This window comes from Adiantum capillus-veneris, chromosome 4 (genome assembly GCF_014529385.1).
Source record: "Adiantum capillus-veneris isolate H3 chromosome 4, ASM1452938v2, whole genome shotgun sequence".
Classification (NCBI taxonomy): Eukaryota; Viridiplantae; Streptophyta; class Polypodiopsida; order Polypodiales; family Pteridaceae; genus Adiantum; species Adiantum capillus-veneris.
In genome coordinates, this window is record NC_140934.1 from 73,226,345 (window position 1) to 73,370,523 (window position 144,179).

The following is a 144,179-nucleotide window of genomic DNA, read 5'->3' on the forward strand; positions in this document are numbered from 1 at the left end:
AACAATACCAGAGAATTTGTGAATTTTCCTAGTTCTAATTTCACATTAGCGGCCCAAATCGCACCAAGTTTTTTGGAATTGAGGCATGGAATCATTCGGTGATGCGGCCTTAAGGAGGTTTCCATTTTCATAAAAGGATCGAGATTTTGCCATATGGCTGTATCTTTATATTCTTGTGGATTCCCAAACTATTCGGAATTCCTAAACCTATACTAAGAAGGTGTTAATATAAAAGATCTAAAGTAGTCTAAAAGACAATGAGATTGATAATTCTTGTGAATTTTTGCATGAGACGAGATAATGTAAAGGTTGGAATGTAGCTCCTCACTTGTGGCCTTTACCTATTGAATGGAAGGATTGTTCTTTCGGCCAAATTGAAATTTGGAATGTTCTAAGGGGTCTAAGAGATCAAGATAAGATCCTAACAAAGTGGCTAGAAATCCAAGGTTGCAAATGTTTGTAGACCACGATTTGGACAAAAGCTTTTCCAGCCATCCCTTGAGACCCCATTTCATTTGGGGATGCTCTCCGGGATTCACTTGTTGAAGCTATGGGTGAAGGATCTTGAGGTGACCATCCTACAATAAAGGGAGCTTTGACACTCCTATGGGTGAAGGATCTTGAGGTGACCATCCTATAATAAAGGGAGTTTTTGTGAGAAGTTGCTAAGCTTCAAAATTATGCTCCAACCAAGCATAGCAATAAATTACAAAGCAGCCGTTGACTAATGGCTAGTATCTAGTATAAAGAAGGCCATGCAAACAATCTAGACACAAAAAATATATGATTCTAAGAGTGGGCTTCAATCCTCTCAACCTCGGCATCTCAACAACATCGTTAGGCCCCTTGTGAACTTGGATTGCTCTGTTTCATTGTTTCCACCTGGGTTTCAAGAACAACCAACAAGCACTATAGAGCTTTAGCTTCTAGATCAGTTTCCTCCTATTTAGTATGTGCATAGGATAATGCTAACCTTGTGGAGGCATACCTTGGTGAGATCCATTAGTTAAAGTTCATTCTCTCTCAGAGGGCGGATCCTTTCAACCTTAGCACCCCAAGGGACTTAGTGACTACCTCAAACCGTTATTTCATTGTTTTTACAAGGGTTTTAGTGCTAGCCAACAAGTTTATGAGTGCTCTATTTCCAAAGAAAGTTTCTTGCCATTTCATCTATGTACAAGGACAACCAAGGAGATTCACATAGTTATGGGGGGATGTCACTTGCATGCGACCACATAGGACAAAACACAAGGCACCCTACAATACTAACCCAACTCCCTATATGCAGATGATGAAGCACTAATATATCCCTCTTTCTACGGAGTTCTTGTGTTGACATGAACTAATTGTAATATATATACTTGTTAACACGTCTTTCAAAATTCTTGGATATATTTTTGGACATTTTCCTTCAGATGGAGCTAGTATTGTTAACCAAATATAGATTCCATTTACTTACAAAGGGCTCAATATTTAAGGATGTGCTCATCAAAGGATAGTTCTTTATATGAGACAAACTTTTAACACTGGGTCCATAGGAAGATTGTGTCGGTGATGGAAAAAGTAGGGGTGAGTAGTGAGCCGCGGTGGGCACCTCTCCAAGGGTGTGAAGGAGGGAGAAGATTTCAAGGACAAGAGGAGATAGGAGGAGCAGGTGGGGACTCGGGACCAAGTGGGGCAGATGAGGGTATTGATGTTAAAAAAATCCTCCGAGTAGTCCTAGTAGTAGAGGGTACCATTATGGCTCATAAAAAGGGGTGCTTTGGGAGGAGGTGGCTCCTTCTTGAAGAACTTGTGTGTTAGGATGTTGGAAGTGTTGTGTCTTTTGCAAATCGTTGTTGAAATGTTGGTACTTTGAATTGCTCAAATTTGTTGATGGGGCATGTGAAGAAGGAATTTAGCTCAATTACTATTGCTACATGCAACACTCACATGGGGTTAGTCTGAATAGTAACAGTTCCCATGTTCAGTTGTTTACAAGCTCAATAGTGTGTGCAACTTTAGTAGATGGTTAGTCTTAATGTTAAGAGCTTCGATGCTCTTTGTAAATTGTTGGCAATTTTTCCTAATAATTCTACATCATTATGTCAAAAAAAGAGAGGGAAAGAGATATATATGTATCTATCTATAGGAAGAGGAAGGAGAGAGGGATATATATATATATATATATATATATATATATATATATATATATATATATATATATATATATATATATATATATATATATATATATATATATATATATAGATAGAGAGAGAGAGAGAGAGAGAGAGAGAGAGAAGGGAGAGGGAGAAAAAAAAAGCTCGCTCCAGAAGCTCTAGAACCTTTTGCAGCAAGCAATGAAATGTAAGCAAAAAGAGGAAAAAATCTCGCTCCATATCAATCCCCTTGTCATCCCGATGCAAGCGTTTACATAAATGACTTACATGAAAAAAAAGATGAATACGAGAGTGGGTGGGTAAAGAGAGTTTGTAAGCCATACCTACGACTCACTTGAATATCTTAAAAGTCTCACAACATCCCGGATGTCATTTAGGTGTTGGCCTAGTTTTCAAACGTTCTGAATGTTCTGGGCATATGTAAAAATACCTCTTCCCCTTTCATGAAGGTTACTTGCCGATTTTTCTCATCAGCGTAGTTTTTGTATCTATCATGTGTTTGTCGAACATTTTGACGAGTAAGTTTCAACATATCCTTGGAAAAAATTCTCGATTTGCTGAAGTTTCTTAGTTGCCAACCCCATTGTAATTGGTGATCTAACCATACATAAGCATGAAAGGACTTAAATCAGTCGTCACATGCTTTGCACTATTATAAGCAAACTTTAGAATAGGGAGATACTCTTCTCAATCAGATTGTTTTTTGCTAAGGTATGCGCTTAGCATATCCTCTAGCACCTGATTAACACGCTCAATCTAACCATCCATTTTTGGATGATCTATAGTACTAATATTGAGTTTCATACCTAATCGTTTACACAGAACCCTCCAAAAATGTGTTAAAATTGGGATCACGATCAATCACAACATTGTTGGACAATCTATATAGTCTATACAAATTGTCAACAAATAACCTTGCTAACTTTGGAGTTTTCATCGTAGGTTTGGTTGGAATAAATTTGCAAAGTTTAGTCAACCGATCTAATACCACCTATACCAAGTCATGACCTCGTATAGTGGTTGGTAAGCCCACAATAAAATCCATAGAGATACTTTCCCATTTACCATTGGGAATCTCCAAAGGATGCAAAAGACCTCCTACTTTCAGGCGCTCTGCTTTATTAACTTGACATTTTTGGCAATGCAAGACATAGTTTTGAACTTACCCATATAAACCTCGCCACTAAAATTGTCATCGTACGAGTGCATAAGTTTCCTTTATGCATGGGTGCCCTGCACTAGGGCTATCATGACATTCATAAAGAATTTGGCACCGAGTGTCTGCATCCATCGGTACACAAAATTTTCCCTTGTGAACTAGGTACCCATAATCTATGGAAAAAGTCTTCCATCTCTGCAGCTCATCACTCAAAAGAGGAAAACTGGGTGTGGAGGAAAAAGGCACACTACCATCATTGGAGTGAGAAGGATCCCTCATTTTCACATGTCTCAACACCTATTTCATCATTGTCATACTTGTCCTTTAAAGATTCCAAAAACTCACTTTTGAAGCTCTATAAAGAGAAGAGAGTTGATCTCTGAGAGCATCAAATACCACATTGTATTGTCCTTTACAATATCAGAGCTTAACGTCATACTCCTAAAGAATCTCAACCCACATGTCCCTTCGACTCTTCAAATCGATTTGTTGTGTAAACCATTTTATACTTTCTTGGTTAAACATAATTTTGAATTGAGCCCCGTACAAATAATGTTACCACATTTCCAAAGTAGACACTAAGAGTTCCCTTTCGTAAGCAGGGTAATCTTGTTGTGCAAAATCAAGTTTCTTGCTTTCAAGTATAATTGGATTTCCCTCTTGTAGAAGAACTGCTCCAATAGTACGATTACTAGCATCCGTTTCTAGCATAAACGGTTTTATAGGATCCACAATAGCTAAAATAAGAGTTGTAGCTAATGCAACCTTGAGATCATCGAAACTTTGCTATTGAGCTTCTCTCCACTACAAGGTTTTCCCCTTGGCTTTCAGTTGGTCATAGGAGCAACAATACAAGCGTAGTTTTTAACAAACCATGGATATAAACCTGAAATCCCAAGAAAATTTGATGCTCTCTCAGGTTTTTGGAAGAAGGCATTCGAAGCTTTGCTTTGACTAGTTTTATGGGATTGCGCCACCATAGTGGGTGCGCTTAAAGCCCTCACCTTTACCACTTGGCCAACTTCCTTTCGACAAACTAGTAAGTTAAGGAAATCATCAACGGATACACGTTCTTAATAGTAACGATGTTTAGGCCACAATAATCTACGCACATGTGTATACTACCGTCCTTTTTCTTCACCAAAGAAATGGGAGAGACCCATGGTGAAGAATTGGGTTGAATGAACTCTATTGAGGTAGTCAACAAGATAAAATTCCCCCTCAATAGCCTCAGAATGACTCATATTGTAGGGTGGTGTACGAAGGGGCTTACTAACTAAAACCATATCTATGCCGTGTTACACGGAACGTGTGGGTAGGTGGTAAATTGTTTGGAAACACATTCTTGCATTTCATTAAAAATTGTTTTAACTTAGTAGCACTATTTTCTTTGTTGTGGTGATAGAGAAGTAGCAAGAGATGGAAGAGAAGGGAGAGAAGAATGCAACATTGAGGAATTGTCATTTATTAAAACATTATCAACATTTGACAAAAAATGACACAACAAGTAGCACCAAAAGAGTTTTCTATTTCATCTTGTGAAGAGAGATTCATAAGCTTGGCTATACAAATAAGTGGTGAGGAAGGAACATCCTTTTCCCACAACTCAGTATGTGCACGCCATTTGATTCAAACATCAAACTATTATGCTCATAACTATGCTTTAATGAGGACCCTAACCCATATAACCACTCCTAACTAAGTACCACATATGTCCGATCTATATTCATGGCTTGGAAATTCAAGGATGTATGATACCGTTGAATCTCCAGTGTTACACCCTTTACTTGTGTATCCCACACCTCGACATCATGACCGTTAATCATAGCTACCTTGCAGCGGTGAACACTAGGAGTGTGGGGTAGTTTGAACCATTTCACTAACTTATAGTTGATGAAATTGCACAAAGCAAAATTGTCTACCAAGATTCTCACCTTGTGACCTTGATAAACTCATGCATGCACACCAGATTGTGTGGACCAAAGGTTTGGTTGCCACATTGAGGCCTTAATACTACACTTGTGCATTGCTTTAGTGTGTGTTACTTCCACATTGGAAAAGCGAGAAGAGGACTCAAAAGAGCAAGTGTACCATGTGCACTGCTTTCTCTTTATCTTGGGCAATAGATTTCTCCTTGGGACAATCCTTCTTGTGGTGTCCACTTCCTAAACAGCTAAAACATAGCCTTTTCTTCTTTTCTTTCTCAAACTCTTTACTAGAAAGATGACCCCTAGGCCTTGGGATTCTTGGATGCATCGGATGCAGCTACTATAAATTTTCTCTTATTATGTCCATGAGATGCTCGTGCATTTATGTGTGAAGTGTCATACATGTGTATGTTAAGCAATACTTTTTCATCATGATCGTCATGTATATGCACTTGCACTATAGCTTCCTCAAGCATCTCGGGGTCCTAGGTTTTAACGTGCTTCTTTAGCTCTAGTGTTAACCCATAGATGAACCCACATACATGTTGGAAGGCATCTAGATCCTCCAGCTTGAGAATCACATCACAATAGTGCAAGATATACTCAAACAGTGTCTTATACTGACGCATAGAGAACTTGTCCCATGCATTCTAATTTCTGTCTGCTTCATTGGGCAAAAATTCTTTTCTGAACACATTCTTGAAGGCCATCCATGTCTGTGGTATGATGTCCTTCTTCTTGAGTGACATCCATCATTTATAGGCCTTAACCTTGTGTTAGACTTGTTTACAGTGCCTTAGTTGCATTAAAGTGCGTCTAAGATCGTGAACACCATCCCATTTGCTTAGGCATATGTTCATAGTATCTTTGTTGTGCTCCTTTTCCTCTTCTTAAAAAACCAGCGTGAAAGGGCGGTGGTAATACGTGTGCTAGTCTCCACCCAATCGTGCTATTTTATAGACTCCCCCTAGCGTACACAGTGTCCGGCCGTGCCGGTGGCCTTGCCCGCAGGACCGATGTCCTTACATTACCCCCCCCCCCTGGAGAATTGTTTTCTTCCTCGAAAAAGAACGTAGGAAAATGTTTCTTAAGTGCGGATACATTTTCCCATGTAGAACCTTCTTCAGGTCTATCTAGCCATTTTACCAACACCTGTCGTCTGACATGATGTCTGGTGCGAAGCTCATGAGAATCCAAAATCCTTTTGGACTCATGAGGGATTCTTGGCAGTTCAATAAGGTCAACTAACACACCTGTGTCAATGACATTATCATTTTGTCCTAGCTGTTTTCGTAAACTGTTAACATGAAAAACAGGATGAACTCGTGAGTGCTCTGGAAGAGCTAACTTATAGGCCACTTGACCTATACGTTTGAGAATGGTAAAAGGTCCACAATAGTGTGGTGAAAGTTTAGCAACTTCTTCCATGTTCAGACTTTCTGAATGCTCCGGAACTTTGAGGAAAACCTTGTCTCCTTCTTCGAAAGTAACAAGATGACGATGCTCATCTGCGTACTTCTTATATCGATCTTGAGCTTGTTGCGTTGCATGTCAACTTGGTCTTAGAGAAAATACTTCGCTTGTTGTATCTTCTCCTTAGCCAAAAACCCACCGTAATGGGTGATCTAGGTTGAAATCCATACTAAGCATAAATGGACTAAACCCTGTAGTCACATGCTTTGAACTATTATAAGCAAATTCCAATATAGGTAAGTAGTCTTCCCAATTGGTTTGCTTCTTGCTAACGTACGCTCGTAGCATATCCTCTAGCACTTGATTAATTCTTTCTGTTTGACCATCCATTTCTGGATGATCAGTCGTACTTAGATTAAGTTTAGTTTCCAACTTTTGGAACACAGCTCTCCAGAAGTGATTATCGAACTTTTGATCTCTGTCATTAATGATACTAGCTGGAAGACCGTAGAGTTTATATATATGCTCTATAAATAGCTGTGCTAATTCTGGTGTCTTAACCTTAGTCTTAGTGGGAATGAGTCGACCCATCTTTGTGAGACGGTCTACAATTACCCAAATGGCATCATGGCGACGATTTGTAGTAGGTAGTCCTACTACAAAATCCATAGAGATACTCTCCCACTTACCTTGTGGAATCTCTAAAGGATGTAAAAGGCGACGTACCTTGAGGCGCTCTGCCTTATTAACTTGGCACTATTGGAAGTTTAGTACGTACTCTTGAACATCATGATGTAAGCCCGCCAATAAAATTGCCGTCAAACTAAGACATAGGTCTTACGAATACCTGGATGACCAGCACTTGGACTATCGTGACACTCAAATAAGATTTGGCGCCTAGTGTTTGAGTCATTTGGCACACATACTCTACCTTTATGGAGTAAGTAGCCATCATCAATGGAAAAATTATTCAATTGCTTAAGCTCTTCATGAGTAGGGGTGGAGCTCTGGTGTGATGGAGTTTCTATCTGCACGTGCAAAGACATGTTGATCTAGCTGTTCAGAGACATGTGAGTGTGAGGGATCCCCTTTTAAAACTGCACTCCACACTTTAGTATATGATTGATCTTGTGCACACTTGCCACGTAATGACTCTAAGAATCCAATCTTTATTTCCGTGAAAGCAAGTGAATTAACTCGAGGCATCCAACTTAGTGCATCCGCTGCTACATTATATCGTAGCTTACAATCATAATCTTGAAGGATTTCGGCCCATCTAGCTTTACGGCCCTTCAAGTCCGTTTGAGTAGTAAACCATTTGATACTCTCATGGTCAAAAACTACTTCAAACTAAGCACCATATAAATAGTGTCGCCACTTTCGTAAAGCGTGAATTATGGCATAGAGCTCTCTCTCATAGACATAATAATTCTGTTGAGCTCTATCTAACTTTTTACTTTCAAAGGCTATAGGTCTTCCCTCCTGGACAAGTAGTGCACCAATTGCTTTATCACTAGCATCAGTCACTACCACAAACGGTTTAAGTGGGTCGACGATTGCTAGTATGGGAGCAGTGGCTATAACTACCTTGAGCTGTTCGAAACTGCATTTTTGGGCTTCTTCCCAAGAAAAGGTTTTACCTTTTGCTTTAAGTTGATCCGTCATAGGAACATCAATTTTGGCATAATCATAGATATACTGTCGATAAAATCCAGCCATGCCTAAAAATGTTTGAAGCTCCTCAACCGTGTTGGGATGTGGCCATCGAAGAATGGCAGCGACCTTGTCAGTGTCCATTTTGATGCCAAAATAAGAGATCACGTGACCGAGGTAATGTATCTCTATTTTAAAGAAATCGCACTTGCTTTGCTTAGCATACAGCGCGTGAGCTCGTAGCTGTTCGAACACTAATTGCAAGTGTTCTATGTGTTCATCTTCAGTCTTACTGTAAATGAGAATGTCATTAAGGAAAACCACAACAAATTTCCAAGATAGGGACGTAAGACACTATCCATGAGCATCATAAATGTAGTTGGAGCATTGGTTAGACCAAAAGGCATAACCAAAAATTCAAAATGCCCGAACTGTGTTCTAAAGGCAATTTTGGAGATATCATGTAGTAGGATACACACTTGGTGTTATCCTGAACGAAGATCTATCTTTGTATAGTATCTTGCCCCGTGGAGTTGATCAAACAACTCATCCACTCGAGGCAGAGGATACTTATTCTTGATGGTTATCGCATTTAGTCCGCGATAATCTACGCACATGCGCATAGTACCATCTTTCTTTTTTACCAATAGAATTGGTGATGCCCAAGGCAAAGTTGAAAGAGTACGAGCGGAAGTGCCACGCGAGAGAGAGTGCGAGAAGAAGAGCACGACGATATGGTGAACTCGCTCTGTTGTAATGTGTAGAGCATAGTGAGTTCTTATTAGGTTTTTACAAAAGAATATGTGTACATACCTGGCGGCCCGCCCACTTACCTGGGCGACTGCATTGGGCTTTATACCCCAACAACCTCCCACTTAAAGTCCAATGTGGTACTTTAAGTGTGAGAGAAGCTACTATACAAGCTAATATACAAGAGATGTAGAGAAGTGATGTACTACCCTACACCTAACTGCTTGCAAAAATGCGCAAAGCTCTCTCAGGGAAGTCCTTTTGTAAGTAGATCAGCAGGATTTTAGGTGGTGTGAACTTTGACAAGCTGAATTTGCTTATCCTTGAGCATTTCCCTGATGAAATGATACTTCACATCCACATGCTTTGTCTTTGAGTGATAAACTGGATTGCGAGCCAATTGTATAGCACTCTGACTATCACAATGTAACACATGCATCTCTTCTTTGATTCCCAAATCTGTTACTAGTCGATTAAGCCAAATTGATTCTTTGCATGCCTCTGATGCTGCAACATATTCAGCCTCTGTAGTAGACTGAGTAACACAATCTTGTAATCTAGAACGCCATGATACTGCTCCACCAGCCAATGTAAAGACATACCCTGACGTAGACCTTCGATTGTCTAAGTCACCTGCACAATCCGAGTCTGTAAAACCCTTTACACTGATGCATGGTTTTTAGGACCCCTTCTGAAGATGCAATAAAGGCACATTCAGTTGTTGGGGAGATGAGGATACTCTAGTCCAAGGGATCTTGAAAGAGAAGAAAAATCTACTTCACAAGCACCAAAGAGTAAAAAGTGCCATGGACAGAAGATACGTGAGAACGAGCTCTTATGCATGCCTACAACCTATATCTTACAGAATAGCCCATTCTAGGTGTGAATTTCTAGTGAAATTTACACGAGGATGTTCGTGTGGACTCACAGCACAGCATACTCCGTTTTCACTTTTTTACCGACAGTAAATATTTTTTACCACAGTAAATATTTTTTACCTACAGTAAATATTTTTCACCTACATGGTAAATACAAATCACTTTTTACCTACAGTAACTTTTTTTACCCATGGTAAATGGAGAAAAGGAGGAAATCTTATGGTAAAGGTGAGTCAACAGGGATAGACTTTTGAGTTGAAAAGAGACATGCTGATTTTTTCAAAGAACACATGTCAAAGGAAGCCATGGTTGAGGATTTTTTGAGAATTTGATATTCAGGAGGACCCAGCTGCCACCTCCCCCCCACAGGTCCCCCCTTGACATGTGCAAAACCTCTAGTTTCAACAACCACGTTACCTGATCTTAAATGCTGGTCAAGGCCTTATCCCCATGTGTCACAATCAGAAAAATCAGCATTTACCCTCCCCTCTCACATCACTCTAGAGAATATCTTGATGGTGACATATCAGGTGACCTCAATCTGTTGACCACCCTAAGCAAAAAGTAACCCCAATCAGCGGATTTAAGCATGTTTATCCCTAATCCTAAACCCTCTCAGAAACCTATATAAGGAGGTCTTCTCTCACTCAAAACCAACACTTCACCCACTTCACCAAGCAACGAAGCTATGACGACATTGCTCACAACGAGGAGCTATGGATGAAGCTCTACTCTCTCTCCCTCTCTCTCTCTCCCTCTAGTATGCTACATTACTAGCCCTAAAACCTAAATAAGGCGCCTTCTCTCATGCTCCATGGCCACCATCCTCGCCATCACTCTCTAAGGTATTGATGTGTTGCTAGTAGGATCATACCTACTTGCTGGGTTGATTGTTTTTGACAAGGGATTATGCCATCTTTTGCTTGCTTCTCTATATCGTTGTTATGTATGATCAGATGCCGTTGTATTGTTAAGCTGATGTCTTGTGTATATATATGCTACATAAGGTCCCTAAGCTTCGTTTCTATGTGTTTTGCCATATGTTTTGATGCCATCATAATGCCAGAAGTCTCACTTGCCTATGTGCACTATGTGTGAGGTCCCTAAACCTCTTAATTTAGGGTGGTGCCCCCTTTGTTTTGTTCTTTGCTTGTTTGCATGAGGCGTGGTTTGTGGAGTGTACACGAGTACAGAGGCCACCCGATTGCACTGCTCTTTTTCCCGCTATCATTTTGGTGCCCCCACGGAGGAGGGCTACACAGACCTTCAGTCCACAAGCAATGAAGATGTGCAATCTACAACATGGACGAATGGCGTGAGGAGTTTGCAAATTGGAGAACAGAAGAGGAGGAGGCTTTAGAGGCCTTAAAAGCTTTCATCGAGGTCTTGTTACCAGGTTGCAGTGTCATTGAAATTCAAGAAGTAAGTTCTTCTACATGCCTTGTTCGTGATCGTCGCCAACGAAGGAGAGTAAGAAGAAGAGCTTGATATACCTCTCCTCTCAACCTATGAGTGCTCCAGAAACCTCCAACGCACACGAGCTTGAAATATTCTACATCAACATACACGAAGGTACTGTGACACACATTAAGGGAAGAGAAAGCATCACCAAACCTCTCTTTCCTGAGGAGCCGACTAAGAGGAGGAAGATCACCTCTACACCTAAGTGGCCCAAGGCCGCAACGCGTGCTCAAGTGTAAGGTAACATTTGGCTTAATCTCATTAATAAGGGATTACATGACCACTACAGGCAAGAAAAAGGCTAGTGAGCAACCAACTTCAACCTCCAACTTGCAACCACGACTCTCACCCCTAAATCCTCCTGAAGCAAAGAGGCGAAGGCTTGCCTACAAGATTGCCGCCCGTCTGCGAGTGCTCCCAGTGCACTTTGTGAATCCAGACACCACCAATCCCAAGCCAACCTCCTGTCTGCGTGAAGATCACTTTGGATATTGTCCAAAGTGCTTTGGAGACCGGGTGAAAAGCCTCCCTGCCCTACCTTTGCTGCTAATTTTCAAGAAGTTATCTCAATCTAAGGAAACTATCTTAGTTGATGATGTGCTGCACATTAATGGTGTCACTTTCATTCGTCATGTTGATTATGGTAATAGCATCCAATTGTTGCTTGCTAAAAGGCTCAGCATTGTACAAAGTGTTGCCATCACGCCTTACGTGTTCACAGATGCATCAGGAAGAGTCGAAGTGATCCGAGGTGCTGACCTTCTATGGCTGATCAGGCTCATTGGTCCCAAGGTGGTGCAACTAAGCTAGGCTCTTGTGTGTAAGTATGGATGCCAATAATGAGAATGATGATCCCCGCATGTTTCCTTTCCATTTTGTGCGTCATATCCGTGTGAATATTTGTATTGATAGAAAAATCTTTTATCAGCAAAGAATAGCCCTGTTGTTTGGAGCCGAGAGACTTGGGGAAATCTTGCGCTCTCCTCATCCTGTCATTCTACCCTTACTAGACTATTACCATTCCTTTGATGTGTCGATCTTCATCCTATTTTGAGCTAAGTTGTGCTAAAGCTCCAAATTGTAATTACCATACTCTATTTTAAAATAAATTGGAGCTGTTTGTGTAATTGTTTACTCTCTCACTTATGGCCTTCCCTAATTTTTATGGTAAGCCTGGGGAGGTTGCTCCAGAATTTTTGGATAATTTGGAAATGGCCTTTCTGGTATCGAGAAGGGATGACGAAGCTACTAAGTTAAGGGCCTTTCCTTTGGTCTTGAGGGAAGGTGCAAAATTATGGTATCAAACTTTGGCACCTGAAGAAAGAAGAGACTGGGAGTCCTTAAAGATGGCCTTCATCGAAGAATTTCGCCGCCATGAGCCTCCAGAGGAGATATGGAGACAACTCTTAGAGCTACGCCAAACATCACCCAATGACTATAGAAGCTATGAAGGAAAGTTTTCCAACTTGTGGGAGAAATGGTGTGCATCACTAGGTGAAGGAGAAAGGGCGCCAGAATGCCTAAAGAAGGACTGTTTCCTGGCAGGGCTTTACCCCATCCTTCGAGAAAAGGTAAAAGGTAAATTCCCAGATACCTTTGATAAAGCTATGACTTATGCAAGGGATAAGGATAGGAAGTTAAAATTCCAAGCTCAACTACAAGGGGGAATGGAGCCTCCACCGCTAGCTCAACCTACGGCAAGGGTAGTAGCAGGGACAGGAGCAACAGACCAAGAGTCCTCTCAACAAGAATTACTTCAACAAATCACCAATCAACTAGAGAGCCTGTCCATCAATCTGGTTCAAGGTGTAAGGGCTCCCCAGCCAGGAAATGAACGAAATAGACAAGAAGGACAAAGGCAAGCACGTGAGTACATTTGCTACAAATGTGGAGAGGTAGGTCACGGCATGTATTATTGCCCCCATCCACGACGCTATCAAGGAAATGGTAATCAAAGACGGCCTCCTCGCTAGCAAGTCACTCCTCCTCGAGCTAGGCCACTAAATGGACAAAATGCACACGTGGCTCCACCAATCCAAATATTGAGACCCCCTCCTCCACCACCACAAGCACCAGCAGAGATCCCACCACTACCATCGGGAGGGGAGGACAGGGCTGTCATAAGTCTTGACAATGGTAAGGATAAAGGGAAAGAAAAAATGGAGGAAGCTGTTGCCATGCCAATAAAGAGAGTTAGGAGACAAAGAACTGATGAAATGGAAGCTTCAGAGCCGGATAAAGGGAATGAGGGTTCCTCCCAAGTGATAGGAGACAAGAAAAGGAAGAGTAGGTCAAGGAGGCACATAGGAGTAGAAGACTTTCCACTTGGGGTAGGATCCATACCTTACGACCTGGTAGCAGATGTGAGTAAGCAAGGACCAAAGATTTCATGGCAGCAACTCCTCCACCTTTCCCCAAAGATGCGTAGAACCTGGTCTAAGATGGTCAGCACCAGGAGGGCTAAGGCAAAGTTAGTTGGGTCTATTAGTGCAAGAGGCATGAAGGATATCGTGCCAGTCATTGATGCAAAGATTAAGAGTCAGCGAGTCTCCAATGTGTACGTAGATGGTGGAGCCGAGATTTGTGTTATGACAGAGAAATTAATGCACAGGTTGGGTTTGGAAGTAAACGAGCAAACTTCCTTACAAGCTAAGATGGCAAATAATGTAAGGGTGGCTTGTGTGGGAAAGGTTAATGGAGTGAAGGTTTCAGCTTTTGGTGTGGCAATCTCAATTGATGCTTATGTGATCCCAACTAAGGGGGAGGGCTATCCGCTAATCCTTGGAAGACCTTGGCTTATGGCTATGAAAGCTAGGCAAGATTGGGAGACAGGTTCCCTTGAGTTGCGACCAAATCATAAGGTAGGTGGCAAGCAACAAAAAATTGTGTATGACATGAAGCAGGGTAGACAACAAGACCTAGAGATGGAGACTTCTATGGATGAATGGAGCAAAGCAGCTGCTCTTCATCTGAGGATGAGTCATCTGAGGAGGATGCTAGCTCTTTGGAAGTCATGGATATAATACTGCGAAACCCAGAAGGAGAAGGTGGTCAAGACTCTCTAAACAAGGAAGAAGCCACATGCTTAGAGGAGATGCTAGCTAAGGACCTACTAGAAGAAGAGAGAGAACCCTATTTGCAGGTACTAAAGAAGCATGCTGGCCTCTTTATAACTGATTACGAGCACATTAAAGGAGTGACAGTAACCCAACACCATATCCAATTAAAGGAAGGTGCCAAACCAGTGGTGCAAAGGCTAAGGAGATTAGGGCTAGTGCAACAAGATTCACTCTTAAAAGAAGTAAAAAGATTACTCAAGGCAGGATTTATCTACCCAGTGGAAGATTCTGAGTGGGTGTCTCCAGTTGTGGTAGCACCAAAGAAAAATGGGAAGTGGAGGGTATGTGTGGATTACAAGCCTCTAAACGCAGCCACAAATAGGGACCATTTTCCTTTGCCTTTTCAAGATGAAATACTAAATGAAGTGGCTGGTCATGAAAGGTACACAGTGTGTGATGGGTACTCAGGTTACTTCCAAATCAGAATTGCAGATGAAGACCAAAGAAAGACTACCTTCATAACACCTTGGGGGTGTTTTGCTTATAGAGTTATGACTTTTGGTTTAACTAATGCCCTAGCTACTTTCCAGAGGTTTATGAACTTGGTGTTTCAACCTTACTTTGGTAAGTCCATACGAGTCTTCATTGATGATTTTTGCATTTACAGCTCTAGGGAAACACATCTGTCCAAGGTTGATGAAGGTTTCACCCGTCTGGCCCAATTGGGTGGGCAATTGAATAAAGACAAGTGCCACATAGGTGAGAGCAAGGTCACTCTACTAGGCCATGTTGTGTCTCAAGATGGTATTGAGGCTGACCCTGAAAAGGTAAAGACATTGTTAGCTTTACCTACTCCTTCAAACATGAAGCAACTAGTCTCCTTCATTCAAAAGGTTCGCTACATGGGACGATTCATACATCTCCTTTCTCATGCAATCTATCCTTTGCAGCAGCTCACTAAACACACTACATTGACATGGAGTGAGGAGGGTGAAAGGTGCTTTCAAGAAGTTAAAACCATTTTGAGCTCATTGTCTGTCGTCCTACAACCCACATGGGGTGAATTATTCTATGTAAATCCTAGTGTAGGTCCAGAAGCTCTAGGAGCTGTCTTGATGCAAAAAGACCCAAAGACATCTCTCATGAGACCAATCTACTTCTCTAGTAGAGTGATGACAGCTGCTGAAAAGGGTTTCAGCACAACTGAGCAATTGGTGCTAGCTCTTAAGTTTGCAGTGGAGAAGTTTCGGGCTTACTTACTTCCGAGACAATTTGTGGTGATCACAACTGAGGAGGTTTTTCCATATGCCCTACAACACATGGAATTGTCTCAAAGAGTAGCAAAGTGGGTGGTGCAGCTTCAAGAGTTTGACTACACACTACAAGTAGAGGATTCCACCCGTGCTTGTTTGGCAGATGTCCTCACACAAAGGTGTTATGAGAAGGCCAAGAAAGAGGCACCTAGTAAGGTACGGCCTATCCCGGAGCCTGAAGTTCTACTGGGAGCACACAGTCTGTATTTTGATGGGGCTTACAAGAGGACCAAAGACAAGACATCAGCAGGCATAGTAATATTAGGTCCAAAGAAGGAGAAGATCTTTGCAAAAGGGTTTCATCTAAAAGAGGTTCATTCTAACAATGAGGCTGAGTACCATGCCCTTGTTTTAGGGTTGCAATGTTGTCTTTCTCAGGGCATCACAAAGCTAAATGTTTTTGGTGACTCCATGTTGATTGTTAAGCAGATGGTTGGTGTATGGGCCTGTAAAAATGACAAATTGTCTGTTAAGATGAGGGAAGCAAAGGCCTTGTTGAAGGGTTTTAAAGAAGTTCGAGTGCACTTTGTACCTAGAGATCAAAATCGAGAAGAAGATGCCTTAGCAGGTGATGAACTACAAACTCTCATAGTAGGTGCTATCCTTGTGAAAAGTCCTTTATACCAGGGAAAGGAGGACCTGCATGATTTACTTTACTTTCTTGAGCATTGTGAAGCACCCTCTGGTATGAGTAAAAGTGAACGTAGGTGGTTGGCAAAAAAGGCTACCAGCTATAGCTTAGTGAATGAGGACTTGTATTGTAGAGGGAAAGATGCTGTCTTAAGGAGAGTTCCTGCATTCCAAGAGATAAAGGATATTTTGTTTAGTTGTCATGAAGGTGTGTGTGGTGGCCACTTTGCACAAGAGATTACTAGCAGAAAGATTTTACAAGCAGGGTTCACGTGGCCAAGCCTCCATCGAGATGTACAATATTGGTGCCGCACATGTGAGGTTTGCCAAAAAGCTGGACCAAGGCGTCTTACCCATGAAAATCAGCATCCAATCAAAACCTATGGGCCATTTGAAAAATGGGGGATAGATGCAATAGGGCCACTACCTTGCACTCAATCAGGGAAGTAATACATCATTATGGGGGTGGAGTACATGACCAGATGGGCAGAAGCTCGTCCCACAAAGCGCATCACAGCCAAGGACGTGAGTGATTTCATTTTTGAATGCCTTTGTTGCCGTTTTGGCACACCTTTGGAGATTCTCTCGGATAGGGGACCGGGATTTCGAGTTGATTTAGTCGGGCAATTGATGAGCAAGTTAAAAATCAAGCGCAGGCACTCTACACCATACTACCCTCAGTGCAATGGTCTTGTCGAAAAGGTAAATGGTCTTATATGTAAAATCATCACTAAGCAAGTGCATTTACATCCTAAGGCATGGGACAAACACCTAGATGCAGCACTTTGGGCCTACAGAACATCCTTTAAAACATCCTTGGGGTATACACCTTTTCACTTGGTTTACGGGCAAGAGGCACTATTGCCTATAGAAGTGGAGCTAGCGAGCCTCCGAGTTCTAAAAGCACATCAAGAGGATAGTCAAGAGAAGCAAGTGGAAGGAAGAATCATCGATTTGGAGAGGTTAGGGCTAGATCGAGAGTCAGCAGTGAAGTACTATGCAGCCCAGGCAGAGAAGAAACGAAAGAAGTTCAATCGCAACCTTGTCAAGAAAGGTATCAAGGAAGGTTCTTTAGTGCTCAGATACGACAATCTCTTTGATCGCAGAAAGGATGGTAAGTTCTTGCTTAAGTGGGAAGGCTCTTTTGTAGTGATACAGAGGTTCTCAAATGGTAGTTACCAACTAGGTGACCTAGATGGTAAGGTACCTCAGACCCCGGTAAATGGTTGGCGATTGAAGGCCTACCAATGTCATCTTTCACAGCCATATGCTGGTGAAATCAATGCTAAGGATAGTTCAGAGGAGAGCTCATCATATTCGAGCTCCAACTAAGGTAACAATCATGTACATAGTCATTTCAAAAAAAAAAAAAAAAAAAGAGAAGACAAAAAAAAAGAAAAGAAAAAAAAAAGGAGAAAAAGAGAGAAGAAAAAAAGAAAAAAAGAGAATGCTACCAGTGAAAGTGGATATTGACAATGGATGGGAAATGGCTTTCAAGGGTCTAGGAGACCAGTTGTTAGTCATGGATGGATACAATTATTCATTAGAAAGGACTAAACAGGGTGCATCAGCCAAGAAAGCAGTAACATGGCAAATTCAATTGGTACCAGGTGGGTAAGTATTCAAGAGAACCCTATTCTAGCACAACCTACAGCTAGAGGCATCAAATACCTCTAGCTTAAGGGGGAGGGCTACATGATGCATGGTTTTTAGGACCCCTTCTGAAGATGCAATAAAGGCACAGTCAGTTGTTGGGGAGATGAGGATACTCTAGTCCAAGGGATCTCGAAAGAGAAGAAAAATCTACTTCACAAGCACCAAAGAGTAAAAAGTGCCATGGACAGAAGATACGTGGGAACGAGCTCTTATGCATGCCTACAACCTATATCTTACAGAATAGCCCATTCTAGGTGTGAATTTCTAGTGAAATTTACACGAGGATGTTCGTGTGAACTCACAACACAGCATACTCCGTTTTCACTTTTTTACCGACAGTAAATATTTTTTACCACAGCAAATATTTTTCACCTACATGGTAAATACAAATCACTTTTTACCTACAGTAACTTTTTTACCCATGGTAAATATTTTTTACTACACCATAAGTATTTGGTAGGTAACAGTTCACTGTTACTAGAAGCAGTGATTGGGCATCAACAATGCAGTTACAGGAGGAGAAAAGGAGGAAATCTTATGGTAAAGGTGAGTCAACAGGGATAAAGACTTTTGAGTTGAAAAGAGACATGCTGATTTTTTCAAAGAACACATGTCAAAAGAAGCCATGGTTGAGGATTTTTTGAGAATTTGATATTCAGGAGGACCCAGCTGCCACCTCCCCCCCGCAGGTCCCCCCCTGACATGTGCAGAACCTCCAGTTTCAACAGCCACGTTACCTGCTCTTAAATGCTGGTCAAGGCCTTATCCCCATGTGTCACAATCAGAAAAATCAGCATTTACTCTCCCCTCTCACATCACTCTAGAGAATATCTTGATGGTGACATATCAGGTGACCTCAATCTGTTGACCACCCTAAGAAAAAAGTAACCCCAATCAGCGGATTTAAGCATGTTTATCCCTAATCCTAAACCCTCTCAGAAACCTATATAAGGAGGCCTTCTCTCACTCAAAACCAACACTTCACCCACTTCACCAAGCAACGAAGCTATGACGACATTGCTCACAACGAGGAGCTATGGATGAAGCTCTACTCTCTCTCCCTCTCTCTCTCTCCCTCTAGTATGCTACATTACTAGCCCTAAAACCTAAATAAGGCGCCTTCTCTCATGCTCCATGGCCACCATCCTCGCCATCACTCTCTAAGGTATTGATGTGTTGCTAGTAGGATCATACCTACTTGCTGGGTTGATTGTTTTTGACAAGGGATTATGCCATCCTTGGCTTGCTTCTCTATATCCTTGTTATGTATGATCAGATGTCGTTGTATTGTTAAGCTGATGTCTTGTGTATATATATGCTACATAAGGTCCCTAAGCTTCGTTTCTATGTGTTTTGCCATATGTTTTGATGCCATCATAATGCCAGAAGTCTCACTTGCCTATGTGCACTATGTGTGAGGTCCCTAAACCTCTTAATTTAGGGTGGTGCCCCCTTTGTTTTGTTCTTTGCTTGTTTGCATGAGGCGTGGTTTGTGGAGTGTACACGAGTACAGAGGCCACCCGATTGCACTGCTCTTTTTCCCGCTATTAGCACTTAGCTCCTGACTCCCATAGCATATACGCATACTCTTTGTAGCTTTCAGGTATCTCAATATTCCTTTCACTGCCTCCCAATGTTTCTTGCCTGGGTTTGACATGTATCGACTTACTACTCCCACTGCAGACGCATATGGAATCTTATCCATTTCAGCCTGTTCTTCCTCAGACACAGGACAATCTTGTTTGCTAAGTTTCACATATGGTGGCAATGGAACACTCAATGCCTTTCCCTTCTCCATATTGAAACGTTGCAAAACCTTGTCAATATAATCTGTTTGAGATAACCAAATCAACTTCTTTGATCTGTCTCTTTCAATGCGCATAACAAGTATATGACTTGCCTCACCCATGTCTTTCATGTCAAACGATTTTGCCATCTTTGACTTCAAAGCTGAAATTTCTTCCAAGTGCTTGCCAGCAATCAACATGTCATCCACATACAAAATAAGGATCAGCCAACTGCCATCCTTAGCCTTCTTTGTATATAGACAGTGATCGAACTCACTACGTTTGTAGCCTTGAGAAAGCATAAACTTGTGGAACTTATGGTACCATGCCCTCGGTGATTGTTTTAAGCCATAAAGACTCTTTAACAACTGGCATACTAAATCTTCCTTGCCTTTCTCAACAAACCCTTCTGGCTGTTGCATGTAAATTTCCACATCTAAATCACCATGCAAGAACGCTGTCTTGACATTCATTTGGTGCAACACCAAATCTAATATGGCAACCAATGCAAGAAAGCATGTCAATGTAGTCATCTTGACCACCGGAGAGAAGACTTCATCAAAGTCAATGCCTTGTTCTTGCTTAAAGCCCTTGGCAACAAGCCTTGCTTTGTACTTTGGCTGACTATCATGAGCGGTGATCTTATACCTGTAAACCCATTTACAAGGTAGAGCCTTTTTGCCTTGTGGTAATTTAACTAGCTTCCATGTCTGGTTTTTATGCAGAGCTGTCATCTCTGACTGCATGGCCAATTGCCAATTCCCGGAGTCCTTCATTTGCAATGCTTCCTTGTACCAAAAAGGCTCATTGCAATCAGTCAACATGACATAGTTCATAGATGGAACAAACCGATCAGGAGGTTGCGTGATACGTCCAGATTTACGCAAAATAGATGGCTCAGGCTCAGCCACAACCTGTGGTTCCACTCTATCCTGTCCTTGCTCCTCTTGAGCCCTGACATTTTGTCTTGCACGTGCATGTCCATCTTCTTGGAAGACAACTCTTCTAATCTCCTCAACCCTTTCTGGTTTAGAATGATATTTGGCTTCATTAAAGTGAACATCATTGCTGCGGATAACATTTCTGGATTCGGGATCCCAAAGTCTGTACCCCATCTCACCAGAATTACCATAGCCTAGAAAGATGCACTTTCTACTCTTTGGCTCAAGTTTGTTCCTAAATTCCTTTGGAACGTGAGTATATGCCTCACAGCCAAAGACTCTGAGATGCTTGTATGAGGGCACCTTGCCTGACCATACCATATCTGCCACTGAATCCTTCTGCAAAACCTTGCTAGGAGATCTATTTATAAGATGAACAGCTGTTGATACAGCTTCAGCCCAAAACCCATTTGGCAGCTGTGCATTAGACAACATACATCTGACCTTCTCTAGTATGGTCCTATTCATCCTCTCAGCAACACCATTTTGAGGAGGATTGTAAGGAGCAGTAAGTTCACTTTTTATACCTTTTGAATCACAAAAGTCCTGAAAGGCCTTTGAAACATACTCTCCACCATTGTCAGTGCGTAAGCATTTAAGCTTCTTGCCACTCTGATTCTCCACAAGTGTCACAAACGTTTGAAAACACTAAACGCTTCATCCTTGTGCTTGAGAAAGTAAACCCATACTTTCCTCGAGTAATCATCTATAAATGTCATAAAGTAAGAAGCTCCCCCTAGAGATAGGTTAGGCATAGGTCCACACAAATCACTATGAACAAGTGCCAATTGTGTATCTCTTCTACTGCTTCTATGCTTATGTGGCTGCTGTGTTTGCTTACCATACAGACAATGTTCACAGAATTCAAAATCATTAAATGAAAAGCTAGGCAAATAACCAGAATGAGAGAAGATTTCCATTCCCTTATTGGACATATGTCCTAACCGGCTATGCCACAAAGAAACGTTCGGCTGCTCGGTTACATTGATTACATTCTTAGAGACATTTGATACATAAATCATGTAAAGTCCTCCAGACTTTACTCCATGTGCTACTGTCATAGAACCCTTGGATATCCTCCACATGTTCTGTCCAGAAGTGGTGACGTAGCGAGCATCATCAAGTAAACCTGTGCTGATCAAGCTCTTTGTAATTGCGGGAACATGTCTCACATTCTTCAGCGTGAAAGAAGAGCCATTCTGAAACTTCAATTGAACAGATCCAACACCTAAGATCTCACATGTCTGCCCATTGCCTAGACGAACATGATCTTTAGTGGTCACATAAGAGGTAAACCACTCCTTGTTTGGAGACACATGAAGTGATGCACCTGAGTCTATAATCCAGTCACTCAGTGCATGTCTATCAGATGCTGTAAGAAGAGCTTAGTCCATTGTATTCTTCAAGAAGTAGATGTCTCCTGACACTAGACTGTCATCCTCTGCAATAGTGTTTGTCACATTTATTTCTTGAATCTTCACTGAGGACTTGTTCTTCTCACCATGGTCTTCAGCTTTCTCTTTGCCTTTTTCTGCTTTCCATTCTTTGCAGTCTCTTTTCATGTGACCCTTCTTACCACAATGGTAGCATTCTATGTCACTCTTGCCTTTAGCACTGCGGGACTTGCTACGAGACTGATTCCTCTTTCCACCTTTGTACTTTTCTTTGGTCCTTCCCCTGACAACTAAGGCTGTTCCTTTGCCTTTGTCCATTGTCTTTCTTCAGTAAGCAGACTGCCTTCTACACCTGCTATGGTCAAACCATCTAGAGGTGCATAATTACTCAAAAAGCTATGCGAAAAGTGTCCCAACTTTTCGGCAATGTGATCAACAGGAACATAGCTCTAACAAGTTCATCAAACTTGACACCTTGAGCTTATAACTGACTGTAGATGGTGTTGAATTCATTCAGATGATTAGACATAGGTGTCCCTTCTTTCATCTTCAAGTCAACAAGCTTCTTAAGCAAGTATACCTGTGAAGCTGCACTCTACTTCTCATAAAGATCACTCAACTTTGTCCATGCTTCATAAGCCGACATCTCGTCTGCTACATTGAAGTAAATGCTTTCTGCCAAAGTCAGCATAATGGTAGAAAGTGCCAATTCATCCATTTCGCTCCATTCATCTTCTTCCATATCTTCTGGTTTTATCCCCTTGAGCTTTATAGGTTTTATCTGCTTCTTTTGTACCAACACGTGCCAAATCTGCTTCTTCCACAATGGGAAATTGGTTCCATCCAGCTTCTTGATATTGTAAAGAGCAGTGTCTTGTGATCTAGCCATAGCTATGCTTCACAGTAGTTTACTTTCCTGGGAAAAATTCGGCAGAGTTTCCCTTGTAAACTGACCTTTGAACCAATATCAACCTGATGAACTAGTGGATGTTGCCTACAGTCTGTGTGTAGATGCGCCCGTGTCGTATGTGACACTCCTCCAAGAATTGTGAGCCGTCCTTCGATGTGTAGACAACCACAAATAAGCACTGTGGGAGTGCCGATATCCTCAGCACCTGCAGTAGGTCGAAACCCCAAATTTGTAGAGTCGGATCTGCACCCGCCGAGACCACGTAGTCGAAAATGGCTTGCGCAGAACTTTGTCGAAGCCAAACGGTGGCCGAGATGACCTCAGAATGAAATTCTGAGAACATTGAGTCCTTCGGAGCTGCCCATAGGATTTGGGGCCGTGTCTTCGCCTGTCGAATCTCATTCCAATCTGAGCAGGTGACTCTAGCTTCCTGCAATGCTGCCCCGAGCCTCAATCTAAGCTCTGATACCAATTGAAGGAGTACGAGCGGAAGTGCGACGCGAGAGAGAGTTTGAGAAGAAGAGCACGACGATATGGTGAACTCGCTCTGTTGTAATGTGTAGAGCATAGTGAGTTCTTATTAGGTTTTAATAAAAGAATATGTGTACATACCTGGCGGCCTGCCTACTTACCTGGGCGACCACATTGGGCTTTATACCCCAACAAAAGTGCTAGGTCTAATGAAACCATGAGCGAGGTAGTCAGCCAACTGACTTTGAACCTCCTTGGCGTCTTTAGCACTCATACGAAAGGTGGTTTACTCACCGGTTTAGTGCCTAGCAAGACATCTATGCCATGCTTCACATCACGTGTAGGGGGTAAACCCGGTGGTAAATCGCTTTGAGAACACATGACTATACTCCGTGAGTAAGTGAGTTAGCTTTTGCTGTGCAAAAGGAGAAAGTAAACTAGAGTTATGCTGGGATGGAGAATCTTGTAATTCCTATAATGTTTGTTTTACAACAGTTGCACGTTGCTCTATAGAATTAAAATGGAGAGCACTTTGCTCATTAGATTTGTGAACACTTTGAGTAGAATTCATTGCACTTTGCATACCAATTTTAAAATTCATTGCACTTTGCTCTTGAGAATTCACAAGACTTAGAGACAAGGAGTAACACAAAAAGACCATCTATTAAATCTGCTTTTTGCAAAATAGAAAGCTCGGATGCACATATAAGAGGTGCAGATGGTATATTTTTCTCACCAAGAAAAAGCACATGTTTACCATTGGCCATAAAGGATAAGGAGTTGTGTTCATAACTAGTGTGCAATGTGTTTCCTCAACCATGCAGCCACTCCCGTCCTAAACTTACATTAGCACGATCCATGTTCATAACTTGGAAGTCAAGGGTCATCATATGATCTTGAACAATAAGATCAACCCCTTGAACTACCGTGTCCATACTTCTTTATCATTCCCAAACATCTGCTCCACCACATACTTGTGAGAGCAGGAAGTCTGTGTAAGCTTCAATTTCTTGACTAGCTTATAGTTCAAGAAGTTATGAGTTGCACCATCATCCACTAAAATACGAACACGTTGTCCGTTAATAGTGCCATGCATGCAAAATCAAATCATGGGGGCCAAAGGTGGACTGCCACATTGAAGCAGGCACACAATACTTGTGCTTTTCTTCCATATGAAGAACCTCTACAACACAATATTTAGGAGATGAATCTTATGTGAGGCGTTGCACCGTGTGCATGGCCTTCTCTTTGCCTTGCAAAAGAGGACAATCTTTCTTGTTATGTTGGTCCGAAAGACATCTAAAACACAGATTGTGTTCCTTCTTTGCACGCTCAAAATCAATAGTGCTGAGAGACCCACATGGAGTATCTCGTGATTGCTTAGGCTTCTTATCCTCTTGTGGGCATGGAGAGGTAGATTGTCTCTTATTCCTCTTGGAATGTGTGGGAGATCTATCTCGGCATTGGCTTGTAGCCACATTGCTCTTAGCAAAAGTATTCTTAGAGTAGGGAACATTTCCTTTCCTCTCTTGGTCATCATCATATCTTTGGGCATGACTGATGGATTCTTCCAAAGTTTTTGGATGTTGGGTCTTGGCATGAAGACAGTAGTCTTTGTTAAGACCCCTATTAAAACCCGTATCTTTTGGAATTCATCTAGACCTTCTAGTTTTAATATGATTTCCTGATACTTCGAAATTTAATGTGTGAGAGAGAGGCCAGACATGTGCCATGGTAACCAATTCTTATCTTCTTCATTGGAGTCCAAAAACTCTTTGGAGAAAGAAGCTTGAAATGTAGCCCAAGATGGAGGGCGGGCATCTATTGGAAATGTCATCCACCACTTATAGGCCTTGCCTTTAAGAGAGAGACTTGTTGTAAGAACATATTGACCGCATGCTTGTTGCGATCATGCTCTTCCGCGTGAAACTCAGAAATGGTGATATTCTTAAGTAATGCATAAGTAATGCATTGCTACCTTCTGCATCTTTTGCAACACTTGTCTCTTGGACTCCTTGAGTCGTGCGAGCTTGGTTCCCTTGAACCGTGCCACTTGTGGCTCCTTGCGTCGTGTGTGAATTCATAAATTTCACAAGTAACTCCGTAAGATTCGTAACATTTGCATTAAGTGCAGAGAGGTTGCGTTCAAGTACGCTTTGGCGATTTTCCAAAGTCTTGAAAGTAGCCATATCTACAAGGCCACGATCTCCTAGATCATCGTCATCATGCATATTAGTGTCAGCCGTACCTGTGGTGCCCCGATTTTGATCTATGTGCTCAAAATCAAACGTGTGTGTAGGTGGGATATCCTCACTGGGCATGGTAAACACACACGAATGCAAAGAGAGAAAAAAAAAGTCAACTTGTACCTTGTGAAATTGAACTCTTTGTGTTTTGTATGCTTCGTGATTTGCGTTGCATGTGAACTTCGCCTTGCGAGAATTGGAGCGCTTCACGTGTCCTTCATCGTGAGAACACCTTTGTTGGTTCTTCACAAAAACTCATCGTTTTTGTGCAGGCTTTTCTTCATTTTGAAGCTACCTCCTTGAGGAAAAAAGAATTTTTGGAGGAAAACTTGCCTTTCTCCAAGAAGTGAAAAGGAAGGGTGAAGCTACTTCCTTGAAGTTTGAAGCTTTCCCTTTCCTTCTAGTTTTCCTTTCAACAGAAGTATGCTACCTTTCCTTGTTACATAACAAGGGTCAATAGCTTGATGGTAAAGTGTTGGCCTCTTACCCTCGTGGGGTGGGTTCAACCCTCCTTCATGCAAGGGTTAAGCGGGCCTTCCTACGCACACAACCAATGGCGCCAACGGAAGCCTTCGGAGCCGTCTAGTTGCCGATCGAGTTTGCCTTGGTCGCCCGTTGTGGAGGGCGTAGATGGGGTGCCCATGGTCGGGTGTCGTTGTTTGTTCACACGTGCTATGCACAGAATACTATGCCCGTCTTCTTTTTGCTGCACAGCGGAGACGTCGCTGTCTGTAACGTGGGAGAGAAGCAACGCGTCGCATGCACATGCAACCCGCTTTTCCCCTTCTCCAAAAATAGCTCGGATACCAGTGAAAGGGCGGTGGTAATGCGTGTGCTAATCTCCACCCAACGGTGCTATCTTATAGCCTCCCCCTAGCGTACACACTGTCCGGCCGTGCCTGTGGCTTTGCCTGTAGGACCCATGTCCTTACACAACGGCTTGGTATTCTTTAACAAGCCATCCACCTCTTTTTGAGAGAGAAGGGGCAACCCCTCTAGATTGGAGCCTTGCTACTACAGAACAGGGGTAGGCACGAGGGTTGAAGAAACCCTAATCTGCTCATAAACTGGGCCCTTGGCCGACTATTGCATGAATTGCACAAGCATATCATACATTTTTCTCACTTTCATATTTAACTGTGCAAAATTGGTCTCCAAAATATACATGAGTGTTTGCAATGCCCTAAAATTTTTGCATATCAAACAATTCGATGCTATTATCTGGCCTAGTTGCCATGCAGGCACCCTTTGTGAACGTGATCAACCGTGGGGCAACCTGAGGCGGAATCGGTGTAGGGTTTTTAAAATCGAGATAGAAAAATTGATTAGCTTTGCTAGATCAAAGCCGTAAAGTCAAAGTAAGTTTTCGATGTTGACTTTGAATGCCAAAAATCACTCTCCACCAACAAAGAGCTTGTTGAATATCTTTGAAAAACTATTGGAATTGACCTTGCCAATTTCAAATTAACCTTGCCAGTTTTGATGGATAAAAGCCCTTCAATTCTAATGTAGCAAAAAGATTTTGCTTGCTTATGTTTAGTCGTCCTTGACTAAAAAGATTTTGCTTGCTTATGTTTAGTCGTCCTTGACTTATAAAAACACTATGTCAAAAGCGAGAGATATGTGATCGATTATTTTTGCAATTCTTTACAATTCAAAAAATTTATGTAATATGGTGGGTGTCGAGTGCCAGTTTCCCTTTCCCGTCAAACTCCCACTGAGAATTTCTTCTCAATATGAACAATGGGGGTTGTGCCTGAAGTGGACACACTCTTGAAGTTTGAGGTTAATATTGGCCCCTTGGACGCCCACCATATGAAAACTTCAAGTCCAAGCTATGGCGGCAACGATAGGTCGCGTAGGGGGAGAGAGGAGATGTTGAGGCACCAGAACTAGAGGCCAAAAAGGGAGGCTCAAGAAACAAACTTTTCTCCTTGCGGTGGCACAAATCCGCAGAGCCAACTAATTGCATGCGATTTGGTGATGGTCGCTTTGGCCTCCCTTCCTCCATAAACCCTCATGCCCACGTTGGTTCTCGACCAATATCTCCTTCTTCTTCTTCTCCACGCCTTCTCCACGGTTCATACACATGCAAAACCCCCCAAACTTGGACCACGCCTTTGCTCCCTAAAGATAGCTCTGGAGGCCTTGGGCTCTAAAACCTCTCTCTCCTCCCAGCCTCTTGCCCCTTTAATAGGCAACCTCGAGCTCTGATTTTAGACTAGACCCTTGGCTTGACATCCTCGCAATTGTGAGTGGATGTGTTATAATAACTTGCAAAGTAAAGTACAATGATCCTCAAGCACGTTAGGTGCCTTGAGGGTGCATAAAAAACGTTTCAAATTGGCACAACTTCTTCTCAAAGAGAGTTACTTAGATAGTTACAAAGGATATGTTGTCACCAAAACTGTGATGGCTTTGATTACTTGTTCCCACTCTTCAAAATTCCCCTGTTTTCCAAAAGAGAAGATCACTTCCCGGCTTTCTTGGATAATCTCTTTGAAATTGGCTATGAGTGGTGATTTTCAAAGATGGGCTTCCTAGACTTCCAGAGTTGTCGAAAATAGCAAAAGCGAACAATAAGCGTACAGTTTGTGTACTTGTTAGGATGGCTTGGTTTTTCCATAACTTTCCTCTCAAGATTGCTATTGATGCCCATCTAGATTCAAGCCATTATTTTCACCATTGCTTATTGAGTGCGGAGAACCAATTTGTATTGAGCATAAGTTTGCAGTAGATTGCCTTTGTTTGTGGTTTTATGTTTAAGCCAAAGCCAGGCTTTCCAATCAAGCTCAGTCTTACAAATTGGCATAAGCACCTTACTAAGACCTTCGACTACTTTGCTGACCAATACCCAATGTCTCTCTCCACAATCCTAATGCTCTTTATTTATTATTAATAACTTTTTCCAACCTTAACACTAGAATGGTAACCTAACAGGACATAAAAGTGTCCTTTCAGGGTTTTGGGAAAAAATTCCAAAACCATAGTAGATCCACTCATTTTGAAAAATCATTTCATGAGCTTATAGTTCAATAACTACTACATATGGAAAAACTGAGAAACTTGTAATTTTTCTCATCCCTTGGTCACTAGAAGCCTCCAAAGTTGATGTACCAGTGCATTTTGCCCAAAACAACAATTTCTTACGGTTGATTGCATATAAATAAGAGTGGGGATTTTTGTAGGACATGAGATAAAATGCCCTGTTAACTTCAATGGGTTGGTGACCAAAACATATGGTTGCTTTTACCTCACTAATTTTTTTTTGGGCAAAAAAGATAGGTACAAAAAAGTTGTATTTTTGCCATTCTGCGGACCTATCATCAAAGTTTCTATAGTCACGCTCAATACAGATACTATATACATGTTTTCTTAGTTCCCTTTGGGCCTTTGGATCCAAAAGGAGCCTTGGAGCATGTCAAAAGGATAATGGATCTCTTACAATTGGAACCTTGGGGGCAATGATAAAGTGCTAAATACAGCAAACATGAAAAAACTGGGTTTAGCATTATGACCTCTAGAAACCCATAGAAACTACTCAATATCTAGCCAAGTTTGTAGTCTATGATTAGATATGGTTACTACCTACAAAATACACACAATTGGCCTAAGAAACTAGCAATATTGAGAAAGTTATAGTTGCTACTCTAAAATGTATCGTATTCTTCAGCAATCAAAAAATTCAACCATCATCATATACTGTGCTATATAGCATATTAGGTCCCCCAAAACTCAAGGAAGATTAGCTTTATGTTATACATTAAACTTACACAAACAAAATTGAATTTGGATATCACAAAAGCCACCAAAAAAATCATAAAAGTGCTAATTTTGGCCAAAAAAATAGGATTATGCAATTCTTGTAAATTGGTCATAACTTTCAATTTTAACACTTAGCTCTCCCTACAAGCATCAAAACATGTTGAGAACTACGAAGGCCCAACCTCTAGCCATCTAAACCTCACAAACATGAAGTTTAGAGTGGTATAGTTGCCAAAAATTGAAAAAAAGCCAAAAACAGGACCCGTTTTTTCACACAGTTTAGGTTCAAAAATGTTGTGCACGAGTAAGGTTAATGGTGAGATCGATACTCCAAAAAAAATGCTAAGTTTTTTCAGCTCATAAGGCAACTTTGTGGATATATAGCACCTAGAAATTCATTTTCATACTCTTCAAATAATTCAAACAAAATGGTCACTTAACAGGACACAAAAGTGTCCAAGGACATAAAAGTGTCCTGTTACCATTCTAGTGTTAATTAAGTCGCCCCCTCCCCCCCCCCCCCCCCCCCCCCCCCCCCCCCCAAAAAAAAAAAAAAAAAAAAAAACCCACAAAAAAAAAAACACATCTTCACGGTCCTTTATTGCAAGTGTAGTCAGTTATATGAGCGAACGTCACAAGAGAGTTCATGAGCTTTGCATGTGAATGTGATCGCGTGAGGTGGCTCGTTCCCCTCTCAGGCTCTCACTACATACACCATTTGAAAGCATCGCGCATCAGGCTATCTTCTCTGCAAGCTTACGTCCCAGTTGAATGTCTGCTGGTAAGGTCTCTCTCTCTCTCTCTCTCTCACACACACACACACACACACACACACACACACGGTAAATCAATACTTGTATTCACAGCAAAAGATCAGAGAAGCCTGCTCAAATGCAGTGGCGAGGGATGGTTGGTGGAATCATGAAATGGTGCTAGGCTTGGAAGCTTCTGCTCTACCCAGCATGTTATCAAGGACAAACTTTGTGTCAAAAAAAGCTGCATTTTCACAGCCTGCGTCCTCTCATGTCAGAATCTCCCCAGACCCTCACGTGGTCTTCACAGAGCAGGTAGTCTCCTAACATTATCATCTTGACGCCTCTGCACTTGCTTGTTACAGAATCAAAGATTTAAGAAAGAAAAATTCTCCTTTAATTTTGTAACTTGCACTGAAACCTGTTGTATGTGTCAGAATGCAAATAATACTTTCAGAAGCCCTATGCAAATAATACTTTCAGAAGTCCTCTATTGCTTTAAAGATCGAGCTAATGCATGGCATGGCCATCCTCTTGTGTGGTCAATTTTTGGAACATGCATCGATCTAGTCGATGTCCTTATTGTCATAAATTGTCAGAGAGAGGAGAGAACACACTAGAAGTACATCTGGTGGAGCAGTGAATAGGTTGTGCTTGTAGGTAGGAAGAATGGGTAAGAGATAACACGAATGGCTGAGGAGTCAAAAGAAATGTAAATCCTCAAGTTTTAGCATTCGCTTTCTGGTTGGTTGATTATCATTGGAATTGCTTTTCTTGGTAATAGCAGTTGCATCCATTCGTACCTAACTAATTTATTAGGTTTTAGTACACGTCCCTTCTGCATCGAGTCTACTCAATAAACGTACTTATGGGGACATTGATACATGTCAATCTACTTAATGAACATACCTATGGGGACTAGTAGAGTATACTCCACTCTGCTGCTTCACTATGGTTTAGGGCATGTTTTTACGGCTGGTCTATCTCCCGGACTGGCCACCCTTTGCATTTTGTCCCGCACTTTCACGTGCTTTCCCACTTGTATGTCATGTATGTGGCCATCCACAAGAGCTCCTAGAGTCAACAAATACATCAATAGATACAAAACCCTGAGACAAATTGGCACCAGTGGTAGTGGAAACGATGGCATGAGATTGACATCCTAGCTGGAGATCGACATGAGAGAAGGTATGAATGACGAAGAGACCATGATAGAGAGGATAAATATAGAAAGGATCGTAGCTACACAGATGGTGATCGAACGACTCAAAGAGGGCATGATGATCACATGGATAGATACAATGGATATGCTGATAGTGATGTCGATGATGATGTAGCACACGTTGAAGCCACTCGAGCAAGAGCAGTGTAGGAGAAGTTCAAGGAGCGAGTAGGACCATCTCCTTGAGCGCAGGTCAAGCCATCCTCTGATGTCAAAGGTTGACCTACCTCCATGCTATCTGATATTGATGGGGCCTTCTTGGAAGCAGTGATTGACGTGCAGCAGATCAAGGTACCAGAGACAGCCCTGATCAAAGGAGAAAAGCCTACAACAAAGACTACCTTGAAGAACACCTTTCAACAAGTGTCACTCTACGACATGCTCGGCTGGATGCAAATCTTCAGAGTGTCACCCTTAGAGTCATTCAATCTCTGTACCCCGGTGCAGGGGTCCAATGGCAGGCACCCCCAGTGCAGCCCTTTGAGTCCTACATGATCTCCTATCCCGCTATTCCTCTCACTGATTACAGGAGACCTCGTCTCACTGTGTCTATTCTAGGACGCCAATTCTTAGGGGTAATTGTGGATGGTGGATCTGGCATCAGCCTGATAGTTGAGTTCACTATGCTGGCATTGGATCACTAGCCTACTAGGCCTACCCTATTCAGAGTGACTTTGGCTGACCAAAGGACTATCTATGTCACGTGACCGTTGAACCGTGTGTGTCCGTGGACAAGCTACATCATGATTAGGGTTTAGTCAGTCCAGTCAGTCTAGATTAGAAGTGATCTGACACTTTTTGTGAGTCTATTTGTAGACCGTGCATGTCCAGACACTTAGTGTAGATGCATATCCTTTGGTTGCACATAGTATGATCAAAGCATTCCCATCAGAATCCATCAGAATCCTTCAGGGAAATTTTCCAGTGTATTTAGCCTATTTTCCCTATTTTTGAGATTTTTCACTTATTATTTTTAAGTGACTTTTGTTGGAAAGTAGGTGGGGCAAATTGAGTAAGTTTGTATAAATAGAAACCTAGCGCTAGCACTTTCTGGCAGAAGAGGCAACAGGAGCACTCGCTCAACAAGCAACTTCTCAGCAGAACCCCAAGCCCTAGCGTTTTTGCTCAACAGCAACCACCTAGCGTTTTTGGACCAAATTAGCCAGCGTTTTTGTAACAAAGTGATGACGTGGCGGACAGCAGAAACCCTAATTTCTGCCAGAAACCCTAAAATTCTTGCAAACCCTAATTTTTGCCAAGAACCCCGGAAATCGCGGAGGCTTATTAAATTTTTTTAATTTTTTTTTAAAAAAATATAATAGAAAGATGAGCAACGCAAATTTTGCTTTTTCTCTACCTAATGAGAAAGAGAGAGAGAATGCTTTTGCTTTCAAGTTTTGACTCTGTGAGAGAGAGAGAGCAATTGCTTTTGATTTGAAACTTTTGGGGCTCTGCTTTTGGGCATCCCTTGTAACCTTTAAATTAGTGGTGAGGGCCTCACTTCTCAGGGCATCTGGACGCAGAGTCTGAGAGTGAACCTCGAGCCACTCTCTTGTACTTTGAGGATTGATTAATACAAAAAGAAATACCGAAAGGGGCGCCAGTCTTTGGGCCAATATCTCTAGGCACGGAACTCCGCCGGGCCAGTGCAAATCTATTGTGATCTGGGAATTGTTTTGAAGTGGTTATTGGGTGCTGTCGCGGTTGATTCTTGACTTGGAGTGTCCAAGTCTGTTACAGTGGTATCAGAGCACGGCCGTCTCTTCTACGGGAAATCCAATCCCCAATTTATTTCCGCAGCACCTTGGCTTCATGCAAGGATCAGTCGACTCCCTCTGCATCTGGAGATGCGGGCTGGGATCACAACGAAGATTCAGACAGAGAATATGGCCTGCCTCGGCCTACTCAGGCGGAGCGGCGAGAGATGGAGCGTCGCCAGTTGATCGGCGATGCAATGAAGATGATGCACAATTTTGCCAAGGACCCGAAGATGGCAAAATATATGAATCAGACCTCTTTGGAAGAGGTACAGATGGAGTGGCAAAGAACCACAACACCACTCCCGAAACCCGCTCTCAAGAAACCTTTTGCCTCCAAGAAATATACGGAGAAGGAACTTGAGAACGTGGTTGATGCACGGATTGCTCAACTTTTCGACGTGCAAAAGAAAGGCAAAAAGCACGGCAAAAAGCAGAAGAAAGGCACTGACTTCCCAGGATATTTGGGTCGTCGGTCGACATTTGACAAGGCAAAGAAATTGAAGAAGCGCGTCAAGTTTGAAGACCTACCCAGTTCTTCTTCTTCTTCTTCTGACAGTTCTTCTAGCTCTTCAGACTCGAGCGAAGAAGACAGGAAAAGCAAAAAGCGAAGCAAGAAACAACGCTTCGGAAAGGGCAAGAAAAAGGTAAGGAAGTCTAAGTCTCGCCCAGTGAGTGACACTTCTACAGAGGACTCGTCTACGGACAGTATAGACTTTGACAACTGAAACTTTTATGCGAACAAGAAGAATTTTTACAAAGCCAACCAGTATGACTTTCTCGAAGATAAAAGCAAGAAAGTCCGAGAGTTTAAGGAAGGTGGCCACTCGATCAAGTTTGATACTTTTTCAGGATACTCAGATGCTTCGAAGGCTTTGTCTTTTATACAGTAGTTTGACATCGCTTTCGTGGGAGGACGCTATTCAGAGCACTCCAAGATTCGGAGAGCTGCCTCTTACTTTAAGAGGAATGCTTGTACTTGGTGGTCTACGCTTCTTTTAAACAAGACTGCACGAGTTAAATGGCTGAAATTTAAGCTTTTTATTTCTTCTTGGTTGACGCAAGAATATGAATGAGATATACGAGCTGCTTGGAACCATCTTCGGATGACCAAGAAAGATACAATCAATGCTTATTGTGAAAGATTCTGGAGCTCTTTTCTACCCGCCTCTTCATTCAAGAAGATCTCGTTATTGAGCGGTTTACCTTGGGTCTACCTACAGAGATCCGAGATCATTGCTTGGAATAGAAGTCAGCTTCTATTTAGGAGTTGACGAGTCATGCGAAGCGGGGCTTTGCCATTCACTCTGGCAGTTTGACCTACCCCACAGATAAAAGCCTTGACACAACGAGCCGAACAGACTTCTGGGAATGAAAGTAGAAAGAAAAAGAGCAACCCAGAGAAAAAGGATGCACGACCCAAGCTTACTCTTGAGGAGAGAGCTCGCTTCATCAGAGAGGGGAAGTGCTTTGGATGCGGGGAACATGGACATATCTCCGCGAAGTGCCCTAAAAAGGCACAGAAAGAACATAATGATAAAGACGACGATAGGCCTGAGAGTTCGAGAGCAGCTGAGGAACGTGGCAGAAAAAGCAGATAGAAAAGCAGAACTTGTACCACATGGCGTGGGACTTGCACTGAATCAAATGAATGAAAGTACAAACTTTGCCGCTTTTTGGGGCAAAGTGAAGGATCAGGAAGCTCTTTTGAAGGAGCCAAGGCCAACTTCTTTTCACTTGGAATTGGCGGCTCGATTTGGAATTACGCCCGATAGACTGACGCCACAGGAGGAGGTAGTTCGACTGGCACCCGGATGGGATGCTGCCATTAAACCGAGCATTGGCAAACTTCGTTTGCAATGATAGGGGTGTTCAGGGCACGCGAGTGACGTTCTACTCAGGATCCCTTGGTACCACAAGAACTACGCTGTGGTTGACTACCGGGCCGAGAAAGCGACTTTGATAAATGAAGGGCTTAGAGATTGTACTTGATGAACTTCAGTTTCTTACTCATTCTTTTGGGAGAGAACTGAACGATGGATAAAGGTTGAATATGTTTTGACCTGACCTAAAGAACGCCAAGATTTTTCTCTACACTCATGCCGATTGCTTTTCAGAGGGCTTGAAGATCATACCATTGATTTGATACCTGCAAGCACGTCACCGAACCGACCACCCTACCGTGTGAGCCGAGCACAGAATGAAGAGATTATGAACCAAGTGAAAGACCTCTTGGAAAAGGGTCTTGTCCAACCTAGTACTTCACCGTATTGCTCTCCAGTGTTGTTGGTTTTGAAGAAAGACGGATCTTGGAGAATGTGCATCGATTATAGCACTCTCAACGAAATCACCATCAAGAACAGATTTCCGATTCCTAGGATCGATGATATACTCGACAGGTTATAGGGATCCTCGTGCTTTAGCAGGATTGACTTGAAGAGTGGATATCATCAGATCAGGATAGCACCAGGAGATGTCTACAAGACAGCTTTTTGGACGACTTTTGGGTTATTTGAGTTTTTGGTGATGCCTTTTGGCTTAACCAATGCTTCTGCGACATTTAACCGGATGATGGACATGATTTTTCGAGAGTACAGGCTATTTGTTGGCACTTTCTTTGACGACATCATTGTTTTCTCCAAGAATGAAGCAGAACACAAAGATCATCTGCTTCAAGTCTTTCAGGCATTACGAGATTACACGTTAGTGATTAATGCAAAGAAAAGTGAATTTTTCCTACTAGAGATACACACGTCAGCAGCAGGAGTGCAAATGGACCCGGCCAAGATAGAGGCTATCTGTGATTGGCCCGATTTGAGGAATGTCCATGAAGTTAGAAGCTTCTTGGGACTGTGTTCGTACTACAGGCGGTTCATACGAAAGTTTGCAGAGGTTGCTTCCCCTTTGCATATCTTGACACAGAAAGGAGTACCTTTCTCGTGGGGATCCACAGAGGTGACTGCCTTTCAGACATTGAAAGAGAAATTGACTACAGGACCAAATTTGACTTTGCCGGACTTGCAGAAGTCATTTGAAGTATTTTGTGATGCTTATGGTCGTAGTCTGGGTGCGGTCTTGATGCAAGAAGAACCAGTCATTGCTTACGAGAGCCGATTGTTCTCTAGGCCAGAGATGACAGCACAGATTTATGAGAAAGAGCTATTGGCGGTTATCCATGCTCTTACTCAGTGGCGGCATTATCTACTCGGAGCGGATTTTACTGTCTTTACAGACCATCAGAGTTTGCACTACTACTTGTCACAGAAGCAGCTTTCGGAAAAGCAGATGCGGTGGGCGAACATCTTGTCACAATTCCACTTCCAGATTGTCCATGTGCAGGGATAGAAGAATGTGGTGGCAGATGCTTTGTCTCGGAAACCGTTGGTTCTGGCTATTTCCGCGATACATCATAGGAGCTTCGAGGATATGGTCGATCACTATGCCACAGATATAGATTTTGCAGATATTTTCACACGGATATGGGATGGGGAGACAGTAGCCCGATACTCCCTTCGGGAAGGCTACATGATGGAAAAGACTATGTTGTGTGTTACACAGCCGTTGAGGGAAAAGGTTATGATTGAATGCCACTATCCACCTTTTACGGGTCACCGCGGCATTGCTACCACCATGAAAGGGGTAGAGAGATACTTCTTTTGGCCGTGACTCAAAAAGGACGTGGAACAGTTGTGCGCAGTATGCCAGAAGGTCAAGTTTGACAGGCATAAGGCACAGGGATTGTTACACCCTTTACCCATACCCACCCGCCCCTCAGAAAGTATTGAAATGGATTTCATTTTTGATCTCCCGAGAACACAGAATGATCACGATGATTTTCCGATTACATGGCACGTTTGAGACGACTGTCTCCGACAAAGACCCCAGATTTATGAGTTTGTTTTGGAATGCAATTTGGGAGAACATTGGCACGCGGTTGCAGTTCTCATCATCGTTCCACTTGCAGACTGACGGGCAATCTGAGATTGCCAATTCAGTGGTTTTAGATTTATTGAAGTCTTGTATCTCGGATAAGAAGACTCAATGGGAAAAGAACTTACCTTTGGTGGAATTTTCCTACAATAACACGATACACTCTTCGACGGGGAAGACGCCATGTGAGATTGTTGAAAGTGCTGCGAAGGTTCCATCATTCCTGAGCACGAAAGATTAGATATTTGAAGTGGATGAATATTCGTGAGATTTGGATACGGCTATTGCCAAGGTTCGTGAGACTTTGTAGGAGTCTCAAGAACGACAGAAAAAGGCAGCGGATTGCCATCGTCGCAACTTGAAATTGAAGGAGAATGATTGGGTGCTCTTACGTTTTGAGAAGGCACGCCTACGAAAGAAAAAGGGAAAGGACAGGCTTTTTCCAAAGCTTAGTATGCGATACTACGGACCTTTCCAGATCACTAACAAGATAAATGATGTCTCCTTCCGATTGAAACTGCCAGATACTTGGAGGATTCATAATGCATTGCATGTGAGTCTCTTGAACCCTGTTAAGGGTGATGTGCCTGATGATGGGGAGCTTGATGAGCAACCCGAAGTGGAAGAAAACGAGGAGATCCTTGTTTCTGAACAGATTTTGGCACATAATGATACGAAGAAAGGTAAAGTCCGAAGGCGGTTCTTGGTTAAGTTCAAGAACTTCCTGTATTTGATGCGAAGTGGATGGAGGAGGAGGACCTAGCAGATACTTCTCGGATTGTGAAACTTTACCTCGATGTTTTGGTTTAGCATAGTCTACTCCAAACGGAACCCAGAATTCAGCTTGGCCGGAGATCTGGTGCAGTGTGCACAAGAGGGGAGTCACTCCGCTCCCTTGTCAACAGATGCCTCGATTTGATACTAAAGTCACTGATGTCTCTTTGAGCTTCAGGGATACTGAGAGCTGACAGTATTCTGTTGGACGACTTTATGAAATGGAATGATACTGATTTGTTCTTGACTTCTTGTGAGTGCAGGAAGTGATAGCTGAAATGACTGCAGCATTTTGGTCTGATTGATCTCGAATAGACATGGTTGCAATAGGGGTTAGTCAATCAGACATCGATGAGGTCTTAATTGGACCTAGATGTGATTGCTAGCTACCCTGCCGATAAATCATGCTCTAAGATCCGAATGAATGTTGAATGTCATGTGATGTTTTGTGATGTCTGGTGATGTCTGGTGATGTCGTGTGATGTCGGGTGATGTGACTGTCGATTTTGTACATGTGCTAGATGTGTGTTCCTAGTACGTAGGTACTAACAGTCAGTGTCTACTAAGACAGTTTATAGCTTTTGTCGGTTTTGTAGGCGTAATCGCGATCGATTACAATGCTTTCAAGAGGGGGGTATGTCACAAAGTGATGACGTGGCGGACAACAGAAACCCTAATTTTTGCCAAAAACCCTAATTTCCGGAAATCGCGGAGGCTTATTAAATTTTTATTTTTTTTATTTTTTTATTTTATAGAAAGATGAGCGACGCAAATTTTGCTTTTTCTCTACCTAATGAGAAAGAGAGAGAGAATGCTTTTGCTTTCAAGTTTTGACTCTCTGTGAGAGAGAGAGAGAGCAATTGCTTTTGATTTGAAGCTTTTGGGGCTCTGATTTTGGGCATCCCTTGTAACCTTAAAATTAGTGGTGAGGGCCTCACTTCTCAGGGCATCTGGACGCAGAGTCTGAGAGTGAACCCCGAGCCACTCTCTTGTACTTTGAGGATTGATTAATACAAAAAGAAATACCGAAAGGGGCGCCAGCCTTTGGGGCCAATATCTCTAGGCACCGAACTCCGTTGGGCCAGTGCAAATCTATTGTGATCTGTGAATTGTTTTGAAGTGGTTATTTGGTGTTGTCGTGGTTGATTCTTGACTTGGAGTGTCCAAGTCTGTTACAGTTTTTGCCTCTGCAGATCCCTGGCGACAGAAGAATAACAAGAGACCTAGCGTTTTGCAGTTGCAGGCCATCCGGCGACAGCAGAACCAATTTCAGCCCTAGCATTTTTGAGTTGCCGATCAGCCCCAGTGTTTTGCAGATTCACCGCGACGGAACATCAAGAAACCTCAGCGTTTTCAGTTTTCAGCCTTTAGACACCGCAGATCAAGTCCCAAACCTCGCAGATCTCACCTTCCTGCAGCAGATCCTCGCTGCACGGTCAGTTTCCGCAAGGTTTACAGTTTCAGCCCGGAAAACGCAGATTTCAGCATCTGCGTTTTCAGCACGTCGTCGTTGCATCGTCGTCATCGACATAGAGTCAGAATTCAGGAGATAAAGATTTGCAGATTTCAGCCATTAGCTCTTTCAGATTTCAGCCCGTCTCGTCGTCGTCCTCATCGTCGTCGACATTGTCGGCTAGTCCAAAGCATTGTAGAGATTTGTGCAATCATAAGTAGACCGCTCTCGCCATAGAGAGTGGGGCCTTCGGAGGAGGGTTTTACAACGTCTCTGGTGTTGTATTCTCTTCTCTCTCTATCTCTCAGTCTCATACACTTGCACACACAGTATCCATTCACTTTGTTTGTGATCATAGCACTCTCTCATTAAGAACGGAAGGCTATCCCTTCCATAAGAACAAAAAGGAACCTTGAGCATAGTTCGGAGCACTCATCTTGAGCAAAGTTCAAACATTCATTCCGCTGCACCTAACATTGGCATCAAAGCTTTGGCAGTGTTCTGTATCACTCAAGGAAAGAACCACAAGAACCACAATTTTTTTTTGCTTGTTGAGGTCGCACGAACCCAAGTTTTCTTGGGCGTGTCGATTCCTAATCGTGTTTTTGAAGAGGGACAGGAATCCCAGAAAAGAAGGGCTTGTCCAGCCTCCCCTTGTGCCTCTTTTCACTCATTGAGAGCGGACCGTGCACTTAGCGGCCGGCCAATCGACGTGAGGTGGGAAAAAGCAACCCTTTGGTGTGAGCGCAAGGCCGCCAAGGGGTGCGCCCGCGGAAAAGAGCAGAACTCGGGTGAAGAGAATATCCTTCTCAAACACAGATTGCAAGCGAAAGAAAACCCTCAAGAACCTCAAGAACCCAAGAACCCAAGACCCTCAAGAACCCAAGTTCCTCGTGAACTTAAGAACCAAAGATCATAGTGCATGGTCATCACCCGAAGCGGAATGGATACTTTGCATACATGTGATGAGCATGAGAGAGGCGACGAAGAATTTTTCCCACCAGGAGGTTTTTCCGACCCTCCCCCTTCCCCATCTACGCCAAGGATTGCACTAACTCCTACGGAGGAGTTGAAGCAGTTGTTTATGGAAAGAAAGCTAGAACGCGAAGAAAGAGAAGCAGAAAGAAAAGCCTATGAAGAAGAAATGGCAGCCATAGATCGTGAATATGAAGAAAGCATGGCAACCATAGAGCGTAAGTACGACTTGGAAGACAAAGAAAGACAAGCCAAATTGGATCGCGAGAACAAAGAAAGTCAAGCCAAATTTGATCACGAGAACAAAGCAAGACAAGCAAAATTTGATCGTGAGAACAAAGCCATAAAAGAAAAGAGCGACCAGCACATGAAAGAATTCTTGCGACTCTTTTCTATTGTACATGTGTAGTTTGCACAGAATTAGAAACAGGAGACTCTCCGTCTCTGCTTCAAAGCATGACACAGGATTTGCATGATGATAAGCTTGATGATTTGGATGACACTGACAAGCATGATGATTTGCGTGATCAAGATGTGATTTCTCACAAGCATGATGAGTTGCATGAAGAAGATGTGATTGTTCACAAGAAGGATGATGTGTTAGTTGATACTTTCTCTAGTGAAGCTAACCTCATTGCAGAGACGATCAATCACGAAGAACCGATCTTGGCTCTCGAGTCGAGGTCCAAAGAACCCCCTCAGGAACAACTCCCTCAGAAAGAACCATCTCACGAAGAACCGATCTTGGTTCTTGAGCCTCGGTCCAAAGAACCCTCACAGGAAGTATTATGTGTTCGCATGATTAGTACGCACGAACTGTTCGAGTGTTTCATTCGTGATCATTTCCTGTATTTTAGTCAGCGTCTTTATGTGATCCCTTTTACTAGGCATGACATATTGTACGTTGAGCACGTTTCACTCATGAATAAGCACAAATGTATGCGGATTTTTCATGAAAAGCTGAAAAGTATGCATTCACGGAAGTCACCTTCCATGTCTCTTCCTTGGCATGACACATTTGTAGAAAGAGCACATGAAAGTATGAGCACCAAGCATGGGTATTTTCGTTGTGAATTGGCACAATTGATTGCTTTCGATCAAAAGAGAAAGATTCGATCTCATTGCTTGCGTGTGTTTGATGAACGGTTTGTCACTCCGTCTTTATGTTCATCTACATTGCATGCACAGTCTTTGAGGAAGACAAGATTTTTTCCACGCACTTTACATGGAATAGGTATGTTCATGTTTTTGTATTGGAAGTGGTTTCAGGAATTTTAAGCCATGGAGATTCTTGAGGAAGAAAGAAGCATGACTCTCGACAAAGTTGAAGCATTGAAGGAGCCACAGAAGACTTCGTGTCGCTTTCGGCGCGGCCCAAAGAAGCAAGCGTTGCATACCTTTATGAAGTTCAAGTACCGCACGACCCACACATTAGAGTGGGCCGGCGAAGAGTCCCTTCCAGGATTCCGGATGCTATTGGCGATCTCCCTCGACACCATACAGTTCGGTACCAGTATCTCACTTTGAAAAGGAGGGGATGTCAGGTGACACATCTAACCCTATGTGTCCGTGGACAAGCTACAGCATGATCAGGGTTCAGTCAGTCCAATCAGTCTAGATTAGAAGTGATCTGGCACTTTTTGTGAGTCTATTCGTAGACCGTGCATGTCCAGACACTTAATGTAGATGCATATCCTCTGGTTGCACATAGCATGATCATAAGCATTCCCATCAGAATCCATCAGAATCCTTCAGGGATATTTTCCAGTGCAATTAGCCTATTTTTCCTATTTTTGACATTTTTGACTTATTATTTTTAAGTGACTTTTGTTGGAAAGTAGGTAGGGCAAATTGAGTAAGTTTGTATAAATAGAAACCTAGCGCTAGCACTTTTTGGCAGAAGAGGCAGCAGGAGCACTCGCTCAACATGCAACTTCTCAGCAGAACCCCAAGCCCTAGCTTTTTTGCTCAACAGCAACCACCTAGCGGTTTTGGACCAGATCAGCCAGCGTTTTTGCTTTTGCAGATCCCTAGCAGAAGATTCAACAAGAGACCTAGCGTTTTGTAGTTGCAGGCCATCCGGCGACAGCAGAAATTTCAGCCCTAGCGTTTTTGATTTGCAGATCAGCCCCAGCGTTTTGGAGATTCACCGCGATGGAACATCAAGAAACCTCAGCATTTTCATTTTTCAGCCTTTAGACACCGCAGATAAAGTCCCGAACCTCGTAGATCTCACCTTCGTGCAGCAGATCCTTGCCGCACGGCCAATTTCCGCAAGGTTTACAGTTTCAGCCTGGAAAACGCAGATTTCAGCATTTGCGTTTTCAGCACGTCGTCGTTGCATCGTCGTTATCGACATAGAGTCAGAATTCAGGAGATAAAGGTTTGCAGATTTCAGCCATTAGCGTTTTCAGATTTCAGCCCGTCTCGTTGTCGTCGTCATCGTCGTCGACATCGTCGGCAAGTCCAAAGCATTGTAGACCGCTCTCGCCATAGAGAGTGGGGCCTTCGGAGGAGGGTTTTACAACGTCTCTAGTGTCGTATTCTCTTCTCTCTCTATCTCTCAGCTCATACACTTGCACACATAGTATCCATTCACTTTGTTTGTGATCATAGCACTCTCTCATTAAGAACGGAAGCCTCTCCCTTCCATAAGAACAAAAAGGAACCTTGAGCACAGTTCGGAGCACTCGTCTTGAGCAAAGTTCAAACATTCATTCGGCTGCACCTAACAATCTATCCCTTGGGCATAGTAGACAAAGTGCCTCTGCAGTTGGAGGACTTCACCTTTAGCTTGGATTTTGTTGTGGTTCGTCTTCCCAGGTTGAGGCGGCTTTCCTTTGCTCTTCGGTAGACCATGGCTGCAACACACTAAAGCTCTACATGATTGGGGAAATGATGCAAAGTGGATACATACTCTTGACTCCCCAATGAAACCCATTCGACTTGAAGGAGTCATGGATCCAGTAGTGCATCATACTTCTTTGCTAGTGGAGTCTGTAACAAATTGTTGACGTGTCAAAACCCTAATTCTGCTGAAATCCTAACGCTAAAATCAAAAACCCTAATTCTGTTAAAACCCTAACCCTAAAATCAAAAACCCTAATTCTGCCATAAACCCTGACCCTAAAATCAAAAACCCTAATTCTGCCCAAAACCCTAACCCTAAAATTAGAACCTCTAACTTTAACCCTAACCCTAACCCTGATTTGCTGACGTGGCGGACTGACACATGGCTTGCTGTACGGACACCAACGCGATTTACGAAAAGCTGGTAGCTTTTGGCATTGCTTTTTGGACCAGGAGCTTTTGAGTTTTAAAGGCTTTAAACTGTAATTTCTTTTTAGGCCAAGGGCCTTTAAATATGAGGTTAGGGCTCATTCTCTGGCATGCTTCCTGGAGAAGGTGCAGAGTCTGGAGTACCGGCTTGTATTGTGTTGATGCAATATAAAGAAATACCGAAAGGGGCGTCAAGGTTTGGGGCCAATACTCTCTGGGGTGGAATTCCGCCATTCCGTGTCGCGTGTCGTCTCTCTCTATTTCAATTCAATTGTTATTTGAAGTGCTTAAAGTTGTTCAGTTTGTTCTTTTCTATTGGCACGTGGTGCCTGTCCTGTGACAGAGTCCAACCCTGACTTGGAGCAGCCTATCCCACCTGAAGGGTTAAAGGAGGACCTGCTCAAGTGGTCGGAAGCTACAAAATCTATGCCTTTTTATGTGGTTTCTATCCAATATTTTCCCGAGGATACCCCATCTTGCACTGCCTTTACATCAAGAGGGTTAAATGTGCTTCCTAGCCCAAAAACAAGTGCTAAGGTCATGACAGCTGTTGACTCAAATGCTCCTATTGTCGAGGCCTATGGGCTTGGTGAGCCTATCAAAGACCATAAATGAGGTGAGAAATCTCCTTGGCAAGAGTTCCCTCAACTCTCAACCTCCTTTGTGTCTTAACACCCCGACCACGACAAAGCTCTCTTCTATGTCTGATGAACTTCCCTTTGACGAACTTCCACAAGGATGGTTACAAGAAGAATATGTTGATTTCAATATTGATCAGACGCCAGCTCACGATGTCTCAAAGCTGCAAGAGGCAGAAAACTCTTCATTTTCTGATGCATTCTCCCCAGCAACACCTCCTGAGAGTGTTAGGGAAGTCAACCTCGGGGACCGTGACAACCCTCAGCCCATTCTCTTAGCTGCTTGACTGTGGGAACACTCGGCACTACTTGACCAAATAGTTCCTTTTATGCACTCCTTCAAGGAGATTTGTCTTACAAAGATTTGGAAGGAATCCCACTAGGACTGGGTGTCCACACTATCCCTCTGGTCGAAGGGGCTAAGCCAGTCAAAGGCAGTGCTTACAAGCTCAACCCCAAGTATGCAAAAGCTGTCAAACTAGAACTAGAGAAAATGTAAGAAGCTGGGATCATCGTGCCTGTGGAGCACTCCGAGTGGCTATCACCCATGGTCATTGTGCCCAAGAAGCAATCCAATAAAATGTGCGTGTGCGCACTACCCCGCTCTGAACAAGGTGACAATCCCGGATGGTTTTCCCACACCTTTCATCGAATGTGTGCTCTAAGATGTGGCGGGGCACATACTTTCCAGTTTCATGGATGGGTTCAGTCGCTACAATCAGTTAGGCATTCATCTTGCGGACCAGATCAAGATTGCATTCGTGACTCCATGGGGTATATTCATTTGTACAAGAATGTCTTTTGCGTTGAAAAACGTCCCTCCTTTCAATCGTACAATTTACATCATCATTTATTTGTTGCTCATTGATCATCTTCGAATATGGATGATTTTTGGACATTCTCCGACGCTTAGTGTTCCACCCCAATGGAAAATTTGAAGGAGCATCTAGCTCAGCTCTCTGCAGTCTTCTAAAGTGCCGAGAGGCACGCCTTAAGCTCAATTCCAACAAATGCCACTTTTTGGTCACGCAAGGTACGCTTTTGGATCGTGCGGTGTTTGCTAAAGATCTAGCTCCTGACCTTGAAAAAATCGTGGCAATTCTGAGGTTGCCTTCCCCTATCAACCCCAAGGGTGTTCAGAGCTTTGTAGGCCACACAGGTTATCATCGTAGGTTCATTCGTATGTATGCTAATGTTGCCCAAACCCTGGGGTCTGACCTGCTTGACTTGTGCTGCTGTACCGTTTCAATGGTCCAAGGCTGAGGCCCAAGCTTTCGCATACTTAAAAAAGCGCCTCACTGAGGCATCCATTTTAGTTGCCCCAGATTGGCCTCTCACTTTCATGTACATACAGATGCTAGTCAAACTGCTGTGGGTGCTGTTTTGACTCAGCCTATAGCAAGGAGTTCAACATGGATTGTCGTATTCATCATGCAAGTTGCGTGCGCACTATAGCGAGTGCAACTACAACACAATAGAGAGGGAAGGTTTGGCTATTGCTAATACTTAAAAAAATTCCGGTATTGTTTATTAGGGGTTCAATTCACCATTATTATTGATCATCATCCTCAAGTTGCATGCTGGGTTTGGTGGTGGCTACTTCTATTCTAGGAGTTTTATACCGAAGTGGTCCTTAGTCTAGGAAAGCGTTACGTCATGACCAATCATCTCTCTCGCATACAAACAGGTAAAGAAGCTACAGGTGTTGATGATAACTTCCCAGATAGCAGTCTCTTTAAAGTGGACACAACCCTGGAATGGTATGGCGATGTCCTATATTTGTTGTCCACTAGCTTGTACCCAGAGAATGTATCTCCCTTGCAAAACAGAAGATTACTATTGAAGTCTAAACCATTCACTCTTGATTGGAGGTCAGCTCTACAAATTTGGTTGAGATGGTGTGTCTCCCCTCGTGAAATCGAACATATTTTAGATTCTCAGAGTGGTCCAACTGGAGGTCATTGCCTTGGTCACATCACAACTCAAAAAATCATTTAGAGTGGTTCATGGTGGAAGCATGAGAGAGGGGGATCATACATGAGAGGGAGAGAGTGTGATGGGAAAGCATGAGAGAGTGATGGGAGAGCATGGGATATTGAGAGGGAGAGCATGAGAGAGTGATGGATCATGGGAGAGCATGAAAGTCTCAAGGAGTCGAGAGGATGCCCAAAGGGCATTCCAAAGAATGCCTAGGGCTGCCCAACCGTTAAAAGGGGTAGTCAACAGTCAAAAAGGTCCCAATGGTCACTTCCGCCAGCCAAGTATGGAAGCACGGATCAGGTACGGAAGAATGGAACGTGAATGAGGTACGAGTGGTTCCATACCTGGTACGAGTGCAACTGTAGGGTCGAGCATGCTGGGTGGGACTGATTCACTTCATGAAGCTGACAAGTATCAATGGGCTTAGCCTGGACTACTTGACCCAAATGGACTGAGCCCACTAGTCTAAGCCACTATCCAGAGCAAGTTGACTGTTGAGACCGGTCGACCATCTGAAACCAGTGAATGTGTTGTAGCTGAGTCGACCTAGTCGACCACTAGGACTAGTCAACCTGTTGAAGCTGAGCCGACCATCACCTGCTAGTCAACCTATCGAAACTGAGCTGACAAGTGTCGACCACGGCGACTAGTCAACTTGTTGAAGCTGAGCCGACCAGTCGACCACTGTGTCGGACTAGTCAACCTATTGAAACGGGGCTGACAAGTAGGAACTAGTGCATCAGTTGGAGCTGAGCTACATTCTGGGCACTGTAGCCTACAAGTAGGAACTAGTCCACTAGTTGGAGTTGTGTTGGCCACTGGGCACAGGCGACCTTGATTGAGTTCGTTCTTTTCTGAGTTCCAACCGGGCATGCCAAAAATGACACTACTTGTAGAAGGAGAAATGCGTCATGTGCTCCATGCTATGTGCTCTATGGTGGGTGTCTCTCAATGTAGTATGCAGGAAATGTCACTCAGTCGTAACATGGTACAACTGATATGACAACTGAATCATAATAGCAGTACCGAAATAACAGATGAACTAAATAGGAAAGACGTAGAACTGGAAGGACAATACATGAACAAACCACCGTAGACTAAATGACTGCTGGACCATTATGCTCTCAGTGTATACATATGTTTTGGTAGGCAGCACTCATAAAGGGGGTACAGAGGCTCAGTAGTGCTTGGTGTGCTAGTGCTGATGGTAGTGGGCTAGTGTTGTGTACAGAACTGGACTCGATGACTGGACTTAATTCAATTAATAATCCACTGATGCTCATTGCCACATATATTCAATGGCAGAGATCTGTGAGCAAAATATCTCCTCTGATAGGATAAGTGGACAATAATGGATGACATGGCCACGGTGACTTACAAATCACCATTTCAGATGGTCCACTAGCCACTGGTCTAGACTCAAGAGGTAGACTAGACCAGGTTGGTCCACTGGTCTAGACTCAAAAAATAGGCTAAGCCTAGGCTAGTGGGTTGCATGTAACCGGGAAGGCACCTTGTGCCGATGGAAAATAACAATTGAAACCAATTTTAATACTTTAAACACTAGCATCAAAAAGAACTTCACACTTGCGATGAGACACGGAGGGGCGGAGTTCCACTCTAGCCCCTCATCTAGGCGCCCCTTACTATATTTCTTTATATTACTTAATTTGTGTACAATTGCTGAGAGGAGCGTGCACACGTAAATTTCTAAGTGAATAATACTCACCCCAAGCTCTCTTTGATATGCACCTGGCCTTTGCTTTTACAAGTGCTCAAAAGCACGAACGTCAACTGCTTTTAGAATTTGGCACTCCAAAAACGCAATGCTTTTAATAAATTTAGCCAAAAAAGCATCAACCACAAAGTTTGTCACGTCACCCTGTCCATACAATGCCACAATAGCAGCCTGCAATTTTTGCCGCAAATTGCACTTCAAATCATGCGGCCTTTTCTACATGCCTGACCTCAGATTTGGTGTCGGCTCTTGTGGTTGGGTTTAGGCTTGGCTAGTGCTCTCCCTCTTTACATTGTCATGCATTTTTTGGATGAGCATAAAGTCACTAGGTCGTGCCTGAAAGCTTGCTCACTAGCCTCGTATATATATGTGTACATAGCCTTGTAAGTCTTGGAAGTGACCATGTAAATATTCATGTACAAGGGTGTGATTTTCCAGGCTTGGGTGCTGATGTTTTGGGTTGTTCGAGTCCCCAAAACATGGTTTTTAATATATATTTTCAGCCGTGCTTTATAGCTCGTGAATTGGACATGCACATTATGAGTTATGAGCACCCGAAGTGGGTGGTCTCAACTTAGAAAGTGATTGCAGGTGCATGCGACAAGGGCAACTGGGCCAATTTGATAATTTGAATTAGAAATGTTGAGGTTTAAGAATTCTAGATGTAGCCGAGATGATGGGCTTCGAGCCGTGTGTTACGGTGTGTCATTCGGTGACTGGAGCAACAAGTTATGCTTCGGGGAAGTTGCTTGAGAAGTGCTCCTACTTTGGGGAAAATCTGGAAATTTTTGGGCATGAGGGAGTTGGGAGGCTTGAGGAGGAAGTGCTTTGTGGTGGGAGGATTATCCCACATGGGAAGAGAAAAGTGGAAAGTGGGGGGTATACAGCCTAAAGGGGGCGTCCATTATGGGTGTATCACTTGGTGAGAGGCTCTCAGGCTTGCCATGGAGGGGCTCATGGGGAGAGAGGTAGCGCATTTTTTGAGTACACACTCAGTTGAAGAGGCGCCTGGTTCCACCTTTTGGTCCCCGGCCACTTGTCCCTACCTCTCTTGGAGATAAAAGATAAGGAAGCCCCCATTATAATAGTTGCAACACCTGCACAACTTCCAAAGAGCTCATTCGTACAAGGCTATAGAGGCACTCGTTTTTCTTGCCATTTGCACACTAAGAACGTCCGGTAGAGGTTTTGCCACATCATCAGATTGTGACGTCCTTGTCTAGGCCCTAAAGGAACTCCTTGTAGTAGCCCAGGTACAATCACCCAATAGATGCATAGAGGCATAGTCATTATCGCTCTTAGGCACAACAAAAAAGTAAGCATTAAATTGATGTAGCTAGAATAAACTCTAAGGTATCCCAATTTTGGTCAAGCTTGTGCCCCATTATAAACAAATTATGGCTTGAAGTTTCTCTGGAGCCTTCCAAATAAAAGCATCGTTAATGTTTACTTATTATGCTCACTTTATAGGGCTCTGTCCCTTAGACACAGAATTGGATTACATAAGGAGCAAATAGCCGTATTTCCCCCAATCCCCACCCCTACATATAGATCCTTGGGGTGTGGGAATTGAATAGAATTGATTTGATAACAAAGATGAAGACAATAGACATCATGGTTATTCTTTTCATGTGCTCAACATGGTTTTGTTGTGACCCTCCAAAAACAGGAGGATGATCTTCTTAAAGAGCTTGTGAAGCGGCATGGGACCAAAAAGTAAGAGTCATTCTCTTGATAATTTTTTGTTTTATTAAAAAGAAATTTTAGCTTGTAGCGCTAAGAAGGCTTGAATCAACCTTTTACTCTGTAACTCCTTTTTTTTCTTCCATCACCAAAAAGTGTAGCTTGTATGCAGTAAGAAGGCTGAAAGATTTTGTGTAAACTAGCACTTTATTGTTCCTTAGGTGGCACATCATTGCGGTCAAGATGCAAAATAAAAATCCTCGTGATTGTCGAACGAGGTGAGAGACAAGAGCTTAATTTGGTCTATTGAAAGCATGAACACGACTAATCTGGTTTGTGAATGCACTTCTTTGCATGATTTTTTCTACACACATTAGCAGGATGAGTTGATTCATTTCATAGGGTAGAGCATTGATTTTGTTTCATGGATGAAAGTGTAACCAAGATCGTATTTCCGGCACACACATCAATTGTAGATGGCAGACCTATCTCAATACATGTATGAATAAAAGCACTTGGAATGCTGATGAAGACCGTCTTCTGCTAGAGGTTTGTTTCAATTTTTATTTGGCACACTCTCTCTCTCTCTCTCTCTCTCTCTCTCTCTCTCATCTTTAAGGACTTGCTATGGGCTCCCATATGTGTGAGATAGTTTACCCCTCATCATAGCAGAGGACCACATTGAGCTTTCTGTCCTAAGCTTGGCTTATAGATTTTTCTTGAGCCTCGTAGAGACTTCCTTCTCCAGCGCCACAACCATCCGTGGTCATGCATGTACCCATCACATACACTTTCTATTGTTATTTTTGTACTCTCATGATGTTTAGAGGACATGGGCTAGTTTTTAATGGCCTTTAGTGCGCGTCAACAAGATGTCTTTATAATAGTGCCTTACTATTTAGATATACAGCATAGGCCACTCTATTGGCTTGATTCAATGGAAATATACAAAGTTGATATATGCATATCGGAGAATGATGTAGAGTCCTAAGGCTTGGAACACTATTCTAAGTCTTAGGACAAGGAAGCACATTTCATAAAGTGAGGGTTTCTGCTCTTGTTTTACAAGAATTCATAGGAATTATTGAGTTATTTTAGGATCACAATGGTGAAATGCTAGATTTTGATCTCAAGTCATGTAAGTGTGTTCTTAAATAGTCAACTTATTTTATCTTGTATTATCTCATGTTGATGTAGTCAAATTGACGTATGTTCCATTGTTCCATAATGTATTGAGCACCCTTACTCCCGTTTCCAAAAGGGCTTTAATCCCATTTAACTATTCCTGTTCCATGCAACTTTGTGATGAGGCCCACATCCATAGCAAATGAAAGGAGAAGTGGTGGCAAGAAGTGCCACAGCAAATGACTTGCAATATATCCAAAGACGATCGAGGTCCGCCCTCATATATCTAAGAAATCTTGTCGAGCTACCTTGGAAGGGCCTATACGCAAGGAATGGAGAAGCTTAGAGTAGACTAGGCCATCATTAGTGTGTCCCTAGTGGAAAAAGGCTCATCCCACATTACCACATGCCTGCAATGAACCTTCCAAAATAGACCAAGCATACACCAAGTAGAAGTTCAAGTCATATTCATGACTTCAACCTTGGAGTCATGTCTTAAAATGTAGCTTATCCAATGATATGATGTGACCATCTCTCTCTCTCTCTCTCTCTCTCTCTCTCTCTCTCTCTCCTCTCACATTGTTCTACACATTGTACTGGGCACCTTTTGTATTAGCTGGCACATCCATACAGTCCCAGCTTGTAGTAGTTGTATTTTTTGTTTCAGTCCTTTTTGATTCCGGACATGGTATCAGATTCACTATATTGTAACAACTTGGTCTCATAGGTCATTTTGGCCTTTTGAAGACGTTAATATATCATTTCATTTCTCTCTATAGAGACGGACGAGTGGTTATTATGGAGAGGCGCTCCACATGACGGCACAAGACCTATGGGACCACACTCAAAGTTGCTACGTAGAATTGTAATGGATCTCTATACCTTGATGTGGGAGGGACATAATCTTCTATTCTGAGACACATCAAGCCCCTCTATGCCACATGTCAGCGGATACAAATGGGAGACAGCTTGTAGACAGGGAACTCGATCAGAGCACAGAGGACGAGGCTCAGGGGGAGTGACAGTCTTATTCATGGAGGAGTTGCAGCCATTGATACATATAGCTGTAGGGACGAGCAGGCTAGTTACATATGGGTGAGACTGAGGGCAGAGATAGGCAGACACCTTTACATTTCTATTTGCTACTTTCCTTCGGGTACGTTAGTATATGCACCACCCTAGAGGACAATCCCCCTTTTCTATTTTGGATGATGACTTACGGGAGTTCTCTAGGGACGGTGACATTATCGTTCTGGGGGACTTCAATGCTAGGACTGCCCATCACTAGACAATATTTTATGATACTTCAAAGGAGATTGGCCATTTTGAATGGCCTACATCGATTTCTTGCTGTGGGAGGTTTTACATGCTTTCCACACAGACACGGAGCCAGCACTGTGGATTATGTCATGGCACAGCCGAGCTTTATCTCTAGTATCCAGGACCTCACAGTTGGACCTAGACTTGTTGGTGTGGTAGTAGATCATGCCCTTGTGTTGATGACCATCTCTTTCCAGTTTAGTGTAGCACACATACTACGGATAGCAGCCCCTGCCCGTGGCTTACATACCTACCCACTCTTGGTACCCTCATTTATTTTATCTGTCATGAGGACGTGGCAGTTATTAACCATGTCACAAAGAGGTGGCAACTGCTAACCTTGGTTGTTGGTTTCTTTCCAATGGGGTTTATTTTATTTGTTTTGAGACCCTCTTTTTGAAGTAGCAAACGGTCGGACATTGCATGGCCAATGTGAACGGTAGTTTCACCTGCAGATGGGTAGTGGTCGGCACTGGAATTCGTATGGTAAGAGGATGTCTAGGCTCAAAGCAAGATCATATAGGTTCCTCCATCGCACTTAGTAAGTTGGTGGATACTAGGAAGTGAAGTCAATAAAGGCCTAAAGTCAAGGGGTAACTACCAACAGAAAGTATCCAATACTTGGGCCACACTGCACTTTTGGATGCGGTCCCAATGAGGATAGATGGTCAGAAGACCAGTGGAAGCCCAACGGAAGCATCTCCTAAAATTTAGGGAACTGCTATTTTGGGCCATGAAATGTGTTCGCGTCATTACCTCCGGTATGACTAGGGAAACATATTATAACTCTGTCGCGAAGTCAACTGACGCGTCGGTTGAGATATTTTTAAGCGGCGAACCTGAAACGGGAAATGCTTGTAAATGCACCAAGTGTCACATTTTCATCGACTTTCCTCCTACAAAAAAATGGGCGTTGATTTTTAAGCTCGGAGAGGCCTCATTATGCATTTCGTCACAGGTTAAGAGCTATGGAGTGCTTCCTTTCCCTCTCATGTATAGTGAGGTGCTAGGAGTGATGCCCTGCACACTACATAGTGCTCTCTCTCTCCCCCCTGCGTGCAGTTATGTGATGCCTGTTGGAATTAGGGTTGTAGAGAAACACACACAGCTTGGAGAAGACGAAGGAAGCTCAAGGTACACAATAGAGAGTGTGTTACTTAGTGTGCTATGGAAAGATAGATAGCCCTAGAGTGATGGGCGTATATACAATGCACGGGGGAAAAAACCTCCTAAAGAGGGAAAAAATGCCCCGGCGGTCCTAGTGTGTTCACACACATCACTACCACATGTATATGGTAACAAATCCCCCCTGGAGTGATGCGGTGAACGAGAGCTGGCACATGAGTAAAGGGAAGTGCCATGCCCTGAGGACAGGATCAATCCATAAAGGGGAGTAAGCCGAAAGCTTTGCGGAAAGCTTCAAGCTTCTCACGAGACAATGCCTTTGTGAAAAGATCTGCAAGGTTGTCCTGTGTTGGCACATAAGCCAAGCTGATCTCTCTTGCTGAGAGTCTCTCCCTGACATAGTGGTAATGCACCTCAATGTGCTTTGTGCGAGCATGAAAAACTGGGTTCCTCGCAACTGCCAATGCGCTCTGACTGTCAGTGTAGATAGTGCTGGCAGTGTCCTGTCCAACACCCAAATCAGCCATAAGGCGTCTGAGCCATACACACTCAACCGTAGCTGTGAAGACTGCCCTGTACTCAGCCTCACAACTCGAAGCGGCCATAGTAGGTTTCTTCTTGCTCAACCATGATATACATGAACTGCCAAGCATGAAACAAAAACCACTTGTGGACACTCGCGTGTCAAAACAACCAGCCCAATGTGAGTCCGAAAAAGCATGTAAGTCTGGTGGCAATGATCCCCCCTTGGGATAAAACAAGCCAAGATGTAAAGTGCCACTAAGGTAGCGGAAAATCCTCTTGACAGCCTGCCAATGCTTAGACCCTGGGCTATGCATAAATCTGCTGACCTGTGAGACTGCAAACTGAATATCTGGCCTCGTGTTGCATACATAAATGAGGCAGCCAACAGCAGTTTGGTAAAGAGTGACATCAGCAGGATCACCAGCATCATGTAGACTCAACTTCAAACCTGTTTCCATGGGAGTGGCAATAGGTTTGCAATCCTCAAGTCCAAACTTACATAGCAATGTCTCTATGTAACTTTTCTGACACAAGGCAATACCACCATCACACTGCTTAAACTGTATACCCAAATAATGATGCAATAGCCCCAAATCTTTCATCTTGAAAGTAGCATTCAAATCAGCCTTAAATTCAGCAATGTGTCTCTCATTTGGTCCAGTGATCAGCAAATCATCAACATAAAGAACCACAATGAGAAGTACATCACCCTCACGCTTTACATACAATGTGCTTTCTGTTGGACTGTTACAAAAGCCTTGTTTGACTAAATGAGTTCAGCTTTCTCATACCAAGCACGAGGAGATTGCTTCAACCCATACAAAGCCTTGTTACATTTGCACACTTTGTCCTCTTGTCCTTTTATGACAAAACCGCGAGGCTGCGTTACATAAACTTCCTCAAATATGTCACCATTCAAGAAAGCAGTAACAATGTCTGATTGATGTACATCCCAACCAAAATGAGCTGCCAATGCACATAGAAAACGCACAGTAGTCATACGACAAGTGGGAGCAAAAGTCTCTTCATAATCTATGCCTTTTTGCTGTGTATAACCCTTTGCAACAAGTCGAGCCTTATGGCGATCGATCTCACCATCCGGCTTGCGTTTCAACTTGTAAACCCTCTTCGTACCAATGGCCTTTTTGCCAGGAGGCAAATCACATAAAGTCTATGTGTCATTTTCTATAAGTGCATCATATTCTGATTGCATGGCAGCCATCCAATTTTCTGAATTTTGTGGTTCATCAAAAGTCAGAGGCTCCTCAACATCATGTAAGCTAGACACAACCAAAGCATAACAATCTGATGCATAAGATGCATGGCGAGAGCCTGAACGAGTACGACTAGACAAAGGTGCATCCAATATACTGTCACGCAAAGTGTGCACCAGCCATTTTAGCATACCTCTAGCCTGCTCATTTTCAGCCCTTTCCTCATCAAGTACATCATGTACATCTGCATCAGTAATAGGCTGATCTAAAACATTTTCAGAAACCCCCATAGGCTGTACATTTGCCTCATTGGAACTTACATTCATATTTCCACCACTGAAAAGAGGCAACAAAGTGTCATAAATGTCCTGTGAGCTTACATTACTGTCTCTAGTACATGACAGCAAGGGCTGAACAGAATCTTCCACAAACACTACCTCCCGAGAAACCAGAATACGTTTTGTTTGCGGATGATACAACCTGTAACCTTTGCTTTCAGCACTATAACCAACAAAAATACATTTGACAGCCTTATCATCCAATTTTCTGCGCTGCACTTGTGGCACCAAAGCATATGCCAAACAACCAAAAACACGCATGTGCTCAATAGAAGGCTTTCTATCATGCCATGCTTCATATGGAGTAATAGACTGCAAAGCTTTCGTAGGACACCTGTTAAGTACATAAGTGGCACACATGATGGCCTCAAGCCAAAAAGAATGAGGTAAAGCTTGACTTTTGACCATACATCGTGCCATTTCCGTCAGTGACCTGTTTTTCCTCTCAACAACACCATTTTGCTGAGGTGTATAAGGCACTGTACATTGGTGTTTTATCCCACGACTAGCCAGAAATGCATTAAATTCATGAGACATATACTCCCCCCCTCGATCGGAACGGAGGGTGCCCATAGTACGTTTCGAGACATTTTCAGCCATAGCTAGAAATTGTTTGAAGCACATAAAAACTTCGGACTTCGCTTTAAGCGGAAATACCCATGCATGCCTAGAGTAATCATCAATGAAAGTCACGAAGTACAAGTAATTGCCCAAGGACGGAGTTTGCATGGGCCCATAAACATCACTATGGACAAGCTGCAACCTGCATGTGGCCCGAACTGAACCATCCTTTGGAAATTTAGAACACTGCATCTTACCCAAAATACAGCCTTCACAAACATGTTTGGCAGGTGCTTCAAGAGGCGGCAAAGAAGCAACCATATCAGATTTTTGCAAACGCAGCAACCTGGCAAAATTCAGATGACTAAAACGTGCATGCCAAAGTTTTGCATCTGAAATAGCCCTTGTATCTACAACAGCATTTGCAAAATTTTGTCCACACTTGTCATACAAAGTGAGCTTATACAGCCCACGGCATAAAAGGCCAGATGCAACAATTTCATCACCAAAACTGAGATCATGAACTGTACATCTATCATCCACAAATTTGACTACAAGTCCAAGTCTAGCAAGTGCGGATACAGACAAGAGATTCTTCTTGATCCCAGGTACATAAAGTGCATCAACAAGTGTGAAGGAACTGCCATTAGCAGCAGTGAGCATAATCTTTCCAACTCCCTGAACTGGATAAGAGGCGTTGTTGGCACAAGTGACTGAATTCCCATGAGGGACAGACTCAAGAGAGGTAAACAATTCACGATGTGAGGTAATGTGCTTTGTAGCGCCACTGTGGAAATACCATACATGTGAATCTGCAGCAACTGACAAGCATGCATCATGGACAGCAGGATTGTAAGTGCACTCTGCGCTAAAAGCCCATTCTGTATCAACATCAGTAACACAATCTCCTTTCACAGAAGACTCAACAATGGCTGCATTTGTAGTGGAACCAGCATTTGCAGTAGAACCACCCTCTTTCTTCTTAGCCTCTTTGGCCTTCAACTTAGGACACGACTTGATCAAGTGATCATTGGCTTTACAATAATGGCAACGCATCTTCTTTTTGCCCTTATCACCAGAATTTCCAGACGAATTGCTATCAGTAGAAGCATTAGGAACATAATTTTTGCCACTCGCAGCAGAACCATAAGAAGTGGCTGCATTGCTGTTATCACCCTTTCTTTGAGAAGCAATAAAAGCCCGTTCAACTGCACGCTGTCTAGTCCTGTTTTTTCTGGACAGTGACTCTTGCAACAACAATGTGCATAATGCATCAAACTTGACAACTTCTGGATTTCCTTGGGTCATAAGTCTCCAAGTACTAGCAAAAGTCTGGTAAGAATCTGGTAAGGCATCAAGAACAGTCTGCACAAGGGAACTGTCTGAAATAACTTCACCTGCAGAAATAAGTTGTTCATTGATATCCTTGACACTAGCAGGGAAAGTGTCCATATCATCTTCCTCATGCATAATCTTCGACTCCAGCTCTTTACGCAGCAAAGCAATTTTAGCCTCATTGCGGCTTGCATAAAGACCTACTAGAATATCCCAAGCATGTTTTGCAGATTTTGCTGAACGGATGTGAGGAACAATGGTGCGCTTCACAGACAACACAATCAATGCATGAGCTTGCGTATCCTTAACATCCCAACGAGCTTGTTCTGCCGTAGGCAAAACAACTCTAACAACTGCAATCCTTGTAGCAAGACCTGCAACATCCTCAACATCGCCTATATCCTCAGAACCAGGACGTACATCAATGCCCTTCACAATGTTCCAGACACCTTTTGACACAAGAACATGTTGCATCATATAAGCCCACATAGGGTAGTTGTCCCCATCCAACCTGTCCTCAGCAGCAAACATCTTGAACACATCTATGTTGTTGTCAGCCATGGTAAATGCTGCACCTGATGTGAAAACTGCCTGAAAATAGGAGAAATGGAGCGGGAACAACCTGTGCTATATAGCACAAACCGTAGAAGACTATAAGGCACCTATTATGCAGAAAACGACACTGACAGAAATTCTGCACAAAATGACGAAATAGCCTGTGCAGTACTGCCTGTAGTGGAAACGGAGGCCGAAATGAGCCCAAATCAACATTCTGAGCAGACCAAGCTCTTCGAGCTTGCCCAAAATATTTGTCAACCTGCGAACGCTCGCCAAAGCTCACTGAAATCGGAGAAAGTGAGCAGGCGTGTACTGGAGCAGCTGGCGACTAAGCCCGGGAGGACATGACCTGCTCTGATACCAATTGTTGGAATTAGGGTTGCAGAGAAACACACACAGCTTGGAGAAGACGAAGAAAGCTCAAGGCACACAATAGAGAGTGTGTTACTTAGTGTGCAATGGAAAGATAGATAGCCCTAGAGTGATGGGCGTATATACAATGCACGGGGGAAAAAACCTCCTAAAGAGGGAAAAAATGCCCCGGCGGTCCTAGTGTGTTCACACACATCACTACCACATGTATATGGTAACAATGCCCCACAAGAGGGCTCCTCATTTGACTAATGTACAGCTGTGTGGGTTCATGCTTTTGTGCTGAGGCAAGAGCCTCCTTGAGTAGGAACAGGGTAGCTAGCTGCTACTCCAAAGCAGGCACTGGTGAGGGTCATAACCTCACCATATAGGTGCAAAATCAGCGCTGTGTATGCGCTGTAATTTTACTGTTTTTCAGCCATACGGACGTTAGAACCTTTGGGAATCGTGCCCCACTGGCAGAGAACAATTAGGGGACTCTTTGGGGCTGAAAATAGGGCAAAAACCAGTAAATATAGTGCGCTGAATTTACTATTTTTGGGCAAGAATCAGAGGGTATACAGTCAAAGGATTCCCAGGACTCTTCTTTGTACTTTACTCTCCTAAAGAATAAAGAAATACCGAAAGGGGCGCCAATTTTGGGGCTTACAGGTTGTCGGCGTCTGCTCGGAGCATTTTAGCTTCCGAGCCGTGTGTGATTAAGTGTTAATTCCCGTTACAGGTCTCCTTTGCAAAGTGCTCTCTGTGTGTGTGTCTAAAGTAAAGAATTTCGGGTGAAAGCCAACACCTACCGCCCTACGGGCCGGTTTCATGGTTTCGTCCCGGGACATCAATCACTTTTTCCTTAAAGAGTGAGCCTGGATTGTTTAGGGTAAAGACACAGAGTGCAGGAACGCGGGGATTACACTATGGCCGACAAGGGGAAGGGAATTATGGAAGAGGGTTCCTCTTCAAAGGACAGGCAGGAGATTCCTATGGTTTTTGAGATTGGCGAGAGCTCACGGCCACGTCAGTCTGTACCTCCTGTCAACGTGAATGTCCCTCCAGTAGTACAGGGCTTTATGACTGGGCAACTCGAGGATGATGCGTTCAAGACTCAGTTAGTTGCCGCGGTGAATGTCTTTTCGCAGCTGGTGCAGAATCCGAGGTTTATGGAATTCTTGCAAGCGCCACCAATGCAATAGCAAAATAGGCAACCTACGCCGCGTACGGAGCTTGTTGATGCTCAAGCCCAGGTACTTCATGTGGCGCAGGAGGAAAGGGAACACTCGCATGTTGCGGAGTCGGGGGCTCCAAAGCAGGTTCCTCCCGTGCTTGAACAGGTGGCTAGAACGCCTATTCCACAGGTTATGCCAGTTCAGCCCGCCACCTTTCAGAGCCAGCATGCTGTCTTGAATGGACAGGGATCTGGATACCAGGCTATGCACTCAGTTTTTCCACCACCCACGGTACATCCTAGGTATTTCAGGGGTGGATCAGTGTTCCAAAGTATGGCTGGTTATGCGCCTGGGAGTCAGCCGTACATGCCAGGAACAGTGTTCGGGGGTATGCAAGGCATCATGCCAAACCCCATGTATGGTAGTATCGGCATGCAGCAAGGTTTCCACTGCAACCAGGGCCAGTTTGGGGTGCCACAGGGTCATTTTGGCATGGCTGGTTTTTCTGGACAGCAGCCAGATATCGCACCTCTGACGCAAAATGTGAATGGCTAAGACGTGCCGATCATGCCTACTACAGTGCCCATGTTGCAGACCATTCCGTATGACAACTTGGGGGCACTAGAGAAGCCGAAGGCTTACAAAGAAGGTGGTGCAGCGGTAAAGTTCAGTACCTTCAGTGGTTTCGAGGATAAGACAAAGGCCCTCACTTTCCTCTAGCAGTTTGATACAGCTTATGCGGGAGGGAATTTTACAGAGGCCTCGAAGGTCAGGAAAGCTGCCACTTTCTTAAAAGACAATGCGCTTACATGGTGGACGACATTGTTAATGCAACGACAGGCACCCGCCACTTGGGTTTACTTCAAGCAAATGTTTGCATCTGCTTGGCTATCAAATGAATTTGAAGCCGATGTCCTGACAGATTGGCACCAGCTTACTTCAGCTTCGTGCAAGAGCTTGCTGGAGTACAATAGGAGGTTTTGTAAAGCGTTACTCTCAATGACCTCCTACAGATTTGTGCCGCTGACAGAGCAGATAGAGAAGTACTGTTGTGGGCTGCCTAAAGGGCTTCGCGATTACTGTACAAAGAACAGAGTGGCTACCCTTACTCAGCTTATGGAAGTTGCGAACACTGGTCTTGCCTTGTTGAAAGGAGAGGACAGTGGATTTCCGAACAGTGACAAAGGAGGGCAACAAAAGAAAAATTCAGCGAAGAAGCCCTTCGTGAAAACGGCTCCTGATGCGTCACAGGGGTCAGAAAAGGCCACCAAGACAAGGATTCAGCCGGGACTTCTGGAGCGCAGGCAAAGAAACAGAAAAGGAAGCCTTTTGTGCGCAAGTCGCTCGAGGAAAAGAAGGTCCTAATGGCTGAGAACAAATGCTTTATATGCGAGCAGCCTGGTCACTTTTCTATCAATTGTCCACAAAGGAAAAGGCAGCTGACTCAGAGGATAAAGAAGACCAAAAAGGCAAGAAGCCAAAACCCACGGCAGGTTTAGTGCCAGACATGGTGGGTGACAAGCCGAGCACAGATGCCAGTGAGTTATGTAGGGCATGGGTTAAAGTTAGGGATCAGACAACACTCATTTTCTTTGATCCAGGTGCCAAAGCCAACTTTATCTCACCAAAGTTAGCTATGAAGCTGAGCATGAGAGCTAAAGAGATGGGGTACACAGCAGAGGCAGGGTTGGCATGTCCTGGCCACTCAGAGTGTGTTACTCCCATCATTGGAAAACTGCGTCTGCATATTCAGTGGTATGTGGACACTGAAGAGTTTTACATCATGCCGCTGGAAGGTTGTGACGCCTTGTTGGGGATCCCGTGGATGTTCCGAGTGCATGGAGTCTTGGATGCCTACAACAAAAAGATCACTGTACAGCATAGGGGCAAAACTCACATCTTGGATGTAAAGCTTAAAGGAGAGTCAGTCCCTATTGTATCTGCTTCTGCTATCACTTTTGTAATAAAGAATCATCTTTCTGTGTACTTGATTTTTGTACGTGATGTCTCAGATAGTGATCAATCAAATTTATTTGTGTTAGATAAAGAAAGGTCAGCATTTTTGCAAAAGTTTAGTGACTATTTTTCTGATTCATTACGGTCGCAATTGCTGCCAGAGAGACCTGAGGACTTTCGGATAGATTTGGTGCCAGGGTGTAGCCCACCAAATAGACCTCCCTACAGGGTTAGTGCGGCACAGCAGAAAGAGATTATGGGCTAGGTTGAGGAGTTATTAGAGAAGGGGCTGATTCAGCCTAGTTCTTCACCCTTTTGCTCCCCAGTGCTCTGAGTGCAGAAGAAGGATGGCTCATGGTGCATGTGTATTGATTACCGTGCGTTGAATAAGAATACCATCAAGAATAGGTTTCCTATTCCTAGAATTGATGATATTCTCGATCGTTTAGAGGGTGCTGCAATTTTTAGCAGGATAGACCTTAAGAGTGGGTACCATCAGATTCGTATAAGGCCAGAGGATGTGCACAAGACTGCGTTTAGAACGACATTTGGTCTTTATGAGTTTCTAGTGATGCCGTTTGGGCTAACAAATGCTCTTGCCATGTTCAACAGAATGATGGACCGGATTTTCCGCTCGCATCAACAGTTTGTTGGAACGTTCTTCGATGACATGATAGTGTATTCAAAGGATGAAGAGGAGCATAGGCGTCACTTGACCATTGTGTTTGAAGAGCTGCGCAGTCACAGGTTACTTGTCAATCCTAAGAAAAGTGAATTCTTCCTCGAAGAGATCCACTTTCTGGGCCACATAGTCTCAAAGGATGGTGTTAGAAAGGATCCCGCAAAGGTTGAAGCTATCGAGACATGGCCAGACTTGAAGACTGTGCACGATGTCAGAAGCTTCTTGGGATTGTGTTCCTACTATAGAAGGTTTATCATAAATTTTGCAGAGATAGCATCGCCTCTTCACGCATTGCAAAAGAAAGAGGTCACTTTCAGATGGACCCAAAAAGAGATTTCAGCTTTTAGTCTCTTAAAGGAAAAGTTGACTTCAGATCCAGTTATTGTTTTGCCAGATCTCAGGAAGTCATTTGTGGTCCAGTGTGACGCGTGTGGCAGTAGCATCGGAGCAGTGCTAATGCAAGATGGACGGGTAGTAGCTTATGAAAGCCGAATTTTGCAAGGGCTAGAGAGGACTATGCAAGTCTATGAGAAAGAGCTCTTGGCTGTGATTCATGCGCTTTCTAGCTAAAAGCACTACCTCTTAGGTGCTGATTTTGTTGTCCAAACAGATCATCAGACCTTGCGATACTTCTTGACACAGCCAAAGTTATCCGAAAAGCATATGCGATGGGCAAACATTCTTTCCATGGCCCACTTGCAGATTATGCATGTGGAAGGCAAGAAGAATGTTGTGGCTGATGCGTTATCAAGAAAGCCACAAATTTCAGCTGTGTCAATTCCTTATCATCATGAGCTAGATGACATGAAGGAACAGTATACTGCTGATGAAGATTTTGCAAGGATCTTTGAACAGTTACAAGAGGGGCAACATCACGAGCACTACCTCCTCAGAGATGGTTTTATGATGATGCATGGCAGACTTTGTGTCACTTGGCCACTGCGACATAAGGTCATGGAAGAGAGTCATGTCCCACCGTATGCAGGGCATTGTGGCATTGATGCAACAATTAAAGCGGTAGAGACATTCTTCTATTGGCCTACCTTGAAAAGAGATGTGGATGCCTTTGTGCGAGCATGCATAGTTTGCCAAAAGGTCAAGTTTGACAGGCAAAAGGCACTAGGGTTGTTACAACCACTGCCGATTCCGGATAAGCCATGGGAAAGCATTGCTATGGACTTTATCTTTGATCTTCCAAGGATGCCAACAGGGAATGATGGTATATGGACCATTATCTGCAGGTTCAACAAGCAGGCCCATTTTATCCCTGTCAGGAAGAAGATAAAATCTGATCAGATGGCACACTTGTTCATGTACAATGTGTTTAAGTACCATGGAATGCCACAATCGATTATCAATGATCGTGATCCTTGCATGACCAGTTTGTTCTGGAGAGGATTGTTTGAGAACATGGGCACTACGCTCAAGTTCTCGTCTTCGTTTCATCCACAAACTGATGGACAGTCAGAAGAGGCTAATTCTACTGTCTTAGATCTGCTGAAATGCTATGTGTCAGATAATAAGGGCAAGTGGGAACAATATTTGCCTATGCTTGAGTATGCGTACAATAATACGGTGCATTTGTCTACTGGCAAAGCACCTTTTGAGATTGTTGAAGGCGGCAAAAAGGTTCCTCCCATTTTGCATACAAAGGACAAGATCTTTGAGGCAGATCGATATGTTAAGAACATGGATGAGATGTATAAGAAGATTAAAGTTGCCTTGGAGAAGACTCAGGCAAAGTAGAAAAAGACTGCTGATCGTCACCGTCGTGAATTGTTGTTATCACCTGGTGATTGGGTTCTCTTAAGGTTCGAAAAGGCAAGGTTAAAGAAGATGAAGCGCAAGGAACGGCTGTTTCCTAAGCTCAGCATGCGTTACTATGGGCCTTTTCAAGTGCTTGACAAGATCAGCGATGTGGCTTACAGGCTGAAATTGCCTGATGCATGGAAGATTCATAATGCGTTTCACGTGAGTCTTCTAAGACCCTTCGTGGGTGATGTGCCAGAAGATATGCCAGTTGAGGATCAGCCAGAAGTTGAGGAACTTGATGAGATCCTGGTACTTGAGCAAGTTTTGGCACATAAGGATAGAAAAGTAAATGGACACGTTGCAAGACGCTATTTGGTGAAGTTCAAGAACTATCCGCCTATGGATGCAAAGTGGATGGAAGAGCATGAACTGTCAGAGTCACCAAATGTATTGCAGCTTTACATTGAAGCCTTTTAGTTACAACCTACTTATGCCCCAACCCAACGTGTGCAAAGGAGGGGTAATGATAGAGCTAGTACATCAAATGTACATATGAATTCAATGCCATAGATGGAAATGACAAAAGTATGAAGGTCTCATTAAGTCATTTGTATCTATGTATGTTACGACCTTTCTTGCGGATACATGCGATGATAAAAGAGTGTTAATAGCACAAGATCACCAGTGGCGTGTATTTATGGTATGCAATCGAGGACGTTTGCGATTTCAAGAGGGGGTATGTCACGAGGACGTGGCAGTTATTAATCATGTCACAAAGAGGTGGCAACTGCTAACCTTGGTTGTTGGTTTCTTTCCAATGACCCTCTTTTTGAAGTAGCAAACAGTCGGACATTGCATGGCCAATGTGAACGGTAGTTTCACCCGCAAATGGGTAGTGGTCGGCACTGGAATTCGTATGGTAAGAGGATGTCTAGGCTCAGAGCAAGATCATATAGGTTCCTCCGTCGCACTTAGTAAGTTGGTGGATACTAGGAAGTGAACTCAATAAAGGCCTAAAGTCAAGGTGTGACTACCAACAGAAAGTATCCAATACTTGGGCCACATTGCACTTTTGGATGCGGTCCCAATGAGGATAGATGGTCAGAAGACCAGTGGAAGCCCAACAGAAGCATCTCCTAAAATTTAGGGAACTGCTATTTTGGGCCATGAAATGTGTTCGCGTCATTACCTCCGGTATGACTAGGGGAACATATTATAACTCTGTCGCGAAGTCAACTGACGCGTCGGTTGAGATATTTTTAAGCGGCGAACCCGAAACGGGAAAATGCTTGTAAATGCACCAAGTGTCACATTTTCATGGACTTTCCTCCTACAGAAAAATGGGCGCTGATTTTTAAGCTGGGAGAGGCCTCATTATGCATTTTGTCATAGGTTAAGAGCTATGGAGTGCTTCCTTTCCCTCTCATGTACAGTGTGGTGCTAGGAGTGATGCCCTGCACACTACACACTGCTCTCTCTCTCCCCCCTACGTGCATTTATGTGATGCCCCACAAGAGGGCTCCTCATTTGACTGATGTACAGCTGTGTGGGTTCATGCTTTTGTGCTGAGGCAAGAGCCTCCTTGAGCAGGAACAAGGGTAGCTAGCTGCTACTCCAAAGCAGGCAATGGTGAGGGTCATAACCTCACCATACAAGTGCAAAATCAGCGCTGTGTATGCGCTGTAATTTTACTGTTTTTCAGCCATACGGACGCCAGAACCTTTGGGAATCGTGCCACACTGGCAGAGGACAGTTAGGGGACTGTTTGGGGCTGAAAACAGGGCAAAAACCAGTAAATACAGCGCGCTGAATTTACTGTTTTTGGGCAAGAATCAGAGGGTATACGCCAGTAGAAGCGAGTTCCAGTAGGGGAATTGGTTTCACGCAAGTTTAGGGATTGTTATGCTGCCGAAATTTGGCCAAAACAGGCGGTATCTAGTGGGATACAGTCAAAGGATTCCCAGGACTCTTCTTTGTACTTTACCCTCCTAAAGAATAAAGAAATACCGAAAGGGGTGCCAATTTTGGGGCCTACAGGTTATCGGCGTCTGCTCGGAGCATTTTAGCTTCCGAGCCGTGTGTGTGATTAAGTGTTAATTCCCGTTACAGGTCTCCTTTGCAAAGTGCTCTGTGTGTGTGTCTGAAGTAAAGAATTTCGGGTGAAAGCCAACACCTACCGCCCTACGGGCCGGTTTCATTATCTTTATGTTCCCCTGACATTGTACTGGAGTCACACATGGATGTACCCTTTTGGTCTCATAGGTCATTTTGGCCGTTTGAAGACATAAATATAACATTTTATTACATTTGTGTGTGTGTATGTGTGTGTTCTCTCTCTCTCTCTCTCTCTCTCTCTCTCTCTCTCTCTCTCTCTCTCTCTCTCTCTCTCTCTCTAGTGTGGTAGATTGGTTATGCCATTTCCCTCTTGAATAACAGGTCTTGAGTTCAACTCTCCTCGTCGGATAGATCTTTAAGGTCTCGTGGGATAGTTTCCCACGACGTTAAAATATTCTTCTTCTTCTTCTTCTTCTCTCTCTCTCATGGATGGGGTGACATGGAGAAGCCTTTGGTCTTTATGATCTCACGGCTCATTAGAGCCAAGGCTTTAGTACCACGTGCTATTGTCCGAGCAGAGCTAGCTGCCCCCCCACTAGTGGTTGAAGCACTCACCAGATCTGTCTCCTTCATACACCGCATGTGGGAACTTCCTAGAGACAGATATGCCCACCTTGCACTTGAGTCTTCTCGACAGTTAAGCCATGCAGGGCATACAACATGTTGGTATGGGGAGATGACATCATGGTTTCAGGCGCATGGGTTCAGCATAGACAGATTGCCTCCCTTTCAGTACTCACTGGATGCACCCTCTCTCACTCTTACACAATCCGAGATCACCAGGCTTATTCGCCAGGACTTGACTCTGCTAGACACCAGGAGGACATGGATACAACCAGCACAGGAGTTGGGCACGAAGATGGCTTTCTACAGAGAGCATCTTCTCCAGCTTACGGAGGATGGTTTTGTGACGAGGCCCAGATACATGGACACCCACTTGTCTCACGGGATATGATGTGCTATTGGCCAGATATGCACATCTTCACACTAGCTACTGCGGATCGAGACTGGGAGATACAGCGGAGTACCAGCAGAGGCCAGGACATGCCCCCTGTGTGACATCGAGCCTGAGACAGAGTTGCACTACACATGCCACTGCCCCGTCTACTACGAGATACGAGGCCGCTTCCATTGCTTGTTCAGAGAGGGCTTTGGACCACTCTCCAGAGTCACGCGGTACGAGGATCAGAGATGCTTGGGTTTGTTTTTGCTCCAGTTGCGCAAACACAGAGAGAGCCTGATGAGAGGAGAGGCTAGCCAGTCTCAGAGACAGATCACAGACTTCTTTAGAGCTGCCACTGGACACCCGGAGGAGTTACTACCACAGCAGAGCTCGTTGCCTCACACCAGAGGCACACTGATCGACCGAGCAACTGAGCTGGGGAAATCTAGACGCCCATGACTACGGAGGACTACACAGCATGGATGGAGGCTGCAACAGAGGATTCGGATCACTTTGGCCAGGCATACACGACGCCCGGTCAGACTACTGACCATGGAGGAGATTGATGAGATCCGCCAGCGAGACCGATGCTGGATCTCTTGTGATCTAGCTATCCCAGCTAGTTGCTTAGCTCACAACTAGCAGTTTAGGATGCCATAGTATTTTATTTTATCATTCTGTCATTTTGCCATCTTGTTACTCACTTTGTATCAGATCCACCACATTGTAACTTTCTGGTCTCATAGGTCACTTTGGCCTTTTGAAGATGTTAATATAACATTTCATTTCATTTCTCTCTCTCTCTCTCTCTCTCTCTCTCTCTCTCTCTCTCTCTCTCTCTCTCTCTGTGGATTGTTCTTACGAGGTTTAAAATTCTCTTTTTGTGGATGTGTGTGTGTGTGTGTGTGTGTGATTGGACGGGGAAATTGGCATAACGCTTCTATCACCCAAGTGTCGTAGATTGGTTCAAGACTCCTCAAGTAGATCTTTGAATTCACATACCCATAGAATTAAACGCTGCCCCAAACTCCATTTGAAATTGAAGATTGCATTGTAGAGGTGTATGCAAGGTTTTCACAAGCTTATGATTGATGACAAATATGTGAGTTTGAAGTGCTTCAAGGGATCTCATGGCTTTTGAAGTGTCATAGGTTGTGTTTTCTTTCTCGTCTTGGCAAGAGGCAAGGCTCATTGGGAAGGTATGTGCGCCCATCTTAAAAATTTTGTGTTTGACTGATAGAGAAGGGGCCACAATGGGCCTTATGCATGAGCTTACCAATTCTATGCATATTTTTTTCCGTTCGCGTACGATCGGCTTGCCGTATGGGTACGGGTATGGATCAAGTACGGATTCATTTTTCGTACCTCCAGCCAGCGTGGCAAAAATTTTGGGGCAAAAAAGTTTCGGTTGCAGTTTTTTGGCCGCGTGCTCGTAGAGACTTTAGGCGAATGTGTCTGTACACTCTATGCTGACATTGCAGAGACTCAGAGAGCATGTGATGTGAAATTTGGGCAGCAGCCAGCCCATCCTCTTAGTCTCCGCCCTCGGGTCGCACTCTCTCCTGCCTTCAACTTGTCCCGCCAACACACAGAGCACCTTAGCACTCCAAGGCTCAAGCTCGTTGCGCCATCTTCCAAGCCGGATTCTTTGCAAGTTTGCAGATGGGCCGAACCAAGCGTCCCGAGTGGCAATATGTGTAGCAAGTGAAGTGCCTCCCAAAAGGAAAATGGACTTGCAAATGTAATTTTTGTGGGCATTCATGGGATGGTGGTCCTTTGCGTATCCGTGCACATAATTTTGGGCATTGCTGGCCATGGTGTGGGAGGCCCATGTGATGAGGCCCGAGCCAATGTTGTAGAGATTGTCACAAGATTGCATGCAGATGCAAGGTCAAAGGGAGAAGACAGAGTTGCTTTTGTAGGTGCATTGGTTAATGATTTGGAAGGAGATGCCTCTCAAGCTCAAGGAGGTGCTTCAATGAGTACACATGCTAAGGGAACAACTAAGGTAAGTGGCTCTTCCAAGTCCAATGTGGGGTCCTCGAGCAAAAAGAGGAAGGTTCCTCAAGGGGGTTTGGCAAGTGCATTTGGCTTGCAAGCATGGAAGTAAGCAGACCAAACCTTGCGTAGGTTTTTTTATGCTGAGGATGTTCCTACATGGAAAGTAAAAAGCCCTTACTTTTTGCAAATGGTGAAAGCTATTGGACAAGCAGGTCCTTTGTATGTTCCCCCCTCTTATCATGCTTTGCGCACCACAGAATTGAATGAGGAGGTCAAATGCGTAAAGACTGAGATCATGGGTGTGCGCGAGAAATGGAAAAAAAATGGATGCTCTATTGTGTGTGATGGATGGTCTGACACTAGGTGCAGGCCTATCATTAACTTTCTTGCATGCTCTATTCATGGGTCAGTGTTTTTGAAAGCTGTAGACACATTTGGGGAAACAAAGACATCAGAATACATTTTTAAGCATCTCAAACAGGTTATCAGAGAGATTAGCCCAACAAATGTTGTGTAGGTATGCATGGACAATGCAACCAATTTGTGGAAACACATTTTTTTTACCAGATGTGCTTGCCATTGCTTGGACCTTTTGTTTGAGGACATTGGACAGATTGGTTGGGTTGCAAAAGTGCCTGAGGATGCAACAAAGATTGTCACATTTGTGACAAGAAAGTCTACTGTGTTGGCATTGTTTCGGCAACTTAGCAAGAAGGACTTGGTCAAGCCGTCAGCCACTTGATTTGCGTACTACTTTATTATGTTTACCAATCTTGTGGATGAGAGATGCATGCAAGGTATGCGCAAGCTTATGATTGATGACAAATTTGTGAAGATGAAGAGATCCAAGACTGAAAAAGCTATCGAGGTCTCGAACATTGTGTTTAATGCATCCTTTTGGCAAGAGGCAAAGCTGATTTTGAAAATTGTGTTTAATGCATCCTTTTGGCAAGAGGCAAAGCTGATTTTGAAAATGTATGCTCCGATTTTGAAAATTCTCCGTTTGGCTGATAGGGAAGGAGCCACCATGGGACTTATGTACGAGCTTACGGATTGCATGGTAGAGTAAATTAAAGATATGTAGGGCATTGATGTTGCAAGGATGAGAGAGATTAGGGATCTATGCATTGAAAGATGGACTATGTTGCACACACCGTTACATGCTGTTGGATACATGTTGCATCCCATGTGGTGAGGAAGAGGGCAAGAAACTGATGGCGAGGTGCATGAAGGATGGATGACATTCTTGGACAGGTACACCAAGGGTGATTTGACCTTGCAAGGCACCCTAATTGATGAGTTTGACATTTATAAAGCTGAAAACAAGTCATTTGCTCATCCAATTGCAAAAGATGCATTGAGGATGCAAGAGGGAGTGAAATGGTGGGAAACTTTTGGGGCTTGCACACCCGCTTTGCCAGCTCTTGCTTTGAGAGTGCTTTCGCAAGGGACATGTGCCTCTCCATGTGAGAGAAATTGGAGCACCTTCTCTCTCATTCATACCAAGAGAAGAAATAGGCTACTCCCATCTCATACAGAGAAGCTTGTGTACATACACACGAACTTGAGGCTCATATCCAAAATCAAAGTGCGCGGCTATGAGAGAATGGAGGTCACATTGGAAATGCTCAATAAGGAAAAAGATGAGGACCGCTTGCTTGCCTTGCAAGAGATTCAGGAAGCCATTGCAGAGAGTACTACAGATGCGATAGAGCCTGATTTCCATCGCTGGTACTGGTTATATTGGAGCATCATGCTCAGTTGGTGGTGATGAGGACGAGGACGAGGACGAGGACAAGGACAAGGACAAGGACGAGGACGAGGACGAGGACGAGGATGATGCTGCTTATGACGATGAGGATGTGAGCTATGGTGAGAGTTAGAGCTCACTGTGCCTGGCCGCCTGCTTATGGAGTCTGGACCATGGTTTTGGACATTTACTTATGCCGTATGGTGTTCACTGTTCACTGTTGACTCTACAATTTAGATTCTAGCCTCTAGTCTCGCCTCTCTACTTATGTTTTGGATTCAGCCTTCAGGAGACTACACTCTTGAATGTTTTTGGCATGCTTCTATAGTCCTGGCTCTTGACTCCTTTTTGTTTGGAGGTTACTTTATGAATCATTACTTAAAGGTCTGAGGCACCATCTTGATTCTCTCTAGAGTCCACTTTTAATTTCTAAAGTTTCTATGGTTTTAAGTTTTAACTTTTGTCTGTCTATAAAGTTTTAAACATGGTGGTGTAGTATAGTATTTCTACAGTTACTATGTAGCATCCTAAGACCGATGTGTGGAATTTCGGGTGGTCCGATCTGTACTTATTCGTACTTCCATACCCGTGTGTGTTCGACGTGTGATTGACGTATGGAAAAACTATGATCGTATGTTTGAGCACTTGGAAAAAATGCAAGTTATAGATGCCATGAGAATGTATGAAATTAAGGAATTATCTATTGGTAAATTGGAGGTGATGGGCACATCATTGTATATTGTGTGCATCCGATGCTGAAAGGAAGAGGGCAAGATACTGATCTAGAGGTGCATGAGGGATGGATGATGTTCTTGGAGAGACTCGTAAGGGCGACTTGGGCTTGCAAGGTGCTCTCATTGATCAAGTCGGCAAGTACAAGCTTGAAAGTAGTACATTTTCTCAGCCCATTGCAAAAGAGGAGATAAGATTGCAGGAGGTTGTGAAGTCGTGGGAGACATTTGGGGCAAGTACACCCAAGTTACAGGCTCTTGCACTTAGAGTGCTTTCCCAAGGTACATGTGCTTCTCGATGTGAGAGGAATTGGAGCACATTTTGGTAATTCATACCAAGAGAAGAAATAGGTTTCTCCCTTCTTACATGGAGAAGCTTATCTTCACACACAAACTTTTGGCTCATCTCCAAGATCAAAGAGAGAGGATATGAGAGAATGGAGGTCACATTGGAGATGCTTAACAACAAAAAGGAAGAAGAGCGCTTGCTTTCCTTGCAAGAATTGCAAGAGGCTATTGTAAAGATAGATGATGCTTTAGAGCCTGTGGCAATCCATGCACCTTTTGTACGTGGCCAGCCATCCTCCAACCATGTTGGGATGTCATGCTCGGTTGCTACCGTGGCTTTTGCGCTCGATGATGGTGATGAAGAGGTGTTTGCAGATGAGGGTGGGGATTCAGAGGATGAGAGCTACGATGATTTTTATTGCGTGAAAACTTGTCCAAATCAAAGGGAAAGTGTCCCATTGCGTGCGGGAGCTCTTGAGACACTCGTAGACGTGTTTGCTCCGCTCAAAATGATTTGAAACAGAGAATTTCAGCTTGCTGCATTTATTTCCAGGTTTAGGATTTCACACCTAAATTGAAAAATACACCTAGGAAGTTTCGGGGAAGCCTTGGGGTGGTTACACAAGAGTTTGGGCACTTGTCAGTGACCAAAACAGTAAATTACAGCATACTGAAATTTATAGTGACATTACCTACAACTCACTGGAAAGCTTATAAAATGCAAGGGAATCTGTCCTAGGCTTGTACTTTTGACCCACAGAAATTTTGGCGCCTTTATGTTGCAAAAATTGGGTTGAAAACCTGCAATTTCAGCCCTTGACAGGTTTGGACAGCTTGGTGGGAGTTTGGTCTAAGTGTTCGGATTGTTTGTTTTCAATTAAATAAAGAAATCCCGAAGGGGGCTCTAGACTTTGGGGCCTATAGGGTGTTTGTCTTCGTGTGCATAGTGACAATCTAGTTGATGGATGCATTTGTGTTCTCTCTTCTTCTCAATCTGTGTGTGAAATTAACAAGGTAATTGAATGAGTACCGCCCTCTACTTTGTACTAGCGGATTTCATGGTTCCATCAAACGGGATAGTCACTTTTTCTTCAAAGAATGCAACGTGGATTGTTGTGGGTGAAAGCAACACAGAGCATATTAGTATGGCTGAGAAGAGAGACTAGGTACTTGAAGAGGGATCTTGCTCACATATCATTATGGCTGAGAAGAGAGTCTAGTTACTTGAAGAGGGGTCTTGCTCACATGTGACTTTAACCACTAGAATTGGTTTATCAGCTGCAAATTAAAATTGAAGGTTTCACCTTTTTTATCGCTATCATAGTATTACGAATGGAGGATATCAGTAGTGCTTACACTATATTGCTACCATAAAAAAGTACTAGAGAAAGATTCAAATGTGTGTCCACACATATACCATGGTATCTACAGTAGTTCGGCCAAAGTATACCAAGGATATTTGGCCAAGGGTATGGAGGATGATGACAAAGAGCAGTATATGTAGGTCAAAAAGAGCATGGTAGGGCTATTTGAAATCGATGTTGTTGAGCTCCTTAAGGAGACAAAAGCATCCAATGAGCCAGCCATAGTAAAAAAAGACCAGGGTGATGCCAACAACAAGCATGGCAAGGTGAAAAGAGACTAGACGAATGGACAAAGGCTAAGCTGGTGGCAGAGCAAAAGACTATTGGCTTATGCTTCCCATACTTATGTCTTTTTTCTTGGATCATCTAGTTTTGTGGTCGTTGAATTTCTCATATATGACATCTATGAGTCGTAACTAGACCATGACTCGAGTCCTTAATCTCGAGAGTTCATTTTGATAGTCTAGAATCTACGCAGTACGGTGTCTTGAGGCTGGACTCTTGCCCATGTGTTCGTTTTCTCTCTCTCATGATATTTTAGTATTTATCACTGTATAGTCACTAGTGTTTCACTTGATCAATTTCCATTGCTATGAAGGTGTTTTTATGTCTTTTTTTACTGTGCCGTATGATATGATGTATGGAATGTCGGAAGGGGGGGGGGGGGGGGGGGTGTTCCGAACCTTACTTTTGTACTGGAATACGAATTCCAACTTCCATTTCAACAAAAGAGTACATACTACAAAAGTTAGAAGCATAGGTGCATGAATCATGAAAGCAGAATACCAAAACAATATCAAGAGTCAAGGCTTGGTACATCATAAATAACTCAAATCTGAAATGTTTGGGACTCAAAATGGCTCATGATACCAACTAGTCCTACAAGCTACATGCCACACATTGTCTAGAAAAGTTCACTTCTCATCATCCTCCTCGGCCTCTACATCAGTATCGAAAGTAGCATCTTACTGAGAGCGCTTATCTGCGGTGCTAGTAGAGGGTGAAGATGTAGCTTCTGAAGTGTGGCACCACCCCTCGCGGTAATGACCCTCTGAGATGAAGCTCCTGTGCGATGGGTTGGAGCAGACATCTTCTCATACAATGCGGTGTAGATGTTCAACTCTGCTTTGGGAATATAAGGAATGTCAACATCAACCTGGCGAGGCTCGAGAGAGGTAGGCATGTGATCAAGGAGGCGAAGGTTCCAATGCCAAAAGAGTAGCCTCTCCAACTAGGCCGTGCTCAAATGGTTCCTCTTCTTTGTATGGAAGAGGACTCAAGTGTTATTTCTTTCACATGGACTTGAGCTACAGTCGTGTGAAAGTATCCAAATGGCAAGACGCTTTTGCCAATCACACAGAAAGAAATGCTGGAAATTGTGGGTTTTGTCCTATGTTGGTGTGTATCTCCTCTATCCTACTCGTATGCATAGGTGGCAAAGAACCACGCGTTAGCATGTGGAAAAGGTACCTAAGGGTGTGGGTACCCATGAGGATCATTACTAAAGGGAGTTGACTCACCTAGAAAGAGTTAATGCACTCCTAAAGTACCTTGAAAGCTCACCCACAAGCTTGCAACTTGCATGTGCTAAAATACAGAAGAGACTATCTTGAAGAACACCTTCCAAGAAGTGTCTCTCTATGACATGCTTCGGCTAGATGCGAGTTTTCGAAGTGACACCCTTGCTGTTATTGAGTCACTTTGCCCTAGAGCAGGTCGTAAAGCAACAATCCCAAATCAGGTGTCTAACAGTCTGAACATTTGACACAACGAGAAGAGCTGATGTGATGCACATTAAGGAGAGTTCCAACAGGGAGAATTCCCAACAGGCAGCGCTATAGAGACAGACATTCCTTCAGAGGCAAATGGCTCTTCCAAATTGCAGTAAGAGCCTTCTCCACCATTGATTAGATTTATCCAAAGACCGTAGCGCATTACAATGGCCAGCCAGCCAAGACTCAAGTAGGAGAGAAGCATAAATGTTGCGGGCAGAAATGGCAACAAAAGATGTGTCCCATAAAGTCCAATCCGATGTACGACATCCATTGGCTAGTGGTGGAATGGGTAGGAAAGCAGCCAGCATGTGCTCAAGTGCGCTTCAAATCTGATGATAATGCACGCCAAAACCAAAGCGTGTAGTTTCCTGAGGAAAACGAAGCATATTCCTAGACGTGTCAACCACATCATCGACCGTGCGTATGCCTAGCGTGGGTGGCGACTGGTCAACAAGAATAAGAGAGAATGCCCTACTTCAGTGAATGCTTTCCAAGCATATCGAATTCCCATTTGGTTGTTGTTTGCCATGCCATGAAAGATGAGCCGTAACGGCTTTCCAAGCATAGAGTAAACTAGAGATAACCAAGCAACCAAGATTATGACTGACCATCTTGCCAAACACAATCTCCTAGAAGGATGTCTGCTAGTGACCAAAGGCGGAAGTGGTAACATGTTGACATAATGAGGCAATAATGACTGTCCATGGCTGAGGCTGTTGCATAAGAGTAGGTAATAACATGGCCTTCCTCGCAAGAGTGTGGTGGCGAAGGTCCAAAAGATTCAGCCCCCCAAAATGCTTGGGAGTGCAAAGTCTCTCCATTGATAACAAACAGAGCCCTTTTTTGTTGCAGGAATTAGAGCGCACAAATGAGATAAAATATCAGACATAAGCGATGTGAGGCGAGGATGAGGCCAATGCAACAATGGCAAGTAGAACTGAACATAGGCCATCATGATGCTCTGGACAATACGGAGATGAACATGTAATGGCCATGTGGACAATTTCCAATATTGCAATTTGATGTTAAGGCGTTGCATAACCCAATCCACTTGCTGAGTATTGGTTACCTTCCAGCCAATAGGATATCCCAAGTATCTGGCAATCACATGAGGATCAAGAATATCCCCAGGCCACAAAAGATGGTGCCACTCACGTGAATTAAGAGGCAAGAGTTTGGATTTTTGAAAATTGACGGTAAGGCCTTGCAATCCGTGAAGACGACCAAGCAAAGTCAAATGATCCAAATGCAACAACAAGGGGTGAATGGCAATGGAAAACAATAAGGCACTGAGGGGGCAATCCTACCTGACAGAGCATCCAAGTGGCCAAGGATCAGTCAACAAGGCCAGAAGACGTACTATGAGGCTTGAGCATACAATTAATTCACAACGTTGGCTAACTTAGAACCGAATCCAAGGGTTGCATTGTGTTAGCAATGAATCCCACGGTACCATATTAAAGGCCTTTTCAATGTCTACCTGCATCAGGAGTACATCTTGCTGGGTATATTTGGCATATTCCATTCCAATTAAGACATTAGCCAAATTATCCATGATTTGGCGACAAGGGATGAAGCCATACTAAGCCGGATGGATACCCGCAAGAAAAGGCTCCGTGAAGTGAACAATCATCTTAGCCAATATTTATATGACCGGCATAAGAGTGATCGGCCGCCAATGAGAGAAATGCTCACAAAGTGCGTGTTTGGGTAATAAGATTAGCAAGCCTTCTTGACAAGTTCTGTGTAGTCCATGCAACATTTCTCATGTAGAGTCAAGGATTCATCATGTAGAGTAAAGGCTCTTTTAAGGGCTCCAAAAAGGAGAAAAAATTCCACAGTGAGCCCATTCCAACTAGGAGAATGCCATCGGCCGAGAGCAAGTAACGCTTAGCGCAATTCATTTTCAATAAAATCAACCTCCATTGCTTCGCGAGATGATTCATGAGGTTATTCCCCCACTCATCGCCCAAATTCATGTTGATCTTGATATTACGTAGTATCGTTTCATCATGCGCTTGCAATGTGTGATTCAGGATTATGGCAAGTACTACATGCATTAGTTACGTGGGGATGTTGAGGATGCCAAATATGTTTATCAAAAGCTCCATCTTTTGGCTGATACACGCCTATTGATTGAATTTGAATTGACAACGCTATGTCAGATGTTTGCAACATAATGATAAACGCAAACTAGATAAATGACAGGCTCGTGCTCGACAAGCGTTTGTGGATAAGGGATGTGCCTCGAAACATTTTTTTAAGCACCTACACCATTCAAGAGCCTCTCAAACCATCAAGAGGGTTATGCTCCGATTGGGCTCTTGGACGGTCTCAAACCGTGAACTTGCTGATGCCATGGCTTCACACTTTGGGAATGTATTTGCTGCTCCTCCAGCTTCTGCGGAAACTCATCACTCGCACGTGCTCGTGCGTGCGCGCGCACACACAAACACACCCCCTATCCTCCCACCTCCTCTTCTTGTGTGGTTTTAGGTTTCCAATTGGTTACACTTTCTCTTAACCAAATTGAGACGATGATGAGAGGAGGAGAAGAAGTTGTACGTTGTAGAGGGAGCACTTTTAGCACAGGAGATGAGAACGACCCTTATGCCTAGGGGATCTGCTTTGGTTGTACCTATAGCATTTTTCCGGGAGGTTGATGTTCAAGTTTCTTGTGTCCAAGGAGTGGTTCCCACACAAGCGTGTCTTCTTTTTAAGTTCCTTACTATAGCTTTTCTCCTTCATTTCGCTGCATGTAATCACTAATGACCTAACAAGACTAATGTTGCCGAGCCTCCATCAAGCAACCTTGATGATTTTGCACAATTTATTGCTGCATAAAGAAAGAAATCCGCTAGCAATTTACCGCTCCGTAGGCTGTCGACAATCCTCTTCTACACAAATTTTCTATTTCCACATCTTTGAACAAAAGCTTTGATACCACCTTTGGCCGAGCAGATAGGAGAAGCCACTCCTACTCTTCCCACTGCACATGGATGAGTGCACACACACACCCATCTTTATCATCCTTCTCAAGGGTAATGCAGACAATCATGTATGCCTCTCTCTCAAGTACAGGAACGAAAACCTTCAAAATCCGTCATTCATGCATTTGCCTCTCTTTGGCACAAAAATGTCTGGACACCATATTTTCATCTGGCTTTTTTGAATTCTTTTCAGAATGTATCACGACATTGTGCAACTTGTCATTATAAGATCGTGGGTAAAGTTTATTATCTACGCATAAACATTTTTTAAAGTGTGCAAACTTTTGATGACAATAGTAAACTACACACAACAATCGTTTTGATTAATGTTTAAAATATTAATTATTCTTCTGAGCTTTTCTGTAATCCTTACTAGGGGCACAATGCTTATGGAAATCGTTGGACTGAGATAGCCAAACTTGTTCCAGGCAGGTAAATTGTTTTTACTTGCTGAAGCCACATGTTCAGTTCCACATAGTTAATCTAAGTGGTCACTTATTCAAATTTCAGGACTGATAATGCTGTTAAAAACCGATATAACGCATTGTGTAAAAAACGTTGTCGCAAATCCAAGCTGACAAACACAATTGGATTGAGCTCACTAGACACCTTAGTACAACACACAAACAAGGACTCCAAACAAGCAGAAATACTATTGGAATGGGGACATGACAGGCAAGCCATAAACACTATGCATGCATGTGTGTTATTTTGAGAGAGAGAGAGAGAGAGAGAGAGAGAGAGAGAGAGAGAGAGAGAGAGAGAGAAAGAAAAGAAAGAAAGAAAGATTTTTAACGTCTATGTCAGGCCGAAATCGGCCTATGAGACAAATCAGATGTACATGGTATGTATGTCATCCGTCTATCGGAAAGACAAATGAAACAAAACTGATACAAAACTGAACTGAATGTAGGTAGTGGGGTATCTGAGGAGGGATGGAGCTCTATCTCTAGGGGTATATGCATGTCTATATGCTCAAGGTAGTACAATCATGAGAATGCATCAAGCTATCTAGCTCCATCCTGTACTAATGGGGGGATGTAAGATGTGGTACATGGGCGGGTCTGGTGCCAAGGCTACCCGGATGAAAGCTGTCGGGTCGGCCCTCATCTGGGCCACTTGCTCCTCAGTGGCACGGCGCTCCCGGGCTCGGATCTCCTCGATCTGTCGGTGGTGGGAGCTCGCGCCCCTGTAGCCTGTGACTCGTGGTCGTCGTCTAGCTCGGCTCACCTCCGCCTGAGAGAGAGAGAGAGAGAGAGAGAGAGAGAGAGAGAGAGAGAGAGGAGATGAGATGAAATGAATTGTTATATTAACGTCTTCAAAAGGCCAAAATGACCTATGAGGCCAATCTGTTACAAAATGGTGAATCTAATACCATGTCTGGGTACAAAAGAACTAGAACAAAGATACTACTACTAGAATCCATCCTCATCTGCACTCTGCATGTCGAGAGAGTATGGCTCAAATCTCTATTGTAGTCTCCGTCGATGCTGTATAGCCCCTCTCCTCAATCGTGCCGTTTGGATCTCCGTAGCTCCAGTGCTTGGTCGATGAGAGTGCCGGCAGTGGTCGAATGAGTGTGGGCCGAGCTCTGTTGTGATGGTTGCATCTTTGGCTGTCCCATATCTAGTGAAAATAAATCTGTAATCTGTCTCTGGGACTGTCTCTATCTATCTCACCCGAGTAAAGTGTCTCTATATCTGTATAAACTCAAGTAGATATAGCCCAATACATCTCTGATCCTCATAACCCATGACCCTAGAGAAAGGACCAAAACCCTCTCTGAATAAGCAGTGGAAACGTCCCCGTATCTCATAGTACACTGTGCAATGACATGTAATGTTGCTCTGTCTCTGGCTCTAGCTGGCATAAGTGGCATATCCTACTGTCTGTTGGTATCCCTCTGAATTTACCAGTCTCAATCTCCAGCTGATGTGAGGATGTGCGTATCTGACCAATGGCACACCGCAAACCATGAGACATATGTGTGTCCATGTAGCTGGGTCGAATCACAAACCCATCTCCTATGAGGAGAAGATGCTCTCTATAGAAATCCATCTTTGTGCCCAACTCTTGTGGCGGCTCTACCCATGTCCTGGTATCCAGCTGGATGAGGTCCTGACGAATGAGTCTAGTAATCTCTACCTGTGTAAGAGACATTGAGGGTGCCTGAAGAGAGTACTGAAAAGGGGGCAGTCTGTCCATGGTGAAGCCATGCGTCTGAAACCATGATGTCATCTGTGCATACCAGCATGAACTGTCCCCCTGAAGAGCTAACTGTTTGGAAGACTCAAGGGCGAGTCTAGCATATCTGTCTCTTGTAGTATCCCACAAGCTGTGCACAAAGGAGACTGATCTGGTAAGCGCCTCAATCTCCATAGGAGAGGCAGCTAGCTCTGCTCGAATGATAGCGTGGGGTACGAAGGCCTTGGCTCTGATCAGTCGAGAGATCATAGATACCAACGGCCTCTCCCATACGTCTCTAATCATCCTGGCCTACAGAAGGTCCCCATATTTGCACCCCATACAACATAGCTGAGGCTACTAAAGTATCAAAGAGCCATAACTTTGTTCGAGGTTCCTGGAACTGAACCTGCGAACACATCCTCTCCAAGCCTCCCAAGACCGCCAAAGCTCTAGTCAGTCTAGTCTCTGTTGCTCTCCCCAAAGAAAACCTCGGCCCAGTGAAGACAACCCCAAGGTAAGTGTATGCATCTGTATACTCTACAATCTCCTGACCATATGTGAAAGTCGGTGCTGATCTCCTGATCCATTGTGGTGTGGTGTTAAATACCATAACCTTGGTTTTACCAAGGTTTACAGACAATCCACTATCCTCTGCAAAACCGTGTAATGCATCCAATTGTCGCTGCATACCCTCTGGTGAGTCAGAGATCAACACAATATCATCAGCATATAACAACAATGGGATCCACGTCCCTGCTAGCTGGGCACCTCTATCACCCTCTTTGTCAATGTAATCAGACACCTTATCAACATACATACCAAATAGAGTAGGAGACAATGGGCAACCCTGTTTCACCCCAATGGTGGAGTGAACTAAATGAGATATCCCCTCCGGAGTGCGTACATGTCCCATCACTGATCTGTATAGAGCCATACCCCCCAAATCAACACTATGGGCACCCCAATCTCCTGCAGTCTGCGCATCAATCGGGCTCTCGGTACCATGTCAAATGCTTTGCGGAAATTCACAAAGCTACAATAAATCCGTCTCCCATGTGACTTACCCTCCTCAATGATGGCTTTGAGTGTCAGAATATGATCAAGAGTGAAGAAACCCCTCCTGAAACCGGCCTGGCCCTTTGCTCGTACACCCTCACCCTTTGCCCAATTACTCAACTGCTGCTCAAGAATGGATGCATACAACAGTGCCAATGTGTGCCCAACCATAATAGTGCGGTAATTCCCAGGCTTTGTAGGATCACCTGCTTTGAAGATAGGCACAATAGTAGACAACCTCCAACTTCCAAGTCTCAGGTAACCCCTCACACATGGCACGATTGAACAACACTGCAAGAACCTCTACCAACATATCTCTAGCATGTGTAAAGTGCTCTGCTACTAGACCATCATGATCATATGCCCTGCTAGTCCTCATCCTGTCAATGGCTCTCTTGATCATCTCGATGGTAAAGAAGGTGCTGGTAGGTGGGCATGGCTCTGTAGGATCTGGAAGGGGGTCTTGTCTAGGAACCGTGTATAACCATGAGGCATACTGGCCCCACACATTAGGATAAGTAATTATTGGGGGAGGGGAGTGCTCATGAAAGAATCGCCATGCCTCTCTTGAGTCTCTACTGAAGAACATCTGATACAAGTCTCGCTCCATTTGGGCCAGGTAAGCTTGTTTCTTTCGTCGCACAAGGTGCCGGGAAGCAATCCGAGATTGTAAGTGATGACTCCTAAAAGAAGATCCTTCTGAAGCTGGGCTCTCATCTCTGTGCATTGCTCATCATACCAACTATTCTAGGGCAAGCTCCCAAAATATCGCCTCCGGCCCAACTGAGTGTGTGGGTATGCCTCTGATGCTGCACCATGCAGTGTCTCAGTAAGTAAAGTGGTGCAATCCTCCACTGAGAGGCCAGGACCACATGTGCATATACAACTATAGATCTCCTCTGTATAAACAGAGTCAGTCTCTGGTGTAAATGTATAACGGGTATGTGACCTGCCTCCTGATGTTTGGGCTGCTCTATATTGAAATGAAACAGACAATGTCAAAAGTGCATGCTACGCCCACTGGTCTGGCTCCCACTATGAAATCCTCAATACAAGGAATAAAGCTCGCTTGTGCCATAACATAGTCCACTCTATTGGCCCCATGTCTGTGTGGAAAGCATGCGTACGATGGAACATGTAAGCATTGCGCTGACTCCACAAGGTCCAATAAGCCCAGTATCTGACCCACATAAAGAAGACCGCAAAACGCTGCAGTGTCGGTGAGCGCAGCGTTTTGTGAGAAAATGCCAAATGCCCGGAACGTTTTGTGAAAGACAACCCCAAGAAAACGGAGCCGCATACAGGCCGATACACGGTCTCTAGTAATGCAGCAATCCCACAACAAGTGACAAATATCTTCTTCTACAGACGAGCAACGAACGCAAGAAGGACGAATATGACGTGCCCAAAGAAAAGTGCCAATGGGAAGCACTCCAAGCAAACAACGCCAAAGAAACTGACGCTCTTTCAAAGGCAAATGGCTTTTCCACAAGGCATAGAGGAGCCTCCTCCACCAGAGGTCAGATTTGTGCATGCGCCAAAGGGCATTAGAATGACCATCAAGCCATGGTTGTGGTAGAAGAGCAGCATAAAATTCGACCTGCAGAAATATCTCGAAAAGGCGTTTCCTGAAGGGCCCAATCAAACATGCGATCACCATCAGGCAAAGGTGAAACATGCAAAAAGTCGAGCACCATGCTTTGAAGCTCTCTCCAAAACTGATGGTAATGCATGCTCAATCCAAAACGGCAAGCAGCAAAGGGAAACTCAAAAGTATATCCGGCCTCATCGACCACATCCTCAACCACACGAATGCCACGCCCAGAGAGAAAGTAGCGGTCGACCAAAGTAAGGGAAAATGCCCGGCTCCAATGGAGACTTTTCAAATGAATCAAATCACCTTCCTGCTGAGGATTCCACGATAAATAACACACACACACACACACACACGCGAGAAGAAGAGGATTTTAATGTCGTAGGAAACTATCGCAAGAGACCTCAAAGATCTGTAGGACGAGAGTTGAACTCAAGACCTGTTATTCAAGAGGGAAATGGCATAAACCAATCTACGATATGAGAGAGAGAGAGAGAGAGAGAGAGAGAGAGAGAGAGAGAGAGAGAGAGAGAGAGAGAGAGAGAGAGAGAGAGATGAAATGAATTGTCATATTAAACGTCTTCAAAAAGGCCAAAAATGACCTATGAAACCAAACTGATACTATCCTGGTACAATATTTGGCTACAAAATGAAATGAAGTAAAACAAAAGTTAAAATGAACATCAATGTCCGAGGATGCACTACATCGGTTGTTGAAGGGCATTGTCAATGTCCGCCTCTGTAAAAAGTCGTATTGGACGTCTTCCATGTTGTGCTAGAACAGTCCCGATCCTTTGATGGAGCCTCCGTCGATGTCGTGGTGGCCCTCATAGACGTGGGCGTCTACCTCTCTCAAGCTCAATGGCTCTAGAGAGAGAGAGAAAAGAAGAAGAAGAAGAGAATTTTTAACGTCGTAAAAAACTATCCCGAGAGAGAGAGAGAGAGAGAGAGAGAGAGAGAGAGAGAGAGAGAGAGAGAGAGAGAGAGAGAGAGAGAGAGATGAAATGATATATTTACGTCTTCAAAAGGCCAAAATGACCCATGAGACCAATCCGTTACAAACTGGTGAATCTAATACCATGTCTGGGTACAAAAAAAGAAGAGATACTAAAATAAATCTAGATGTGCTACTAGTTGGAACTGTGTGGGGTATGTGTGACCACTGATACGATGTGTGCCCAATACAAGAGGGTGATATAATGGGTGATGAGTCCATCGTCATTGGTACTCTGGATGTTGAGATAGTATGGCTCAAATCCTCTGCTGTAGTCTCCTACTGCTCTCCTACTCGCTCTCCCTTCAAAAAAAATCAATAGTTCATGAGATTCTCCCCACCCCATTTCCTGCCGCCTGCAGGCGTGCCTCGCCCTTGCACCTCACCTGCTTTTGATGGCCCCTCCCCTCCCTCAGCAGCTCCCAAGGCAGTCACCGCCTTGCTTGATACACTGCTAGATCCATTGCAACAGACACTGTCATGCTTGAACTCGTCAAGGCCTATGGGGCCTCGCCTCTGCAGCACCGCTTGGAAGCCCACAGCCGCCTCTGCCTCTTTCTCCAGATCTTCCTTCGCACCCTTACCTTGCCCTTTTACCTCCATGGCAACGAGAGAGAGAGAGAGAGAGAGAGAGAGAGAGAGAGAGAGAGAGAGAGAGAGAGAGAGAGGAGGGAAAAGATAAGCATGGCCTGCATGTGGCCAGCCTGGAAAGGGAAAAGATAAGCATGGTCAGCCTCGCCCCTTCTCACCTTCCACGAATCATTGTATTCCCACCCTTCCTCCTCACAGATCGCAGGAGGAGAATCTGTCTTGATTCTCCTCTTCTTTTCTTTTCCAAAAATCGTGACGCCTACTGGTGTGAAGTTCCTCTCCTCAGTCGTGGGCGCCTCGATCTCCCTAGCTCCAATGCTAGGTCATTGCTTCTGAGAAAAACATTGATTCGAAACAAATCTTGGATCCTTCTCTTGCAAGTGATCTTTATGGCTTTTACCCTGTAAGACATGCGCGATGAAGACTGGAGCGCGCCCGATGCGCGATGAAGTAAGGGTAGGACGGGCTAATAAGTCTAGGATCGGAGCACAAAGCTAAAATTTCCAATGAACTTTGGAGTGGCTAATAAGTCCGGGATCGGAGCACGAAGCTAAAATTTTCAATGAACTTTGGAAGTGCGATCTTTGGTAGGACTGGTATGCTTTCAGAAAAGCACACACGTGATGCTCTGATACCACTGTCACAAGATGGGCACCACGTGCCAATAGAAAAGAATAGACTGAACAGACTTTTAGCACTTCAATAACAATTGAATTGAAAGAGAGAGAGATGACACGCGACACAGAGTGGCGGAATTCCACCCCAGAGAGTATTGGCCCCAAACCTTGGCGCCCCTTTCCATATTTCTTTATATTGCATCAACACAATACAAGCCTGAACTCCATGCTCTGCACCTTCTCCAGGAAGCATGCCAGAGAATGAGCCCTTAGCACATATTTAAAGGCCCTAGGCCCCAAAAGCAGTTTAAATGAAAAGCCTGAAAACTCAAAAGCTTCTGGTCCAAAAGCAATGCCAAAAAGCTGTCAGCGTGATTTGCAGAATTCCATACAACTGCCACATCATCAGTCAGTGCAAAACGCGGGGCTGCCGTACAGCTGCGACGTCATTAGTTTTGCGCGTGTGTGTGTGAGTCCTGCTTTATTTTAATCCCTTTATGTCACCGAGGCTCCATCGGACAGGGTCCCCATAAGTTGGTAGGACTTCTTCTTCTGCTACTTGTTCTTCTTATGGTTGAGGCCCTCGGCCGGCATCTGTAAGTTGGCTCCATTCTTCAGGGCTTTGACACGTCAGCAGTTTGTGACAATAAGTATTAGTTAAGCTTTGCAGTGGTAGCTGCTCCTCTATGTCCAGTGTCTAGAGTGAAGAAATCAGTAATTTGTCTCTGGGATTGTCTCTCTCCAGATCTCCTCAATAAACTATCTCTGTGTTTGTGTAACTCAAGTAGATACGCTTAAGGCATCTTTGGTCCTGATAGCTCATGACTCTGGAGAAGGGTTTGAAGCCTTCTCTGAATAGATAGTGGAAGCGATGCCGTATTTCGTAATACACTGTGCACTAACATATATAATGCATCTCCGTCTCTGGCTCTGTACGGCATAGGCGGCATATCCTGCTAGCTGCTAGTATCCCAAAATGACCTATGAGATCAATCCGTTACAAACTGGTGAATCTAATACCATGTCTGGGTACAAAAAATGAAGGGATATACTAAAATGAATCGAGAGTGCTTCTAGCTTGAAATGTGTGGGGTATGGGTGACCACTGATACAATGGGTGCCCAATACAAGAGGGTGATATAATGGGTGATGACTCCATCGTCATCCGTACTCTGGATGTCAAGATAGTATGGCTCGAATCCTCTACTGTAGTCTCTGTTGATGGTGTGAAGTTCCTCTCCTCACTCGTGGGTGTCTCGATCTTCCTAGCTCCAATGCTAGGTCAATCAGAATACCGTGGGTGTAAGTATCCGTTGAGCTTTGCAGTGGTGGCTGCTCCTCTGTGTCCGATGTCTAGAGTAAAGAAATCAGTAATTTGTCTCTGGGATTGTCTCTCTCCAGATCTCTTCAATAAACTATCTTTGTGTTTGTGTAACTCAAGTAGATACGCTCAAGGCATCTCTGGTCCTGATAGCTCATGACTCTGGAGAAGGGTCTCTCAATAGATAGTGGAAGCGATGCCGTATTTCGTAATACATTGTGCACTAACATATATAATGCATCTCCGTCTCTGGCTCTGTCTTGCACTGTAAATGAAATGAAATGTTATATTAACGTCTTCAAAAGGCCAAAGTGACCTATGAGACCAGAAAGTTACAATGTGGTGGATCTGATACGAGAGAGAGAGAGAGAGAGAGAGAGAGAGAGAGAGAGAGAGAGAGAGAGAGAGAGAGAACTGTACCGTGATTGTCTTACAGGAAAGAAACAAGTTGCTGTCTAGCTAAGCTCACCAGCAAAGAAGCACTTACAAATGTTCCACGAAGTCAGGAGTTTGTTTGTAAGTCTGTAATATTTGCAAAGAGAACTTCACACTAAGAAGAACAGCAGCTTGAATGCTTTCAACGGGTCTATTTGGCAGCCAGACCCACCCCTTCTCCTGTAAGTCTTCAGTTTGGTTCGGCATTCCAGACCATATGAATGGTCAATTGTAGATCCTAGCATTTGATGTTCACATATTTTTAGATGTTTCTCTTGGTAACTTTTCATTAATCTGGAAGCCTTGAAGTGTCATGGATTGACACCTTTCTGCCTGAGTGTCATCTTAGCAATTGTGAGGAATCTTTCCTGATAAAAATGGAAAGAAAATATGTATAAAGATCCAATTCACTCAGGGGGAACGGAACGTGTCAATCCCTGCAACGTGTTTGAGTAAGACCACTATTTCCGGTATCATCTGAGCACAAGACTTGTTGTTAACTTAATGAGTGCTGGGGGACTTGTTGCATTCAAGCCTCACTTCATTGTAACCTTGGGACTTTTCTTTGACTTTCATTTCAGGTATAGGAGCCAGCAAGAAGCCTAAGGTGCTCAATACAGCAACAACAGACACTTTTCTAATGCAAGAGGTTACACCTTTTTGTCTGTTGTGTAGATAGAAAATATAAAATGGTTGACCGGAGAACATGTATTTCAAGCACAAAATCTTACTACGGCCATTCATTTCTTACTACAATTGAAAATCCAGATTGTTTCTATGAAACCATGATACCTCATTAATGTGATTGTGGTTGTGGTCATGGCTGCATTATTACAGATTGTAGCTTTTCATGACTAAAAATCTTGCTCCGCAATCACAAATCACAATTATACTCCACATGTGACCAGGGTTTGTGACCGCTGTGTTCATCTCCCTCATCATGCTTTTGCACTTATCTCAACAAATGTTAATGGTATTGTCATGACCCCAGGTCAAAGATGTTGGTAATTCCATGTCTCCAAGAGACAGAAGGGCAGAGCTGGAAGAGGTCATGGGCTGGTTAACGGCAAGGACGCCTACTCCTGAGTGTGACGAGAGGAATAGATCAGCCCCTCTCGTTGGCTCTTCCATGATGCAAAAGAACCTTGCAACACCTCAATTGAAGCATGAGAAGCTGGTATCAAACATGGGTAGCAAGATCGAAGAACAGGAGAGAACAAACATGTCAGTGAGGGGTAGGCATTCTAATTTCTTGTGCTTTTATTATCTTAAGTGCATCCGCTTGTATATGCCCTACTCAAGCACATGAACACATGCAGGTGAATCACAAGCCGCGGTCCATCCTGATGTTGAGGATCTGGTTTTCCTTCTGGTTGGTGATGGAGCAAAACCGTTTTGGAATGCAAAAAGGGAGCCAACATGTGACATCCCTTGTTCTTTTCCTGGCTGCAACTCTTCTGTGCCAAACAATGCAGATGTTACTACAAAGATTAATGGGGGCGAGTTCTATTCAATAGAGCCTCGAGCCTTATGACATTGTGAAGCCGGATCATTGAGATTCTTTTTCTAGCTCCATGGTTTTGCAAAACTACTACTCTTCTTCTTATAGCTTAATAGAAATTACTACTACTCTTCTTCTTATAGCTATTGGTTGTATATTATGCTACTCTGTATAGAAATTATCAGTTGTTACACGGTAAGCCTATGAATGCTTCTTCGCAAACTTACACTCTGAAGGATTCCACTTGGCAATTTACACTTGGCAAATTGCCATAGGAAAGAGCGTGCACACTTTCTGTTTTGGTAATGATTATATTACTAGTGGGAAACCTCAGGCTGAGGAAAACCTTGACAAAGAAGACAATATGCAAAGTAGAATCCTACACTCATACCGTGAAGAAGACTGTGAGTGTCTAAAAACATCCCTAGGGTCTGTTGAGGAATGTCTAGAATGGTGAATGAGAAGTGTAACAATTGTGAAAGAGACATCCGAAAGGAGGGAAAAGGGTCTCTTAGAAATAACGAACCCAAGTGGAGAAGACGGTATCATACCAAACACTCATAATCATTTCCTAAAATGGGGGAGCAGGGAATCTATAATGAAGGCAGTTGGAAATGTTCAATTGGTACTTTAACATTGCCACAAACATTCCTTGAGAGGAAGATAGCTTTTCCACTTGCGTGAAGACTTTTGCGTCACTAACATTGTGATTTTATTGCATGTGCTGCAAACAGTTGCATACCTCCGATACCCAAGAATGTGATTGTAACTTTGCATATATGTGATGAGCACAAGGGTCTGGGCCTTGAGTGGACACAAAAAAGCTGCCAATAAGACAATCTTTCTCGATCATTTAAAGTTGAAGACAATCACAAATTTGATACTTAGTGATTACCCAAACTAAAAACGATGTGGACCAAAACCAAAACCATGCTGAGCGATACAAAATGAACCTCATTGCTTGTTGTCATCCACAGGATTATCCAATTTGTTCACCCTTTTCTTTGCTAAGGACTATTCTTTCCTAGGTGCAGTTAGACAATTAAGTTTAGTTGGAAAAGTCATACTCATGGTATTTTCCAGAAGAAAGGAATTTGTTTGGAAAATTTGACTTGAAAGGAATTCGAGTCGAATCAATTCTAGGATGCCAAGATAAGTGGCAAGCAGCTCTCTTCTACTCAGCAATAAGTTTAGTGCATACTGACACTTCTCAACACGCAAAATGGGTGATTTAAAATGTATGTCCCAAGTTACATTATTGGGCATTGACATACCTCATTCAAGGATTTGTTTTTGGTTGCTTTTCTCGCTCCATCGTTGGCAAGTGTCACACCATTCCAAAGGACACCGTAATGATGAACAATGTTAGTAGGTTGCATAATCCAACCAGGACACAAAGAATAATGCAAATTCTTAGCATTCAAGATAAGTAGCTTTGATTTATAAAATTGGCATGCATGCCAAGTGCAAAAGCATACAAATCTAAAGTATTTGTATTCATTTGCATGTCATTGAAGGGATTATTGCAAGGGATACACAAAGAGTTATCACCATAGGCTTTTCCATTCAAAAGGTAAAACGAACTCATGTATTTGATTCAAAGGAGTCAAAGGATTAATATAAAGTAATAATGGGCAAAAGACAATTGCATATTGTAGTGCACTGAAGAGGGTGTTGTAATTCTCCAAACATTCAATATGCCAAGCATCAATAAGATCATTGTCAATACTGCCTCTAGTAACAATGTTGTCATACAAACAATAACCATAACCAATACCCGATTTCATAATTATTTTTGCAATAAAATTCAAGTAAAAGGTAGCTACTTGATTAATGTATTTTGCATATTCCATTACCAAAAACACATTGGCGATATTATCTCTAATATTTTGATGGGTTATGAAGCCATATTGAACACATGCACGCCATTATATGAAACTCCTTTGATATGATTAGCCTATAATTTTGTCAATTAATAAGTATAAGACTGATGGACCGCCACTGTGCAAAGTTTCACATAATGCCTATTTAGGTAAGTGTTTTGGAAGCCCTTCCAAGAAAGAGGAAAAACCTGTGTTTCTAAGATTTTTTCTTCATGTACAAGAAAGAATCTTTTAACAAATACTCAACTTTAAGTCCTTCACTTGGGGAAATTTGAGGTCAATTTTTTATCCTTCAAGATATGGTAGAGAGAGAATATACCTTTTTTTGTAAAGATTGAAGAGAATATATTTTAGATGGGGAGAAAATGGGGAGACTCTGTTTTTATCGTCACATTTTGGGTCCATCCCATAAAGTGTAAGCTTTTAATCTCTTATAAACTCCTCCTTTCCCTGCCCAACAAAAAATTCTTCCCCTAATGAACCAAAGTTTTCTTTTGCCTTTTCAACTTTTCATTATCAATCCTCTCGACATTTCTTGGCGATGTTTCACCTTTTTCTTCAAGATACTTTATCTTGTCGTCTTCTTCATCATACCCAATTACATCGGCTTCTCAAAATTGACAGAATCTCTTTAGCCATGAAACCTTCTAAAAGAGGTATCTATCTTCATGTTGAGTTGGAAGACGAGTATGCACCTCTTTGGAAAAGAAACAAGATTACTAAATCCTCACCTTCTACAATCCAAGCAATGAGATTAGAGGGAAGGAAGCACATTAATTCATGGATAGATGGAAGATTGTATCCCTCAAATCAAATCACACAAAAGAACCCTACCATTCTTCAATTACTCTTCCTTCAAGAGGTTAGGAGATGACATGAAAGGTTTGCTAAGCTATACAAAGGAACCTCGTAGCAGAGAGAGATTTTCTATAGGTTGAAGAAACATTTGCTGCAACAATACAAGAATTCTCTCATATGGAAACTTGAAGAAATCATGGAGAAGACAAAGAACATGAAATCCCAATTAAATGCAAAAAAAGAAAAAGAAATTTGGTAGGGGATCGAGAACAAGAAAGGAATATTAAGAGCCTGAACGAGGAGGTGGGGACTGGCTGAAGCATAAATCAAAGCAGTGATAGTACATCTTCCTTTGGTTCGTTTGTTTGCTCATAATGATTTTCTTTGGGAAAATCTATTTTATTTGTTTGATTATAATGATTTTCTCATAATGTTTTGATTTCTTTTTTGCTCATAATAATTTTTATCCATTGTGTTCACTTCCAGTCTCTAGGTCAACCACAAAAAAACATGAAAGACTTATAATAATTGTATGAGGTGAGTCCATTTGTTGTTGCTGAGAGCATGCTTGAGAAGAGAACGTTCTATAAGGCCAGACAGAAATGCATTAATGATGACATCTTGTAAAGTTCTGCCTTGGACAAGGAGGATGTTCAAGGGACTATCGAAAAGGTTGGGATCAATAGAGCATGTTACAGGCAGTTGTTCATGGTATTGGAAATAGGGTTGCAGGGAAACACACACACCTTGGAGAAGATGAAGAAGCTCAAGGCACACAACAGAGAGTAGTATTACTTAGTGTGCAATGGAAAGATAAGCTAGCCCTAGAGTGATGAGCGTATATACAATGCACGGGAAGAAAACTTCCTAGTAAGGGAAAAAATGCCCCGACAGTCCTAAGTGTGTTTACACACATCACTACCACATATATATGGTAACAAATCCCCCCTGAGAGTGATGCGGTGAACAAGAGCTAGCACATAATGTAAAGGAAAGTGCCATGCTCTGAGTGCATGATCAATGCACAAAGTGGAGTAAGCCCAAAGCTTTGTGGAAAGATTCAAACTTCTCACGAGGCAATGCCTTCATGAACAGATCTGCAAGGTTGTCCTGTGTTGGCACCTAAGTCAAGCTGATCTCTCCTGCTGAGAGTCTCTCCCTGACATAGAGATAATGCACCTCAATGTGCTTTGTGCGAGCATGAAAGAGTGGGTTTCTCGCAACTGCCAATGCCCTCTGACTGTCACTGTAGATGATGTTGGCAGTGTGCTATCCAACACCCAAATCAGGCATAAGGCGTTTGAGCCATACACACTCAACCGTAGCTATAAAGACAGCCATGTACTCAGTCTCACAACTGGAAGTGGCCACAGTAGGTTGCTTCTTGCTCAACCATGATATTCATGAACTGTCGATCATGACACTTGCCTGTCAAAACAACCAGCCCAATCTGAGTCCGGAAAAGCATAAAAAACTACGGCAATGATCTCTCCTTGGGATAAAACAAGCCAAGATGCAAAGTGCCACTCAAGTAGTGGAAAATCCTCTTGACAGCCTGCCAATGCTTAGACCCTAGTCTATGTATAAATCTGTTGACCTGTGAGAGTGCAAACTGAATATCTGGCCTTGTATTGCATACATAAATAAGGCATCCAACAACAGTTTGGTAAAGAATCGGCATGATCACCAGCATCATGAAGAATCAATTTCAAACCTGTTTGCATTGGAGTAACAATAGGTTTGCAATCTTCAAGTCTAGACTTACATAGCAGTGCCTGTATGTAACTTGTTTGACACAAGGCAATACCACCATCACACTACTTAAACTGTATGCCCAAGTAATGATGCAACAGCCCGAAGTCTTTTTCTAGAAAGTAGAATTCAATCAACCTTAAATCTAGCAATATGTGTCTTATTTGGGCCATGATTAACAAATCATCGACATTCTGCTTTGAGGAAAAACTACTTTATTGTGCTCCTTGCTCAACATCTCTTCACAACAAGAGAGCTCGCTGCCACCACTATGTAAAGCCTTTTAGAATATGTGATGAATGCATTGGATGCATTTGCTCGGGTGAAATGCGTGCAGTGTTTGGGAGAAGAGTGCGAGCCTTTTTTGTTTCATGCAAGGTTGTCCACATCGAACCACAATACGTATCTTACTTGCGGGCCATCATTCGTGACAGAGCGACATGATGTTTTGCACAAGCTAATCTATTCAAATAACCATCGGTTCATGCCTCAATACCATTTTTTTGTCCATTTTTATACAAAATATAATGTTTTTTTAAATTTTTATAAAAAGTAAAATAGAAGAAGTAGCCAAATTTCAAAATTTTTGCACCAAAAGAGACAACAATAATATTAGCAGTAATACTACTGTTAATACACATGGCACAAAGCGGTGCAATACACACACTAATATTTAATTTGGGAAAAATTCCTTCCCGCCTCCCTCTCTCCTCTTTGGCCACCCCGTTTTGGACTCTCTCTCTACAAAATGTGGTAAAGGGTTCCGGTAAATGTTTTGAAAGTTTTATAGTGTCTCTTCTCTAATATGGAAGGTACATTGAAGCAATGTTAAATTCCATGTTTGAGAAAGTGGTAAAAAAATGTTGTTTTTATACTCGGTTTCATTGTCGAAGCGAGTTGAGTGCAGCACAACCTTAATCTTTTACTGATGTGTGATACTATTTGAATGCATTAAACACTGTATGCATGGAGTGTTCTTTCAAGAAGGTGATAATCATTGATGATGGAGCGGGTATTATCACCTTTGATATGATATTAATAAAGATAAATGTACAAGAAGATTACTTGAATGTAGTGAATGAGTAACTCCTTTGATTTTTGTTTTTGTGACCAAACTCACATAATGCGAGTAATTCGATTAAAAAAATAATACATTAATTACAAATCCATGCACCAACCGTGCCATGGAGCAACCTTATATCCAATACAAGTACACAAACCAAAAATACCCTTGAGGCTGCCATAGATGCCCATAAGGCTCCCACCCCCACCAAGCAGTACCTTCCCCAAGATCAGAGACACATGGCTAACAAGGGAGCCACCCCAACCGATAGACCATCAGAGTAATCTATAAGCCGAAAAACACCATACAGACATCAACTAAAGAAGATACATCACTTGGAATCACTGCCTCACAAAACTCCACAACGAGAGAAGCATGCCGAGAAAAGGGGCGGGGTCCGAATCCCCCATGACTAGGCCATTGGGGCCAAAGAGAGAAGGGAATTAGAGCGCTTCCCCATAGACCCTTCAATAGGAAGGGCCCTTTAAAATGTAGATGGACCCTTTTAAAAACCATTTACCTTTAAAGGGCCCTCTAAAGGTGCTTTTAGAGGGCCTATGGTGGGGGCGCTCTAAGCCACCGAACGGCCCATCCCAGGATCACAACAAACCATACTGACCACCAAATACGAAACATAGCATCAGGCGAGCCATGCACTTGCTAAAAAGGGAACATTAGAACCATATTAGCCTACTGTACGAGTGGGTTATAATGGCTCGGGTGAGGAATCTAAACACCAAATATATTCGGAATGGTCTAGCGAAGGATTTTCTAGCTGATTAATTCTCGGGATATTCTTCCGTTTATTGTTTTTGATAATCATTTCCCTCTTGACTACCCCACCTTGAGTTCAAAACTTCTCCATAGATCTTTAAGGCTTCTTGAGAATATTGATCCCACAGTGTTACAAATGATCGCATAAAAGGAGAAATTCCGCTCCAAAATAGAGAAAAATATAGTGTAAAAATTTAAAAAATAACCTAATTTTTTAGAAAATTTCAATAAAATAAAATAAAAACCTTATTTCCTCTTGGTAAATTCCAAAAAGGGAATTTTGTATGTTTGGGAAAATGTAGCTTAATATCGTGCCGTTTTTGCTTTCAGAAAAGCTGGTTGAGGGCAAGCCCAAAAGGAGAAATTTCGCCCCAAAATAGAGAAAAATAGAGTAATTTTAAAAAAAAATAACCTAATTTTTAAAAAATTCCTCTTGGCACTGAACACTGAAGTGTGGTAGATACGGGACCCCAGTTTCCTCTCACCGTACAGGTCTTGAGTTCAAAGCTCGTGGGGTGGATCTTTGAGCTGGTCTCTTGGGATTCTTCCTTCTTCTCTCATGTGATGATATTTCAAAAAGAGAACAATCGATTCAGGGCTTTACTTAATTTATTTGATACTCTCTCATCGATTCAGGGATTTCTTTATATGTGATACATATATAAGTTTTGGACAAATTCTCATAATAATTCCCACATTGTGACTTACCTCAACATCATGAGCTTCTGTGAGGGAGGCACTGCATACCTAGCTAGGTACGATTGGGGGCACGGGACCACCGGGCCCCCCACGAAGCCCATGATGTTATTCATTGTATGAAAAACACTGTAAAAGACTCCGTTTTCCTACATGAGAAAATTTCTTAATCTTCTTGTGATAGAATGCATGGAGAGAGAGAGAGAGAGAGAGAGAGGCAACTTCAAAAATAAAATTCACCTAAAAGGGTTTATCGGCAGCTACAAATGAGGCAGGGGCAGCTGCTCCTTTGGAAGATGAAGCACAAGGGCTGTGAAGGCTCTCATGGAATGAATGACTACCAGTGGCTTTGGCATTGGAATTGGCATTTGTGAAGGCCTCGAGGCGAGTGTTGTAGAATGGGAGTGACACAAGTGGAGGCGCAGCTGATGAGAAAGCAGAGGGCTGAGCATCTGGAGAGCAGCTGAATGAGGAAATATATGTATTACTTAGAATTTGTGAAGCTTTTAAGAGGGGGGATGTATTGATAGAGGGGAATGTTGTTGTATATTGGGGGGTCATGCTAGAGGATAAAAGGGGGTCATGTGTGTGCTGGGGTTTATGGCTTAAGGCATTAGTACTCATAGGAATAGGAATGGTAATGCTAGAAGTATAAGAGGTAGCATAATTAGGCTTGGCACCAATCCTATTGTTGCTGTATTGGCTAGAGAGCAATATGGTATCAGTGAAAGAGTTTGTTATATTCAAGGATTTGAGGTCCTGGCATTCAGGATGAGCCTTCTTGTGAACCACTAGATTGCACTTGAAAGCAAACTTCATACCACACTTGCAATGCATGGGCTCTCCACAGAGCTTCTCATGATCCCTCAGATCCACTTCTATGTAGAACTTCTTGTTGCATTTCCTGCAAGCATGGCTCTTCTCGCCCTCACTGTGCTTGCGACCGAAGTGGCGCCGCAGCTCGTAGAGTCCGACGAACGTTTTCCTGCAGAGTGGGCATCTGGAGGGGATCTTCTTATTATGCCCTGCTTTGGAGCTGCTGCCATTGGCCTTGGTATTATTGTTGGTAGCAGGCTCCTGCTGCTGATCTTTGTCGGTACTGGCGCCGGAGGTTGCCGTCTTGCGGTGCGGCTTGCAAACGTCGGTGCCAGGGTAGTGCGTCTTGTAGTGCATCCTCATGGTTTGCGGGTTTTTGAACGTCTTGTTGCAACCCTCGTAGCTACATGTGAACGGCCGCCTGTTTCTTATCAGGTCCACGGGCACCACTGTCGCCACCACATCATCGTCTTCCTCGCGAGTCTCTTTCTTATCATCTTCCTGCACATTGCAATCATGATGAACGGATGCTGCAGAATTGTGCAGGGCGCCACCGCCATCGCCAGTCTCTCTCTTTACTCTGACAGATTCTTCATCCCCCAGCTTACTGCAGCTGGCCGCCGCCCCACTCTTTCTCTGTTCCCCTCCTGGGTCGATTTCTGCCATTAAACCTGAAGCTGTTAATGCAGCAGCTCTACTCTCACTTTTCCCGCCACCTCCACCTGCACCTGCAAATCTGACACCCTCTCTCTCAACGCCCACCTCAGCATCCTCAGCATTCTCTTCTTTCACAGCCATCGTCGGGGCTTTCTCAGCATCTGTAAGCTTGCCATCGCTGCCATCTCTCTTAATCACTGTAGCTGCGGCGACGTCACCATCGAACCTTCCCCTGCTGGAGCTGATGCTCAGCGGCGAGCGAGGAGGCGACAATAAAGACCTCAACGTCGTAACCAGATTTGGATGCATAGTTGGGGGACGCATTAGAGCGCCAATTAGCAGATTATCAGCGGAGGCTGCTAAGCTAGCGGCAGGATCCAAATCGTGCTGCATGAGCTGAGGGTCGACAGCTGCAGTTGGGAAGACATGAGAGCAGCAGCCGCGCGCTGCCATATTTAGCTGTTGCGCCAAACTGGCAGGAAAACTGCTATTCTGATGCCCAAAATAGGAGGGGAGGTCAAGCCGCTGGGTAATGCTTGCAGAGCCCGGTAATAAGGAGAAGGGGGCCTGAGCTTGCAGGGGTTGCTGATCCTCCTCTTCTCCTTCATCATCATCATCATCATCAACAGCTCGAACTTTCTGCAGATGCATGTGTGTGTACGTGTGTGTGTGAGAGAGAGAGAGAGAGAGAGAGTGTTAACTATCTCTACCCTTCCCTCTAGAATAGCGTGTTCATCTCTCTCCTTTATATTCTAGCATTTCTTTAACCTGCATTTTCATTGGCCAAGATTTCAGGGCTCCCTTACATTTAACGCAATAACACGATGCTTCCACCTTACAAAAAAGTCACCTACTTTTTTCAAATCTAGGTGGAAAACTCGCTCTAGATCTGGGTGAAGCACACCTAAATGCCCATTTTAATGAAACCACATTTTAGACACCCACCCGTCTTCGAACTATTCAAGTATTAACTTTCCATATAGACCAAAGAGGACACAAACCCAATCACACACGCTACTCTTTCGTCCATGCTTGCATCCATCTACATAGATCCAACTCATGACTTGAACCCTCATACCTCCTAGTAGCATATGTGGTAGTGAAATTTAGCAACTCTCAATTAAATTGTCCGGTGGTCCTACTATTGACGAGAGCTTTTGTGTGTAGAGTGAAACTGCTTCCAAAGTAGTGAAAGTGTTGTATTCGTACGTTGTTGCAACTGGAAGAACACAATTCAACTCTTTGTGAGGTACACCAAACCATGGTAGTAGATTAACATTATCTAGCAGAAAGGTAATGATCGGCAATGCTCACTTTGTCACGTGCAAAGCACAACCTTCATGCCACTTTTCAGGCACCTTACCAACTAAGCTCTTGCCCCCATGATAATCAAGACTTATGTCGGTGTCACATTAGGGCAAGCAAAAGGTGGACAAGCTGAGGTGATAACCACATAATGCTACACCAAAAAGGGGTTTTTGGGGTGGTTGAGGCATTTGTCACATTGCCAACCTTGCCACCCCGTCCAACTATTCAAAGGCATAACCAAACTGCAAAAGTTTATAATGCACATCGCTTTTAAGATTCTTCCAATTGGATAAGTGATGTTGGTTGTGGGCGTGCAGGTGGAAACTCGAAGATTCTTCCAATTGGATAAGTGATGTTGGTTGTGGGCATTGGGCATGCTTTTCAATACTCCAATGTGACAACCCTTTCACTAGCCCCTAGAAAACCCTAGGTGGCCGAGTGTCCTAGTGTGACACAAGCCTTGGTAAACTTTGGGTCCATCCCCTTAAAAGATTAGATGTTGAGACATCGGCAAAAGTAAGACTGCTTGTAGTTTGCTTACAAGTATCCTCCTCCACTAGTGTTGATATCCATTGCAGCAGTCTATTGCACCTTTGCATTGACTCTTCTCCACCTCGTTATCACCTCATTAATGGCCATTGCTTTATAATTGGGTACTTAAGTTTGTACTTCTCATCCTTCTATGCATCAGATCGAAGACAAATAGAAGAACATAAAGGTCCCCTTTTGGCAAAAGTGGCTATTGCCATTACTGCAGCTCCATTGTCGTGACTAGGGCTCATGTCCACCTCACTGAGGTCCTTCCCACTTGCTCAAAACCATGTGCTTAATTCATCAAGTGGTAGCCTGAAATGCCAGTGGGACAACTTGTTCCTTATCCAAAACCTACTATGTTGAGAAGGTCAAGGAGGGTTTCTAGGCCACCATAGAGGTTTGTGCCGATCTTAGATTACATTATGTTGACGGAGTGTGGCGAGTCTTGCTATTATGATGAGTCCATGTTACAAAATGAAACTCCCAAAAGGTCCGCCTTTCAAAAATCGCCTATATTTATGTGCGTTCAAGAGGTATTTTAAAAATCCCTCTCACACTATGAAAATCTCTAATTGTTTACCGTGGTGTTTTACTGCGTTTTGTAGAGAGAAGGTCCAAAATCAGCTGGAAAGGGAAGAGAGGAGTGCGGGCCGTTTTTTTTCATTTCAAATATTACCGCGTTTATTTTTGCGATTATTACCAAGATAGTTGCCTCTGTTATTGCCGCGAGTATTACCGTGTTTATTCCTGAAGTGCAATGTAGCGCCTAAACATTCAAATTTTGGCTTAAACATTCCCTCCCCCTCAAATTTTGATGTTTCTCTCCCCCTTAATAAAAATTAAAGAACATTATATGAAATTTCTAAATTTGTTTTTTAAAGATATGAAACATGGAACAATAGTTAGCTATGTGGGATTACACTTGGTTACAACTAAATTAATTACTATCACTTGCTTAACATAATTTAGCATGCTTCACAAAGAGGGAGAGAGGAAGAGGGTAGAGAGAGAGATGAATGGATGACACAACCAAAAAATTTCATAATTTAAACTGTACAAAATGTTTATGAGTCATCTTCCAAAAGATCGCTACAAGAAGCATCATCCAATTCTAAGCCCATGGCTCCTAAATCAATAAAGAGAGAAATAGGAATTGCGGCCGTTGGACTTGAATCATTGATCTCCCTCTCCTTTGTCTCCCCCTCATCTAAAGTAGGAGGAGTTGGAAGAGGGCCGAAAATGGTCTCCACTTCATTAGTGGCAGAAATGGTTCTCCCTTGAGATGTTACGGGAATTATGAACCAAAGTTTTGGTTGGTGGATTGCTAGGATATAGATGACCTATAGAAGAGATGCTCAAAGTGAGTAGCATTGGTATAATTAATTTTATAAGCAAATAAGAATAAAAAAGATAGTCACTCACTTGCTCACATGAATTGCCTGGCAAAACTAAATTGTCATACCTCCCTGTGTGATGCACAGTAGAGTCCACCATATAGAGGCCATTCTCATGTCGTCTATATACATTTGCAAACCATTTGCACCTCGAAGATGAAGGTATGAAAGGTTTTAAAATTAACCTTTAGTATCCTTTCAATAGTTCCACAATACCTAGCTTCATCACCATCTGTGTCAAAGTTGCCCATAATGCCACAATCCATGGTGGTTCTACGCTTGTCAATGTGGCGCATACAAAAGTGACGACCCTTTTGACCACATAGAGTTAAAGGAAAGGCACTACAAAATAGGAAAATATCTTTTATCAATTACAAAGATAAAATCAAGAAATTACTATACAATATGGTTTAGGTATATGAGTACTCACCTTTGGTACGCAACCTCGTGCATACTCCCATTCTTTGTCGGTGATGTCTTCTCCGCGCGCTTTTGCTTTGGTCATTCTCTCAACATTTTTTACTTCCCTTGCACAAGCAAGGAAATAAGTATATTGTCCTTCTTGTAGTTGACGATCACCACATGCCAAATGCTCCATGAAGTAGATTTAGTGCCAAAGGAGTTGACACCATCACTTGCTAACCCAATCCTTAAATGTCGAGGCTCCAACCTAAACTTTGGCCATTGAGTTTCGATGTCATAAAATCTAATATCTAACCAACCCAAATGAATTTCTCATATTAAACTGACCATTGAATGTGGGAGAATAAACAGGAACAAGGCTAGAATATAGACAATGTCACGTATTACATATCTATCTCAACACGAGGCCAATGGTAAAGGGGTCCAAACGAAAGATGTTCTATCAAATATCAAGGCTAGCTAATGGAGCTTAAATACCTTAGGCTTAGATTCATTAAAGACCTCCAAAGGTTAGTATTAAAATTCCTTTGACCTTAGACAAGGTAGGGCTATGCTTGAGGTGGGAACACGGCCCAGGCTTGAGGTACTTGTTGTGCTTGCTGACTAAGGTTTCCTTGAGGAGCTTAATGATTTAGGTGCTAATGTGCTCCATGACTAAGGTACTTGAGGGTAAGGTGCTCAAAAAGTCAAATCATATCCCTACTCATAAGGGGACGAGCCATCATTCTAGGGGCTAGAGAGAGAACACACACACCCTCACACAAGGCAAGCTTGGTACAAAGAAAGCAAATAGGTCACTTGTCAAGCTCCTCTTCATGTTACTCTCATGGTTTCCTAACGCCTATTGGTTAGCCTCCCAAGGGGTCCAATGGTAGTTTATTTGATTTAATTGATTATTTTTGCATTTATCAAGTCCTCTCTCTCAAAGGAAAAAGGGGGACACTTGTTCCAGGACTAGTACAAGAATTGATAGACAAAGGGATGGTGAGGCCTAGCTCCTCTCCCTTTTGTTCTCCAGTCCTTTTAGTGCAAAAGAAAGATGGTACATATCGTATGTGTGTGGACTATCGAGCACTAAACCATGTCACTCTCAAAAACAAAGAAGATCTGTTTGATAAGCTGCAAGGCTCTACTTACTTTAGTAGAATTGACCTTAAAAGTGGTTATCCTCAAATAAGGATAGTGGATGAAGATATATTAAAGACCGCGTTTCATACGATGTTTGGCCTTTATGAATATCTAGTCATGCCTTTTGGCTTGACTAATGCACCAACCACGTTCAATCATCTAATGGAGAAAATCTTTAAACCCTACCGCAAATTCACTGGAGTATTCTTTGATGATATCATCATCTACTCCATGTCTTGGAGGAAAACAAGCAGCATCTCCAAGTGATTTTTCAAGGGTTAAGGGAGAACAAGCTTTTTATCAATCGAAAGAAAAGAAAAATTTTCCTTCAAGAGACTCAATACTTAGGTCACATTATCTCTCAAGATGGTATTCATATAGGTCCATCAAAATTAGAGGCAATAAAAGCATGGCCTAATCCAAGGAATGTAAATGAGCTAAGAAGCTTTATTGGTATGTGTGCATACTATAGACTCTTCATAGAGAAATTCTCTCAAATAGTAGGACCATGAAGGGATTACTCTCAAATTCACTTGCCTCCAAAGGGGTCCAATGGTAATTTAGTTGATTTAATTAGTTGTTTGCATTTGTCAAGTCGTCTGTCTCAAAAGGGGAGAGGGAGACACTTGTCCGAGGACTACCCTTGTTGGTGGATATGCACTAAGCCTGTGATTGGCCAAGCTTGAGGAGGTCCAATCAAATGCCAGAGAGTGCTAGAAGAGGGGGTCGACCAAAGCAAGAAGGGGGCTAGCTTGGGGGGTAGACTCTTCCCCCCCCCCCCCCCCCCCACACACACATACTCATTGTGTGAAGTGCAAAGTGCAAGAGCTCCATCTCCTTCTCCAAGCTAGTAGAGAAGTTGAGAGACTGCACCAACACTCTTGGCTATGGAATGCAAATCCAACCAAGAGTCATGCTTCAATGCCTAATCTTGCCATCTTCTCCATCTTCATTACTATGCTATTATGTATGCTAGCAAGAAGAGTGATGATAAGTGAGGACTATTTCTTTCTCCCATGAATGTTTCTTCTTGCTCTTCCCTACCCTCATTCCCCGCTAGCTCTCTCCACCTTTGAAGGTGTTTGAGGCCCTGGGACTGAGGATTGGGATAGTTAATGCTTTTTGCAAAGTCTATGTTATGCTCGTGATTCATTAACCTTTCTATCTTCATTGCATCATGTAGCTCCCAAGGAACACAAAGATTGTATTGTACCAAGTCTCTCTTGATGGGAGAATCTATAATACAAAAGCCTATTGGAGGGGGAACCGACTCCACATAAATCCATTCCTCAATTGTTGTCAAGTTCTCTAAAATCTCTCTTTTGAAAAAGTATTGTTCATGCCAAGTTAATTAAGTACTATGATTATGTTGTTACCATCAATTAAGTTCACACTCTATGTTCTCAAAGTAGTCTCACAAAAATGTTGTCTTTAATTCTCCTAATTCGGCTATTCTCAAAGTTCATAGGCCATTTCCATTGCATTTGATGTGCTTCCATGCAGGTGAATCGACAGGGACACGCATCACTCCATCATTTGAGAGGTAGTTGGCGTGCCACACAAGAATCTCCACGGTAGGCCTACTTTTAACCATGTATTGAATGCGACACTATGACATTTGGATCGAGCACATTACCGCTCAGATAGACGCACAAAAACAAAGAAAAAGTTGAAGGCAAAAAATCTCGGGAGCGGTAATGCTGGAGTCAATAAGCGCGATAATGGTCCTTCAGCAATCGTCGCGGTAATACCCCTGGCTAAATTTCCGCAATTATATCCGCAGACTTTACCGCAATTATTACCGCGACGATTACCGCACCTGGAGTATTTTTTTAAAAAAAAGCAGATGACCATTTGGATGGTAGGACCCATCTAAATGGCCATTTGCCTTTTTTTCCCTATACATTTAATAAATAAAAAACAACAATTTCATTGCACCAAAACTTTGGACCAAAATCAAATGTTTAATTATATTGGAGAAACTGTTCAAAAACAACACTTTCATTGCACAAACCAAATTCAAATGTTTAATTATATTGGAGAAACTGTTCATTACAAAATTGCCCAAATAGGCGATGCATAGAGGCTATACAACTGTGGCCAAAAGAACACTTGGGCCAAAATCAAGTGTTTAATTATATTGGATATTACAAAATTGCCCAAATAGGCGATACATGGGGGCTATGCAACTATGGCGAAAAGAAGACGCGCGCGCGCGCCCAAAAACACTTGGAGGATTGAGCTACTCGGATCCTGGGGCCTCCCGAGGGACTCCTTGACTCAAGAAAAGAAAAGAACAACAAAACCTTTAATTAATACAAATGGATACATAAAGCTGCATGCAATGATTTTTTAAAAAAAGTTTACACTTACAGGCTGTAGTGTACGACATGCATTTTCAAATCCTTCGCGATTGATTTGTTGTTTTCATACAGCCAGCACCATGTCTGATATTCGGAGTGGTTCTCTCTGTATCTCTGGATCTCTCGGCTTGGACGGGTCATAGTAATATTTTGCTGTATATCAATTAAAAAATATCACAAACCTAACCTTATTACCACAAATTAAATCAATTCAAATGAAAATCCACACACTCACAAATTTATCTTTCCACGCTGCTTTTCCGCTTGAGCCGTAATGCGTGGACGTTTGCTGCGCACTCACCTCCATCTGCCGAGTGTGTGCCCTAGCACATGTCGCTCTCTCGTCCTCCAGCTCGCCCTGGGCTTTCTCCCACTCCTCGTCGTGAACATTTCTAGGGAGATAGTTGTGACCCTCAGATTCAAATGTTTGCTTTGCCGCCCTCCGCACACTGGACTTCTTATTTTTCAAGAAATTCTTGATGTATTCCTCGAGCCACTGCCTGGAGAACTCTTCCACTTGTGGATTAGGGAACCACATGAGCAATGTCATGTGAATGTACGTCACGTCGGCTGGGTCCTGATCTTTGAAAGATTTAAAGCAATCTTGGTATGTCGAGTGGATCAGCTGGTTAAGGTGCCCTCGAAATGTCCTCCCCAAAGAGGAACCTAGATCCACCTCCCCCTCACGATGTATATAATAGTAGTACCCATGAGCGTCCGGGGCGGGCACATCGCGGTCCTCATCCTCATGTGGAGCTCCAAGGGGTGAGCGAGGAGATCGGGGTGTAAGAGGAGGTGAATCTGTAGCACTGTCCCCTCCACCACCAAAGCAACACGAGCCACTACCTCGACGAGAGCGTGAGCCACCACTATGAGAAGAGCTCTGGCCACCCGAAGAACGCTGGCCCGAGCCCGAACCGCTGGGTGGTGTAGGCGACGGATAACTTGACGGTGCGGGCGTGGATCACTGCGAATGCAAGGTGGAGGGAGCTACGGGTGACGGGAAAGTCGAGGGTAAGGTGGAGGGAGGCCCACTGGGAGGCACACTCTGCACGATCGGAGTGTCGGCGCCCGGTGTCGCAAGCGGTGAGAGCCCATAGGCAGCCAATTGTGCTGGTGTGTACCGCCCTCGAAGACTCTGCTGCGAGGATAGCCACTCTGCTTGGGCGTGGTATGCCCTCTCGAGGTCGGGGTCGTGTACTGCATCTCGGAACCATCGAAAGCCGAAGGTGGATTGTGACTGGTGGGAGGAAGACTGCGAGTAGTAAGCATCATAAGCGTCCTCGTAAGAGAGGCCCTCGGCGAGAAAGTCCTCTATGGATCGATAGCCAGGCGTGGAAGAGGATGCCATATCCTACAATTTCACAAAAAAAAGGGACCCTAATTAACATTGGATTCTAGTCAAAGTGAGATTCTTTATTGCATAGGATTCCTCCTTGCATAGGATTCCTCCCTGCATAAGATTCCTTTTATCTCCTATTTAAGAAATGGTTTATGTGCTTATTTTTTTTGCATCCATTTAGATGAAAGTGTGTGTGCTTCTAATTAATCTATTGTGTGTGTACGTTAGTGTGTGACAAAGAAATTAATCTAGTGGGTGTGTTGGACCTTAATCTACCGTTGGGCTTCTCGGTGACCATTGGGGTCTCAATTAACTTCATTGCACACCCACATGGAGGTATGTTTTGGTATATTGTTAATGTTAATGGAGGTATGTTTTGGTATACTAATGCATTCCCAAGCACACACTAATGCAAGCGTTAGTGTGTGCTTGTAACGCATGCACACACTAATGCAAACATTAGTGTGTGCTTGTGCACTAATTAGTGTGTGAAAACACACCAATGCATGCACACACACCCTAATGCTTGCATTAGTGTGTGCATGTGCAATAATTAGTGTGTGAAAACACACCAATGCATGCACACACACCCTAATGCAAACACACTAATTAGTGCACAAGCACACACTAATGCAAGCATTAGGGTGTGTGTGCATGCATTGGTGTGTTTTCACACACTAATTAGTGCACAAGCACACACTAATGCAAGCATTAGTGTGTGCATGCGTTACAAGCACACACTAACGCTTACATTAGTGTGTGCTTGGGCATGCATTAGTATACCAAAACATACCTCCACTAACGCTTGCATTAGTGTGTGTGTGTGTGTGTGTGTGCATGCATTGGTGTGTTTTCACACACTAATTAGTGCACATGCACACACTAATGCAAGCATTAGTGTGTGCATGCATTAGTGTGTTACCACACACTAATTTGTTTGCACACACTAATTTGTGCACAATCACACACTAATGCAAGCATTAGTGTGTGTGTGTATAATACATGCATTGTGCCTAAAATAGTGTGTGAAAACACACTAATTAGTGCACAAGCACACACTAATGCAAGCATGTGTGTGTGCTAGAGAGGTATGCACACACTAACGATTGCATTAGTGTGTGCTTGGGCACAAATTAGTGTGTGGAAACACACTAATGCATGCACACACTAATGCTTGCATCAGTGTGTGATTGTGCACAATCACACACTAATGCAAGCATTAGTGTGTGTGATTGTGCCTAAAATAGTGTGTGAAAACACACTAATTAGTGCACAAGCACACACTAACACTTGCATTAGTGTGTGCTAGAGAGGTGTGAATACACTAACGCTTGCATTAGTGTGTGCTTGGGCACAAATTAGTCTGTGGAAACACACTAATGCATGCACACACTAATGCAAGCATTAGTGTGTGTGTTGGGGTATAAAGCCCAATGTGGTCGCCCAGGTAAGTGGGCGGGCTGCCAGGTATGTACACATATTCTTTTGTAAAAACCTAATAAGAACTCATTATGCTCTACACATTACAGTAGAGCAAGTTCACCATATCGTCGTGCTCTTCTTCTCGCACTCTCTCTCGCGTTGCACTTCCGCTCGTACTCCTTCAACTGGTATCAGAGCTCAGATCGAGGCTCGGGGCAGCACTGCAGGAGGCTAGAGTCACCAGCTCAGATTGGAGTGAAATTCGACAGGCAAAGACACGGCTGAGGTCATCTCGGTCACCGTTCGGCTTCGACAAAGTTCTGCGCAGGCCATTTTCGACTACGTGGTCTCAGCGGGTGCAGATCTGACTCTGCAAATTTGGGGTTTTCGGCCTAAGACTGCAGGTGCTGAGGATATCGACACTCCTAGAGTGTTGATTTGTGGCTGTCTACACATCGAAGGACGGATCACAGTTCTTGGAGGCGTGTCACATACGACACGGGCGCATCTACACGCAGACTGTAGGCGACATCCACTAGTTCATCAGATAGCTTGTGTTTGCTGCTTGATATTCCAGATTTCATCCTGACATTGCAGGTACTTCCACATGGGATGTATTGTCAGAGATGATGTATGTCTATTGAGGGTTTGCTGGCTGTGAGTCACGCAGCAAACAACCGCCGCAACGGTTACAGCATACAGTGGGAAATTTGTGGATGTATGACTTTGTGGGAAGTCTATGTACCGTCAGATTTACTGCAGCCTTTGTTGAGGGTCGAGTGAGGTTTTATTGAGCTGGGGGATTCTCGAATGTTGAGATCCTTTCGGTGATACAAGTCTTGGAGCGATCCCTCGAGCACCCTTAGATAGGCAGCTAGGATGTATTGACTGTGAGTTAGACAGTTGGGATTGCATCTTTGCTTTACTGCCGTTGAGGCAGTGTCACAGTCTATGCTTACAGGACAGTGAGAGATAGTACAGGTGCAGGACAGGTTTACCCGCAGCTTACAGTGTCAGAGAGACAGTGTTTTTTGAGATGTTTTTTGGTCTGTTTTTGAGTACACCAGAGCCATTTTACAAAGGAGACTCTGCCGAAATTTATGCAGAATCTGAAGCTTTTTTGGTTCATTTGACAGGATGATATTGGTTCAGAGGTCAGTTTACAGGGGAAACTCTGCCGAATTTTTCCCAGGAAAGTAAACCACTGTGAAGCGTAGCTATGGCTGGATCACAGGACACTGCTCTTTACAATATCAAGAAGCTGGATGGAACCAATTTCCCATTGTGGAAGAAGCAGATTTGGCACGTGTTGGTACAAAAGAAGCAGATAAAACCTATAAAGCTCAAGGGGATAAAACCAGAAGATATGGACGAAGATGAATGGAGAGAAATGGATGAATTGGCACTTTCTACCATTATGCTGACTTTGGCAGAAAGCGTTTACTTCAATGTAGCAGACGAGATGTCGGCTTATCAAGCATGGTTAAAGCTGAGTGATCTTTATGAGAAGCAGAGTGCAGCTTCACAGGTATACTGGCTTAAGAAGCTTGTTGACTTGAAGATGAAAGAACGGACACCTATGTCCAATCATCAGAATGAATTCAACACAATCTACAGTCAGTTGTCAGCTCAAGGTGTCAAGTTTGATGAACATGTTAGAGCTATGTTCTTGTCGATCACATTGTCGGAAAGTTGGGACACTTTTCGCACAGCTTTAAGTAATTCTGCACCTCCAGATGGTTTGAACATAGCAGGTGTAGAAGGAAGTCTGCTTACTGAAGAAACCAATAGAAAGACAATGGACAAAGGCAAAGGAACAGCCTTAGTTGTCAGGGGAAGGACCAAAGAAAAGTACAAAGGTGGAAAGAGGAATCAGTCTCATAGCAAGTCCCGCAGTGCTAAAGGCAAGAGTGACATAGAATGCTACCATTGTGGCAAGAAGGGTCACATGAAAAGAGACTGCAGAGAATGGAAAGCAGAAAAAGGCAAAGAGAAAGCTGAAGACCATGGTGAGAAGAACAAGTCCTCAGTGAAGATTCAAGAAATAAATGTGACAAACACTGTTGCAGAGGATGACAGTCTAGTGTCAGGAGACATCTACTTCTTGAAGAATACAATGGACTCAGCTCTTCTTACAACATCTGATGGAAATGCACTGAGTGACTGGATTATAGACTCAGGGGCATCACTTCATGTGTCTCCAAACAAGGAGTGGTTTACCTCTTATGTGACCAGTAAAGATCATGTTCCGCTAGGCAATGGGCAGACATGTGATATCTTAGGTGTTGGAGATGTTCAATTGAAGTTTCAGAATGGCTCTTCTTTCACGCTGAAGAATGTGAGACATGTTCCCGCAATTACAAAGAGCTTGATCAGCACAGGTTTACTTGATGATGTTGGCTACGTCACCATTTTTGGACAGAACATGTGGAAGATATCCAGGGGTTCTATGACAGTAGCACATGGAGTAAAGTCTGGAGGACTTTACATGATTTATGAATCAAATGACTCTAAAAATGTAATCAATGTAACCGAGCAGCCGAACGTTTCTTTGTGGCATAGCCGGTGAGGACATATGTCCAAGAAGGGAATGGAAATCTTGTCTCGTTCTGGTTATTTGCCTGGCTTTTCATTTGATGATTTTGAATTCTGTGAACATTGTCTGTATGGTAAGCAAACACAGCAGCCACATAAGCATAGAAGCAGTAGAAGAGATACACAGTTGGCACTTGTTCATAGTGATTTGTGTGGACCTATGCCTAACCTATCTCTAGGGGGAGCTTCTTACTTTATGACATTTATAGATGATTACTCGAGGAAAGTATGGGTTTACTTTCTCAAGCACAAGGATGAAGCGTTTAGTGTTTTCAAAACGTTTGTGACACTTGTGGAGAATCAGAGTGGCAAGAAGCTTAAATGCTTACGCACTGACAATGGTGGAGAGTATGTTTCAAAGGCCTTTCAGGACTTTTGTGAGTCAAAAGGTATAAAAAGTGAACTTACTGTTCCTTACAATCCTCCTCAAAATGGTGTTGCTGAGAGGATGCATAGGACCATACAAGAGAAGGTCACAAGTATGTTGTCTAATGCACAACTGCCAAATGGGTTTTGGGCTGAAGCTGTATCAACAGCTATTCATCTTGTAAATAGATCTCCTAGCAAGGTTTTGCAGAAGGATTCAGTGCCAGAGATGGTATGGTCAGGCAAAATGCCCTCATACAAGCATCTCAGAGTCTTTGGCTGTGAGGCATATACTCACGTTCCAAAGGAATTTAGGAACAAACTTGAGCCAAAGAGTAGAAAGTGCATCTTTCTAGGCTATGGTAATTCTGGTGAGATGGGGTACAGACTTTGGGATCCCGAATCCAGAAAGGTTGTCCGCAGCAATGATGTTCACTTTAATGAATCCAAATATCATTCTAAACCAGAGAGGGTTGAGGAGATTAGAAGAGTTGTCTTCCAAGAAGATGGACCTGCACGTGCAAGACATAATGTCAGGGCTCAAGAGGAGCAAGGACAGGATAAAGTGGAACCACAGGTTGTGGCTGAGCCTGAGCCACCTATTGTGCGTAGATCTGTACGTGTCACGCGACCTCCTGATAGGTTTGTTCCATCTATGAACTATGTCATGTTGACTGATTGCAATGAGCCTTCATGTTACAAGGAAGTAGTGCAAATGAAGGACTCCGGGAATTGGCAATTGGCCATGTAGTCAGAGATGACAACTCTGCATAAAAACCAGATGGAAGCTAGTTAAATTACCACGGGGCAAAAAGGCTCTACCTTGTAAATGGGTTTACAGGTATAAGATCACCGCTCATGATAGTCAGCCAAAGTACAAAGCAAGGCTTGTTGCCAAGGGCTTTAAGCAAGAACAAGGCATTGACTTTGATGAAGTCTTCTCTCCGGTGGTCAAGATGACTACATTGAGATGCTTTCTTGCATTGGTTTCCATATTAGATTTGGTGTTGCACCAAATGAATGTCAAGACAGCGTTCTTGCATGGTGATTTAGATGTGGAAATTTACATGCAGCAGCTAGAAGGGTTTGTTGAGAAAGGCAAGGAAGATTGGGTATGCCAATTGTTAAAGAGTCTTTATGGCTTAAAACAATCACCGAGGGCATGGTACCATAAATTCCACAAGTTTATGCTTTCTCAAGGCTACAAACGTAGTGAGTTCGATCACTGTCTATATACAAAGAAGGCTAAGGATGGTAGTTGGCTGATCCTTATTTTGTATGTGGATGACATGTTGATTGCTGGCAAGCACTTGGAAGAAATTTCAGCTTTGAAGTCAAAGATGGCAAAATCGTTTGACATGAAAGACATGGGTGAGGCAAGTCATATACTTGGTATGCGCATTGAGAGAGACACATCAAAGAAGTTGATTTGGTTATCTCAAACAGAGCATATTGACAAGGTTTTGCAACGTTTCAATATGGAGAAGGGAAAGGCATTGAGTGTTCCATTGCCACCATATGTGAAACTTAGCAAACAAGATTGCCCTGTGTCTAAGGAAGAACAGGCTGAAATGGATAAGATTCCATATGCGTCTGCAGTGGGTAGTTTGATGTATGCAATGATTGCTACTTGCCTAGACATTGCATTTGCAGTGGGAGTAGTAAGTCGATACATGTCAAACCCAAGCAAGAAACATTGGGAGGCAGTGAAAGGAATATTGAGATACCTGAAAGCTACAAAGAGTATGCGTATATGCTATGGGAGTCAGGAGCTAAGTGTAAAGGGTTTTACAGACTCAGATTATGCAGGTGACTTAGACAACCGAAGGTCTACGTCAGGGTATGTCTTTACATTGGCTGGTGGAGCAGTATCATGGCGTTCTAGATTACAAGATTGTGTTACTCAGTCTACTACAGAGGCTGAATATGTTGCAGCATCAGAGGCATGCAAAGAATCAATTTGGCTTAATCGACTAGTAACAGATTTTGGAATCACAGAAGAGATGCCTGTGTTATATTGTGATAGTCAAAGTGCTATACAATTGGCTCGCAATCTAGTTTATCACTCAAAGACAAAGCATGTGGATGTGAAGTATCATTTCATCAGGGAAATGCTCGAGGATAAGCAACTTCAGCTTGTCAAAGTTCACACCACAGAAAATCCTGCTGATCTACTTACAAAAGGACTTCTCTCAGAGAGCTTTGCGCATTTTCGCAAGCAGTTAGGTGTAGGGTAGTACATCACTTCTCTACATCTCTTGTATATTAGCTTGTATAGTAGCTTCTCTCACACTTAAAGTACCACATTGGACTTTAAGTGGGAGGTTGTTGGGGTATAAAGCCCAATGTGGTCGCCCAGGTAAGTGGGCGGGCTGCCAGGTATGTACACATATTCTTTTGTAAAAACCTAATAAGAACTCACTATGCTCTACACATTACAGTAGAGCGAGTTCACCATATCGTCGTGCTCTTCTTCTCGCACTCTTTCTCGCGTTGCACTTCCGCTCGTACTCCTTCAGTGTGATTGTGCACAAATTAGTTTGTGAAAACACACTAATGCATGCACACACTAATGCACAAATTAGTGTGTGTATAATGCATGCATTGTGCACAAAATAGTGTGTGAAAACACACTAATTTTTGCACAATCACACACTAATGAAAGCATTAATGTGTGTATAATGCATGCACACACTAATGCTTGCATTAGTGTGTGCTTGGACACAAATTAGTGTGTAGAAACTAACTAATGCGTGTGTGTATAATGCATGCACACACTAATACGGGCATTAGTGTGTAAAAACTAACTAGTGCGGCATTAGTGTGTAATTTCACACATTAATGCCCACATTAGTGTGTGTATAATGCATGCACGCACTAATGCGGGCATTAGTGTGTGAATGTGCACAAAATAGTGTCTTTTCACACACTATTTTGTGCACAATCACACACTAATGCAAGCATTAATGTGTGTATAATGCATGCACACACTAATGCAAGCATTGGTGTGTGATTGTGCATAAAATTTTGTGTGTGTGTGTGTGTGTGCAATGTGTATGCATTGTGTGTGTGTGTGTATGTGTTTGTGTGTGTGTGTAGAAGAACGAGAAGAAAGAGAGAGAGTTTGAGCACTTACATTCATGACCTCAGTCTCTTGGAAATGGTGGGGATGGAGATGAAGAGAGTAATAGAGGTCGGAGATGGAGATGGAGATGGAGAGGGAGAAGGAGAGGGAGCTTGGAGATGGAGAGGGAAACATGCCCGTGCAGAAGAGGAGGTCGATTTTGAAATTTTGGCATTCAATTTCGCGGGGGCACGCAGATGCCCCCTTTATATAAAAAAATCTTCTTGAAATATTACCGCAAGTATTACCGCGCAGGTTACCGCTAGTATTACCGCAATTATTACCGCGAAAATCTATGACAGGACATTAAGGTTACGCCGACTGACTGCATGACCTGTTGTACCCACTACCCTCTATCTTTAATGAGTGTCAGTCATGTCAGTACAAACATTCTTGATTTTTCATATTCTTATTTAAATTTTTCTTATTTAGTGTGTGGTCGTGTGTGCAGGACGATTGGGATGAAGTGGGTCCGCCGGTTGGCGCGGAACGAACTCGATGGTTGGTGGAGCGATTACCATGTCCATGTACGCGATGTAAGCGTGCAATTGCATGGCTTCGACGTATATGCTTGGCTCACATGGATGATTATGGGCTATGGGACGATCCGAGAAAACGCGCTCGAATGGAAACTAGCGATCCGAGGGTTTTGGCATCCATTGATGTCGCTCCCCATTGGAGTGTGATCGGGGGCGGAGGCGGGAGAAGGACGGAAGAGCGATTGCACTAGGAAGCAGTCATGGGAGGGGGGTCACACCAGCCGTTCGATGTGGGTGGGTCCACACGAGCACATGCACATCCTACATCCACCACATATGGGGATCTCCCCACCACCCCGCTCCACATGGAGGTGGAGGAAGATCATTTGCACAATATGGTTGAGGATCTTCTTGCACGTGAGGCGGCGAATGAGTGTCAGTCTGAGTGTGCATGTGAAGAAGCTGCCCCAAAAACCAAAGATTCATTGCTAGAGGCAGCACACACCGCTCTTTACGAGGGATGCTCCTACTCCATATTATGAGCGTTTCTTGAGATCTTGAATATTCAAGCAATGTTTGGATGGAGCAATGCAGGGGTCGATGCACTATTGAGGTACATTTAAGTGTAATAAGTGTTAGTTGTGAGTTTTTTTCGTGGTTATATGCAATAACGAGTGTTCTTTAATTATGTCATAGGCTATTAGGCAAGATGATTCCTAAAGGCAATCATCTTCTAGAAAATTGAAGGAAGGCACGACAGGTGGTGACAGGTCTTGGGATGGACTATGATCGAATACATGCATGTGTCAATGATTGCGTGCTATTCCGCAATCAACATGCAGGCCTTGATGCTTGCCCCGAGTGTGGAGAATCAAGATACAAAGAGGGAATGCAAGGAAACACAATACCTCGCAAGGTTCTTCGTCATTTCCCCCTCATTCCCCGCATCAAGCACATGTTCAGCACCAAAGGAACAAGCGAGCTTCTTACATGGCATATGACAAATCGCTCCATCGATGGGGTTATGAGAGTGCCGGTTGACTCTCCGGCATGGCAACACATTGAGCAGACATGGCTGGAGTTTAGAGAAGAGCCTCGTCACTTGAGGCTTGGTCTGGCTAGTGATGGAGTAAACCCATTTGGGCATCGGTCTACCTCATGGAGTACTTGGCCAGTGGTTGTTGTAAACTACAACATTCCACCATGGGAGTCAACCAAGAAGGGGAACATTTTGCTCTCTCTTCTAGTCCTAGGAAAACACAAGGTGAAGAACATGGATGTATATTTAGCACCTTTGATTGAAGAGCTTCAAGAGCTATGGAACGTCATAGATGTTTTTGATGTATCAAGACCACTTCATGATCGGCGCACAATGATCATGTGCATTCTCATGTGGACCATGCATGATTACCCCGGGCTTGGAGAGATTTCTGGTAAGCTTTTCCTTTGTGACGCTCTTTAATGTCTTTGCATTGGTCACTTATATGTGGTTATGTCTTTTGTTTTTGTAGGACTATCGACATCTGGACATAGGGCATGCCCAACTTGTGGACCCTCACTCATGACAGAGAGACCCACTCTACTTGGTAAGGTGATCTACCCCAATAACCATCGCTTCTTGTCGCCCACACATCCATCTTATGCTCCACCGTGCAATGGGATGGAGCCACTCCATTGGACCATGGCCGATTGCGCAAGACATTGGAACGAGCATCACAGCACATTGCCTCCTCCCAATGATCCACCTAGGGGTATGTCTAGGTACTCTATTTTCTTATCACTACCCTATTGGGCTTCATTAAAAATCCAACACCTATTGGATCCAATGCATGTGTTCAAAAATGTTGGCCAAGCTATATGGGATCACATAGTAGGCAAGAAAGATTCATTGGGGGCTAGAGAGGACATGAGGGCCATAAGGAGGCTCCCTCCTTCGGCCACACCTCGCATGGGGCCTCGGGAGAAGATGGTTCTTCCAAAGGCACCTTGGATTCTATCAAGGGTGGATCAAGAGCGGATGAAACAAGTCATTGCATCCATCCGTACTCCAACAGGTTATATGCGTTCGCTCAAGGGTGCCTTCACTAAAACTAAGAAAGGAGGATCCACATAACTGTATGGGCTCAAATCCCATGATTGGCACAAGATTCTTCAAGTAATGTGTGTGTGTGTGTGTGTGTGTATGTGGTTTAGGGTTCTGGATACTAAAAAGTCTTTTTGTTTGTGAAATAGTTTGTGCTTCCAATTAGCATTAGTGGATTTGCGGACATGAAGGTAAAGACTGCAATATTCAAGGTGGGAGAAGTTGTCAGGTATAGAACATTTGATCCTCCCTCCTAAACTTTAGTTTGAAAACTAACTTTACTATGAAGATTATGAAGGGTTTTTTGGTTATAGGTTTGTGAGTTCCAAAGAAATCGAAGTTTCAGCCATTCCAAAAGCTCGATTTCTAGCGATTGAAGCAACTTGTGCTATTGAGGATGCATTCCCATGTTCTATCCTTGTTAGCCAAGTTCATCTATTGCTCCATCTTGTTGAGGAGATAGCCATTTGTGGTGTGGTTCACTCAAGGTGGATGTTCTTTCTTGAGAGGTTCCTAAAGACCTTGAAAGACTTTGTAAGGCTACGATCACAACCAGAGGTATTCATCGATCTTAAGCGTTAAACCTTATTAGGATTGGGTTGTATTCACAACGCTTTTTATTAGTTACTTTAATCACTAATGGTTTTATGTACATGTGTTCAGGCAAGCATGGCAGAGGGTTGGATTGTACAAGAGGCTTTTGTGTATGTCTCTCAATATCTTTTCACAATAGACCCATCATTGCCTCGTTTAAAGACAGAGGAAGAGGATCCAAAAAAACACGCAAACATTCAAAGTGGGAAAGGTTCTCTCTTGATTTTGGATAGGGAATTTCAAGCCATAGTCAACAACCATTGTCTACTCAATGCTCCCATCATGGGCAAATGGGTGGATATGTATGTGGAGGTGCGTACAACGAGAGAAAGGGAGAGGGAAGCATGGAAGAGGTCGCATGGCGGTAGGCGAGCACCTCTCTTTCCTAAAGAGCTTGCTAAATACCCTGATCTAATTCCAGTTGGGTGGATACACAATGCCATGACTAAGGCCAAGGCACAAGGAGAACAAATAAGCCCTAAAGAATGGGAGTACACGCGAGGATGTCTACCAAGGGTAATATACTCAATGTGTTTAGTGTGTGTGTACGAGTGTGTGTGTGTGTGTGTGGGTGTGTGTATGTGTGTCACCTCTCTCTCTCTCTCTCTCATCTATCTTGATTGGTTTTTGCAGGCCTTCACATTCAACTCTATGTAGTCCAAAGGACGTCATTTTCGAACCCGCAAGATAGATGAGCGTCGAACCACTCATGATAGTGGAGTTATGGGCAACTTTGAAATGACAACACAAGAGGTGAGGGAATGTGGAATAATAGAGAGGATAATCAAAGTGGACTTCAGAACATTTCACAAATATCTCTTTGACTGCTGATGGTTTGCGGGTGAGGTTAAGAGACATGAGAATGGACTCTATATGGTAGACTCCGAGAAATTTCATCGCGGGAAGACCGAACTTGGTGCAACCTAGTAGTTGTGAGCAGGTAAAGTCCATGTGCAACTCACTAAAACATTATATGATACATACAAAACTACATTCATGTTGGTGTTTGCTCTATGACCTATAGGTGTTTTATGTGCCTTGTATGTATCGAAGACGACTGTGGTATGTTATTCTAGTCACACCACGGAGCAGATCTATCTTTGCAGATACGAACATAGAGACTTTGGCAGATCCCACCATACCATCTCAAGAAGACGCCAATGACGATGATGCAATTGAGGTCGAGGAGAACCAACCATTCCCAATAACCAACCATAGTGAGGAGGAGGATGGAGAGGATGATGATGATTCAATAGGAGAGGCTATAGAGGATGAATCAATAGATTTATTTGTTGATTTAGCTACCATGGGGTTGGACATGGATGTAAGCACTTGTAGAGATCACTTGGAGGATGAAAATTAATAAATATCTTTTGGATTTTGACTTCTTTCTCTACTTATGTTGTACAAAAGGGCTATTTGTTTATGAACGCAAGACAATACAATTTTGATCATCGTTCACTTGCCATTTCCATATGAATGCATAGTTGACATAAGATTTTGAGGTGGAAACAAAATATTTTTGTTTATAGAATCTCATGGAGTACAAATGAGTAGAGTAGGAGAATCATACCAATAGATGAGGCAAGCAAAGAGAAGAGAGGTACTAAAAATCCCAATGAGAATGGGATTTCTTACACTCCGTGCAAAAAGGGGGTGACAATACAATTTTGATCATTGTTCGCTTGCCATTTTCATATGAATGCATAGTTGACATAAGATTTTGAAGTGGAAACAAAATATTTATTGATATAGAATCTCATGGAGTACAAATGAGTAGAGTAGGAGAATCATACCAATAGATGAGGTAAGCAAAGAGAAGAGAGGTACTAAAAATCCCAATGAGAATGGGATTTCTTACACTCCATGCAAAAAGGGGGTACCAATTTCTGAAAAGTAACAAAATAGAATAGGATTTATAGAAAGGGAAAAGTGGGAGAGAAATGGGTCACTTGGATTCTTTTCCGGGTGCGGTAATCTGGGCGTTTATTTGTGCGATAATGCAGGTGGTAAATGTCGCGGTAAAGCTGGGGAACGCGCCACCGGGTCTGCACCATACACTCTCTCTCTTTCTTGAAGCTCTCTCTCTCTCTCTCTCTCTCTCTCTCCTCTTATGCAGTAATGTTGTGCGGTAACAACACCATTCTCCCATAGTGTGAAGGATTAATGGAAAATGTATCAATACCTTGCGGTGTAGGTGCGCCCCGCTCACCCAGGTTTTGTAGCGTGCTTCCTTGCCCCGCTCACCCCGGGCTTGTAGCGTGCTTCCTTGCACACGCGACATGAGGTAGCATGTGTGTGCTCTTTGCGGTATAGTAAGCACGCGGTCATAAATCGCGCGTGAAAAAGAAAGAAGGGCAGAGTATGCCACGTATTTGTGGTATACTGAGTCCTCTTCTTCTCCGCCATTGCACCTACACCAAGCCTAACCCTCCCTACTGCACCTCCCACATCCTCTAACTCTTTCTTCCTTGTCCATCTCTCCCCTCCTTCCACACACACACACACACACACACACACATACACACTCTTTTGGGTTGTTTGTGAAGGAATCTTTGAAGGAGGTCTTACTGTGAATGTCATAGGACGCTCAACCTGACGGTCAACCATATCTAAGACTTAAGGTAATTACAACCCCCCCCCCCCCCCCCCCCCCCCCTTTCCTATAGTATTCTACACACACACACACACACACACACACACACACACACACACACACACACACACACACACACAAATACAAACCCACACACTTACATGCATGAAGATAAAAATAATAGGAGATTAAGAAGTGCACATACCTCATACATTTGACCGATTGATGCAATAGGGATTATCGTTAATGATTTTTTGATGTAGGCTGCTTAGTGAAGTAGATAATCTTCTTGCACGTCGTTGTAAACTTGTTTATTTTGTTTGCAAATGGATTTTCTTCGTAGATTTTTTTGCAAATGGATTGTGAGAGAAATAGAAAAAAAAGGTTGAAGTAAATAAAATAGGAAAAAACTTGAGAAATGAAAGAGGGAAAGAGAAACAGAGAAAGAGAGAAATGAAGGAGGGAGAGAGAAATAGAGAAAGAGAGGGAGAGAGAAATAACGTAAGATATGGAGAGTGAGAATAGAGAAATAGAGGGAGAAAGAGATAAGAGAGAGATAGAGAGAAATGAAAGAGGGAGAGAGAAATAGAGTAAGAGAGGGAGAGAGAAACAGAGTAAGATAGGGAGAGAGAGATATAATGAGAGAGAGAGAAATAGAGAGAGAGAGAGAGAGAGAGAGAGAGAGAGGGAGGGAAGGAGAAATAGAGTAAGATAGGGAAAGAGCGAATAGAGAGAAATAGAGAAAGAGAGGGATAGAGAGAGAGAGAGAGAGGGGGGGGGGGAGAAGAGAATATATATATATATATATATATATATATATATATATTACTTGCAAGCTATATATATATAGCTTGCAAGTAAGTAAAGAGCAACTATTGTAAGCGAAGCTGCCATTTTGTGGGGTGCAGAGGCTTCTATAGAGTTCTCTGAAAAATATCTTTTTTACGTCCCCAAGATGGAGTTCAGAAATGAATTTCTACGCTCTTCTCTCTACCTTCTCTATCTTTCTCTCACTCTTTTTGTCTATCCTTCTCTTTCTCCCTCTCTTTCTCTCTATGGATGCGGCATTAGGTTGGAAAGCTTTCAACGGCACAGTACCTCAGAATGAAGGCAGGCATGTAATGTGCACAATAATCTCTTGAAGAAGTAGCTATTGTGAAGAGATGTGATGCAATAAGCACAATAAAGAAGCTCTTCTTCAAAGCACTCTATAGAGGCACAACAAAAACAATGGCTACATTTACAACACTAGATCTTTATCTCTACTCAAAACGATGGCTACATTTGCGTAATTGTATATATTTAAATTATACTTAATTATAGAGAGTATGTAATTATATATACTTAAATTATAGGGGTGTGTGTACATATATATTTGTTAGTGCATGTAAGTAGGCACTAAATGCGGGGGCATAGCACCCGAAGTTTAGACTCTTCTTTTGGGGTATAGTCCTTTTTTAATTGTTTCATTGCGGTCATTGATCCACTCATGCATGGATTACTTCAATGTACCTTTGTTTTTACCACGGTTTAAACTATGATGATATCTAAAGAGGTGCCACTTGACCTTTGGCACTACTAGCCCATGATTAGGTCTACTTGTATGTATATGTATCTACGTGCTTATGTGCATAGATATTTGTTATACATATATAGATGAATGAGTAGGGGGGAAAAGATAAATCTCATATTGCTCTCTATAATGTAGATGTCAGATGAGAGACCACCTGGTGGGGAGCGGCCATCTGATTCTTTTTTTGGTTGGTTCACATCCAGGTCCTACTCGGGGTGGACATCGTCTCCAGTGGACTTGAGTTTGGAGGCGGTGAGAGCAAGCAAAGAAATTGCTTATTTGTGGCTAGTTAACCCTAAACCATGAGTGTTATAAGTTTACTTTTGTTAATTTTAGGCATGGCCATCCAACACCTACTCTACTTAAGTTCCTCCACCGGTGATAGATCTAGACCTACAATGGGCTATCTCTTTATGGAACCTACACTCCGCAGCAGCTTGCAACATACGATCTTTCTCCGCAGTCCATGCCATGGGGGAGTTAGGGAGGGACTCCTTACATCCAGAACCTCGCACCGACGATACCTCAGTCTACAACCCCTTCTTACCGTCCTACTCTCCTTCCATCGTAGGGTCCCACTCCCATGGCATCGCTGGGTCCCACTCCCATGGCATTGCAGGATCCCATGCCACTCCACTCCTGCTTTGCTAGTGCACCGTCAACTCACTTCTTCTAGTGGCACAAGTGGACGCTTGTCTCAAGGCAACGAGTGCCGAGAGAGACGGAGCGACGTGGGATCTTGTGGCTTCGCTTGTTTTGGTGGTGGAGGAGGGCCGGAGTTTCCTTTTTTAGAGCGTGCCACCCCTTACGTAGAGGACGAGGATACAAACGTACTTGTGCCACACACGCATGGATGCTACTACATGGTAAAATATGATGGAGAGGTTGACTTTGGTACATCAGTGGGCAGGGTGTTTTGATGCCATCTTCACATTCTTATACATTCGACGTATGAAAATTGTTTTGTAAAGTTTAGAGACCAGCTTCCCGATCATGCACGCTACACTGAGGGCGCGCTACATGCTAGATTTTCAAATACCCTCGATCAACTTTTTTCACAACAATAATTGGAGGGCTACATAAAAACATTTTTGAAAAACAAGAAATCCAGTGTACGGCACGCAACGGCCAACCAAGTTAGAGATCCAGACAGGAGCTATCACGGTAGCAACATGGGAGATGCGGAGTGGGAGTGGACAATGCAAGAAAAGAGCGATCATGCTACAAGGGTCTCATCCTACACACAACAACGTGAAGCTCGGGCCATACAAACTCCCATGCACTATGGCTCGAGAGGAAAAGCAGCATGGAAGGACAAATATGTAAGATTGGTTAAATCACAACCTAAATGGATGATTACAAAGATTTTAGTTTATGATTTGTTATTGTTATTGTGCTAACTTAGGAAATTATCACTCTTAGTTGACCAACTAGAGAGATAGTCAAGTTTTGGGAGCAGCATATAGAATTTGAAACTTGGCGATGGTTGTTCGAGAACAACCACATCTCTCGCGAGCAATTCGACGCAGTGCGTGGTTGGATCACTACAAGCGATAATTTTAAACAAATAATTTTGTATCAATTGTTTTGAGCTATTGATATTTTTTTAATTTGGATTGGGTTTATGTAGAGTTAAGGTGATCAAATATACGTGCCTGTGGACAACGATGATGATGAGGAGGATTAGATAGAAAATATTTTTCCAAACTTTCATAAAGTCCCAATGTGGCCGCACATTCTATATACCACTATTTTCATTTTATTTGTAACATTTTTAAATAGCTGATCTTTTGCACATTAAATTGTCAAGGTAAAGTAGTTTCAATTTTATTTTTTTGTTTTTTTTGTATGTTTACAAAAACAATTGATGTTTCATATGTTTTATGTAGGTAAAAAACAAAGGTGCTCATTTCGGCCACCTAAAATTGGGTAGCCCAAATGAGCACCTTTATTTTTTAAAAGGCGTTTAGCAATAATATACGTGGTAATAGCAATGGGAATGCATGGGGTAATAGTCGCGGGTATATACCTGCGACTATTATCGTGTATATTGCTGTTTAACCACTATCGTACGTTTTGTCTTTGCTATTGCCACACACACAATATTTTCTCTTTCTATTTTCTTTTGTTTTACTGCGGCGATGCTAGCGGTTGTGGAATGCTCCTCTTATAGTGTCACACGCATTCCTCGGGCGAATATATTAAATGAACAGTCGGATGTATACATGATAAGGTGTACCCACTTTCATCAATAGTCTCCCTCAGCAGAATTACCCAAAAAGTCTATTTTTCACACTATTATGTATATTTGACTTGTTTACACGTACTTTTTAGAGGCAAGATTTGGTGGCCACACAAAATACATAGTATTAAACAATATGGAAAGTTTCAATCTTTAATTTTCTAAACCAGAATAGAAATTTTAGTGTGCAAGAACTACTCTGGCCCAACCTGTTAGCCCTATCACAACACTGTGACCTTGATGAAAAATTGTCTATATCTTTATATGGATTTCTTGCATATTAATTATTCACTTGACAAGAAATTTAACTTGATTTTTGGGTCTCTATGTAGTTATTGTTTATTTTTCTTTGTTAGAATCACTGTTTAGCAAAGCCTTAATTTTTTACACCAGATGTCTAGTGATGTGACCATGCAAAAAAAAAAGAGAATCTTTAACGGTTTACTTTGCTTAGATCTAGCTCAAAAATTAACAAAGACTACTGAGAGGTTCTTGAGGGAGTGTTTTTAAAAATTCTAATAAATAATTTACATTGCCACTCAATTTGATTTTCATATATCTTATGACTTTCATCATAGAGTACTCAGGGAGAAATATTTTGAGTCAATTTGAGTTAGAGAAAGATACTTTTCCACTGTTTTAATTTTTTCACTTTCATAATTCACTTAAGGTGTACCTCATTAGGTTTGGTAAAGTGTCAAGCCTAGAAGTTTTGACACTTCTCCATATACCATGGTTTGGTCTCTCTCTCTCCCAATCCTACTTGTCTATTCCACAGGCTGCCACATCACCAAAAGTCCATGTCATCACTGCATGTCACCTTCCGCATCACCACAATCAAAAGTTTGACCTTACACTTCGTTTGCCACATCACCCTAAATGCCACCTCATCCACCACCCTCAAGTGCCACCTCACATTAGATGCCATGTCATCCACCATCTCACGTGCCACTTGTCTGTGGTGCTTGTATGGATTGCCACATCACTCGCTACTAAGCATGCCACATCACCAACTCTCAAACTTTCCATCTACTTTTTTGCCACCTAAACATTCCATGTCACCATTTTGTCATGTCACATAATGACATGACAGATGAGCAGGATCTCGTCTTCCACATCATCTTGCCACCTTTACATTCCATGTCATCAATCATCCACATCAACCCGTCACATAGACGACCATGTCATCCATGCATGGCCACCTCAAGAGCCACGTCATTTATTTATAACTATAATAAATTATTATAAATAACTAAAATCTATATAGATATATAGCATAATTATTAAAGTACCACTCAAAGTACATTACTTTTTTAATTTTTATATATTTTTTATTTTATAGTATTATGATTATTATTATTATTTTGTTTATTTAGATTATTTTTGGATGAGAACTTAAGCATTATGATTTTTTCCAAAAAAGAAAATTTCACTTAACATAAGTCATCTAACTCAAAAGATAATTAAAATTTCATGTGAATTAATTCTTTATAATTTGATTGGTGTGATCTTATCAAGATTTATCCCTTTCTAGATTTCATTAGAGAGTAAACTTATATAAACCCTTTTTTTTTAGTTCACTTCATTTGAGAGTTTGAGTGTGAGTGAGTTTTGGAGCCTTTAAGAGTTTGAGAGTAAGTGAGCTTTGGAGCCTTTATGTCTCTTTGATTCATTCACTAAGTATTCTAACACTCATTTGTCTAACTAAGCATGGGTTCATACTCACAAAGGTCTCGAAAGCACGATAGGCATCACAAAGACCCCATCCACAAAGTTCGAGATGCAGAGGCAATTGCTTTTGTAAAAGAAAATCAACGAAAAGCTCAAGAACGCAATCAACAAACTAGAGAAAGATTACATGTGGATGTGCCGTAAGAGCCCAATACTCTCCCTACGATCAAGGATTGTGGGGATGTTCAGATGCATGTATCACCGTATGAGGGTGACACTCCTCTATCGCCTAGATTTTTGCCTTCTTCCCCTTCCTCGGTCTCTATATCATTTTCCTCAGCATCTATAGATCCGCTAGGAGAGACGCCACCTGTTGGCAAGCTCACACCTCCCATAGTGGATGCCTTTGGAGATTCTCACATGGTATCTCTAATTGTGGAGCATTTCAACAATCCATCGGTGCAACGCAGTTGCCTCATTTCTTTGAGTGGATCTCCCTTGCTTGCTCTTGGAGCACCCCTCGGGGGATTCAGCATAAAAAACTTTCCGCACCACGTAAGTGCAGGGGAGGGGTTTTTTTTAACAAGTTATATAAGCGTATAAGTTAGGGGCAGCCCCCAATAATTTATCTCCCAAGCTTCAAAATAAGGGAGGGGGGTATCATATTTATGGAGGGTAGGGGACCTGACCCGGTTGATTACTTGTGACGATTGATCACCAATATACACTAGGACTTGAATGAATTTAGGCGAAGTTTTTTATTAGGTCACACATCAAAGTTTGAATCAAGCCGCCCATAGAGATAAGGGCTGATTTGTAGAAGTTCAAGGGTTAATTTACACCAGCTTTGGATGGGTCAAAATTGGACAAATAGCCAGATTACACATTGATCAGGCACATAGTTTGAAAGTCAAATTAAAACACATTGAGGATACATCTAGTTATAAAGAGAAGTGGTTCCTTAGTACGTTACCTGCTACTATGCTAATTTGACTAGTTTTACTCAATTAGATCACGTCAAACCTAAATTTTATATGTAAGATAGGAGTATGATAGTTTTCTTCATTGATTGTCATAGAAGCGTAGAAAAGGGGGTCATATTCCCTAATACAAGTCATATATAGGGGTTTTATCAAAGTTGTCCGCTCGTAAGTGGCGTTCCATTTTGTATATAGAGTGAATCCCCCGGGGAGCACCCTCTGGAGTTGGCATGGAGGCATCTGTAGACCCTACATTTTCTTTAGATCTTGGTCCTTTGGTGATGGGGCACTCCCTTAGCGCGTCTAGAGCCAAATTTCATGCAAACATCATTACGGAGATCTACTTCAGTGACATTGATCTTCCCTCACGTACTTAGGTGCTTGAGGGTTTGTTGAGACACCCTTGTGTAAGTGAATCCCACACAACTATCGAGATCCATAGTCGGAAGATTTGTCAAGATACAACGACAATTATAGATAGTGTCAGATGATCGTACATTGAACTATCCCGACAAGGCTTCAGGGATGCACTTGCAACTCGTCTCACACTCATGGAAATGGTGGCAGGTACATCCATCACATGTATTTTTCGGGTCACTTCTTGTCTGTTGTGTATTCATCGGCCAACCTTGCGTACTAGACGCCTCAAGAGACAGTGACTTGATTTGGGACATAGTGAGGAGCTTTGGGGGAGCAGTATGAGGAAGCTCATAGGAAAGTTTTGGGTGAATATTACTTCTCTGAGTAGGTACAAATGATATTAGTTGGATAAATTTACATTTGCTTTCAATTTTTAGCCACATGATGTAATTGCATTGCTACATTTACTGTAACCTTTTTAAATGCTCTTGAAGATGGGAATCTTATCATCATGCAGAGGCGGCAGTTGATGGAATGGAGAGATTTGAGGACTAGCGAGTGATCATACATGAGTACCATTTCTAAATCAGTGACAATCACTCTCACAAGGCACAATTTGTGCAAAGTCATTTCCACTAGCATGATATTTTCTTTTGTGAGTGCCACATCTCATTCTCTTGTCGCTATATTTGGTCGTATGGTTATGGTGTGCAATTCAAAAGCGAACATTAGTTTTTTTGGCTACATAGATGGTACCATAGCAGTGGCGTTGGTGGGGATGGCTAGGGAGGATACCAACGGGGGAAAATCATGGTGACCTTGGGGCGTCGGTGAAGCCAAAGTTGGTCGACCATAGAAGATGGTACTAGCAGGTATGTGCAGGCTAGCAAGAGCATGGTAGAGAGATAGAGTAGCTACAAGGATATTGGGTAGTCAGGTAGCAGCGGTTGTGTATCGATGATGCGGTTTAAAAGGTCTCCAAAAAGGGCCAATTTGGGTGGAAGATGAAAGAGGTTTAAGGTGTTGGTTTTTGGGTTGTAAATGTAGAGCTTAAAGTGCTGAAGAATTAGGTCCAGATGGCTCATCAAACGGAGCCATGCTGTGCAAGATACGGTGAATTAAAGTTGAAGGTGTTTGCAGATCCGTCGAGACAAACAAGGCAGGTGATGCTAGGTGGTTAAAGTGGGTTCCAACGTATAGATGCATAGTACTTGGTTTAAGGAGCATGTTGGTCTTTTCATATCGGTAATCTGAGTCTTAAGCATCAAGTTACAGAGGTTTGAAGGTTTGATGGGGGTCGGTTCTGGGCCACTTTGCTTTGGAGAATGAGCCATCTATTGATTTTTGAAGCTCGATGGGGTTCTAGGATGTGGTATGCATTGTGTGAAAATAAGCAGTGGCTGCTTGTCAATCAGGTGCCTAGATGATGGGCTTTGGCCAGTTGAGTTCAACAACAGTGGAGACCTTATATGATCTGATGTTTTTTTCCCATTTTGGTGCTTGTCATTCAAGGCCATGTCAAGGTTGGAATGCGGAGAGAGCAGGTGGAGTTCAATTCTGGTATGCAAGCTTTTATGGTTTTGATGGCTCTGTGATTTGAGTTACAGGCAAGAAATGGCTGTCAATGGAAAGTTGGGCCAAAAAATGATTTTTTTTTGGAAATTTTTATGAATTGGGGAGGCCTTTGGGGGTGGATCACTCTTGGAGCGCCACATGTTCACTTTAATCCCACATGAGGGGCGAGGAGACAAGATGGCAGGCTATTTGGGCTAGACCATGAACCCCTATTGACATGAAGTTAGAGAGAGAGAGAGAGAGAGAGAGAGAGAGAGAGAGAGAGAGAGAGAGAGAGAGAGAGAGAGAGAGAGAGAGAGAGAGAGAGAGAGAGAGAGAGAGAGAGAGAGAGAGAGAGAGAGAGAGAGAGAGAACTCCTCCTCCTCTGGCTATGGCGGACTGCTGCGACGGTGCTGTGTGCTTGTGCATGGCACAATGATGGATCCCTGCTTTCGTGGCAGCTTCGGTGGTCAACGGCACTTGATAGTGGTTGATGATGTGGCATGCTTGCCAAGAGGCATTTCTGTGGTAAATATATTTGAAGCCTACAAGGGAGAGCACCGACGGCGCCGTCCATGCCCCCCTCAAGGGTGGTGTCATGAGAGGGAGATCCCTTGACTCGGGTTGTTTACAAGCTGTGAGAGAGAAAGGTTGGCCGAGAAGGCACCCTAAGTGGCGGCTCATGAGCAGTTGAAAGGGGAATGTTGCCGAGGTGTCTCGGGCATGCAATGGAGATACTAAAATAAGTGGGACACTTGTATGCAATGCAAAAAAAACCAAAAAAGCTCTAGTCGAGTACTACGAGCAGATTGAACCCAATTTTTTCTTTTTTGGTGCTTAGCCTTCCCTATAAGAGGGAGTTCTCATGCTATTGGAAGGACTTTTTGTCGTGTTGGCTTTTGGACCATTTTGTTTTGTTGTTGAGCGTCGAGTCGGGTTATGTGGAGTTGAGGCGTGGCTATGTTGCTGATGTGAAGCCGAAGGGCTGTCGATTCATGATTTTGTGCTTTGGAGCATCATGTATATGGTTAGGTTTGTTGAAAAGAAGCCATCATTACTATGCATTTTGTGTCGATTCCCCCTTCCCTCTTCTCTTCTTTGCTTGTGTGTGTGTGTGTGAACAGTTGTGCCTTCCCGATGGTCTGTTCTGCACACAAGTTTGAGAGAGGTTGTGTGTGTGGTGAAGGCTGTGAATCGAGTTGTATAGGAGGATTGGGTTTTGTTTGTGTTGTCACATAGAGTATGTGCATACAGTGGTGTGTAAACGGTGGTTTTCTTGTGAGTCGTGTGAGTTTTGAAGGTGAACTCTAGTGGTTAGGGGGGTTGTGTATATTCTGGGCTATATAGAGGCGTGTCGATTGTGTGTAGGGTGTGTTCCCCTTTCCCCCTTCCCAACGTGCAGGGATGAGCGAGAGAGAATAGAGAGAGAGAGAGAGAGAGAGAGAGAGAGAGAGAGAGAGAGAGAGAGAGAGAGAGAGAGAGAGAGAGAGAGAGAGAGAGAGAGCACGAAGAGAAACTCAACACCAATTAAAAGAAAGACCACGCTATGTTGTGTATTAATTTTGTGAAGCCTTACATACATAGGAGGCTTTAGGTATCCGTCTTGGTAGCCATGCAAAAAACACTGCACTTCTAATTGAGCCTGCATGCATGCTTCATAAGAGCATGTTTCCGTGAACTGACACCACTAGGGCTTGAAAACCCAATAGCCCCCCCTCAAGCCCGAATTGGATACACGACTCTCATGATATCTTGAGTTTTTGTGTACTCGTGAACCATGAGTTTTAGTTTCTCTCACAACCAAGGGTTTTGGTGTACCCATAACCTGGTGCTACTATCAAGCTAACGACAAATGGAGTTTTTGGTTTAGTGCCAAAGCTTGGGTTTAAGGTGTACCCAATAACCACATGAGAAGTGGGACAAAAAATAGGACTTGAACAAAAACTTGTATTTTTGGGAGGGCTTACCACTTTGTATGCCATGGCAGTGTCTAACTTGTACAAATTTTTATGATGGTAGTATATGACATCTGATGAGATAAATCAAGGCTTTTTGGAAAAAATATATGATTGTGGTGACAATAAATAGAAAATAACAAATCTATGACACTGGACAATAAAAAGTTTTGAAACTTGGCATACGTTGATGGACCCAAATTTTGTAGTAGAATTTCAATTTGGGTAAAGTTCTGGAAAGAAATGTTCTCTATACCTGTGGTTGTCGACATGTACGAGCGTGTTGTAAACCTTCCTTGACATTTTGAACATGTCCATGCATCGTCTTGATTGCAACCGCGAGCCGTAACCTTGAATAGTCTTTTCAATATTATCTTGTCGCCAACAAGACCACCTAAAACTTGCTTTGCTCTGCACCGATGTGAAGGTCACGGAAGCCTTTGTGTCTGCTTGCAAAAAAGGCAGTGTTTTGAGAAGCACGCAAGAACCTGCTCACAAGTGCTTGCTGACTATCACTCCTGAGCACTGCGGGTGTAAATTGTTGGAATTAGGGTTGCAGAGAAACGCACACAGCTTGGAGAAGACGAAGGAAGCTCAAGGCACACAATAGAGAGTGTGTTACTTAGTGTGCAATGGAAAGATAGATAGCCCTAGAGTGATGGGCGTATATACAATGCACAGGGGAAAAAACCTCCTAAAGAGGGGAAAAATGCCCCGGCGGTCCTAGTGTGTTCACACACATCACTACCACATGTATATGGTAACAAATCGCCCTTGGAGTGAACGAGAGCTGGCACATGAGTAAAGCGAAGTGCCATGCCCTGAGGACAGGATCAATCCACAAAGGTGAGTAAGCCCAAAGCTTTGCGGAAAGCTTCAAGCTTCTCACGAGACAATGCCTTTGTGAAAAGATCTGCAAGGTTGTCCTGTGTTGGCACATAAGCCAAGCTGATCTCTCCTGCTGAGAGCCTCTCCCTGACATAGTGGTAATGCACCTCAATGTGCTTTGTGCGAGCATGAAAAACTGGGCTCCTCGCAACTGCCAATGCGCTCTGACTGTCAGTGTAGATAGTGTTGGAAGTGTCCTGTCCCACACCCAAATCAGCCATAAGGCGTCTGAGCCATACACACTCAACTGTAGTTGTGAAGACTACCCTGTACTCAGCCTCACAACTCGAAGTGGCCACAGTAGTCTGCTTCTTGCTCAACCATGATATACATGAACTGCCAAGCATGAAACAAAAACCACTTGTGGACACTTGCGTGTCAAAACAACCAGCCTAATTTGAGTCCGAAAAAGCATGTAAGTCTGGCGGCAATGATCCCCCCTTGGGATAAAACAAGCCAAGATGTAAAGTGCCACTAAGGAAGCGGAAAATCCTCTTGACAGCCTTCCAATGCTTAAACGCTGGGCTATGCATGCTGACCTGTGAGACTGCAAACTGAATATCCGGCCTGGTGTTGCATACATAAATGAGGCAGCCAACAGCAATTTGGTAAAGAGTGACATCAGCAGGATCGCCAGCATCATGTAGACTCAACTTCAAACCTGTTTTTATGGGAGTGTCAATAGGTTTGCAATCTTCAAGTCCAAACTTACATAGAAATTTCTCTATGTAACTTTTTTGACACAAGGCAATACCACCATCACACAACTGTATACCCAAGTAATGATGCAACAACCACAAATCTTTCATCTTGAAAGTAGCATTCAAATCAGCCTTAAATTCAGCAATATGTCTCTCATTTGGTCCAGTGATCAGCAAATCATCAACATAAAGAACCACAATGAGAATTACATCACCCTCACGCTTTACATACAATGTGCTTTCTGTGGGACTGTTACAAAAGCCTCGTTTAACCAAATGAGTGTCTGCTTTCTCATACCAACCACGAGGAGATTGCTTCAACCCATACAAGCCTTCTTACATCTGCACACTTTGTCCTCTTATCCTTTTATGACAAAACGACGAGGCTGCGTTACATAAACTTCCTCAAATATGTCACCATTCAAGAAAGCAGTAACAATGTCTGATTGATGTACATCCCAACCAAAATGAGCTGCCAATGCACATAGAAAATGTACAGTAGTCATACGACGAGTGGAAGCAAAAGTCTCTTCATAATCTATGCCTTTTTGTTGTGCATAACCTTTTCCAACAAGTCGAGCCTTATGGCGATCGATCTCACCATCCGGCTTGCGTTTCAACTTGTAAACCCACTTCGTACCAATGGCCTTTTTGCCAAGAGGCAAATCACATAAAGTCCATGTGTCATTTTCTATAAGTGCATCATATTCTGATTGCATAGCAACCATCCAATTTTTTGAATTCTGTGCTTCATCAAAAGATAGAGGCTCCTCAACATCATGTAAACTAGACACAAGGGCTATTTCAGATGCAAAACTTTGGCATGCACGTTTTGGTCATCTGAATTTTTCCAGTTTGCTGGGTTTGCAAAAATCTGATATGGTTGCTTCTTTGCCGCCTCTTGAAGCACCTTTCAAACATGTTTGTGAAGGCTGTATTTTGGGTAAGATGCAACGTTCTAAGTTTCCAAAGGATGGTTCAGTTCAGGCCACATGCAGGTTGCAGCTTGTGCATAGTAATGTTTGTGGGTCCATGCAAACTCCATTCTTGGGCAATTACCTTTACTTCATGACTTTCATTGATGATTACTCCAGGAATGCATGGGTATTTCCGCTGGACTTTAAGCGGAAATACCCATGCATTCCTGGAGTAATCATCAATGAAAGTCACGAAGTAAAGGTAATTGCCCAAGAATGGAGTTTGCATGGACCCACAAACATCACTATGCACAAGCTGCAACCTGCATGTGGCCCGAACTGAACCATCCTTTGGAAACTTAGAACGCTGCATCTTACCCAAAATACAGCCTTCACAAACATGTTTGAAAGGTGCTTCAAGAGGCGGCAAAGAAGCAACCATATCAGATTTTTGCAAACCCAGCAAACTGGCAAAATTCAGATGACCAAAACGTGCATGCCAAAGTTTTGCATCTGAAATAGCCCTTGTGTCTAGTTTACATGATGTTGAGGAGCCTCTGTCTTTTGATGAAGCACAGAATTCAAAAAATTGGATGGCTGCTATGCAATCAGAATATGATGCACTTATAGAAAATGACACATGGACTTTATGTGATTTGCCTCTTGGCAAAAAGGCCATTGGTACGAAGTGGGTTTACAAGTTGAAACGCAAGCGGGATGGTGAGATCGATCGCCATAAGGCTCGACTTGTTGGAAAAGGTTATGCACAACAAAAAGGCATAGATTATGAAGAGACTTTTGCTTCCACTCGTCGTATAACTACTGTACGTTTTCTATGTGCATTGGCAGCTCATTTTGGTTGGGATGTACATCAATCAGACATTGTTACTACTTTCTTGAATGGTGACATATTTGAGGAAGTTTATGTAACGCAGCCTCGCCGTTTTGTCATAAAAGGATAAGAGGACAAAGTGTGCAGATGTAAGAAGGCTTGTATGGGTTGAAGCAATCTCCTCGTGGTTGGTATGAGAAAGCAGACACTCATTTGGTTAAACGAGGCTTTTGTAACAGTCCCACAGAAAGCACATTGTATGTAAAGCGTGAGGGTGATGTAATTCTCATTGTGGTTCTTTATGTTGATGATTTGCTGATCACTGGACCAAATGAGAGACATATTGCTGAATTTAAGGCTGATTTGAATGCTACTTTCAAGATGAAAGATTTGTGGTTGTTGCATCATTACTTGGGTATACAGTTGTGTGATGGTGGTATTGCCTTGTGTCAAAAAAGTTACATAGAGACATTTCTATGTAAGTTTGGACTTGAAGATTGCAAACCTATTGACACTCCCATGAAAACAGGTTTGAAGTTGAGTCTACATGATGCTGGCGATCCTGCTGATGTCAGTCTTTACCAAATTGCTGTTGGCTGCCTCATTTATGTATGCAACACCAGGCCGGATATTCAGTTTGCAGTCTCACAGGTCAGCATGCATAGCCCAACGTTTAAGCATTGGAAGGCTGTCAAGAGGATTTTCCGCTTCGTTAGTGGCACTTTACATCTTGGCTTGTTTTATCCCAAGGGGGGATCATTGCCGCCAGACTTACATGCTTTTTCGGACTCAAATTAGGCTGGTTGTTTTGACACGCGATTGTCCACAAGTGGTTTTTGTTTCATGCTTGGCAGTTCATGTATATCATGGTTGAGCAAGAAGCAGACTACTGTGGCCACTTCGAGTTGTGAGGCTGAGTACAGGGTAGTCTTCACAGCTACAGTTGAGTGTGTATGGCTCAGACGCCTTATGGCTGATTTGGGTGTTGGACAGGACACTTCCAACATTATCTACACTGACAGTCAGAGCGCATTGGTAGTTGCGAGGAACCCAGTTTTTCATGCTCGCACAAAGTACATTGAGGTGCATTACCACTATGTCAGGGAGAGGCTCTCAGCAGGAGAGATCAGCTTGGCTTATGTGCCAACACAGGACAACCTTGCAGATCTTTTCACAAATGCATTGTCTCGTGAGAAGCTTGAAGCTTTCTGCAAAGCTTTGGGCTTACTCACCTTTGTGGATTGATCCTGTCCTCAGGGCATGGCACTTCGGTTTACTCATGTGCCAGCTCTGGTTCACTCCAGGGGCGATTTGTTACCATATACATGTGGTAGTGATGTGTGTGAACACACTAGGACCGCCGGGGCATTTTTTCCCTCTTTAGGAGGTTTTTTCCCCTGTGCATTGTATATACGCCCATCACTCTAGGGCTATCTATCTTTCCATTGCACACTAAGTAACACACTCTCTATTGTGTGCCTTGAGCTTCCTTCGTCTTCTCCAAGATGTGTGTGTTTCTCTACAACCCTAATTGCAACAAGGTGTTGATACTACCCTACTCTTATATGGTATTTTGTTTCAAGGGGCAATGGTTGTCAAGATACCAATTAGTATCTTTAATACTACCAAAGTCTCTTTGAAGCACAAAATTCTTTGTGTATTGCTATGTCTTGGTTTTATATTGTACCAAGAAAGGGAGATGTGAATCCTTTTGCTGTTCAATAGTGCATTTTTTGGAATTAAAAAAAAAAGGTTTGGTAGAGTACCAAAGATGGTTGTGGAGTACCATTTTTGGTACTCTTTAATAGGAGATATTACCAAATTTTAATTTCAATTTAGGTACTAGTGTACATGAAAAACATTTTAACATCATCAAGAAGTGGAAATTTTCTAAGTTTATTGTTTTGGTGCTACAGGTTGAGCTATACCAAAAATTCAAGAGGATTCGTCCTACAATGGACATGTCTCTTAGATGTTTTGAGGCATTGAACCCGTACATTGTTCAAAAGATGAAAGAGCGGTGCACTTGATATTGTGTATCCTATGTACAAATCCTCTATTTCAAAGAGGCTCTATTTCTAGGCTTTTAATCATTGGAAAGGTCACCTTTGCACTTGCTCCATTTGTTGTAGAAGTGATGATATACTAGAGTGTTTTGCGAAGCAAGTAGTATGTCAGTACATCACTAGAGGATGTGGGAATCCATCCTGTGCCCAAAGCCTCCAAATTGTGAGTAGGATGTAAAGAAATGCTTCTTGGGTCATTTCTCCAAATGTGGTGTAATGTAGTAGAAATTTTGTCTAGATGAGATAACATAGGAGAGCAGGTAGGTTTCTGTTAAGGTTTTCACCGATGTTGGAATGGGAAGAGTTGATGCAAGTGGGAGTGAGAAGAAGAGAAATTAAGGCCTATATAATGTGCAGATTATGTGGTCAAATTTTTGAATGCAATTATATTTCAACCAAGAGAACAATCTTACAAGTGTAAAATGCAACTAGTCTTCTAGCTTGTTGGCATGAAGGGTGTGCAACGTGATCTCTAGTGGGTCTGTGAGTGCATTGTGTGTTCCCAATCATTTTATTGTGTTGATGGGTATTTGGAGGAAAACACATACAATGTACACTTTTGAATGCTTTCATACTTTTGTGATCCATGCATGAGTGGATAAGATGCAAAAATAGATTGCACATAGAAGAATGGAGATATGTCATTATTAGAATCCATTGCCAAAGTCTCTAAATATAAGTAGGGATGAAGACCAAGATGTTGAGGAGGATGATGGATATTCAAATTCTATTCCAATGAGTCATTGCTCTATTGTGCAAGGTGGGGAGAAACTCTATGGTACATGCACCCCTGACAATGGTAGGATTGAGCACCTGCAGAACTCCCAACAGGCTAGGGCAACAACATTGAAATTACCCACCCTTCTATAAATAGGCTGCCTACATAATACCCCTAGCAGAATTGGGTCATCAGCACTGACGATATCACAACCCTTTTCACGTCGCTTGTGAACCTCACATTCAAGGCCTCAGCCCTTTGCGATGCCCACAAACCCTCACTTCAGCTCCATCTTCGCGAATAGAGTTTTGCTACCTGACATTGAGCTGTCATGAGGTCTTAAATGTTTGGCCCACACACTTTCTAACATATTAAAGGGCATAATGAAATTTGTACGTGTGGAAAAGGCCTTAGCCAAGAAATGGGATTGTATAATACCATGTCTAATACCCTAATATGTCAAAAAGTGTGTGGGAGTTATCGTACAACTAATCAAGAAAGAACCACTACCACAACACTCCTTTCTCTCCAATCTCAAGTGCATTCCTCTTATCATTGCTCCTTATCATTGCTCCTAAACTTAAATACAAAATTCTTTCTTTAATAGCAAAACTCACAACTATGAGTATATTGAATTAAATCCAAAAATAATTACAAAAAATATCCTGCTCAAACCAAGCAGTCAGGAGGATCCGAGTTCATCCATAAACCACATCATAATGGCTCTACAGTTCATCCCTAACCACATCATAACAGCTTTACAGGGAGACACCCTCCCAGATACATAGCAATTACAATTCCTTTGTAGGGCTTCCATGGGGGGAAGCAAGCCCCCTGCCACATGACAAACAAATCTCCAAGCAAAAAAACCAGACCATAGTAGAGTATGAAAGTATAAACCAACACCCCTTATTGTTGCAAGAAGGAATAATAGAGAACCAACGATTGAACCCAAAAGATGAAGAATCCATCACCATCTACAGAGCAGAGCCACATGCTTAGCCACAAAGGACCTTGTAGAGACCACACCCTCAAGACCAAGCATATCCACCATGCCAAATCCCCTCCAAGGTTCACCAAGAGATGCAACAGAAATAATAGAACTCATGACCCCATCAAAGAATCTCACCACCACGGGGGTGGAGGTGCCACCAAGTACCTTTTGTTGCCACTGAAAGACCACTTGCCCCCACACCACAGCCGATCTAACACCCCCGAGGGATTTGCCTCCTGAGGGATTCAACTGTACCTTGCAAGGGATTTTCCCTTGCATGAAGGGTGGGCATTCACACAGCCCAAGTGAAAAAAAAGGGACTTTTTCTGAGTCATCCCTACCTACCAAGGCGGGCAAGGGCATCCAAAATCTCCATCCATGAAGCTTCCTTGCTCCCAAACCCAATCGACCCCCTCTTGCTAGGCTCTGAACCTACAGAACATTCAACATCTTGCTAGAACAATTTGATGAGCCCCTAGAAAACCCACCTAAGGGCCCCCCAACCCCCGCGAGACATCATTAGAGCTTCCCATCGTGGCACACAAACAAGACAGAGATGCCATCCCTAAACCCTAGCCCAAAGGGAGAGAAATATAGAATACGATCATATCTTTAAATAACATTGAATACAAAAACCTAAGAAATCTCAAAAGAAGATCTATAAGGCATATCTTGGACATTCTCCATGTAGCCACTAGAGTTACCGACAAAGAATCAAAGCTATTGCCTTCTTTCCATTGCACTCTATGGGTAAAATTTCATTTTCCATTTGAGAATTCCTATCTTGGTCATTATTGACCTCATATAGAGGGACCTTCTGGCTAGCACATTGCTTGCTCTTAATTTAAACCTTGCTTGTTTAATTGTTCATAGATTCATTGTGCTTGTTTTACATAGTGCTTCTTGAGCTTTGAGAGATCATTTATGTCACCCCATAGGTTTGAATGTATGTTGAGTAAGTTAGCTATTATAATTCTACATGTCATAGGTGTCGACATTATTGCTTGGACATTTGAGATATCCTTTGGGCCTCTACTACTACCTCCTTTGAACAACACATGCACTGTGTGTAATATTTGTCCTCATATTCCCTCTCGCAAGCCAACTGTCTAGAGAAGGAGTTCACTCAGGAGGAGTGCTCTATTGCGTTGTAGGCCTTAGGCAAAGAATGATCCCCGAGTTGGGATGGATTAACTACTCAATTCCTCAAATAATATTGGGATGGTCTTAAGTCCCCAATCATGAAAATGGCCAATTAAGCCTTGATTGATGGGGTCCTAACCTTGAGAATCAAAAGAGGTCTTATCAATCCTATCCCCAAACAAGTATGTTGTTCCCATCTGAAGCATTGGTGCCCCATTACGCTGATGTCAGTTGTGTACAAAAATATCACCAAATCTATATTCTCAGGCTCTCCCCCCTCCTAGACAAAATACTCACTCCTCACCAACATGGATTTATTAAGGGAAGGCCAATCTATGACAACATTTTGGCAGCAACAATCGATATTGAATATGCTTTTGCCACTAAGCAAGAATTTTTACTATTGCAATTGGGTCTAGATAAGGCCTATGAAGGGTTCACATGGTGGTTTATTGAAGATGTTATGAAGTCACTAGGCTTTGGGCCCCAGATGTGCCGACTGGTCAGCACTCTTTGCATTGGTAGCAAATTGGAGCTTCTCTTCAAGGAAAGGATCATGGAGGGATTCAAGGTTAAAAGATCTATCAAGCAAGATTGCCCACTAGCCGCTCTAATGTTTTCCATAGATTCCCATCCTCTGGTGACGTTGCTCAAAGACAGTGCAGCTAGAGGTGAGATTCAAGGACTAATTCTCCCTAACAACGATCAACTTCTAGCTAAGCTCTTTGCAGATGAATCCGTGCTCTTTCTCAAAGCATGTTCACAAGTCATTAGTGCTAAGTATGGAGCCTGATTTACCCCTTGTAATTTTTAGTATTGAAAACGCACATTTGTAAGGCCCCTATTATGAGGAGAAGCCAAAAATTCATGACCAGTTGGTTGGCTGATTGGCCGGTGGTTGAAAGTCAATGGTCGGTGGCCAAATTCAATGTCGAGTGGTCGATTTCAAGGTGGACTTGTTCATTCAAGAACTGCCACACATGGGCGCATTGGAGAGTCCAACTTGGACTTGTCCACATAAGGGCGGCTACACACGGTTGCCTCTCATGAGAGCGGAAAGCCCTTTTGGCTTATAAAAAGAGGCTTCTTCTACACACAAAAATTCATTGTGGAGCATTGTGGTGCATTGTGAAGTTGATGTGAGGTGGTGAGAGTGAAGGAAGGTGGGAGCTCTATTAAGGGTATAATCCCTTTGTAACCTACTTCTTGTTTAAAGTACTATAGATGTCCACAACGCAGATCTTCTTCTAGAGAAGACCGTAATCACCTCTTCAAGGAGTGCCCGACAATTTGTTGCCTAGCTGGTAAAAGCTACAAATGGAACCAAAAAAATTGGATCAAAATAGGATTCTACAAGAATGACCTGGAAGGTATTCAAGAGTCAAGTGCTACTCATCATCATACAAATTGTGAGATAATGCTATTTTCATTAGGTTTGGAAGGCAAGCAACAATTGGATTTTTTAGAGAACATTGAAAACAACTAAGTTCATGAAGATAATCCAAGAAAGTAGGGAGGTGATTATTTCCATTGGAAAACAGATTGACTCATATGAGTGAAACAAAGCCTTAAGTGCCACTATGAGTAACTTTCCAGGGCTAATGCACGAGTTCTTCTCTAGTCATGGGGTGGCTCCCCCTCAGCACTATCTCACATGGGCATGGGTAGGAGGGGATCAATGGCCCACACCTAATTCCTAGAGTGCCAGCATTGTGGACTATTGATCTTGTGGCGTGCCTCAAATTTACCAATTTGCCCGAATTTACTAAATTGACCCAGACTTACATAGTGACGGGCTCATCATAGAAGAAACTCCTCTTCCTATGCTTTCAACAAGCACGCGCATGCAAGGTGGTTGGCTTGCAAAGGGGACGTCCTCGGTTTGAATACGGGGGAGGATGGGAAAGGGGGGGGGGGGGGGGGGGGGGGGGGGCTGAATTTACAAGTTTTGTTGCACCCGAGTTTACGTGTTTCCCGAATTTTCACAAAGCACATCGGACATCTCAAATTGTACCCGATCCTCGAAATGGACGTGGGCCATTGATTCCCTCTTGCCCATGCCCGTTTGAGATAGTGAGGAGGGTGGCTCCCCTATCAGTTGATGTAATGATAACCCGGGAGAGCTATCATGGCTTGATATGAGCATGACAAAAAATTGTAATTGTTTTACTACATTAATATAATCTACTCACACTTGTGAGTTTTGCAAAAAAATAAAATAAAATAAATACTCATCTTCTGCTAAGTAATTCTGTTGGAAGACGTTGTAGCACGACCTAATCGCAACCCATATACAAAATTATCAAATCCGTGGATTGGCAACCCGGCTAGGGCATGGAAGCAGGAGTATCATATGAATAGAAATAGAGGATTCAAGAGATCACCTCTCCAATGCAAGTAGAGATTAGCCATGGCAAGACTAACTCTAATCATTCTCTAATCACTAATCTATCAATTCCCGCACACATCAAGTCCACCGAAGTCCAACTTACCATAGACTAGAAACCCCAAGTACACCAATGATAAGCACACATTAATTACCACATATCAATCACGGCACTTCATCAATAGCTACACACACAAGGTGAATGGTGCTAGAGTTTCATAAAACCTATCTACACACAAGCAAACAATAGGGCACACACACTAATTACAAGATTAAGACCCAACTTAATCAACCTAATTAGTGATGATAAATATCACAAATCGAATGCTTGGAGAAGAATATGAGTGGTTAATAGCAAGAAGTACATACTTCTCTCAAATTTAAAATAATGAGAGTGTAATACTACTCCATGACATAATGAAATGTAGAGAAGAAGTAATGAAAAATATGAATTAGATTAATCAAGAAGAGCTTACTCTAATTACAATGATTAGCACTAGCCTCTTAAGCATAAACATTAAGCTCAAGGCTATGCCATAGAGTGAACACTCAAGAGAGAGGGAGCTCTCAAAAGTGGATCCTCAAGAGTGGATACTCAAGAATGAAGCCTCCTTGTATAAAGGCTTCCTTTTAGGCTTTCACCACAATCCCTTCTACTATGGGTTTAAGCTTGAGCCCTTACACTAGCTTATACAACTTTGAAACTCCTAAGACTTATACAAAGTGTGTTAGAAATATTATGCACAACCATAGAATATCTCCCGCTTGATGCATATGCGGTGTAGCCTGTGTTAGCAACTGCTAACATTCCCCCCTTCCTAATTTGGCACACGTCCTCGTGTGCCGGTGAAACAACACGGTGACATGGTAGGAAGCAAGTCCATGGAAGAAATGTTGGGTTACAAAATATAAGAACAAGTAATGAGCATCAAAAGGCCGCCAAGAATGAATAAAACATGAAGCACAATGAACAATCATGCAAAGTGAATTTTTTGCTTCTAAAGATGGATGAATCATAGTCAAAAACTAGACAACATAAAGCAAAAAATACACCTAAACTATCGGGAAGATTAAACCACTTGAAATTTCAGTTTTATGCATGAAACACAAGCAATCAATTATGACCCTAGGCTAATGCAATTTCATAACCTATTAGCCTAAAAACTATGTGATCAATATTAATAAATCATTCAAGTCTATCATGTCTACAGGCTATAAAAAAGCTCCTAATCTATTAGTACATTGTCACAGCTTTTTGAAGCTCATGGAAGTTTGTTTTTGTAATTCATTGAAAAAAGTAAAGCACAATCACAAGGCTACCATCCCAAGGCAAGTCTTGGTACGACTCTCACCTCCTTGAACCCTCAAGAAGGTGTTTCGAAAGCGTACTAGCCTACTAAGGTGACGGCTAACCCCAATCAACCCAGAGCATCGGTTTACGGTCTTGACCAAGAGAGCCAAGGTGATTCCCCTCGCCTGCCAAGTGCCAATAAGGTGCTATGCCTCACATAGACACAACATAACATAAAGATTTTGATTTTCATGTGTCTGGTAGCATTTTTGCTACTTTTCTTGACACGTTTTTGCTTCATCGATTCATTTTTTAGCACTTTTTTATTTCTTCCATTATGAGATGCTAATGGCAATTGGACTAAAGGACTCAAGCCTAATCATATCCATATGTCATGTTAAAAATGAATGGAGTATTAAGACTATCACTAAGAGTCTAGGACTAATGAGAAATGAACCTACATTAATCTAACGTCAAGGACAATTAGCTATGATTAGCACACATAAAACCTAATTTTTTGATGAGTTAATTTTCACAAAGCAAAGTGTTGAAACTTTAAGATGCCTAGTTTTCAAACACAAAAGAACCATAGCTTAGAAGCAAAATTTCACTTAAGCCAAGCATAGGGAAAAAAGAGATGAACAAGAGCAAAATCATGGAAAGATTACACCTATTCATGCTCTTTGTGCATCCTTGAGAAAGCATCCTTTGTGTAGAGAAGTCTCTTGATCTTTTTATTACAATCCAAGCTGATTTGAAGCTAAGTGAAAACACAAGCTCCAAAGGCCTTTTATTGAAATAAAAAAGCACAAAAAAAAACATTAATGAAAATCTAAAGCTAGGGTCTTGCATACCCGAATTTTCCAAAGGGAAAAAACCCAAGGGAAAAAAGTGCCTTTGGTTATGCACATGATGCTTTTTGATAGAAAATTTATGCATACATAACAACCATGAGAGATAAAATGAGCGTCTACATAAGCAAATTTTGCAATTTTTACCATCTCTGGTGCATGATTCAAAAGTTTGATTAATTTCTAGCTCAATGAAATATGGAGAAAACAAGCCAAGAGCTGAAAATATTGTAGCTTTTGAATGAAACAAAGTGCTCTTGAAAGCCAAATTTTAGAATTTAAATCTTTTCAAAAAGTTGGCTAACAACTAGCTTATGAAATTCTACAATTTTAGAGCACGCTATGAGCTAGAAATGACTGCAGCTTGATGAAATAAAAATGAATGGCTCTCAATAGCCAAATTTAGTATTTGAAAGATCTCATAAAAGTTGGGTAAACACTAGCTCGAATGAAAACATTTTAACTTTTGACCAAGCTATGAGCTAGCAAGTATACAACTTTAAATCCAAATAAATGGAATGGCTCTAAATAGACAAATTTTGCAATATTTTGCAATGACGACCCCTTCTTGGATCAATGAAATCACACACCTGCCCCACAACCTTTCAAAAAAAATCAAATCATTAGTGCTAAAGCATTTGTCATTCAAAGTAAGCACTGAAAGAATTCAAGAACAATCATAAGCTCGGAATTTTATTGCCCTCTCATGGTCATTCAAGAAGCCTCCTTTCATGTAATTGGCCATTCTTCTTTCAAAAATATCCCTTATTAGTGCATGACAAAAGTTTTATGTTCAAACCAAGCACTAAGAAGCAATGCTCAAGCACACATCCCATTCATGCAAGGCATAATGGCCATCCCAATCAATTCTTGATTATGCATCATAGGCCACTACCTACTCAAAATAGTGCTAAAAAGGAGTTTATGCATTCGCTTTAAGCACCATATGTAATCCTTAATCAAGGATGTCAATCATTTTAATGCAAATATTCATCTCAATTCTATTTTTGCCTAACTCTCAATAGCAAATTGCAAAAAGCATTTAGTTTATTTTTTGAACATGTTTTGACCAAACACAAACCAAAAATCCCTTGATGATCTATGGATCAGATGCCAAAATTTTGAAATTTTCATGAAGCACAACCCATTCAACAGTTTTCTGTTGATCCCTTCTCTCAATAACAAACTTGAATTCCTAAAAGGCTCAATGTCAAGCCAAAGCATGTGCCAGTTCAACCTTATACTCCTCTCTACCAGCATTCGGCTCAAGGAGCACGATGGAAACTATTTCCTTCTCGTGGGTAATCACTGCTTATTGAAGGAAGGGCATGGGTGGGAACGCATGTTTATATTTTTTAATTCCTGAAAAAAAACTGCTCACTGTACGATGGCTGCAATTGTGCGGGTTGACAGGGAGAAGAAGGCGTAGCCTTGTGTGGGGGGCATTGAGTGTGTGTGTGTGTGAGAGAGAGTGAGAGAGAGTGAGAGAGAGAGAGAGAGAGAGAGAGAGAGAGAGAGAGAGAGAGAGAGAGAGAGAGTGTGTGTGTGTGTGTGTGTGTGTGTGTGAGAGAGAGAGAGAGAGAGAGAGAGAGAGAGAGAGAGAGAGAGAGAGAGAGAGAGAGAGAGAGAGAGAGTGAGTGAGAGAGAGAGAGAGAGAGAGAGAGAGAGAGAGAGAGAGAGAGAGAGAGAGAGAGAGATGAATCCCAAGCAGGACTGCATGCGTGTTGTTACCATATACATGTGTTAGTAATGTGTGTGAACACACTAGGACCACCGGGGCATTTTTTCCCTCTTTAGGAGTTTTTTTCCCCCGAACATTGTATATACGTCCATCACTCTAGGGCTATCTATCTTTCCATTGCATACTAAGAAACACACTCTCTATTGTGTGCCTTGAGCTTCCTTCATCTTCTCCAAGCTGTGTGCGTTTCTCTGCAACCCTAATTCCAATAATTGGTATCAGAGCAGGTTGCGTCCTCCCGGGCTTAGTCGCTAGCTGCTCCAGCACACGCCTACTCACTTTCTCCCAGTGAGGTTTGGCGAGCGTTCGAAGGTCAACAAATATTTCGTGCGAACTCGTAGAGCCTGGTCTGCTTAGATTTTTGATTTGGACTCATTTCGGCCTCCGTTTCCACTACAGGCAATATTGCACAGGCTATTTTGTCATTTTGTGCAGAATTTTTGTCAGTGCCGTTTTTTGCATAGCAGGTGCCTTACAGTCTTCTACGGTTTTTGCTATATAGCACGTGTTGTTCCCACTCTGTTTCTCCTATTTTCAGGTAGTTTTCACATCAGGTGCAACATTTACCATGGCTGACAACAACAACATAAATGTGTTCAAGATGTTTGCTGCTGAGGACAGGTTGGATGGGGACAATTACCCTATGTGGGATTATATGATGCAACATGTTCTTGTGTCAAAGGGCGTCGGCATTGATGTACGTCCTCGTTCTGTGGATGTAGGCGATGTTGAGGATGTTGCAGGTCTTGCTGCAAGGATTGTTGCTGTTAGAGTTGTTTTGCCTACGATAGAACAAGCTTGTTGGGATGTAAAGGATGCGTAGACTCATGCATTGATTGCGTTGTCTGTAAAGTGCACCATTGTTCCTCACATCTGTTCAACAAAATCTGCAAAACAAGCTTGGGATATTCTAGCAAGTCTTTATGCAAGCCGCAATGAGGCTAAAATTGCTTTGCTACGTAAAGAGCTGGAGTCAAAGATTATGCATGAGGAAGATGATATGGACACTTTCCTTGCTAGTGTCAAGGACATCAATGAGCAACTTATTTTTGTAGGTGAAGTCATTTCAAACAGTTCCCTTGTGCAGACTGTTCTT

At 42.9% G+C, this 144,179-nt stretch overlaps 2 protein-coding genes across 2 annotated transcripts; one reads left to right on the forward strand and one right to left on the reverse strand.

The window, feature by feature from the left end:
- The first annotated feature begins 30,207 nt into the window (after window positions 1-30,207).
- On the forward strand, window positions 30,208-88,223 carry LOC147459406 (uncharacterized). The gene is made up of 12 exons (XM_086510676.1): window positions 30,208-30,357; window positions 30,443-30,643; window positions 49,744-49,790; window positions 49,979-50,035; window positions 50,234-50,306; window positions 78,111-78,166; window positions 78,245-78,409; window positions 86,531-86,614; window positions 86,692-86,711; window positions 87,111-87,178; window positions 87,521-87,764; window positions 87,849-88,223. The coding sequence occupies exons 1-12, from the start codon at window positions 30,223-30,225 to the stop codon at window positions 88,061-88,063; spliced, it is 1,365 nt and encodes a 454-aa protein (XP_086366802.1). The 5' UTR covers window positions 30,208-30,222; the 3' UTR covers window positions 88,064-88,223.
- Window positions 88,224-95,218: 6,995 nt separating this feature from the next.
- LOC147459407 (uncharacterized) lies at window positions 95,219-97,174 on the reverse strand. Its single transcript, XM_086509824.1, has one exon. It carries the CDS (start codon window positions 97,118-97,120, stop codon window positions 95,237-95,239), a length of 1,884 nt encoding a protein of 627 aa, XP_086365950.1. The 5' UTR covers window positions 97,121-97,174; the 3' UTR covers window positions 95,219-95,236.
- Between the last annotated feature and the right edge of the window lie 47,005 nt (window positions 97,175-144,179).

Coding starts and splice junctions, on each gene's coding strand:
- LOC147459407 (XM_086509824.1), bottom strand. CDS start 97,120: ATGCATCTGCAGAAAGTTCGAGCTGTTGATGATGATGATGATGATGAA.
- LOC147459406 (XM_086510676.1), top strand. CDS start 30,223: ATGAGCTTTGCATGTGAATGTGATCGCGTGAGGTGGCTCGTTCCCCTC. Junction 30,358..30,442: donor TCCCAGTTGAATGTCTGCTG/GTAAGGTCTCTC, acceptor TTGTATTCACAG/CAAAAGATCAGAGAAGCCTG. Junction 87,765..87,848: donor AACAAACATGTCAGTGAGGG/GTAGGCATTCTA, acceptor GAACACATGCAG/GTGAATCACAAGCCGCGGTC.